This window comes from Symphodus melops (genome assembly GCF_947650265.1).
Source record: "Symphodus melops genome assembly, chromosome: 7".
Taxonomy (NCBI): Eukaryota; Metazoa; Chordata; class Actinopteri; order Labriformes; family Labridae; genus Symphodus; species Symphodus melops.
Genome location: NC_136697.1, coordinates 24,006,203 through 24,111,874, shown reverse-complemented (window position 1 = coordinate 24,111,874; position 105,672 = coordinate 24,006,203). Strand labels below are relative to the sequence as shown.

The 105,672-nt window shown below is 43.2% G+C and overlaps 3 protein-coding genes across 4 annotated transcripts; all 3 read right to left on the bottom strand.

The window, feature by feature from the left end:
* Positions 1-214: 214 nt before the first annotated feature.
* insra (insulin receptor a) lies at positions 215-49,564 on the bottom strand. Its single transcript, XM_079348469.1, has 21 exons — positions 48,339-49,564; positions 38,449-38,997; positions 23,241-23,577; positions 18,257-18,396; positions 15,879-16,023; positions 15,302-15,516; positions 13,541-13,667; positions 12,678-12,925; positions 10,830-10,997; positions 9,699-9,897; positions 8,954-9,231; positions 8,196-8,335; positions 7,467-7,626; positions 7,274-7,373; positions 7,121-7,188; positions 5,694-5,923; positions 4,968-5,078; positions 3,959-4,118; positions 3,334-3,463; positions 2,739-2,873; positions 215-2,493 (listed from the first exon to the last, which is right to left on the bottom strand). Exons 1-21 carry the CDS (start codon positions 48,421-48,423, stop codon positions 2,136-2,138), a joined length of 4,083 nt encoding a protein of 1,360 aa, XP_079204595.1. The 5' UTR covers positions 48,424-49,564; the 3' UTR covers positions 215-2,135.
* An 8,740-nt stretch (positions 49,565-58,304) lies between these two features.
* On the bottom strand, positions 58,305-76,350 carry mfsd14a2 (major facilitator superfamily domain containing 14A2). The gene is made up of 12 exons (XM_079349275.1): positions 76,056-76,350; positions 72,374-72,469; positions 69,622-69,684; positions 68,490-68,617; positions 67,748-67,862; positions 67,423-67,641; positions 65,869-65,982; positions 64,770-64,841; positions 63,956-64,068; positions 62,388-62,485; positions 61,659-61,816; positions 58,305-61,551 (listed from the first exon to the last, which is right to left on the bottom strand). Exons 1-12 carry the CDS (start codon positions 76,137-76,139, stop codon positions 61,339-61,341), a joined length of 1,473 nt encoding a protein of 490 aa, XP_079205401.1. The 5' UTR covers positions 76,140-76,350; the 3' UTR covers positions 58,305-61,338.
* Positions 76,351-77,857: 1,507 nt separating this feature from the next.
* On the bottom strand, positions 77,858-104,291 carry LOC306826914 (myosin IXb; the record flags this gene model as incomplete). Of its 2 annotated transcripts, none has more annotated exons than XM_079348467.1 (39): positions 77,858-78,991; positions 79,876-80,000; positions 80,092-80,192; positions 80,585-80,708; positions 80,872-81,003; positions 81,219-81,324; positions 81,558-81,686; positions 82,226-82,418; positions 82,525-82,598; positions 82,713-82,824; positions 82,914-82,955; positions 83,048-83,218; positions 83,366-83,473; positions 83,853-84,040; positions 84,582-84,661; positions 84,759-84,868; positions 86,952-87,033; positions 87,272-87,613; positions 88,278-88,408; positions 88,589-88,738; positions 89,061-89,183; positions 89,323-89,433; positions 89,528-89,608; positions 90,646-90,768; positions 90,937-90,976; positions 91,093-91,185; positions 91,654-91,729; positions 91,890-92,079; positions 92,377-92,518; positions 93,414-93,535; positions 93,885-94,019; positions 94,303-94,419; positions 94,503-94,592; positions 94,722-94,845; positions 95,878-95,978; positions 97,477-97,576; positions 97,756-97,818; positions 97,947-98,041; positions 103,515-104,291. In XM_079348467.1, 39 exons carry the CDS (start codon positions 104,289-104,291, stop codon positions 78,711-78,713), a joined length of 5,484 nt encoding a protein of 1,827 aa, XP_079204593.1. In that variant the 3' UTR covers positions 77,858-78,710. The 2 variants fall into 2 exon arrangements, with proteins under 2 accessions (XP_079204593.1, XP_079204594.1); XM_079348468.1 differs by having other exon boundaries at positions 78,857-78,991; positions 79,864-80,000.
* Between the last annotated feature and the right edge of the window lie 1,381 nt (positions 104,292-105,672).

Genomic DNA, 105,672 nt, shown 5'->3' with positions numbered 1-105,672 from the left:
CCCCTGTGACCCCTTCTTCTCTTTACAAGACAATTTTGAAAGTATTCATGGTTAAACCCTACCATCTCGCCCGGTTGTGTCCTTCATTTTGTCTCCAGAAGGGGGCGGCATTGCATTACACTTCTCCTCGAGCGCTGCAGATACTCCACAGCATTTCAATTGCCGAACTTTGGTCAGTTCCTTTACAAACTACTTCAAGCAAAAGTGTGAAAAGTAACTTTGCGATATTTATAGTTGCAGATATTCACATGAGATGTTACGGTGCTTTAATTAGGTACACAATAGAACAACTCCACGCTTCTTAAAAAGGTTAAGTTTGTCGTTTTGGGTTCTTCTCATTGAGTATAATGATCTAATTCGGGTGAAGTTAATTCAAAGTGTTTATGGCATTATCATGTTGTGACACGTGAAAAAAAACTGCTAAAATAAACCTTTAATCACAGCAATAGATGAACAATATTTGAAGGATCCCACGAGAAGCATTGAATTATGTGGCATGAAGTGTTTAATATGGCAAAAAGCACATCTCGCTTTCTGTATGGATGAAGTTAAAGGTGTCGACTTTACCTTTGCATTGCACTGCATGGCTGACCTAGCGCGTGATAAAAACTCCAGATACACAAAATAGATTCTCAATAATCACCGGAGAAACAGATCAGCGTCAGGCAACATCTGTAGGGAGAGAGAGAAAGGAGAAGCAGGAGAAAGATGGGCGGAGCCTCCTCATGAATGCACCTGGCTGCATTAATTACAGCACTTTTTTTTATTTGATCTCGATATGATGGGTAGACATCTCAAGCCGAAGACGCCACACGCTCCTCGTCCCGGGCCTCGCATAGCAAAAAGACCAAGTGCTGTCGGTTGATCACAGAGTCCAAAAAACAAAAAGCTACTTAGTATGAGTTTCTGAATTAGAAAAAATAAACACAAGAGACTAACATGTAAAAACTGTTTCTATAACCGGAAAGAGCTCAAAAATGACAACATACCAGCTATGTACAAAAACATCAATAATATATTTATATATATATTTATATACCTTTTTTTTTTATCTTCTAGACCCACTAAAATATACCAAAGAAGCAGCTATTGGTCAATCTGAGGAACTCGTTCACCAACGTGTTTGTTTGAAAACAGTTTAAATATCCTTCAGCTGTAAATGTGAAAACTCAAAGAGAGAAAAACGAAGAAAAGAAAGACAGGTAAATCAATTTAAAAAAATATAACCCTACAAACGTCCTGTGTTCATCCTGTGTGTGTGTGTGTGTGTGTGTGTGTGTGTGTGTGTGCCGTTTTGGAATACTGCAGAGTGTGAGGAGGTAAGCCACTTCAACCAGCTTCTCCAATGGATAACCAGAGTTTGTTCGAGGATGGACCGTTTCCTAACCATCCCGCAAAGAGTTCCCAAAGTCTTTGATTCTCAATTCATCATTACGGCGCGTTTACAAAGATTCAGACAAAGTTCCCATGACAACTGATGGAGGCAACAGACAAAAATAGAAGGGCACTTCTTCTTTTCTTTTTCCAAAACATAGCAACCGAGGGATGACTCCTTGGGTTGACTAAGGACTAGAGAGAGAGAGAGAGAGAGAGAGAGAGAGAGAGAGAGAGAGAGAGAGAGAGAGAGAGAGAGAGAGAGAGAGAGAGAGAGAGAGAGAGAGAGAGAGAGAGAGAGAGAGAGAGAGAGAGAGAGAGAGAGAGAGAGAGAGAGAGAGAGAGAGAGAGAGAGAGAGAGAGAGAGAGGGAGGGAGGGAGGGAGGGAGGGTGGGTGGGGTGCGCAGTCTGGACTTAGGAGGGGACAGTGGGTTTAGCAGCCGTCTTGTTTGTCAAGAGTTTGTTTCACAGTTGAATCCACCCAGTCTAGCAGAAACTTGGCAATATATATATGTACAGTATATAAACTACAATCATGGACAAGAGACAAGGGAGGTTCGTCCTTAAATACAAAAAGTGTCGTCTGGGGTCCATGTTTGGACGTGCTGTAGTGTGTGTTTGTGGCTTCGGAGGACAAAAATAAGGTCCTGAGATTTGCACTGAGCGGCGTCTGGAGAGAGTGGTAAAAGTGTGATCTCTAGAAAATGACAACGAAAAACAAAAATATATTCAAATCTATCGCCTCGACATGTTTGAGGGTGTTAGGAGGGGCTGGACCGGGGTAGGGCCAGTATTCGTCCGTTGGTCTTTCCCCCGTTCATGTGTGTGAAGGGGATGTGGTGCTCCTCGTAACTGCCCCTCAGGCCCATGGAGGAGGCCTCGTCTCTGTCCGAACAGTGTTCCCTCTGGGAGTAGGACGACGGGTCCAGCGGGATGCTCTCCATGTTCTCCATGTCGAGGTCAAAGTCCTCCGTCTCGGGCGGCTTGTTCTCCTCGCTGTAGAAGAAGGACACCTCCTGGAAGGAAGGGTGCAGGTCCTCACGCAGCATCTCGATGATCTCCTGGAAGGTGGGGCGCATCTTGGGGTTGTACTGCCAGGACATCTGCATCAGGTTGTGTCTGTGTGAGGAAACAGGGAGAGTGAGGTCACAGCCAAATCATCAATAACAGCAGAGTTGTAAGTGATTTGTTGAGAGTTTGGATCCAGGGAATTTGTTTTTTTTTTAAAGGAGAGCTTTTAAGAGCTCTGATGGAGATGATAAACCCGCCTGTGACTTTCATCTTTGTAAATACACTGAATTCACTAAACGTTCCTTGGTTTTCCTCTGACTGTGTCAAACCTCAGCCTCGGCTCTTGTACTCACAATCTGTCGGCGCAGTTGTCCGGCCGGTCCAGGAAGCCCCCGTCCATGACAAACTTGAGGACCTGCTCGTTGGACAGACCCTGGTACGGCTGCTCGGCCAGCGTGCTGATCTCCCAAAGCACAACCCCGAACGACCTGGCACACAGGCGAGACAACAACAGAGACAAGGGGAGAATGAGGACATGCCAATTAGACTCCTGACAGAGGTAATCTGTTGGTAAACACTCGAGGTAGTGAGCGGGTGGACTGAGGGCAGGTTCAGCAGGGGAGAGATGCTGGTAAACAAAGTTAGGAGATGAAAACAGGTTAGCCACACACACACCCACACACACGTGTGCGGTTGGTCGGTCTGGTCCAAGAGGCTCAAAAACTGATCTAAACTGAAAAGAATCGGCCTCTGGAAGAGATTTGTTCATCAATTATTCACAAACAACATGTGTAAAGTGTCGTAGAATCAAGTAAATCAAAGTATTAGAGAGAAAACGTATTTCATCATGGCTGCGCTGTGACGTGTGAGCTTGATTTCATTCCTGTATAGTTTTCTCACCCACACTGTTTATAGGGACTAAACATGAACACTCGGGGCGTCACTCACCAGCAGTCTGAATTCGCAGTGAAGACTCCGTCCTTCAGGGACTCCGGAGCCATCCACCTGACGGGCAGCAGGCCCTTCCCTCCCTTCCTGTAGTAGTCGGTCTCATAGATGTCTCTGGTCATGCCGAAGTCTGCAAGGCAAAGAGAGAGCGGGCTGATGTTTCACTGCAGCTTCCCACTGTGTCCGCGTGTGTTAGAGGTGCACCATGCTCCATGCACATTCCTGAATTTCCCTCGGGATCAATAAAGTATCTATCTATCTATCTATCTATCTATCTATCTATCTATCTATCTATCTATCTATCTATCTATCTATCTATCTATCTATCTATCTATCTATCTATCATGAACAAAGAGCCTGTAACATTAACCAGCAGTCTGTAACCTGATGATTCTCCCCTCTATCTCAAGTCTACAAACTATAAGAACAGTTTTTAATGAGAAAGTAGCTTATGAATCAAATTACATTTACAGCACTGTCAGTGTCAGTGTCATCGTCTTTCATTCAAACTTTTTTTTTATAACATTTGAACTTTCATTTAAAAGACACTGAACACTAAACACCTGCAGGCTCCCCGACACAACATGAAGCGTCTAAAAGCTTCCTTTAACAAACGTTCACTTACCTCCTATTTTCACCGTGAGATCGTGAGCGACCATGCAGTTTCTGGCTGCCAGGTCTCTGTGGACAAACTTCTTGGCGTTCAGGTAAGCCATGCCGTCTGCGATCTCAGCGGCCATTTGTATCATCTCCTTGAGCGTGGGCGGCGGACGCCCGGGGTTGTTCTGAACGACACAGGACACGCTTCTTTACTCTCACGAACATTGAACTTCAGGCATCCCACAGCGTGGAGACAAACTCAAAGCATTCACACAACACTCGACTGTGAACATCTAAGCAGCTCAAACGTCGTCGATCCTTCGGGAGGCCTGCTGTTAAACTCCAAACAAGGAATGTTTATCTGACGAGTTAAGGGACGACGGCTAAAAATCTTCTGTCAACATTCACAAGCTCACTCCTGTTCCCACCACAGAGCCGTCTGGGTATTTACACACGTCACAGGACGACAGGAGTGCTGAAGGTGCGGCACATTTGTCACATCGCAAATCCAACCAATAACAGGAGTCAAAGTCCTCGCTCCACTTAAAGTACATGCAGTCGATGTGATTCAATCAAGTACTGAAGATTGTCCCTTAAAAAGAGAAAAGCAGCAGATGAAGTGACGCGAGTCCACGTTTACTTTTTGTGTTCACTGTTGGTTTGTTTCAGCGTCGGTGGATTTGAGTCGTTCAGTGTTTGCACATCTGTGACTCAGATAAGAGTTTGGGAACTGCAGTGATTTGAGGAAGAACACTCAGTGCGCCTGAGCGTCGTCAGGCAGATTGATTGTTTTGGAGATACATAAAATGAGTTTAATGTCAAACCACCAAAGAAATCCTGTCTGATGGAGGGATAAAATAAAACAATTAAAAAAAGTCAATTTCTGATATGAAAAATGCATCGATTAGCTTCTTTACCGTTCATGTAGAAGAGGAAAGCAGAGGAGCGTGACTCAAGCATTTCTGTTCTTACTAAAGCATCAAACATTTACTCACACTCTTGAGATTCAGTTTGGGATTTCGGGGGGATGTTACCTCAGAGTCCGGTCTCAGGGAGCGCAGGTAGCTCTTCAGGTCTCCGTGGGTCATCAGCTCCATCACCACCAGCGTGGGCTGACCTTTGGACACCACTCCCAGCAGACGCACCTGCGAGAACAAGGTTTCCCTTTCAGTGCAGCCTGGTTTGGTTTGGACTCGACACATTTTGTTTAATCTCACTTTAGCGACCCGCTCACAAAAACGAGATCACGCTCGGGCTGCTTCTCGACCTAATAAGTCAACGCAGCTGCAGCGACAGGAAGAGAAAAACTATCTCCAGGTGTGAACGCAGATGTTGGTATATACGACATCACGCCGGCAACATTAGAGCATCCCATCACAACTTTCCCCTACGTTCTTCGATATTTTCATGTTTTGCGTCTGTTGCTTTCTGCCCTCATGATCGATTCACAGGACGCTGTGATCGACCACCTGATCGCTCAGCTTGTGTTTTCCTCGTATCCCAAACATTCCCCCGGAGCAGGTGAGCTGTTCAGCATTAGTTACTATGGCGACCTACGTGAGAGAGAAGTGAACTCTGTACCTGGTATCCTTTACTCACTGATCAGGAGACCAAAAGAGACCAACTATTCTTTTCATGGGTGTGATCATTCATAGGTCCACACACTTCCTTAATCATTAAACGATCGTCACTATGAAATCGGAAATCCCACAATGCACTGGGTGTATGTTCAAGGACTTCAGAATGACGTCACTTCTCACCACATGGTGGCAGTTGAAGGCCTTCATGACCGAGGCCTCGTTCAGGAACTCGATTCTCTCCCTCAGGCTGGCCGACTCGTTCACCGTCTTCACCGCCACCAGCGTGTCCCCCTCGCCCTTGATGATGTCCTTGGCGATGCCCTCGTACACCATGCCGAAGGAGCCCTGGCCCAGTTCCCTCAAAATGTTGATCTTGTCTCTCGCCACCTCCCACTCGTCCTCCTCGTACACTGCAGAAACATTTTGAAGAGAAGAGATCACACGTGCAGCCTCGTCACGGTCAGGCAGAACAGACACAGGTGAGGAAACTGGATCACTGGATCATAAAATTTCTCCGACATTCCCGGGAAACATCGCTGTGATTCTAAGTAAACTAAACCCTTAAAGAAACCTGTTTAGCATTTTGCCATGATAAAACTAAATTTGAGTTTGTTTGCGGTCTCGTTGCCTGCAGCAGGTTCACTTAAAGTAAGCCGGCAGAGGGAAGAGGCGTGTGGTCCGCAGTGTGCCAAATGTTTAATTACAAACTCTCTCTCTCAGTCTCCACAAATCAGGTGGGACAAGAGGCTCAGGGCCTTTTCAGATTATTTCGACCAGTTGGTGGAAAACTGCTGAGACGTGTAAATCAACAGATTCCCTGAGTGTGTGTATATTACATTGGAATGAGACAGTCATGTCAAGGTCAGACTACATGTCACGCAGGATTTCATCCTGGACGCAGGGATGGGGGACTCGTCGGCCCCGTACATGGATCAATTTATCTCCTGTAGTGTGTCATAGTGAGCGACAGTCAAGGTCACTTCTCCACGCCTCACAGCCTCCCGACATGTTGGATCGTGTGTTCCCTCACAGCAGTGATGTTGACCAATGAGAGAACAGAGTGCAGTAGTCACCACTGTTAACAAACAAAATGGCGAGGCCAAAGCAGAAGGAGAAGAACATTTCTCATTTAAATCTATTCGATGCAAGTCTTTGAGGGTTACAGGTCTTATTTCAGGGTGTCATCGAGCCCCGCCCCTCTCGGTCGTGATGATTGGTCAGGTTCCATCGTGTGTGTGCGTGTGTGTGTGTCACGTCTGTCCTTAAAGTCCCCGACACAAATTCACGTCTTTGTGACCGTGTGCTCTGACACAACAGACCAAAAAGATTGTGTCGTCTGACCTCAGTGTCAGGGTGCTGAGTTAAAACGCTGCAAGCCTCTGGTTACCATGGTTACCATAAGAAATATGCAGTGATAATAGTTTATATTTTTATTATCATAATGATGACAACTAAAATCATTTTCACTAAATGACTTAATTTAAAAATCTCCAGACGTGTCTCATGTTTCGCCATCACTAAGACTTTGATTCTATTTTCAACATGAAATCTTTTCTTGAATTGGCTTAAATCCACAATCAACTTCTGCATCATGGATCGGATCTTACCGTCATTAGCGCTGAGATATTCTGGGTTAGAGGAGGCGTAGATGGGACCACTTGGCCCTTGAGTTTGACTGAAGGGAAGAGGACAAAAACAATGAAAGCGTCTCGCTGACAGAGACTGTAAAACACATCGAGCCGGACTCGAGAGTCGTTTACCTCTTTCTGAAGATGACGAACCCGGCCACAGCCATGCACAGCACGAGGACAAAGCAGAGGATCGGCCCGATGATGATCTTCACCAAGTAGAGAGGATCACCTGGAAGAAGAGCAGCTGTCAGGATCACGATGCTGATACAGTGTATAATGCAAATGGTAGCTCCGTTATCCATCATAGCAAACACAGACTTACTCGCGTCCTGGAAGTAGAAGTAAGTGGGCTCGGTCCAGGATCCGTTCCCTGCCAGCGAGGTGGCCCGGATCCTCACCGTGTAATTCCCAGGATGCATCACTTTCAGCTTTGCACCCCGGGTCACTTTATACATGTTCCTCGACACGCAGTAGTGAAGCTCCTGCAGAAAGAGGAACACTGAGGATTAGCGCTGGAAGTTTGAAATAACTCGGTGACCCATTTTAAAGGTTTTATTGTTCAGTCCCAAAAGCAAAGACTGTCTCCTGATCCATTTGGTTTTTAGGAGGTTTTTCTTTTTCTTTTTAATTGCTCTCCGCGGAAAATCACAGTCCGCAGCCTCAGCCAAATGTTTTGTTTATCCGTCTCCATAGCAACTAAAACCTAATGAAATGGTTAAATGACATCTCCATTCAGTTGTCAAACCTATCACATTAGTGAGGCCCTAAGGCTTCATTTTAAACTACATTTCCAGTAATGAGTAATAAGCCTCTGATTGGTCTGTGCAGCGCGCCTTTCAAGTCTCAGCCATTGTGTTTCATGAAGAGGAGATATATACAAAAGTGCTTTCTGATTACCAGGGAGCGTCGGCGTTATGTGTTGCAGTGAACTTGCAGTGAACTCATGCACTCAGTGACCCAGCCCATCAAATCACAACACTAAAGCAATAAAGGCAGAGCAGATGTGCGTGTGTGTGTGTGTGTGTGTGTGTGTGTGTGTGTGTTTCCTCACCTCTGAGTCTCCCAGTCTCTTGTAGTTGACCTCGTACAGGATGATCATACCATTAGGGGCCGCAGGTTCCTGCCATGTGATGAGCACCGTGTTCTCCGTCACGTCATAATTGATTGGACCGGGGATGTCATCGGCTTTGTCTGCAGGAAGTCAATCACATTATTTCATGAGTGACGTTCTTCATCGAGCACAGGTCTGTGTTTGGATTGGCTGTGCGACCGGCTGATTCTTTTCATGTCTTATGCCGAGGTCGGGGCCACGTGCCGTAATGTGTTGTGTCTCGTCAGTCGACTCGACCAATCAGAGCACAAGATGTCACGACAGGAACAACCAAACGAACAAACAGGCGAAGCAAAGGAAGAAGGATGGAAGTTGGCTGCGAGGTGGAACTACGAGCCAAAAGGAGCTCTTACAAAACAAAAATACATTCAGCGTAGCCTCCTCTGCTTTCTAACGCCGTGACGTTGGCCGTCTGATGTCAGCGGTTGTTATGTAGGGACACCATCTGAAATCCCTCATCCCATTTATACACCGCCAATAAAAAAAACAATTTGTGTTTCAGTCTTTACCAAGGGCACATCGTTTCCCAGCAAACGGCTGCTAACACGGTGACCATGGTGACCACGGAGTTAAAAACGAGAGGAGTCACACATGTTTCGGACTGGATCAGTTTTAAATCAACAACATCTCCAACTTCAGACGGCTTGGACCCTTTTTTTGATTTTTACCACACAGCCCAGCAGTCTTCAGAAGCTTACCTTCAGGCATTGTGCGGGCGCTGACATACGCCGCCATGCTGCAGCGTGCGGCGTCAATCGGGTGGTTGCAAGCGTGGATCTCGATCTGGTAGCTGGTGAAGTGGCGCAGGTTGGAGATGACAGCCGACTCCTTCGCGTGGACGGTGAGCACAGACTTTGAGCTTTCGAAGTTTTCCTCTTCGGGGCTGCCTGTGCCGTAGGTCGGGCTCGGGGCGGTGGTGAGGAAGGGGTGTGTTTGATTGGCGATGCCCATCACGGAGCGCCGCTGTCTCGAACGTCTAGAAAGGAGAAGAAAAGTCGATTTGACAGAAGAAAGACGAAAACCTCACAGAAGAAGAAGCATTATTGGATTTTTTTGTTGCAAATAGAAAACTTCTGGTTTATTTCCTGTTTTATTTGTTTTTGTTCTTTCCATGCAGATTTAAGGTGATCGGTTCTGAACTGTTATATTTTTCATTCCGCCTCTTTAACTTTCTTTAGTCTCAACATTTCTACTACTTCTTTTTTTTTTTTTTTTTAATGGAGAGTTCTTTGCATGATTCAAATACCAAACGTCACATGGTTCAAAGAGGCCTAATTTGTTGCACTACAGTAAAACTCAAAAGCAAACATGAACCTAATGAAGTTTGACAACATGGGAACAAAGAGAAGAGAAGCATTCAGCCTGACTCTCCTCCTGGCACGATTAATGAAACGCAAAGTTATAAACACAGTTCATTCTTAAATGACGTCTCTGTGTTCTTACTTGATCTCAAAGACTTCGTTGTGAAGGTAATTCTCGAAGGTTTTTCGGTACTCCGAGTCCTCTTTCTCCTTCTTCAGCTCCTTGTCGGTTTTGGGGCAGGCGCAGCATCGTGTCCCCTGGCCCTGCTCCTCTGTCTGGTTCCACTTCTGCTCCTCGTCACTGTCGACCTGTGTGGGAACCCGAGACGGCAGCTTCATCCCTGAAAAACAAAAACACAGGTCGATCAGACGGAATGGGGTAACAGGTGGTAGAAAAACCCAGACGCATTCGACAAAAATATTCGCACAGACATCCTCCCACACTCGTGCCTGAAGGGCGCGTCTGTCATTGTCACCCTCAGGTCCTCCCCTTCTCTGCTGGAGATAAATTACAAGTGACACGACCTCCCTGCAGTCTCACATCTCTCTCCGTGTGCGCACGTGGGAGTTTGAAAGAGGAAAAGTTGGGGTGGGTCGGGTGCTAACATTAGAGGGCATAGGCGGCAGGGAATAGACGCAGGTTTCAGCTGTGACAGGAATAATTCCTCCGTATTAAAAAGGTGCGAACTTTGTCTGAACCCGAGTCAAAGCAGCAGGTTGAGCTTGACTGTCTCATCGCCTAAATTCATTTCGTGCGAGCGACATAACACTCCCCAAACTAAAGAGTCTTCACTGCCTTCACTGTGATAGATGGGTTTTTTCTCGGTGGTTACAGAGCTGCACTCTTTAAGAGCACGGGCCAATTCACAAAGTTCAAATGCACTCAGAGATAAAACTGCTCCACAAATGACTTTATACTTTTTCCCCCAGATTGTTCTGTCCAATTCAACCTCTCGCTGTTCTGTCAACACACTCCTATTGTCACGTCTCGACTTGCTGATATCAATGTTATTAAGAGCTAACTGCTGAAACCTTTGAAAATCTGTGTTTGTATTAATAATATATCATGTGTTGTTATCAGGCGTACAGCAAAGCTTTTAGTCCTGACTTTATGTCTTTAGTCAGCTGTGATTTTTTTCATTTTGTGAACACTCAGTGAGGTCTAAAATATTTAAGAAAAAAAAAAGTGTGGCTGAGAAGACAGCAGCTTTCAGGGAGAAAGACAAAATGTACTCAGACACACTAAAGACAGAAGCAGACGCGTGTCGCTCACCTTTCTGACAGTAGTCAAACTTGTAGAGCTCGCTGGCTTCAGGCTGGCGCTGGCAGAAGACCAGGTAGTGAGTGATGTTCCCGTTGGGGTCGTTGGGAGGTTTCCACTTGAGGATGATCTGAGAGGAAGAGTTGGACGAGGAGATGGGGTCCAGCGGGACGGAGGGTTCTGAGGAGACGTCACAAGAGATGTCACAGAAGTCAGTGAAGCTCATTTTAGCTGCAGCTCAATCGTAACCGAGCCTCCATGTGCATGATTGAATCACATGTTCAGACTTTGCACATCCTTATTTAATGCTTCATGTTTGTTGCAGCTTGGTAACAAAACGTTCAAAGTGGATCCGTCCTCCTGGGATCAGCGCCACCAGGAGTGCACGCCCACGACATCGCTACGCTGCAAGCTGCCAGAGAATATTACATTTAATTAGATAATGCAGATGATTCAGCAAGCTAGTACAAGCTAACTGACAGAGAGGAGGGCTTTTTTTTTTTTTTATTGGGCAGAAGACGTCACATGTGGGACAAACTTTGATTTACTGTTCAAACATGAGAGATAACGTCGACAGCGACTCTGGGAATGATAATGCACACGCAGTTTGTAAGATCCAGAGACGCCTAACAATGATTAAATACAATCAAATCAAAGCTGGTTTGAAAAACAGAGACAAAGAGTTCTGACAGGAAATGAAGAAAAAAAAAAGATTTTTTTAATTTATTATGATTTTATTATTCTTATTTTTTTTACATTATTTGTTTTTTGTACCCTGTTCTAGATCCAAGTGTAATGGTTGATGGCGGCCAGCTAATAACTAACATGGGTCTTCTACTGCTGCAAGTTCAAAATGAGGTTAGCAGCTACATGTGGCGTTAAAACAACGACATCAGCGTCGAGTGTTTATCTGATTGTCTGATGATCGGTCGTCTTTTAAGCAGATGAATCAGACGCAGGGTAAAAAGGTCTGAGGTGGAGGAAGAGTGATGAGAAGAGGGTCAAAAATAAAAGTGAGCAGAGATTTAGGTGTTGATGTTTCGAGTGTGTGAGGAGGAGAAGAGACACCAGGAGGGAGCGGCACTGAACCCTGAGGAGGCGCACAGATCTCAGCTTCTCTGTCATTTAGAAGCGAATATGACGTCCCCGTATCACGCCGCACACTGGTCCGACCGCATTGTCAGACTAGACTCATCAGGAAGAGCTTATCGGTAATGACAGCTTTGACCTTCTGACGGCGTACGACGCAGACGAGGAAGCCTGAGCGGTTGCCAGACGGGGAGAAAAACAAGCGTCCCTCTTCCGACACCTCAGCTGGAAGCCTGTTTCTCTGCGAGCGAGGGGTGTCGGCTTTCATTTGGTTTATCAAGAAGGACGTGCAGATTGTGAAAAAAAAAGGTTAGAAAGAGAGGTGACGGCGACGGGCGCAAACCGCACACGACACACTCTGTGGGAGTCAGGAGAGCAATTAAGTAGGGAGAGATTTAGGAGTGCTGCATGACTGAGAGATGCAGACACCTTGTACAAGGCAGCACCCTGTTGGTCAGAGGAGAAAAGTCCCATCTGTCCTTGTTTCTGTTCGTCTGTCAAGGTCACAGACACTGAAAGGAGACTGACACTAACAACACTGAATCCATCAGTCTGTCATCAGAGCAAAGGAAGAATTCAAGTCAACCTTAAAATGGATCAAGTCAGCACAGGAGAAGAAAAACAGCTTTTACAATTGAATATATATTTTTTTTTAAAAATCGATTTGATTTCTCCTTTTAAAGTTTTAAAATGGACAAGCGACAAGTCGAAGCACTTCGATATTTCCCATGATGCACTCACAGCACAAGTCGGAATCTAAGTCCGTCTTACTTGTGGCGTTGGTGCGGACGTAGATGATTTGACTCTTGGCTCCGTGGACCTGGTGCTCGTCGGAGGCCGAGAGCTGCGTTTTCACCATGATGGCGTACTGCGTCCAGGGCTTCAGCGGCATGATGAGGTGACCCGGTTCAAACTGGTCTCCGTCTGCGACTCGGCGCGGAGGGTCCACGTCAGCGATCACCCAGCTGTTGGAGCCGCAGGCGTCCTGCCCGTCGAACTCGGTTACGTTCTTAAAAGGACTTTTTGGTGAAGAAGAAGAGAAAAACAGAAAACAGACGACAGATTTGATACAAGTGGGACTGAATTATATCCAACGAGAGACAGGACATTTGATTTCCAGTTACTCAACGGGTCAATAAAAAAAAACAAGCCGCACAAAACAGCGTACAGGCCTGTGTGTGTGTGGGGGGGGAGCTGAAGAGACAGGAAATGTTGGGAGGAGAGAGAGTGGGGGGTGACATGCAGCAAAGGGCTGAGGTCAGATTGAAAACCACAGCCGCTGCGACGAGGACCACAGCGACATAACCGCTCGGCTCAAAATGATGCTGGTTTAAACGTTTTGTTTTTTTTAAATCTCTGAAAGAATGTAAACAATGAATTTTTGAATGTTCAAGCTCTACAGGTCAATTAGGACAGACAACAAATGAGATGTTCCCAAAATAAAAACCATCAAATGAATTTGAAGACACTGATTTGTTTGTTTAACGGAGCAGGAAATCACACCAGTATGTATTTGTATTTTTTTTTTTAATTCAACCCTTCCCCGTCTGTAAAGTAATGAAGCATCTTCTAAAATACTGTGTCTGGCAGAGAGGCCGCTCTGATCGTCACAGAGGAGACAAAGATTGACTTACGCTTCTTTGTAGAGCACCATGAAGCCCAGCAGGTCTCTGAAGTCTGGAGGCCAGAACGGTTCCCACTTCACTAATATTTTATCGCTCCCAGTTCGGACCGTAGTGAAATTCAACACATGGTTCTCACCTTGGAAAAAAAAAAAAAAAAAAGAGACATTCATCAATTAAAAAGCAGCAAGCAGAGCATGAACAGTTCATGGTAAAGTAAGATGTGGAGTTACACGCGTCTCATCTGCTGTTGTTCTTATGTTCCTCTCCCATTCGCCTGTCAGGGTTGTTGTTTTGTTAGAGGGACAGCGGAGATGATTTGTAAGAGTTTCATTTGACCTCCAGACGATGGACTACACTCTGACACAAACGCACAAGTGAAAAGAATGTGAAGAAGCCGAGACATCGAGCCTCATCGCCTCTTTATACTCCTTTCGTTTGCTTACAAATAAGTGGAGTAGATTGGTTCAGTTTCGTGGATAAGGAAGGTGAAGTGGAGACGGAGGGGAGTGAGAGGAAAGCTTCAGCTCCTCCACTAGTCAGTGGACTCGTCTCCTCAGACAGAATGAAAGAGAAACTTCTGGAGCAAATAAACCACGTCAGTCAAATGTACTCAAGCTGAAAAGGTTTTAAAGCACTGCGTCTTTCTCTGAGTCACAGGAGTGAGAGGACTTTGTTGTCGTAATGAGAAGGACTGTTTTTGATTGATTATGAAAGTCTTGGAGCAGCTGCTGCTTTCCCCTCATCATTGTAAGTATAAATCAGACTGAAGGTTATCACACTGTGGGCTCCACTTCAGATTGAATCAAGCTCAAATCTCAACACAAAAACCTGTGTTTTTCCCCCCCACAGGCTTTAATGATGCTGTTATTCAAGAAAGGACGGGAAGTAGCAGGGTGCCCTGTTTTTGGAGTCGGTCCGACACCTTCCACTCGACCTTATTAGTCCAACAATTGGCCTGGCTTCCTGCATCACAGCGAGCGAATCAGTCTGCTCGGACAGATATCACGTAGCTGACCTTCATGCGTGTCTGCCTTTATAACACCTAAAAGAAAGCTTCCCCCAAAAGAATCCAACACGCTAAACCAATCAGGAAAAAGGAACGACAGCGACGAATGTTCCCTATCAGACGGGCGACCTGACTGTTTTCAGGGTTGCAGTAAAAGTGAAAAAAGGGGATCAAGAGAAAGTCAGAAATAGACCCGAGGACTCCAACAGAGCTGAGGTTTTCTACATCGATTTCTCTTGAACTTTTCTATTGACATCCATATAGGCTCATTTCTTCTCGGTGATGAGAGCAGGCAGGGGCTGTGTTTGGACCTCCTGAAGTTGGACACACACAGACCTGATAAAGAACAGGAACACGGGTCAACTCAGATCCCGGGTCAGGACTCTTTTCCTCCTGTGAACCGTCACCTCCGTCATCATAAGGACGTTAAAGGCTGTAATCTGTCTTTTGTGTGTTTTTGATAGACTCCCTGAACACGCCCTGTCCCTGGTCCTAAACTGAGATGGAAAGTACAAAAAGGAGCACATCACCATATATCAATGTGTTCCCATGTTATACATTAATCTCCTCGGCTCTGTTTGTTGTTCCTGTACCACTAAAAGGCCTGCAGGAAGAAATCTGCAAACATAGAGGAGCAGGAAATGACCATCATAACAAGAACTATGACTTTGTTTGCGTCTGTACCAGGCGGGACTCTGTGTGTTTTCCTGTTGCCGTGGTTACTCCTACAACAACTGTCTTGTCTTCACAGCACAGCTCCTTACATGAGGCCTGGTCTCCGTTGGTCTTGGAGGCGATGTCGTTCTTGACTTGCCGCTCTTTGGTCCCCGTCACCCCCTCCATCTTGCGGATCTCGGACATGCAGAGTTTGGAGTTGTAGTGGAAAAACATGCGTCCCTGCAGGATGGTCAGCTTGTGTTTGGACCAGTCCCAGAGCTGCCGCAGGTTCTGGTTGTCCAGAGCGTAGAAGGAGTAATTCCTTGGAAGAAAAAAAACCCAAAAAGATTACAAGACCATATTTTTCATCAAACGTACGACACGTTACTGTTAAAGAGCTCCTGGAGTTACACGAGCAGAAAAACTATTTCAGCATGGTTAGCCTTCAATTTGCATCATATGCCTATCTTTTGCTGTTTTTACAGTAAATGTAGTTCATTGTGCTACAAACGGCTTCCTCCTCGTCTGTATGAAACCTTGTATATGATTTTGGAAAGTCTAACCAAAAACAGTCACCACAGAGAGACGTTTTCAAAAGGTCAGTCCTTCCGCTTTTAACTCATAATTACAGGAGGAGGCTCTGACATGGCGAGGATGAGATGGGCTCAGAAGTCAAAGTCTCACCCGATTTCCTGTTCCTCTCCGCGAATAACATGGAGTTTACGGAAAAAGGAGAGGGAGACGAGGGCGTAGGAACGCCGCACTGTCAGGTAGCCAGTGATCTCCTCCAGCTGGCCCAGGCTGGCCTCCAGCTCAGCAGCGATGTTGTCTGCAGAGAACAAAAGAAACACGATTTGAAGGAGACCTTCGATCCTACAGCATGCAAACTGCACTCTGCCGTTTGTTTTTTCACTATATCACCTTTCTGCCCTGGAAGAATACCTTGTAATTTGCTTATCCATCAATTTCCACATAGCAGCTACTTTGAATATATTTTATTCAAGAAAACTGTTTGTATTACCAAGTACACCGTCTCTTTTCACATTCATGTTTTTATTTTGTCAGCGAGGCGAGCAAGCGTACAGCATGTCTCAGAGTCTCAGAACGACCACTCAGGTCTTTATTTTGTATTTTTACAGCTGCACAGTGAGCCAAGCTCTATTCTCTATGACTCTTCTCAGAGTTTCAGCTTCTTCGCTCTGGCTGAAGGTTAGTTGTGCTCCTGATAGGCGGACAAAAAGCTGCAGAAATTCTTTTGAACCTGCAGCTACAGTACTACTTAACACAGCTAGCACAAGACAATGCACTTTAGCCATGTAAGAACGTCTTAAACTCTGGAGTGGTTTTCTGTGTAAGCACTTTGTCGTGACCTGATTTAAAGGAGGATGTTTGTTGTGATGCATTCTGTCTGGATGTCTACGAGCTTTGAATTTGTATTGCTTAAAGGTCACATATTCTCCTCCTTTTTTAACAACGTTAAAGAAGTCTCAGAGCTGCAGAAAACATGTGTGTGAAGTTTCTTGTTGTAAACCCGCTTTGATCCTGTCTTTGATCATGTCTATAAACCCCTCTATTTCAGCCCTGCTCAGAACAGGCTGTTTCTGTGTCTGTAGCTTTAAATATGTAAATGAGCTGTGTCTGACCACGCCCCCTCTCTGGAAGGGCTCGGGTGGCTGTTTGTTTCTTGCACCATGTCTCTATTGTTTGTGGTGTGAAGGCAGACTCAGAGGACAGAACAAACACCTAGCTGTGGGAGTGTCACCCACCTGGGGGAGAGGCTACTGCCCTTTGTGACATCATGAAGGGAAAGTCTCCATCATACATATATGTTTATTTTATCAAATGTTTTCATCAGTATTCTGTCCTTCACATTTTTTTATTGACCCACTTTAACACTTGTCCTTTACTCTAAATGGTTGATTCTATTTAAATCATTTCCTCGTGATTTGTTCCTTTACTTTGTTTACTGCTGAACAGACAAACTAAGAGGGGAGGTTTCCGCTAAGAGGGTCATCACAGGTGAGGTGAAACGCCTGACATCGTGTAACACAGGAAATGAAAAGAAGCTGGCTTGCATTGGAGTTTAAAGGTCAGCTGTTCCTTTATGTCTCGGTTAACCTTTAAAAAAAAAAAGTGCCTCAGAAAAGAGAGACAACAATTTGTTTAAGGTAGAGTAAAGGTATAAATGAGACTTCCTGTGACTTCAGTATTTTATACGTTTTCTTCTTCCCTTCATGAATAATTACTCTGCACTATTGTCTGTTATTTCATTTCTTTATTTAAAGTCCCAAATAATTACTCATATTTCTCCACCATGCACTGACATATTCCCCTTGTGTCAGAAAAAAAGACTAATAAAGTGACTCTCTGGGTGTAAATAATATGCACATGTCATGTTTTAGAGAGAAGAATAACCTCACTCGAGAAGAGGCCTTTTCCTGTTCACATCTGATGATCATGTCTTTAATGATTTAGGTTCTGACTTTTATTCTTAAACTAGGCTGGCAGGGCAGCAGTAGCTCAGTCCGTGGAGGATTGGATTGGTTGCCAGTTCAAGTCCTGGTGCGGACCAAATCTGGACATTGGTCCGTTAACTGGAGAGGGGCCAATTCACTTCCTAAGGCAGTGCTGTAATTCAAAACTACGTCATATAACTTTCATACAACATCGTTGTTCTTTTACCTGTTACAATGACAATAAAGCTCCATCTATCTATCTATCTATCTATCTATCTATCTATCTATCTATCTATCTATCTTTGAATCTATAATAAAAAAAAATGAAAACAAAAAAAACTGCTTTTAACAAAGACATCTGATGCAACACCTTCATATGTGAGTGCATTGACTCAGTCATCTTTAAGAGCTCTATTTATTCATGTCATCATAAATGAAAAAAAAGAATAATTGTATTTAGATGTTAACTTTTATCTAGTTTGGTTTCAGGTGAGTGTTGCAGTTTGACTTCCTCCATGTGGCTGTTATCTCAGACTCTCTTAGTCGTGCTGTTGGTCCGTTGTGAACTCTTATCTGAGTGAACCAAAGAAAACCACAGAGACTCACTTCCTCCCCGCAGGTTGATGACCAGGCTCCCGTTGAGCACCGTGCAGCCTCTCAGAGCCTGAGCAGTCATGACCGAGTCGACAGTCTTCAAACCCATACAGACCTTTGGACAAAGCCCCGCGCAGGGAGTGCAGTTCAGCCTGCAAAGCAAAGGAGAACAAGACGTGATTGGTTAAAAGATCAAGACGTGTGCAGAACATAACTACTGCTAAATATGCACGCTTGAATATTCTCATTACAAAACTCCAGTGTTTAACTGCTTGAACTGATTTTTGAGCACAGTCAAAAGGTTGTCAAACACAACACTTGTCACGTTTTAAGTTGTTTGGCAGATGGTTGCTTGGTTACACATTCAGCAGCGACAGAGCAGCATTAGCATTCATTTGGAGTCATGTTGTGGCCGCCTGATGAATTCAAATCCACCATTCACTCCTCGCTCCACTTTCACCTGCTCGGTCAGTGAACCAGGAGTCTTGAGACCTTCAGTGAGGTAGAAATCAGGTAAAAGCTGCTTTAAATATGCTCTGAGCTGCAAAGTGAGCTTTACTCAACCTTTGTTTTCACTTCACCGAAAAAAAGGCTGACTCCAAAACCCTTCACAGCCAGACCTGCTGTACATCGTGTCTTTATAACAAGTCTCCTCTCATAACAGGTACATACGTTCACGGCTTTGTGCGCTAACCTTATTAACCTACTTCCTGGAAAGCCATCTGTGCAATCCTCACACTCATAATGCAATAAGTGCCAACTTTGTTGATATTCAAATCCAACGTGCACGGCAGCCTCTGCAGAGTCTCAGAGCATGACACAGCAGAGAGAAGAGACGTCTCTGATCAGAGACACGTGCTGCTGCTGCTGCTGCAGAAACTCAGGTTGCTGAAGCATGACCGGACAATGATTGGCTGTCAGAGCAGGGCTTGCTGGTCTGAGCATGCAGAAGAGAGTGTCTGCAAAAAGATACAGCACTCACTTGGAGGGTCCGAGGACACATCTCACTCCACCTGGGATCCTAGTTTGAAACATCAACACCAACCTGCAGTTTTCCTCATGAAATACTGCATTCGTTATTTAGCGTGTTAGTTTGACCTCCCGGCTGGTTCATGACGAGAGCATGTCTGTGTTTGGTTAAGTGTCGAGGAAGCTGGCAGGACAATCGCAGAGGACTGGTGACAGTGTGTGTGTAGCATATTTCCTGTGACTGAGGCGACATTAAAAAAATGTGTTTGCATAAAAACACTCTTCTGTTTTTTTCCCTGCACTTTACAGCCGTCTCACAACAAGGATAGAAAAACTCTTGGATCGGGCTTTTTTCGTGTATGTGAGGCGACCACATCCTGTAAAGAACATGGAATTTGTCCCAGTGACGTCGGCCGGTGGTTTCTGAAGAGGAGGCTTGGAAGGCGGTGATCATACTGGGAGTGTAACGTCGTCTAAAACTCAATCAATCAATCTAGAAACGGGCAAAGAGAAAGGAGCTAAGGCGGACCTTCAGTCTCCTGGCAATGTGTCCACATCTCACAACTTGACCGCACCGCAGTATGGAGATGTGAGCCTTACTCTTAAAATGAATGAATCTATAAGGAGAGGAAGAAACAAGCTACAGAGACCAAATCCATCTTTGGATCCAGACTGTAAACGTCTTTTCTCAACTGTAAAAACAAGAATTGAAACATGGAAGAATCAGGGATTTCTTTGGGGTTTTTTTTTAGCCTGCCTCAAGTGGACACTCGAGGAAGTATTTTATTTGCACTACTGCTTTGGCTTCATGTTCTAAAACCAGCGGTTGTAGAAATTTGAGACAGCCGATTACTCTGGTTTACAAAAGCTTTTTTGATAGGCTCTCGTTTAGGAACAATTCAAGCTCATCAAACTCTTAAGACATGTCCTCGTCCTCTGCAACAAAGCAGTCCAGATGCAGAGCAGAGACAACCTGCTTCCTGTTGACACATACACGCACATGCTCAGTGTAAGAGAACGGGCGTGTGTTATTGTTTGTGTCCGACAGGTTCACTTTTTTTTTTTTTTTAAATATAAAACACTTTTTTTATAAAACACTTAAACCATCGTCTGGCTGGAAATTGCTTCTCAGTCTGAAACTATTTTGCAAACATGTTGCCAGAAAACCAAAGAGAAGTGATCTCGAAAATGACAGAATATGAAGAAAAACAATGGTGGAAAGTCTCAAATAAAAGAAGAAAGCAAGGCGTGCTTTCCTGATCTTTCGTGTCTATTGTGCCACATCTGCACTTTCGGTCGAGACGCTCCTAACCCTCGTGAAGCACACCACTTATCCCTCTGAACACTTTCATTTCCACAGCTTACGTTAAAGCCAGCGGAGGGAAGGAGATGCCAGAAAAGAAGAGATGGGCCACGAGGGGAAGAGAAAGGCAGTGGAATCCAAACAATAAAAAAGAGGTCGAGACGGGCGAAGGGCGGAGATCATCACAGGTGAATGGGAGCTTAAAGGTGCAGATTAGAGGGATTAATGATCTAAATGCCTGGCAAGAAGTGATCAAGTTAACATACTGAGAGGCTCCCACATTTGTTTAAGCCTCAGTGGAAGAGCTGCGGAGCCTCAGACAATTACAGCTACAGAGGAGCTAAAGCTGTCCAAGAACAGCACACACACTTCACCTTGATATACACACCAGCACCGGATCACTATTTATCACCTTTTTATTTTTTTAATTCCATTGAATTTTTATATCTAAATACTCAGTGACTCAAATGCTCTCCCTCAAGTGTGCAACATAAATACATAATGTTATTGTTCACCAAGAGACGTGTCTTAAAAAAACCTCCTGTGAGGTCAGAACTTTATGAAACCTGATTGGTCAGCTGATCCAGGGAGCTTATAGAAGTCCTGTTTGTTTGTGAGCGACTGGCTGAGTTTGGTTTATTCCTCGTCTTTGTTCACACATATTTCTAATACTTAAAGGTGTCACTACTCTGTCTTTTATGTTGACTTACTCTATTGTATTATTTACTGGATTATTGTTTATGTTTCTCTTTTTTATTGTTGGTGTTTAGGTTGTCGTACTAATTGATTGGAGTGTCAGAGCTTCCAGGCACGCACACACACACACACACACACACACACACACACACGGAGAAAAGAGTAGAAACGGGTCACGTCTAACCGTCTGCCGAAAGCTCGCCAACCGCAATGCAGTGGTTGTAAAAGAAGCGTGGATTTAGTGCAGCGCGTGAGCGGCACAGATACACAGCAGACAGAGAAGCAGAAGCCGAGATGTGGCAGCCTTCCTACAGCGCTGCACCTCTTTGACCTCGCCGTCTGCACCCTCACACACAGACGAGGGAAAGAGAGGCGCGAGTTGAGCACACTGAGGAGCTTTATGAGCTCAGCAGGAGGACCGTCACTTCCTGCTCTGTCATCCTGTGCCAGAAGCACAGAGACGAGAGGCAGGCGTCGCTGCCCTTTAGATTTGAACAGATATTAGTCACATCTGTTGTTATTATTATACTATTATTATAACATTGAACATCACAGGTTGATTTTTTTTTGTTAGTGTCTATGTTTATGAGGCGTTCACTGTCCAATCATTTGTTCAATAAATTGGTGATGATTTCTGTGATTTTTAATTATTGTAGTTCCAAATATGTCTCAGCTCTCAAAACACCAGATCGGGGAAAAAAAACGGACTTTTTGAAGTTTGCGAGATCGAAACAGTAAAGCAGACAAACATTTCTCAGACACACACACACACACACACACACACACACACACACACACACACACACACACACACACACACACACACACACACACACACACACACACACACACACACACACACACACACACACACACACACACACACACACACACACACACACACAGTTTTCATTCAAATACCAGCAAACTGTCACAGCATTGGCTGTTTCCTTTCAAAAGACGCCAACTGTCTGCAGCAGTCAGACAGCGAGCGAATGAGTCAGCCGGGGAAAAGAATGTCACCTGGTAGCAAGGTTGGTTTTTTTTTGGTTTTTTTTAAAGGGTGAGCCGTCTGCAGCACAGGTCTGCTGGGTCCAAATGATAATAAAGATGATTAAGTGCTGTGAAACCATTACAGCCTCTTTTTCTCTCCTCCATCCAAAATAAATCCAAGCAGCAGTTTGTGTTCAGACATCATTTAATCTGAGGAGAACTCACAGACGCTTGATAGCCGAGCTTCCATCCAACAGGTGGAATGTCACCACGTCTCGTTAACATTCCGGAACATTTCTAACTCATCACCGTAGCTTCAGACTTTTGTCTTATGTCTGTACTGGGAATGCTGGTATCACGAAGACGCGGGTATGAAGTGTGCAGCCGGATTTAACATCATCCACAAAATGTTCTGATCACTTTTCTGTAGCAGCAAGAAGAGCAGGTCGGTCATTAAATACTCTTTTAGTATAGTAGTATTTGTGTAGGTCATTCCAGATGTGTTTGTTCACCACCTTATTTGCCTCTATGAAGGTTTATTCTCTGATGGGCCCACTGCCCAACAGAAATGTAGTTTTGCTTATGTAAATTATGTAATCTGAAGGTTTTGTGTTTTTTTTATTATTCCTTATATTTGACATTTTTTAAATTCTATTTTATATATATTGGTAATCGCTTCTCGTATTTTTTTTATTTTTTATTTAATTTAAGTCCTTGTTGTTTTTGCCTTGTTTTTTCTTTTGCACCAACACACCACATGTATTGGTACTTGGCAATAAAACTGATTGTGATTCTGATTAAACACTAAACGTTCCCTAACTGGGATTTTTTTTTTTTACGTGGTAACGTGTGCACGTCGCTGCACAAAGTACAGAGCAACAATTTATACGCATGTTCACAGTTTTCAATGTGGACCCGAGAAAGAATATCTGAGCTCTGGGATCCTAATAAACAAACAAATAAAGAAACAGCTGTTTAGCAAATTTAGCAGATGACAGAACACGCATGTTTCCATCACAGGGGCAGGACACTTACATGGAGGAGTTGACGGTGGTGTAGCCCGAGGGACACTCGGGGACGCAGCCCCCGTTGTGGATGACGTACTCGTGGCAGTCGGGGTTCTTGCTGCGCTCTTTCTCTCGTTTGCATTTGTTGTGGAGATCCTGACAGAAGGCGAAAGAGACGCAGCGCCAGCCTCTGTAGGTGAAGTGGTTCGAGGGGCAGCGCTCCACACAGGTGCCTTGGTGCTGGAGGCCACGGCAGGCCACGCAGTGACTGGCTGAGTGGGGCTTCAGGCAGCCGCCCAGACACTGGTCGTGGCAGCACTGGTTATCCTTAGTGCAGGCTCGATGTTTACACTGAACGGGACACACTGCGGAGGAGAGAGGAACAACAGTCAGGTGAGAGGAGGACGACAGGAAGCCGACAAACGTCTCAGAACAACCGGCCCCAGAAACAAACAGAAAAATAGGATGCCATGAAATTCAGAGATGTCAAACAACTGACGACACTTGAGGCCTTTTTGGCGACGCTCTGTAAGTGGACACAAGATCGAACCGGTCACACGCCAGTAACAGGACCGCGTCCTCGTCGCCACGCCTACTTCTGTTGGGGATTTTTCTGGAAGGTTTCCTGCTGGTAGGGATGAAGTTGGAGGGAAAAATGTGATCTCAAACGTGCAGGTGCAGCCCTCCCTGAATATATGGGAACGTCTCAGGAGATTTGTTCCTGTATGAGAGAGCTGGACTGCAGCTACAGAGTAAGAGGAACATGAGCGTTGTACTGTGAGTGATCCGGGTAATAATAAGCCATTTTTAAATACAGTATAAAGAGAGATGTTCTCATCCGATCCTTCAGTCTGCAGACTGAGTGTGATCCCTCTTCACTGCGTTGAGCAGCAGCCCAAACACGACCATCTGTGGTTGGCCAACATGCAAAGTGAATACAAACACAGCAGCAGGGATCAAACAGTGTTCGGCTCAATCCAAACACTTATCCAGAAGGTGACAGTGAGGCAGAGGGGGAAAGCCTGCACCTGCAGAATATGCAGGTTTTTGTAATTTGATAACTTTTTTTTGTTTGTTTTTTCACAATTTACAGTTTCAGGTTAAAAAAAAACAAAACAAAAAAAACATGGTGGCATTAAGTGCAGCGCCTGGAGTTCATGAAATCAAAGATGATGAGATCTTTCCGTTCATCTTCCCGAGCGCCGGCTGGGATGTCTTCAGTAAAAACAAAGCCGACAGTAAATCATGTAAAGTGGACGTGTGTAACATAAGAGCAGAAAGATGAAGTGTGTAACACACACAAAACAAACACACACACACACTGAAGTTCATCGCTGTTCAAGTCAGAGCCGACTGTAGGTCAGCTCTGTGTGTGTGTGTGTGTAAATCAGCCTCTTACGTAACATTAGACCGTTAGGATTGGCACAGAGTGTGTGTGTGTGTGTGTGTGTGTGTGTGTGTGTCAGGGGTTTACGAGTGTGTCGTTGTGTCAGCAGAAGTACGAGGACGTACAGAGGCTTCTCCGAGGTAAATACAGCTGACTGACCCGCCTGCTGAGATTAGCCTCTCGTCCACGAGAGCCAGATTAAGAGCGGTCAGCAGCAGGGGAGAGAATAAGTCGCAGAGGTTAGGGGCAGGTTACAGGTTAGAGAAAAAAAAGACAGGAGAGCAAATGTTTCCATACGGACTTCCAATATCGCCCCGTCATCTGTTCTCTTCCTATGTCATTGATTTGACTTCATTTCATTAAGTTTTCCTGTGGCCGTGAGCACACGTTAAAAACGGCTCGGCCTCATTAGCGACGTGAGGTCAGGCCGAACGCAAACAAAACAACACGGACCCCCTGTCCTCCTGCAACATGAGAGTAGGAGTGTGTGTGTGTGTGTGTGTGTGTGTGTGTGTGTGTGTGTGTGTGTGTGTGTGTGTGTGTGTTGGGGGGGGGCTGGAAAAACAAATGATATAACCAGCTTTTATCTCCGTCAACGTGCTCGTCCACTGACAGAGAGCCAAAGAAAAACAAAATAAAGAAAACCCAAATGGCCTCTTGATTAATTGTTTTGCTGTTATTGAAGTTCCATTCAAAAGCTGCTTTTCAACTTTTCACCAAACATGAACACACACACACACACACACACACACACGTCTGAACAGAAACGCTCTGCCGCTCCGCTCACACACACTCCTGATCCTGCTGCACGGCTCCATGTCGGAGCACAGGCCCAGCAGCAGATCCACCCTCAGCCTGAGCCAATGTGTTGGCTAGCTTCTGCAGCTAGCCATTCAAATGGCCTCTCCCATCTCCAAGGAAGACAGGCGCACAATTTAACCCTTTGTATCCCTCTGTCCTCCTCTCAGCCAGTCAGACAGCCGCAGCGATGGGTGGTACTCAACACATATCAAGCTGAAAGCCACACGGGGGAGGGGGTCCATGCTCCACGCTCTGTTTCCATGTGGATACAGTTTTTTATCATATTTAAAGCACAGCTTGTTCTTAGTTTTTATAAAAATGACACTTTACATTCGGGTTGAAAAAAAAAAAGCGATAGTCTTTTTTTAGTTTCTCCTCGCTGACAGATTCATGGTGTATGAAGTTATTAAGAGGTTCATATTATGTGTTGATGTTACGATAGGAACGTGTTTGATAACCAGCTGCATCATGTGATGCATCCAGGCTCATCTTGTCCATAACTCAGACTTTTTACTTATCTTTTTACTTTTTACAGGTTTTTACTTCTTTCAGACACTTTTGCTTCATGTCTTGAGTGTTGAATCAGATCAGGCTTTTTGGATCTGTTGACTGTTATATAGTTTGAAGTGAGTGAAGTGTCAAAAGGACACAATAACAAATGATTCTAAAAATAATAAAATAAAAAATAAAAATAAAATAAAACAATTTTTTAAAAATCACAGAGGACCAGGATCTATCTATATTTATATATATATATATATATATATATATATATATACACACATACATATATAGATACATACAGATGTGTATACATATGTGTATATGTATATACATATGTTCTCACAGCTTCTGTGTATAAATAAAATATGTTGAGTTTTGACAAAAGCCCGTCACCATCTTGGACTGTCTGTATTTTTCTATTTTATTCAATAAATGAGCTTGTCAGTGTTATTAATTATGTTCAAAAATTCAATAGAAAAAGTGTCCTAACTAATCACTGCTGACGCCTCGTTGCTTGTGTTCATGTGTTAGTCGACTAAACGAGCTCTCCCATCGTCAGGATTTGAAATCTTGACTTCCTCCTGCGGGGGAAAACGAGGCTTTGAAAGGTGTCACCTTATGTCCCTCAGAGTTTGTGATGGCTGGCAGGAGAAGAAAACCACAACAGTTCATGTTGGCTTGTCCAATGAGGCGGCTGATGTCAGACTCAGCGGGTGCCACCTGAAAGTGGACGGCCACTTCGATGGAGCACCAGAACAAACCGATCACTGTCCAAAAGATTTGTAGAGTCCACTTGAGGAGCAGCTGACTCTGCGATGTTATCAAGGCCTAAATTAGCAGCATTATCGGCTGCTGGAGATCGTCGAGGTGTGAACAGCGAGTGACCACACGGAAGGAGATAAACTTGTTCCTTGTGTGCTTGTCCCAACGCTTTTCAAGGTCGAGCCTCTGACGACCTTTGAGAGTGAGGCCACCCCAAGCCGCCTTTGATCCTCCCCGAGCGAGGAGCGACGCCGAGGAGAGCGTTTGGACCAGTATGTCATTCTTTCCTTAAAACATGCAAATCTCTTAATACAGGCCCCGTTTCTCTCTTGTGGTTATAAAGCCAGCTGCTCGCACTGTCGGTGGAAAGCAGAGCTCTTTTCTCAGTTTGATCGCCGTCGATTAGATATGCTCAGCATGAGTTTGGTCTTGTCAGCAGCTCCACTACTTATCATCCATTTGGACAAAGTAGAATCACTGGACAACAAAGAATCAATGGAGGCGAGCTCTGGATTGGCAGTTGGACTTAGGTTTGTTTACATCTTATTGTTTGAAAGCTGCCTGTATCTACTCCAGTCTTATCCTCTGGATTATTACTCTGGTTCATCTGGCCCGCTGTCTTGAGCTCCTGTCATGGGGTTTGGTGTAAAGTGCAGCAGGATCACATGCAGGCTGGGGAATAATGCTGCCCGGGCTCTTTATCTCATCAGACGAGGTTTCACTTGGAGCTGTGGGCAGAGCCACACAATGAAGACGCACAATCCTTGAAATCAACAAACCAACGCAGCTCCACGCTGTTTGGCTGATGCCAACTTGGACATGGGAGGTGAAGAAAACGATTTGCGCTGCCTGCAAGCCAACAGCGGATTTCAGCAGCGTGGGGTGTTGGAAAAGGCAGAAAAGAATCCACATCGCTTGCAAGAAATGACTCATGCAGTTTATAATGGATCCTTGTCTGCTGTCTGACACCAAAGCAAACTCTGCTCCAGAGACTTTTCCATCTTTCTTATTTCTACCAAACACTTCTTCCATGTGCCCCTAAGCTTTGAGATTCCTGCCCAGAATGAAGACCCTATGTACTTCTCATTAACCACAATCATCCGTCAGATGCTTCTGTGGTGACTTTTCCAACTTCCCTCTTTAGCAGTGATGAAACGGCAGCTTATTCAGGCTTTTTTGTCCAGAGCAGGAATGCGGCGGTGCGCTGGTTGGTAATTAAAATTCCAGGTCCATGACGAGGGCAGTGTTTAGTTTCTTATGAAAGCAGGTTTTTTGCTGAAGGTCCAGAACAGAACAATGTCATGCAGAACTAATCAGGTGCCTCTGAAAATGGAGCTCGGGAAGTTTTGACAGTTTGAAACAAAAGTGACCCTCCGTGTCAGACGTGTACGAACGCCTGAGATCGAACGTCAGCGGCATGAAATGGACCGATTCACGCTTTCATTCATCCTCTCTGTTCATCTTGGACAATCACTGAGGGCATGCCCTCATTTGTATTGATGTCCAACAGAGTCAACAACAGCTGACTGGACATTTAGGGATGAATGAGGTCGCTCAAAAAATGAGCAGATAAGATTCAAAAGAGCCAACAGCCAACAAATACACAAAATAACTAAACAAGAGATTTTGATTTTGGACTGCATGTGTTAATCCTCAGAGGTTTTATTAGCAGTATATATATCACCTGTTATATCCATGATCTTCTTAATGTGTTTCCTCTGATCGTTTAGACCTGATGAGCTGCTCTCGTTCGTCTACCTCGAAGACGAGGTGCAATGTCTGACTCCGTCTTTTTTCTGTTTTTGATGATTTGTATTTAAAAGTTATGACCCCAAGTTCAAATTCAACTGCAATTCAGAGTTAAGCGTTCAAATGTTTTTTAAGTTGACGAGTCAGACGTGAAGATTTTAGTAAACACTGAAATCCTCACGTTTTGACTTCAAAGGTTATGTAGGTTTTAGACGGTGTTACTTCAGGTCTGAATGGGTTAATAAAATCAACTACGTGTTTCAGATTGATCTGGAGGATTACGTCCAATGACACATCCCAAATATTAAAAAAAAACAACAACTCCGCCTACCAGCTACTGTTTCACCTACTTATGAGTGTTTTCTAGTCATTTCTAGTATGGGAGCTAATTCATTTGTTCCTGTTGGTTACATCAGGCTTTTGTTACCTCAGACATGCTGCTGCAAGTTGACAGGACCGAGCCTGTTTATGAACTCAAGAAACCAGACTCCTTCAATGTGCTCGTCAGATTCTTATTTTCTCTGGCAGATGTTAATGGAAGTATATAAATGTAAAGTATTGGAGTTAATTGACGTTGCATATTGACGGATGGCCGTGGCAACAGTGTTTGATGACGTCGTTTAAAAACAGAAGACCACTGAGAGACATGTTTAATTCTCCTGCTTTCATCAGTCCAGGCTGTTTTAAGCCTTTTGTTATGACACAGATCCTTTGGAGAGTTTTGTCGGGGACTCTCAGCTCTGGAACCTCCAGCACGTTGCAAACACACAATGGCTGACATGAAGACTGCCAGAAGAAGACAGAAGTCAAGATGGCTGCAAACAGAAGCCAGACATCCCAGCTCTTTTTCCCCCTTTGCTCACTCCAATTGGACAAAGACGGTATTTGTTTTAACGTGTGTAGTCCTTTAACAGAGTCTTAGGAAAATAAAATGTCTGATTTGGCCCGGCGGGCCTCAGGTGCTGATGTCTGTGTCCTGACAGCTGTCATTAATGCAGAGCTGCCTGGTTTCCTCTCTGCTACTGCGAACCAGATGTCGCAAACAAGCCTCCGTCAGCTGCAGCTCCGTCGGCAGCTCAGATGAGATCGCATCGCGGTGATTGACGACGGGGTCGAGGAGGGACATGAAACTATGAATTCATTCATTAAATGAAGTACGTGACATTTGAGCGGAGATATTGACTCTGAGTCGTGTATTGACAGAACATCAGTGTTATTTATCTAAGAACGCCTGAGCACATTTAGAAAGACAGTTTCATCATTTCCTGGAGGTATCACTACCTTTATCCTTCTGGCTCTTTATACACACAGGACACTCCAGGTTCATATCTTACAGTGAGAAGTTTATATTCTCCAGGCTTGATATAAGTGAGGGATCATCAAATATTTGTAGGAAAAGTTTGTTTCCCCAGGAGGGAGTAGAAGCTGTGTTTTATGGAGGGAATCTTACAGCAGGTAAAGCTAAAACTGTGACTTTAATAACAAATTAAAAAAAAAAATTTTTAAAACTAACTGCTTCAAAAATAAGTCAAGGTTTAAACCTCGTGCATGTGAAGGATTGCTCCCGTTCTTTAAGAGGAGTGGAGATCTGCAAATATCCGAGTCAACCAACAGCAGACGACGTATTTGTTCGAGTCGACTGTGAATCAAAGATGCTGCTACAGGAAACAGCAGACGAGCCGAGCGAAGACCGAGAAGAGCCTCTGTTCAAATAAAGGCCGAACTAAGAAGGTCACATGGAAAGGTACGTACGTGACCAGAGCGCGACACGGTGACAGGATATGAAAGCAAAGGCTTCAGAGCTGGGTTAGTCTGGTGGGGCGCGTGTCAGCTGCTCTGACTCAGCAGGTTGAAGACGACTCTGCTCGCAACAGGAAGCGTAAACAATTTCATTATCCGTCCTGCTCCTCCGTTAATGGAACAAAAACACACAAACAACATGGAAAACACTTTTTGTTTTTGATGCCGCCCTGCCTCCCCCCCGGTCATCACAAGGCAGGATATCCAGTTTGTCCGTGACTGGAATAGAAATGATAAACACTGTGCACTCATTGATGGCCAATTACACTGCCTGCTTGACAGGCAAATGACGCACGCCGCCGCCGCCGCCGCCGCCGCCGCCGCCTTGAATCTTCATTTCCTTCCAGGTCTCAGTGTCGGCCTGAGATAATAACCACTACCAGAATTTGTGTCATTAATGCTGCATCACAAAACTCCTCGTCCCTCATCAAATGGACACGTCCATCTTTTGAAGAGAGCAGAAACCCAGAGGAGAAATTTAAGTGTGAGCAGCAAGAAGATCGCCAGAGCACAATCCATCTGTTCTCTTATCACAAGCTTTCACTTTGACAACGTTGAGTCTTATTTTATGTATTTATTAAACCTTTATTTATCCAGGAAAAGAAAACTCAATGAGATTAAAAATCTCTTTTTCAAGAGCGTCCTTTTTTCGGCCTTATCGAGTAAAAAAACCAAAAAAAAAAACCAAGGACGATTTATGCCGCTCAATTGACAGAAACGACAACATTAGAAAAATGATGTTTTACTGCCACGATCTACATCGACACTCCCACAAATAATCTTTTTTTATTGGAGGGCAATAAAAACCTCACTCACCCACTCAAAAACCTTCACGGCACCGAGAGGCCAAAAATCAATCCGCCTCAACAGATCCACTCGAGTCCCTGAATCAGCGCTCCGTCACACTGACACGTCCAAAAGTTCACCACGAAATCAGCTTTCTCTCTTTTTGTTTTTCTTGATTACACACAGAAGAACATTTCAGCTGACACTACGGGAAGAGAAAAAAAAAAAAAGTCTTTATCGTGTTCACAGTGGTGACATTTAGTTTAAGACCTGAAACTCCTGAATAAATATTCCTGATTCTAAGGGAAGAAATAAAGAAAATAAAACTAGAAGCAGGAATATAAAAGAGACAAACTGCATATTATTCTGAGTGATTTGTTGTTCAGATGCAATAAACAGAGTAATGTAACAATAAACAAATCAAATGTTTAAGTCCAGGTTGCATGTAAGTTGTGAGAGCCGGTGAAAACTAACTATTTCCTGCGGAGACGATTAAAGCGGCAGTTAAAACAGCAGCGAGTCGCTGTAAAGCAAACGGCTGTGGCGAGCAGGAGCGCGTACAGCGGTGCAGAAAACGCCTGTCGGCCCGGCTTTAACAGATGCCTGACATGTCTGGGATTCCACGGGAAAGGCTCCAGGAGCTGAACGCCGGCGAGGGTTCGCAGGGTGCAGCAGCTCCACTCCACAAGAAGACTGAGTGCCAGAGCAGTTAAGTCAGCTAAAAGGACACGGCTCGTGGTGTGTGTGTGTGTGTGTGTGTGTGTGTGTGTGTGTGTGTGTGTGTGTGTGTGTGTCTCAGCTGGTAGAATAGCTGTGTGCACACGCAGCCTTGAAAAGAACAGACTCTTCAGGCTGAGGGGGGGGGGGGGGGAGAGATCTGTATGAATTTCATGCATGTGTCAGATTTTGTATTCGAGTTTCATCGTTTCATGGCTGATTACAAACCCACGTTTAAAAAAAAAAAAAAAAAGCCATAAAACAGCCAAGAATGTTTTCCTGAAGCTAATAAAACTGCTAAGTGGTCGTCAAGCACGCCGCGTGGCTCGTCGTGTTTCTTTTTCAACAGCTGACCTACGAGGCGGTGAAAGGACAATCTTGGCCTTTTTACCTTGTAAAGCTGCATTTAACTGTCTGCGCTGTGTTTGCTGTCACAATGCGCCAGGCTCTTTGAAAGCTCTAATGCAATCACAGCAGGCTGTACGGAGGAGTTGTGACATTTTATCCAGATAATTACGTTTGTCCACGTCGGTGATTTATGGCCGTCTTCATTCTGCGCAGTGACTTTTCGTTCTCCTTTGATTTTCTTTCACATTTTGAGTCAGATTAAAACACAAACGGTTACAGATTTAAAGCCCCTCAGGTTTGATATTGTATACAGAGGACATGGAGCGAACGGTGGTCATGACAGAAATAGAAGGAATGATTCATGTGATGCACGGAGGAAGGGGTGGCTCGGCCTTCACACACAGTTCATTCTTTTAAAAGTGAAGAACACGCGAGGCCGATGGAGCTGTGAGCCTGCACGCTGTCAGAGACGCAGCACGGCTCGAAAAAGTGCCAAGCAGTTCACAGTTCTCAGATATAAAAGTGAACACGACGTGTCAAGATCGTATAATTAAGCGTCACCTTTGGTCACAGCAGGGCTCGCTCGCCCTCTCTCGCTCTCTCTCTCCCCGCCCCGGGACGGATTTACTGGCAGCTAAGTTTGTCTTCTTTCCTGCCTCGCTGACCCCCAGAGGTCATGCGTCGGTATTTTGGACTCATAAAAGTGTCTGCCGCTACTGAGGCTGCATCCCAGTGCCCCCCCCCACCACCCGTGTCCATTCATAACCTCGGAGGGGAAACAGACCAACAAAGACGGGAAGCAATCGGGGAAGAGGTCTCCGTGATCTTCTACGACCGCTATTGTGGAGGTCGGAAAGGGATCGTGGCGCCAGCGCTGCCTGTTGCGTGTGGGAGCTGCGGCGAAGTCAGCAGAGAGGAGAGCTGAGGGGTCAGCGTGTGAGGCGGTACCACACATCCCCCCCCCCCCCCCCCCCCCCCTCCCTTCACCGACTCGCCGCTTCTTACTCCTGTCGTGACCGGTGACCTCGCTTTTCCTTCCGATACGACTTGGCTGCATGAGCGATGTGTTCATATCCACGATTACACCACAGTGTTACTCTCCTGTTTCCAAGCAGCAAGACTAAACAATAGCCGTCCACTCTGTCTACACACACACACACACACACACACACACACACACACACACACACACACACACACACACACACACACACACACACACACACACACACACACACACACACACACACACACACACACACACACACACACACACACACACACACACACACACACACACACACACACACACACACACACACACACACACACACACAGAGGTTATGTCCCTGAGTGATTTATTCCTCGTGTCTGTGTAGCCATTACACCCATACTGACCCTGACAAATCTCCAAGTGCATCTTGTGATTGGTGGACAGACGTGTGTGATGTGAGCCAAAAACTAAATTTGGATCATCCATATCAAGAAAAGGACCTCACCTGACCGGGCTCAAATGTGCTTCACAGCAATACTCCCATCGTTTCATCTCCGTCCGCCCGCGGGCCACGGAGGAAAGGGGAAAAACTAAATCAGAGGCTCAGACGTCTGCCGAGAGCCTCCGACCTCATGGGAGATGATTTAATTTGTAATAGATCATGTAAATCCAAACACTGGCGTGAGCTGCTGAGGAGGGAGACAAGTCAACAGCCTCCCCCCCCCTTCCCCCCCCCGGGTGTCTCACCTCAGACTCAGATCACTTTTAATACTGTGTGTACAAGACAACTGGGAAAAACATGCAGATTTATATCTCTGGGCTCAGTGGACGGCCGGCAACAGAAAATAATCCTCACAGGGGACTGATGTGTTCTGCATCCTCACAAACACCTACTGAGGGAGTAAAAAAAAAAAAAAAAAAAAAAACCTGAGGAAAAAAAAGGAACTCATTGACGATGAAAAGATTTGCTTACTTTAACCTCTTTTTACTAAAAAGCAACCAGATTTAATGTTGTCAAGGATTTCTACAAACAACTTGACGCACGTCGGAGAGTAAGAGCGACACAAGCAAGGGTCTGAAAAGAGGAAACGACGTCAGTAAGTGTAACACACGGCTGTCTGATGGGTCACACAGGTGCTGACAGGAAGTGACCACAGGCAAAAACACGACGTGGAAAACTACAGTAGAAAAACATGTATAGAATATATATATCTGTATATCATAAGCTCTTTATGTATGGTTTGATATGAAAATAAAATGTGTTTTTAAAGATGGTCCTGATTTCGTAACCGAAACGAAGACAATATTTCCAGTTGGCAGACTACGGCAGAGCTCGAGATCGTCTGTTCTCACAGTCCAGAAAAAGCTTTGCCACATAACAACCATTACCAAAACATAATCAAATGTGTCTTATCTTCAAATCTGGGCTGGCAAGAAAGAAAGCGTCATTTATCAAAGTAAACAGACAAATGTGCAGCGTGACCCTTCAAGCCAGCTCGTTCCGCTCAGGCTGAAGACGGAACAAAGGCCTTCTTTGTTACGCAGGAGATTTGATAAAAGAGCAGCGAGCTCACCTAACACATTATTTAGACTGACGTCCTTATTACATTATTACCCATGATGCATTACAATCAATGTGGAATTATATTCTTGTTATTCCAAGAACACTGACGCTAATTATTTATCTATCTTTATGTACCTGCTTTTATAGCACTTTGTCACTTTTATGGACCCTCGTGTGTGTGTGTGTGTGTGTGTGTGTGTGTGTGTGTGTGTGTGTGTGTGTGTGTGTGTGTGTGTGCGTGTGTGTGTGCGTGTGTGTATGTGTGTGAGATAAATGTTATTAGTTTGAGATGAACAACAACGACCTACTTCTCCTCCTCTTGTTTACATTTAAATCACAGTTTGTGACAGAATGTAATCTTCGTGTGACTCTCGTTTATCACCAGGAACACGACTTTTGTTAAATCCGTAGAGACTTGGGTTGGGAACCAGAGGGTTGCCGGTTCAAGTCCCGGTGAGAACCAAGACTGTAGATTGGTCTGCAGGGGTGGCCCTTAAACAGCCAGAGTGGGGGGGAGCACGGGCTGACCTGCTGGGGTTTGGTGCCTTGCTCAAGGGCATCTCAGTAGTACTGGTCGAAGTGACCTGGCACCTTGCCTTGTTCTTATTTGTGACATGTCAGTGTCTTCAGTGAAGCTCTAACCTGGATCAACTTTGAGACAGATGATCGCAGGAATGAGAAAGGTGCTTCGCAGGATGATGTCTTATATTTGCAAAGATTACAGCTGTGTGTGTGTGTGTGTGTGTGTGTGTGTGTGTGTGTGTGTGTGTGTGTGTATTGTGTTTGTTTGAGACTGGGGCCAAATCTAATCAGCTTCAGTAATGAGCATCTCCTGCAACTTACTTAGCCACTTTGTTAAAAGGAAAGCGCCCGATGGAGTTTAAAAGAAGGAGGGAGAAATGAGCTGAAGTTCAACAGACCTGTGATAGAAGCTCGGAGGGGAAATGGGTTGTGACTCCAAACATGGGAGCTAAGCCAAGCCTCGTGGCTGAGCAGCTTTGTTTCCTGTTAGACTTCAGAGAGTGTGTGTGTGTGTGTGTGTGACCTGCAGTGACCTCTGGCAATTACAACACTTAACCACTTCCTTATGTTTGAGCTACAAACCTATTTAAAACCAGCAAAATCATATTATTGTTTCTTTCTTTTTATTTTTTATGTCGAGCTCAGTGATACCGCCTGAAACAGAAACATTTCTCAGAGATCTACTGTTCATGAAGGACGCTGCAATATAGGAACTTTTAATCTTGGTTTTTGATACCAGATCAATTAAATGATTTCAATATCTACTTGAATACCAAAGCAACTAAAATACTAAACATACAAGTCCTTAGTACCCAACATCACGTGACGAACCTCTGCACAGACGGAAGTACATCGGGGATTGAACAGAATAATGAGCATAAGCGTGCAAAACATCTAATCTGACCTGTTGAACCTTTCCTGCATGTGTGTGTGTGTGTGTGTGTGTGTGTGTGTGTGTGTGTGTGTGTGTGTGTGTGTGTGTGTGTGTGTCTCTCTCTCTCTCTCTCTCTCTCTCTCTCTCTCTCTAAATAAAGCTATGAAAAGACAGTGAAAGGTTTCTTCTGCTATCAGATCTAAACACGTCTCTGTGTAAAATCCCTGAGAGCGATGTGACGAGAGAAAAGGACGAGTCGTTCACTTAAAGAACGACAGGAGGTCTGTAAAAAGCAGCAACAGTGTGCGACTGAGGAGGTCACCAGCTGCCTCGCTCTCTGTCCTGCGGTTCCAGCTCGGGCTTAACGGCTCTTTTCATGCTTTAGTGAAAGTAGGCAATAAACCACAGGTCGCGGACCACAAGACCGCAGGCCCTGCCCCGGCTGAATGCAGAACCATGACGATGGATCAGAGCTCGCCAGGCGACGGTCTGGTCTTGATTCATCGTCATCGCACACAATTAGGAAGTGATCTGCGCCGTGGGAGTTTTTATATACAGACACTTTCTTCCCCTTGGACGCTCACCGCAGAGTTAACAAAAGGCCGTCTGTGAGCAAAAAGTCATCAGAGGAAAACCTACGAAAACAAAAACAGCACAGAAGAGCTTCATAAAGGAACTTGCTCAGCCAAAGAGAAAGTGAACGCAGCCACTAAAGCAAACTCATTTTAATAAGAGTCGGCGTACGCTGACGTGAGCAGACGGACTCCTTCCAACGGGCTGTTTAGCTCGTGTTTGCAGTGTTGCGTAATGGTGCGAGCCAAGGTGCTCACACAGCACCCATGCGCAAAATTCCTCCCAGCACTCGAACTTGAACTCTTTGGTTGTGTGAAATGGGTGGGCTTGTCATTTTACAGCAACAGAAAGAAGAGGCCGGGGGGTGAGGGGGGGGCGGGGGGGCGGGGGGGGGGGGGGGGGGGGGGGGGCATGTCACGGGAGGTGCGCTTCAAAGAGGGGAACAATGAGAAATGAGCGATGATGTCTTCTGCAGCGCCTTCACACAAACACGAGCGAGAACAAAGCCGCAGGCTGACGGGGGTAAACATCCAAACGCTAAGTGGCACGCCGTGGCGTGGCGTCAGCTCGGAGTGCGGTTCAAGCTGCACTGACACAGAACTTGGCCTACTTCACTTAACCTGAGTAAATAACACACCAATCAACAGCACCGAGGGAACACATGAAGCTTCTGCCAAAACGACCTCCAGAGCTGTCATTCATCTCCATTCGGACAAGCACAGATACACGTTGGACTTATAAAAGGCTCTTCCACTTGTTGCGTCGAGCACAATGTTCCGGGTGTTTGAACGTGGGGGCAGAAAATCATTTAACATGGAAACAATGATGATGTTAGAAACCACACAAGGAGCCACAACCGCTCTGTGACAAACAACAACATCGTCAGGAAGGAATCTGAAAGTGCTGAGTCAGCGTTTCAGGTTGAACTCTTTATGAAGCCGAAACCTGAACTTCAAGAACAGAGAGAAATGTGTCGATGAAACTGATTATTACACGTTTGACTGGAAGAAGCTGGTGATCGGGCTGCTGTCTAAGACTGAAACATGACTTTGACTAAAACAGCAGATCTTCAGTTAGAGTATTAACCCAAAGAGGAGAGGTGGTCCAATCCAAGTGACAAAGACTGGAAGTGAAACTGCTGTCGCTTTGATCACTGTGTTGTATGAAGTTGTATTAAGAGCTGCTCTGTGGACTCAACACACCTACACAATGACTGACACACAGAAATGTCCCAAACACAGACAATAAGTGTGCTACGGGTTTGTTGGTGGAGATCCAGATCTCAGTCCACAAATCAACAGAGTTACATCTGATAACTGAGACTGGATGTTTGAGAAGCTGTGTAAACTCTATTTTATATTCTCTATTCCTCACTTTACCATTCTTTACTTTTTAAAGTGGTTCAAATCCGCTGCTGGTAGTTCAGAGGTTACGATGCCCAAACACCGACAGCGAAACGTTGGAATTTCTGCCAATCAAAAACCAAAATCTTCTCCAATGTGAGTGTCAAGAACGTCTAACGGGTCACTGGTTTTATTTGATTTCTTTTCTCGTATAGAACCAAAGTTTAAAAAGGTGTTGTCATGGCAACACAAATTGTTTTGGGGGGGAAAAAACATCTACATTTTGTAAAATTTTCCCATTATGGATAAAGTTGCCGATTTCTTTCTGTAACACATTTTTTTGAATGTTTGCTAGTTTAAATGTTGGTTCCCCATGGCAACCAACCATGTGACAGCCGGGGATCAACGACATGAAGCATCTCTGAATGTTGAATAAATCCAGTTCCAGCAGGAAGAATTACACTGACCAGCTTCATCACATGGGAGACAGAATATAAGAAAAGACTGCTTACTTCTTTGACAGTGGTTCTGCGTCCAGCAGCGCTCACTGAAGTGTCCGTTGATGGTGGTAGTCTGGCAGGTGGTCTTTCCGATGGCGGCCCCCGGGCACACATCTCCGCACTCTCTGTCATTCTTGTTAGCCATGATGTAGTTGTCCTCCACCGAGTCCAGGATCTTGGACCAGTCCAGAGTGGAGAGATAGCAGAGATCCGGGTTCTTCTCGATTCTCACGGCTCCTCGGGTGATGTTCATCAAGTTTCGGAGGCCGATCTCTCGCAGCTGGAGCATCTCGAACATCACCAGGGCGTAGTTGAAGAACAGGTTGTTGCCTCTGATCACAGTGAGGTTGGGAAAGAGGTTGCTGAGGCTCTCCATGCCGTAAACTCTGAAGAGCAACAGGTAGTCCGTGATCACCATTAGCTTGGGGAAACTGAGGCCTCGGAAATCCTCGGGCTTGGTTCTGAACATGAGCAGGATCTTCAGGTGGCCTTCGATCACAGTACAGTTCTCCAGCGTCCGCAGGTTGGTCACATTGTTCCGGATGTCCTTGCTTGGACAAACTGAAAAGACAGAAAATACAAAGCCTTATTAGAAAATGATAACAGAGTTTTAAACTTTGGATACCAGTCGTTGTGACGTGTTTTGGTACCACAGCAACAAAAGTACAAGAGCGCCGCCAACTGGGTTGAGATTAAGAAATCAAGCAGGCAGTCCTGCACTCTCGAAGTACCACAAAGAAGTTGGTACATTTGTGTTTGTTCAATTCAGACACTCCTGCCCTCACTGCAGCTTTTAGATTAAAGTGTGACTTAATGGTGCATTCAATTTGATCTCAGAAGTCGGGAATTCAGAGTTCCTGGATTGATACATCATTGGGAAAGCGCCCCTGAAGTCGGAATTCCAACTTGGAAACTCTGAGCAGCTTCACTAGTCCGTGTTCAGATTCAACAAGGCTGCTACTGCTACGTGCATCCACCGTTACGCTGCAGCTGTAACTCTGCTGTTCATTGGTCACTTGGTCTTCTGTGTAATCAAACCGATCACTCAGATCTCCGAACTTTCACCTAGTGTGTTGTTACCAGCAGGTATTAGCTGGTCCTGGAGGCGAAGCTGAAGCGCGGTTAACTCGGGCGTGACGTCATTCCCAGCTTTAAGAGCTGTAGTTTATTTAACAGCTGTGGTACTTTTTTGACTGATCATAACTGAACGGGATTGTATCGCTTTAAGACACGCGGTCATAAAAAATATCAAAGGATAGCAAACCTTAGAAACTAGCTAACATTGTGTACGATCCACAGGATATCTTTAAAAAGTTGTACTTTATTACATTTATATTGAAAGGCTGGAAGAGTCCGACATGTTGTGATTATCAAACAATCTTCTGCATCGGTTATACCTTCATGAACCTGACTGATGTATTAGGCAAGACATCCGTTTTGCAAACTTGGAAAAGTGGGGTAAAAAGAAGTCTGAGTCCTTCTCAAGGAGGACGAAAAATAGCTCTGTTGGTAATTAGAGAGGATATTTTTACTGGAAAAAAAAAAAATGCGGTCATGTCTCTGGCTTTGATGAAGACCAGGCTATCTTTGCTGACGTGTTGTTTAGCAACCGCATATCTGGCCGAGAGCCACCGTCAAATATGGAGCGCTGTCACCAGAGTGAGGCCATGCTCATCCTTGGTTATGCCGGGTTTGATTTGTAGACTTGCTTCTGAAACTCAAGCCCATAAAAAACATTAGCTAATGTGTTAAAAATATTCGTCTGTGAGGGGGGATTGAGGCGCGTATTGCACCAGGAGGAGATTTGTGGCTTTGTCAGTCTTCACCCAGACGTACAGTATGAGCCCACTGGGAGAGAAATTCTGTAACTATGCTATTGCACAGACACGGCCGATCAAATGCCACGAGTTGTGATGCAAAAACAGAAAAAAAAGAAACGTTCATGCTCAACGTCGGATCGCTAAAAGTATAAACCCTGGGGCTTGAACTTTTTAAAAACTTCTCATACTATCAACATGAAGTCTTTTCGTTGAATGACACGTCCATGAATCACCATGTCTGATTGTTTCAGGACTATGGGAATGTCTTCAGTCCTCCCGCTGCAGGTAACATGACTGCAGAATCGATCACACGCTACGGCTCTCAGGGGGTTTCTGTATGGAGAGAGCGGAGAGTAATTAAGGATTTCCTCGTCTCTCTGTTCTGGAGATTAGCCAAACTCCAGAGCATATGCTCTTTTGTGTGACATAACACACAAGTAATGACGCTCGTAAAAATACATTTTCCTTTGCAGGTGCAACGTGGGACATTCCAGTCCCCGAGTCCTGGCTGCAGCTGGCGCAGTGCTGCCTGGTGGGAGGACTGGATTTGTTTACTAACCGGCCCACCATGGATCTGAGCACATCAGGCCAACTGGTCAGCCATGTGGACAGCGAGGCGTGCACCTCTTTATGGCAGCAGCTCGTTTTACACCTTCTGTTACATAAGAGTACAAGACAACACACACACACACACACACAGTGTCCAATCACAGAGTGTCCAAACAACAAGCTTTTCACTGCCTGACCTTAAGCAGCATGCTCACTATCTGCAGTTCAGACTACAACTGTGAGGCTTGTTTAAAGTACACACCAAATGTCCTAACATGGCTTTAAACCGCCGGATCAAAGTTACTTGGCTGCGTTTCTCTTTTTTTGAACTACTTTTAGAACGTCAGTCCTTCTTGTGGTTTGGGGATTAGAGTCGTTCTGTAAGCATGAGCGGCATGCATCGAACTTGTAATTTCCACACATCCACCTCCAAATGAAACATGTCCCGTCGAAGGGACGGGAACTGCCAGGAGGAGTCTGCACCGGGGAAGACACGGTCTTCACAACTACAAAGAGTCTCTGTGCGTCTGTCTCACCACACACACACACACACACACACACACACACACACACACGAACAGTTCAACAGACAAAGATGCTTGGAGGTTCAATGCAAAGCGGGTGCTGGTTCTGGAGTTGCAGTTGAGTCGGAAATCAGAGAACCGAGTGACCCTGGGAGGAGGCGAATCATCACAGGGCGGCGAGTCCACGCTGCTTTCAGTGTACGCTTTCAGCCAAGTCAGTATTTTTAGCAGCACATTCCCAATAGAGAATTTAATACACTCCAGCCGCTCCGATAGTGGCTCGCAGCGGACCCTGGAACATGGCAGTCCTGGTGTGTAAGTGAGGAATTTCAGAGCGGCAGCAGAGAAAGGATTGGTTGAGCTGGGTTTTTTTTTGTGTGTTAGGACTCAGTGTGGAAACAAAACTTGGCAAAAGTTGGAACTTTAAAAAACTATTTTTGTTGTTGTTGTTGTACAGTGGAGCACCAGTGTTCAGTTCAACACCACAAGAGAAAACAAACCAGCTTCATACCAGAATTTAAATGCTCCCTGTATTGTGAGGAAAGAGGGGAAAAAAAACTGGGAGGATTTCACAAAGGTTACCATGGTGACCAGGCCAGCTCCAGCTCTCCATACATTCCCGGCTAACAGCCAGACCAGACTGAAAACAGTGAACACGCAGCGTCCGCTCCTCTGAATCATGGAGTCCCTCACTGTCGGCCCCTCTCTGAGCAGAAACTAACTTTAAGGGAGAAGAGTCGCATTCGTGTGAGGAAGAGCAGCCCGTTGATATGAGAAGAGATCAAAGCGCCGAAAGCTTTCTGCTCGAGGAGGAGAAATCGTCTCGTCTAAGATGTAAAAATGATTCACAGTGTCATTTGAAGATCAACTTGAGTAGAGTGTAGGAGGTCAAACATTGTGTTTCGCCTCCAGGGATGAGCTTTTAGACGATTGATAGATTCTGCCGGACTGAAGGACTGTGGAGTGTTTTCCTTCACACAGCCGATGTCCACTGAAAGGTTGGTCGATAACACGACTCAGACTCCACACAGAAACCAGAAACACGCTCTTCATCTCATCCCTGAAGCTTCTGCACTTCACGCCGGATTGAAAACGAGTGGTTAAGGCGCACGCCCGCCGTACAGAGGCCTCGAAGTCGTGTTCTTCCCCTCCCTCTCCCTCTCTCTAATTTATGACTCTAACCCAACGCTGTCCTTTCTCTACAATAAAGGAATAAAGAAAAACAATCTTTAACAATAAAAAGCATCTAAACAAAGATGTATAACGAGTTAAAAGTCTAATATATGAACATTTTCACTGTAAGGCCCCGTTCACGTCTTCAAAGCACCATCAGTCTCTGGATATCTTCTGCTTCATGTTGGGGACGGTTTCGTTCCACCTCTCATTAAGGTGAACTGAGCAGGCAGCTCACTGAGGGATGTCTTTGGAGATAAACAAGTACGACTCTCAAACTGAAAAAGGAAGAGGAAAAATAAACTAGAATATCTCCAATGAGTCAAAGGAAAAATAACATCCGTTTTCTAAAAACGGCTTACATTCGGTCTTCAGATCAACGTGGAAAAAATGACGGTCTCTGCATGATGGCTGAACAAACCACGAGGTGTGAAGACGACGGCGTCATGAGTAACGCAAAAGTTCATTAAATCACAGCGCTGCACCTGAACGCAGCTTGTAATCAGGTGCTGAGTGTGCTGCCATCAGACTGAGAGCTACGTCTGAAGGTGGCTCAGACGTGGGCAGAGCGTCAGCAGGGTCAGACAGGTTGATCCCGAGAGAGAGAGAGAGAGAGAGAGAGAGAGAGAGAGAGAGAGAGAGAGAGAGAGAGAGAGAGAGAGAGAGAGAGAGAGAGAGAGAGAGAGAGAGAGAGAGAGAGAGAGAGAGAGAGAGAGAGAGAGAGAGAGAGAGAGAGAGAGAGAGAGAGAGAGAGAGGTGTCTTGACATCAAACAGGTGACGCCTTCTGTCGGGCCTCATTCTGTACAGTGATGCAGACATGTTCAGAACAGGAGCAGATTAGAGATAAATCCACACAGAGGACGGCCTCATGTAAATCACATCTGGGTCACATGATGCTCCGAAATGTAAATCAGCGTGGACCAGAACGCCGACTGAACACGTCGCTGCACAACGCCACCTGCAATCCCTTCACTGCTGCTGCACGCATCAACAGGCGTCTTCTGAAGGAGGGTGTGTGTGTGTGTGTGTGTGTGTGTGTGTGTGTGTGTCTGTGTGTGTGTGTGTGTGTGTGTGTGTGTGTGTAGGTATACATGCGCTTGCAACATTTCCCCTTTTTCAAGGTTTCGCCGTTCTGCCGTTTTCTCAACTTAAAGTCAGCGCAGAACAGCGAGGTCACCGCGCTACATGTTCACTGTGTGCAAACGGACATGTGATGTAATCCACTTTCAGGAGGGCTGTAAGACCTATACGTCTATTTAAAGGGACACACACACACACACACACGGACACACACACGGACACACACACGGAGGGTTTAACGCCCCCCTGGGATCTTTTGGTTTTATTCAAAACATTCTTCCTGCCTCACAGAAGCTGAGAAGATCATTTCAGGACGACGTGACCCGGCTGTTCACACATGCTCCTCACAGCGGGAGACGACGGTCCCTCTCAGACGTGTGTGTGTGTGTGTGTGTGTGTGTGTGTGTGTGTGTGTGCGTGTGTGTGTGTGTGTGTGGAGATCAGCTGCGTGGAGATCGAAGCGGCTCGGCTTGTTCTCGTCCAAACACCGCCATAAACAGAAGACATGTTCGTGACGTGTTCATTGTGATAATTGTGACGGCCCGATTACGACACCTTCAAGAAATGCGACTGTGTTGAGATATCACTTCAGAGTCATCTTTACGAGCTGTGGCGGTCCTATAAATGTGTGCTGAGCGGGGTCAGGGGGCCGTCCGACGTGCCAGCTGCTGGTCAGGCTGACATGAAGTGCAGCACGTTGACGATCCAAAAGGTCAAGGAAGCAAATTTTAAAAAAAAAAAAAAAAAAAAAAAAAAAAAGGGAGCAGCAGCCTTCGTATGGAGGAGGTGAGAGCACAACGTTTGATGGGAATCCTTGCAGAGAAACGTCTCCGGACCAAAGCTCCTGTTTGTCCACCAGCTGCATCCGTTTACCAATTATTCTGCGTGCCAACGTTGGCAGTGAGGTAATTATTACCTCTGAAGCGTGGTGCACAATAACAAACATTTCCTTTCAGCGGGGTCACAGAGTCAGTCGATGGGACAGATCTCACACACACACACACACACACACACACACACACACACACACACACACACACACACACACACACACACACACACACACACACACACACACACACACACACACACACACACACACACACACACACACACACACACACACACACACACACACACACACACACACACACACACACACACACACACACACACACACACACACACACACACACAGAGAGGATTGTTCCGTGTGCCAGGCGCCTGTGTGGTCGAAGTGACAGATTACAGGTGTGCCAGTTTTCATATGAACCTGTCGACCCGGATCAGACAGAGACTGCGGCAGGTGCAGAGGTCGCTCTATTGTTCACACGTCAAACACACTCGTGACTTTAGTAGTCGAGTTTGATCTGAGCGTCGCTCCTCTCCTTGTGACGAGGCGTGAATCAAAAGGCGGCAGCTCGCCGACTGTCAGAACCTGGCCCGACCAGATCTGAGCTCGACAACAAGCCCGAGGCTTCACGACGACCTCACTGCTGCCTGACACCGCCGACAACCGCTGAGCCACAGCCACCTCGATGCACTGCAACACATCAAGCTGCTGATTGTTTAAAAACAAAAAAAAGTGCCAGGTTCAAGTCTGAAACTTTGGTTTCATGAAGTATAGCTGCTGCACGGCTGGACACGCCGACATAATGAACACGCGTGTTTAGAAAGGGTTCAAGCAACCAGCGAGTCACTGGAACAGAGCTGAGCCAGACGAGGTAGAAACAGAAGGAAGAGGAAGTCTGGTTGGGAAATAGACTCCAACAAGACACTTCATTCTTTTCCATTCACGTTAAAAAAACTCAGATTATCTGGAAGGATTTCCTACACTTTTCAAATTGTGAAATATTTGTCAGAAAGAAAAAGAAAAAAAAAAGAAATCCTACATCACGCATCCTTACATGGTAGTGAGCCTCCAAAACACATGTAGTTTTGTCTCCTTCTAATTAGACTGGACAGCTGAACAGAAGCAGGAAGTGTGTGTGTGTGTGTGTGTGTGGGGGGGGGATTCAAACCCACGGCCGCTGCAATGGGGACTTGATCTGTACGTTTGGCACAATAAACTTGATTTAGAACAAAAACTCAAACTGAGGCGACGGAGCGTCGACTGAAACTAACACGACTGATTTCAAGAATTCAGAAACAGAAAAACGTGGAAATGTGAGAAATCTTTGCGCCTCCCTCTTCATGGCGCCGACCACGTCACCCGGAAGTGATGCGAGACCACGCCGTGCCAGAAGCTTTAAAGATTCACGTAGCCTGAGGAGCGACGGCAACATAGCTGACGTTTTGTCTAGCATGTACAAAGTGAGCTCGGGGCACGTGTCACCTTCAGCTCACACGGCGGTTAGCGAACGGCGGCGTGACTCGAGAAAACAGGAGACACTCTGAGATCAAACACAGGGCAGATTTTTCAGGGGTCTGTCGAGAGGTTTGGAGATAAGATCAGAGCAGCAGTGAGCGCTCATCAACAAGCTGCCGCCGTCTTTTTAAAGATCACTATCTCCCTCTTTTTTTTTTAGGCTTTGCAACATTAGGAGGCCCAATCAGGGGCCAAGTGGATGGACGTTTATTTATTTGTTTTAATTACCAGGCAATGCTTCATAAATCACTTCAATCCCCACACTCCACACTCACGACAAGATTTCATTCCTGAGTGTTTTTTGTTTTTTTTCCATCAAGCTGAGCTGGACAGCCTCCAACGAGCAGCTCAGAACACCGGTCGGTCCACCTTATGAAATTGGCCCCCGGGTGTGAGGCCCAGGTTCCACTTCTGTGCTTCACGTTCAAGTACACATCACTCTCTCTTTATTTATGTCTTCAAAGTTTTGCTCAAACTGGTTTGATGACATGGCTCCACTCAGCCCTCGATACGATCTGATGACAGGCGAGAGAGCGTGCGCTTCTCTTTCTCTCTGTGAGGGGCCATCACAGACGTGGCTACTGCAGCGATACTGTACAAACTGTGTTCACACACACACACACAAATGACAAGTGTGTGTCGCTGTGTGAATGCTCAAAAAGAAAATCCATAATGTCACAACAGAAGACGACAAAAAAACAGCTTCTGTAGAAGTTGGCAACATCGGGCAGAAAAATAAACAGGCAGAAGGACTCTCGCTAAGATTTTAAGGAAGTAACACGTATCACTCACTTCACAATCAATGTTTGTGCTCAGACACCTGCCGTCAGTTTCTGCAGGATTTGGCGATATAACTTCCCAACAAGGTAATGACACGTGATCTAAAACGCGCCAACTTCTCCTTCCAACCGTGTCAGAAGTTGATCAAATCAGTCAGGTGTATTTTGCTCTCTCAGTCTGACTTCAGAGAAACCATCAGCAGGGCTTCAAACAGAAAACATCTCCGCTCTGCCACTTTCACTGAATCACCTGCAGACGCTCCACTTCGTCACATTTCCTGCTTCTAATGATTAACTTTAAACTTGTCTGGCCGCGTTTGGCAGGCTGCTCTCTGTTGTTGTCATCCCGAGAACACAAGAAGTCCCACAGGTTTGCTTTTACGCTTTTCCTCAGACCTTCTGTTTGTTTAAAGACACAGAGAGAAACAGTGAGTCTGTGTGCAGCCGTCGTGGAGTTGGGAGAAATGTGAAAATGTCTCCGGGGCGTTTGCAAAATGTGCTCATTCATTCTTATCAGCCGGGCCGTTGGCTGGTGAATATAAAGGGATTGTCAGGAGCTGTAAAAAAGGGCTTAGTGTTACATTCCTGCACTGACCACGGCAACAGGCTTTCCTCTCCACAACAACAACACATTAATTCTTCTAATTTCTCAGACCTGCTTTTTTTTTTTTCTGGGACAAAACATTTTGTTTACAGTTCGTGCAGACTCAAACAGCAGATAAGTGTTAACCTTTGTCCCTTCAATGCAATGACTCTCTTTTAAAACATCTGCTGCTGCCAGATTGACTCCTTCAAATCACGTAGAAAATTCAAATGACTTACAAACATCTACACGATTCATCAAAATCAAGTAAAATTCCTGCTGTATGAACCTACAAGACAAGCCGCTTCATATCTCATGTATTTATAAATGACGAGATGCCAAGCCTCAGTCTCCATAGATCGTTTTTGTCCAGATGTTTCAAAGCACAGAAGTTTGCTTGATACAGCTCTTTTAACATATCAACATTTTTGTGTTTTTTTTCCCAGCAAAAATGATCAACACGGGAGAAATACATAACAACCTTTACATCCCAATAATCCCAATAAAATGTGCATTAATATTCTGCATCTGTGATGATAACACTGCATCAAGGATGTATGTGAGAAATCAACTACTAGGCAAATTTTTAATCTTATAATTGTAAAAAAAAAAAAAAAAAATTGTTAATGCTATTATAGACCCTGTATGTCTATGTTATAACTATAAATAATTATAATAACACAGTTATGGGTATGCCATTTGTTTAATAATTATTATGTATAGATCGTAAAGAGACGTTAAAACTGAAATATTTATTTTTTAATATTAGCAATGAATAACTGAGTTAAGTGTAGCTCTCTATTCCTGCTGAAGGGTCTAACTATTTATTTATTTATTATTATTTATTTGGATCATTAGATTGTATTTTATCCTCCTGGTTGGTTCTTCTCTGTGTTGCATAATGTTGTTGTTTTTTTTCTTCTGAGAGAAACTGGTGCAATGACACGTACTCAGGAGATCTGAGATAAAAGGCTAAATGTAAATGCACAGATAACAGATAATAAAGTGTGATAAGAGTTGCTTACCTTCTCCATCAGCTGGATGACAGCTGATCAGACAGACTGCAGCAGCGGTCCAAACTAAACACCAACACAAAGTCCGGAGCCTCATCACTGACTCCGGATAAGTCACTATTCCGAGTCAAATGCAGAATAAGGACAGACTGGCTGGCTGGAGAGAGATATCTGCCTTCAGGACACTGGTTTTGTTGTGCGGCGTGGGCCAACAACAGGTAAACAAAAATAAATAAAAGACATCCCGGAAGATGGGCGGAGGGACGAGTCCAACGTGTTCAGTCAAAGGCGAGCTAACGATGCTGCTAAAGTTAGCCACCTCATGTGGGAGAGGAACCCGCTAGCAAACAAACAGCAAAACACACGACTGCTCCAGGTGTGTCTGCATCGTGTCGTTGAATAGTCGCCAGGTGTCTTTCTCTGTGTCGATGATGAGAAAAGTAAAAAAAAGAAAGAAAAAAGATTTTTTTTTTATCCGAACTCTGAAGGCTAGCAAGCTAGCATGCTAGTTAGCATGTTAGCTGGTCTGGTTCCTCCTCCTCCACTCTTCCAGCCCCCCCCCCAAAAAAAGGAAGGCCAAAACGAGAAGTTTGATCTGCTTTTAACAGAGCCAATCAATTCATGTAAACTCCGAAGAAATGTCTCCTTAACAAACACAGTGCAAAAACACAGAGCTGGCACACGGTAACAGTTCAACTTAATTTACACGAGTTGGGTCGATGATGTTGATAACGTGGAAGAAAAAAACACATCAAGTCCTTTAAAAAAAAAAAAGCTCAAAAGCTGTCTACTAGAAAGATATGAGTTTGTTTTGTTCCTCCTCGGTGAGAGCAGAGATTTGCCTGAGACTTCTTCTTCGTGGCTTTCTGCTGCTTACTTTTCTTCTTCGTTTGTTTTACACATCAAAATAGAAACATATATTTAGGTTGTGCTCCAGAATGCTGACAGCCGTGGGAACAATTTTTTAGTGAAAGAAAAGCTGGTGAGATCAAGTCTTCTTCTTCTTCGTCGTCGTCGTCCACAGAGGTAGATTGTACAGTATCTCAGGTCCTGCAGGATCCCCCCCCTTTCTCTTCCCAGACTCTCCTCCAGTAAACAAACCCTGACAGGGAGCCAGGCGGGCTGGAAGGGAAACACGGACTGGAGCTTATTGGATTACACAACACACTGATCCTGCAGTCAGCCGGTAACTCGGTTCATTAAAAAAAAAAGTCCTGTTGTGTGAAGAAGAAATTGACACAGTGCGATAATAAAAATAAAAAACTTTTTTTTAAATTTCATTTGTTTTATTTCATTCATTTTAGTACCTACACTAGATATATAAGAAAGACAAGGTACGGGGGAGAACAACTTAAACACATTCCCTTTGTCCTGGGAAAAAAGTAAAAAAAGAAAAAGAAAGAAATACAAATAATAAAAGAAAGGTTAAGATTGTTTTTTTTGTTTGTTTATTTGTCTGTTTTACAATACAGTTGTACCCTGTGGTCCTCTGTCCAATCCCCCAAACACTTACTGTATCATAGGAAAAAGAAAGAGTTGATTATTTCAATCCAATCACTTTAAACACATTTTCTTCTGCCTCATATCGATAGGCCTTTTTGTATTTCACTATGAGACAGGCCTATTATATATAAGTGGCACATTTTACAAAAATGTTGGGTAAACATTTTATTAAGCTTTATTTGTGTATAATGTATATTCATACTTCTGGATCTTTTGAATAATCCCCCTGAATATCGATTAATTAAATTCCATTTTATTTGTAAAACACATTATAGTGGGAGTTATAAACTAAGACATGGTCTTCAGAAGGATTTAAGTTAACATTCAGGATCCTCTCGCCTATGAAGTCCTGAAGGAATGAGTCGATTTATCAATAAGGTGATTAAAAAAAAAAAATTCTCTCATCTGTTTTCTAACTGATCACTTGCTGATGAATAACAAAAAAGGAAAGATATCCTGCTTGTCTTTACAAGTATTGTATATATATATATATATATAATATTCTTCTCATGAAGGTAACATTTATATCTTTTTTTTTTTTTTTACAATCTGGCTTGATTTTAAATTGATCCAAATGAGAACAGCGCCCATCATGAACTAAACTTTTAATTATTCAACATTACTGTCATTGGCTAGAAGTATGATAGGTCCCGCCCCCTTCAAAAGAGAGAAGAAAATGTTCAGCAGAGGGAAATCTGACACCGAAACAGAAACAAGTTCTGTGTGTAACTTCAGAAAACACCACATGTTCTCTCACCTTCCTCTGCGTAGCGTTATTATACAAGGCCTCATACAAAAAAAAGACAGCCGTGATTGTTGTTATTACTGTCTCTTTACGTTGTCTTTGCTCTGCTGCTCCTCTCTACAGAAGCAAAACAAAACGTTTTACAGATAAGCTCATTAATCAGTAAGAAAAAAACCCTCAATGATCAAAAGGCATTTAAAGATATTTAAAACTACAACGCTAAAAACTACAAAAACACCAATTTCACTTCCTTCATATTCTGCGTGGAAAAGGTTGATCTTGAATTTGTAACACCTGCTTAAGGTTTCATGTTGAAGAAGAGCTCTTAGTTGGAGTCACTCATCCACTCAGCCTGATTTGGTTGCTTTCACCGAGTTTGGGTCTTCTGTGCTTTTTATAAAATCTGATTAATGTCTTCAGAAGCTCCGGATTCATCTGTTGTTTAAACAAAATAAGCATCGATTCTCCTTTTGATTTTGTTGTGTTCTCACACTGACAGACTAATGGGTGGGGGGGAAAAAAACATAGAGGATGAAAATATCAGAGATGTTTGTGTGGGTGGTGACCGCACGACAATGTCATCTCCATCAGTGCTGCTAATTCACTACCTGTTTACATCTTCCATCAAAGCAGCAGCAGATGATCACGTCCTGTTATGTACCATGCACTGAAATAGAGCTCACTGGAATACCAGAAAAAAGCTGAACTGTGGAAAAGTGACACTTCATCGTCAACATTTTCCAGGCAGATTCGTATGTAAAGCAGGCAGGTGATGATAATGAACACAAAGCACTCGCTGTTGTTGATGCGGGCAGTGATTTGGTGGTGAAGCGACCACTTATGAAAGACATGAAACACGAGAGCGGCTCATTAGAAGTATCAGCACTCTGTAATCAGGGTTATTTACCACGGGGACGAAGGACGAAGGACACGTGACGGCGTGTTCACAACAACACGGGTCGGAAACGTCGGAGGGAAACAGAAGCAGCAGAGGTCAAGAGGTGACGCTCGCCAACGTCTTTCAGCGAGCAACGCTAAGAGACACACAAACCTCATTCATCTGATAATGAAACAGACACAACTGTATACTGATGCCTCTTCATGTCATGACATACGTCAGCAAACAAGACTGTCAGCGAAAAGGTTGATCAATTCTCTGCAGTCCTTCTGAATGTTTCTTGGAGCTGCCTCGGGGTGGGAGTCAGACTAAATGAGTTAAAGCCCACTCCACAAAGGGAAGATTTACAACAATCATAGTTTGTGATTGTTAAAAGACAGCAGAGTGAGAGTTTTAGTCAAAACAGTATTTGCACATGAATATTAAATTATTTCAAAGAGACAATACATTTTCTTATCTGTGATCTCTTCTGTATAAAAAAACTATACCGGAGGTGCTCCATGCACTTCCGTCACAACCTGAAAAATTTACATCCACTTGACTCTTGTCTACGGGTTTTGACACTTTTTCCACGAAGGTCCAGAACATAATATAAATGTGATATATATATATATATATATATATATATATATATATATTTATAAATGTGTTAAACAATAATATAAGGCAATTAATAAAAAAATACCATAGTTATTAAGTCAAAATTGTTGTCTGTTTGGAGCAAGGTGCAAATTCTGGTGATGGAAAATGAGGTGATGGAAGTGCTCACTTTAAGCTGGATCTAAAAACCAAGGCATCTGAATTAGAGCCAGTTTTTATAGGAGAAATAAATATGTTTACACTTTGGAACAAAAAAAGGATTTGCTTTATCTGTTAAAAAAAAAAAAAAACTGTGTGAGGTGACTTTTATTACATGTTGCTGCAGAGCTCAACCCACGTGGTGCCCTATAGGCAAACATTTTAACTGGTGTCCCTTGTAATGTAAAGTCCATGGATGGCTTTCACCCCTTGCATTTGCCTTAATAACATTCAATGTTATTTACTTGACTTCGTGTGTAATATTTATGGTTTGCCCCTTTAATAGCCCATATGAGACTCTTCTGTGTTCACATTACGACATTTGAAAGATGGAAAGAAAACCTAAGCAAGAGGGTCAAACGAGTTGAAACTCAGCGACGCCTTTCAACGAGAGACCAGCTCATTCAGAATTACGCTCTTTAATGTTACCTCTATCCAGCATCAACAGCACCAGGGTGATTAGCCAACAGCTGATTGGACCATCATGCACAGCAGGAAGTTCATGCATTAAGTAGGAAGCAGAGCTAAATTGCATTGCTGTGAATTTTATAATCTCTTGTTGAGTTTGCAGTCTGCAGGAGTGATGAGTCTTTATGAGATTAAAGCCTGAGCGAATGGCTGGATTTTTCTTTACCATTCATGAACTGCTGACTATGTATATAAATGTTTTTTTTTACTCTAAAAGGAAATATGAGTGATGGGTCAGATTCAGATTGGGTTTTGAGTTTGTTGTTTTTCTTTAATATTTGTAGCCTGTTATCAATATCCTGATAGAGAGGATCTGTTTGTATTCATTCATTCACTTTATTCATATTCAACCCTTTAGAGCCAATAAACATTACATAGGCAATGCATATCAAAACATCACTAAAATAAAATGAAAAAAAGTATTAAAAAAATGTCAATTTACAAAAAACTTGAAATCAAAAACAGAAATCTTTTAAGAATTATAATCATGTGAAAACCATCTCTCACCCAATTCAAGACGTCAAAGATCTCCTTTTTATTGAATGACTTTAATGATTTATTCAGAAACCTGTTTTGCCAACGGCTGAGGTCAATCTCAATCATTTTTTTTATCTTTACTGGTGAGTCAAAAGCAGAGAATGTTCCCTACTTTGCTATTTTGACCAGATTAGGGCCATTATGGCTCAGAACTATTGATGTGTTATTGGAGGCTGAGATGAGGAGAAAAACAAATGAGTCATAAACACACCATGTGAACGCTGACAGCCCGCTCGCTTGGTGCTGGGAACTAAAAAAAGAGGTTGTTTTTCAGATCTGACTCCTAATCCTGACGACCTCCTAATCCTGACCTCTGCTGGGCAAGCACAGAGGTCATAGCGGATTGTGAAGGGCGGAGCAGTCCCACTGTTGGGTGCAAGACATGGCCTCCATCAGTCTAATTCAGGGGACAAGGGGAAGCGGGTTCAAGGTCAGGCTTGATTTTACTGATGGAGAAGATGTGGTCTTTAAAATTGACTTCAACTCACCTTTTTTGACCGAGGCTGACAATCAAAACTACTTTGACTACTAACATCATTGTAACTTAAACATCTTATATTGTATTATTGCTTCTAACTTCTGGCAGACGATACAGAGTCCCCCGATGTAAACTGAACCGCTTGAATAACGCCTTGAAATCCTTTAGGTGAGAGTTGAAACTTGTTTGAAGATTCCCTCACCGCAACAAGTGACCCATCGCTCCGTGTGTATCGTAAAACCTGCTAAAAGAGGAAACTCTTCCTCTGTGGTGCCTCAAAGGAAGCAGCCACTGGCAGTATTTACATCTTGGCTGGTGTCAAGCGACACATTCACAGGCTCCGTTGCCGGGAAAATCAGTGTCCCAAAACAAACAATATAACAAAACAACATGGATGTCCTGGAAAGGACTAGTTGGAATTTGGCACGGACATCAAAAAGGTTTGCTAGACAGCTTTAAGTAGATAGAAAATGTTGATGATCATGACGATAGAATCACAAACACAAGATGATAAAACATCTAATCAATATGGCAGAAAAAGGAATAAAAGTATTTCAATGAATGAACTGTTTAAAGCTTTGGTCTAACATGAGATTGATTTATGTAACCAAAGTAAAGAGGATGGATATCAATAAAAAGGTTTTGAAAAATGAGGCGAAATTGGATGAAAGGTATGTTCAAAGAGAAATTCATTGTCATGCTGGAATTTAAGTGGTTTTTAATTGATTTAATGGCCAGCAGGGGGCGAATAAACTGAAGTCAAGCCAAGCCAAAATGCTTCAACAATTTCTTATATTGTATGTCCAACATATACCAAAAAGTATATTCATACAGGTGAGATGTATCTGGCCAGCTGACAAATATTACACAAGTACTCTCTGCTGGTTTATGGTTAAATTAAGTGTGTTTTGGTTATTGGAAGGGTTTAGACATCAAACCACATGCAGCAACGTCTTGGTGGTGTTTTGGTTTCACATTACTTTCACAGGAGGAGGCGGATACATGAGGTCCATCTTTATGGACATATCAATATTGTGCCCGCTGACACAGCCCCTCTGGAAATGGAGCTGATTGAAAAACACCAAAAATCTTTGTGGATCAAATTCAATGTACTAAAAAAAAAAAAAATGCCAAGGGAAAAGGTTAAAGAAATGTGAAGCTTGTTTGTGACGATCTGTTGAAGGTAAAGCAAACCGTCTGTGTGACCCCTTCATACAGCTAAAAGGCTTCAATGTAGCTCAACGAGTTCACAGAGATTTAATTTAGCTCATGCTACAATGATGGGAAGGCATTATAAAGCACATGTGAGTTGTGGTAAAGAACAGGTGTGTTTCTAGGTAATGACATAAATCAGCTTTAAATTTCTCTCTCTGCATGCAAGCAGGGATTAAAGTGCTCTTTCATAAAAGCCTCAAGCTGCAGTTACTCCCTCTCTTCAGGTTTCTGCATCGTGCTGCTGCTTTTTAACAACCGCACGTCAACACGTAACCTTTACCTTTATTCTATCATATGTTTGAATATGTCAGGGTCAGAGTTCAGAGAGATAAGACTGATTGATTCTGTTATTTTGAACATGCTGTGACACACTGGTGTTGTTCCTCTCGTTTGACAGTAAGTGTCAAAGACGCAGGAGAGGTAAATATAGAGGTTTTTTTTTTTATGGCTTTAGAGGAAGCATTCCAATGTTTTTCAGGCCTTGTGAGTGAAACACGCAGCACCCGGAGGCCCACACCTTTGCATAGGTTAATCATCAACCGCTTATGCTGGGAAGTCATATGAGGAAATATTGGCGGTCTGCATATAGAACATGGGAAAACAGACAGACTGTGGCAGAGGTTAGTGACAAACTCAGGTTCACACAGACCTGTTTGACTGGAAGAACAATGAGGTTCACACATGATTCATCCCGGGGCTCTTCCTAGACGCCAGTACACACTTCATTTCTCTCCCACAGGAAGAGATGCTGCCGTGCGTCCACAACGAGTGGGACATCCACCTCTGGGCCCCACTTCCCCTTCCCAGTGCGTCTTTGGGGCTCGAGGTGCACTGCTCCCAAGAAAGGTTTCTTCCTGCTGACGTTTTAACACAATACTTAAAGTTCTGAGACAGAGCTTGATGGATGCACTGCCTCTGTGAGGTTAATGGACAGTCACAGAAATGGCGCTGTGGACGGCTCATGGCCTCGAGCCAAGTCCAGGAGGCCTGCTTTTCAAACATGTAAGCACTCTTCGACTCTCATGCCCCTAATTGAAGCTTGGAGGGTAAATGTGCTATGACAGCGACTCTGCATCACAATACAATCCAGCAGCTCCCCCCCCCGTCGCACGGCCCCTTTTCATCCCAAACACGAGCACCACTTGTGCTCACTCTTACTCTCCTTGGAAGTGATCTGAGCAGCCACCTTCTGTAAAGCGCTCAGTCGAGTTGCTCTTGTTAAAATGTGCCCAATCCTTTCTCTGCCAGAGAGCTGTTAATCCTGGCAAGGCTGTGTGCTCCTAATTCCCAGAAAGCTGGAACCTGCTGTTTGTTGACGATGCGTTGTGTCGCTGCAAGCACGGGAGACTGAGAGTTACAGCATTGACGTTCAACCCTCCTACTTTGAAGTGCAACAAGCAAAAGGTTATCTGTCCAGATGTTTCCACAACGTTTTACAGTGCAGACCAAACTAAAATAAAAGTGCACTACACATAAGAACCAATGTGTTTTTAAATATGAAACCGTATTTACTCAGGTTGGTGATTATGAAAGCTCAATAAAAGCTCTCACAGTGCTGATGAGTCCGTCATCATTAAAACCATCCCATCACCAAGGCTAAGACTTTAATGCAATCATAACAGAATCTGATTTACGTAATACATTAAATACATGAAGATAATTAAAGAGGCTTTTTTCTTCTTCTTCTTCTTCTTCTGTTCGCTGCCTGGTAATTCAGCTGATGACTAAAACTCCAACAATCAGCAAAAAAAGGAGTTAGCGCGGCTAATATGGGTTCATCATTCACTGGTGTTAGAGTTGTGGTCTCTACCAACTCGTTTTACAAAGATCAGTGTGCTGCTACTGGAAATGTTCAACCTGTCCTCAGCAGCTTTTTGCCATTATTTCTGTATCTTTTCTCCTTCTGTAGCTAGAAATAGTTACCATGGGTAGGAGACCACGTTTCAAATTTTCCATAAAACAAGAAGGAGTAAGCGAAAAGATGATAAGCATATGGAAGACCAGCAGAGTTGCTAATTTGGTTGTAGCCTAATTCTGTGCAGCTTTTTACACTGTAGACTGGATTTCTAAAGTGCATACACCAGAGTTTACACAGTAGTTGGTGATTATAGATGTTTGTTAAGCGCGCCATTGTGCTGATGAGTTCACAGTGACTAAATCCACCTCAGTGCTCAGGGCTGGTCAGGAAACAATGGGCATGGATTACTGTTAAGAGTCTTAATATTATCTCTTCTATCCCAGGTTAAGACCACTTAACAGCTGCTGCTCCACTTGGACACTTTGCCTACATCATCATAGCATATATCCTCCACAGACAGAAGGGGGAACAGTCTGCTCGGGCATGCAGAGGTGATCCTGTAAACGTGAGAGGAAACGTTCAATTACACAGACAGTGGCAGACATGTCGACTCTTCTGTTTGTGCAGCTCGACTAATCACTCAGGAGCGTGACTGAAAGTGATGTGAAGACACCATTAATCATGAGAGAGGTTACATGCTTGGATTTTAGTGTTTTTTTTTTTTTTATAAATGCAAAGCAGTTTTGGTTCCTCCCCCTGAAAAAGACAAAAAAAATAAAAAAATCAATAAATCATGGAGTATAAATAAAAAAATCAATAAATCATGGAGTATAATTTACCTTAATCTCGACTCTTGTACACGTGTTCCGAACTTCTGCCAGACTTTACCTCTGCTTCCATGTGGCTTTAATGAAGCACGACTTAGAGACTAAATGAGCTTTGGTCTGCGTTTTAATGAATACAAGTTTATAGTGTGTAGGTGGAGAGAAGAACGCATCAGAGGCCAATAAAACTCTGAATTACAAAAACAAACAACAAAGTTAGAGCCAAATAGTCTGGCATTATAAACTGTAGTAAAACCAACAATGAACTAACTGTGATGGGATCAAATGGGATTTAGCACAATTAAATGTCTGTTGTCCACATTAGAAGAGTTGTGTTCGTTAATCGATGGATAATTTACGTAATAAAAGGAACGAAGAAAGTCTGTTGCAGTTGTAAGCCTGTAAAAACTTCAACCAATGTCTGCCATGAAGTACCAACCTGATGAACCAATCTCACCTCCTTCCTGACCGTTCTCTACTACTCCATGCTGAGGTCCGCTTCTGGACCAATGGCGCTTGTGCATGTGAGGGGCGTGGCTTCTGAGGGAGCACACAGCGGAGGGCGGTGGGTGCAGACGGAGCACGGAGGGAATGCCACTTTGAAAAATGACCAAACCCGTCCTTGAAAGAGGCTAAAACCTCTGTTCAACCTATTCCATAAAAATCCAGCTAAACATACGTCACACAGGAAAATGAAAAAGTCAAACTCAAACGTTTCATTGTACAATAAACCTTTAATAAATAGTTTGTCATTAGTTTCCCATATTTACATAATAACCACCATTTACTTACGTTGCCATACTCATTTCCTGGCTAATTTTAGGCACACAGAGAGGGGTTCAGGCCACAAACCACATCGTACTAAAAACAGAAGTGGCTAGCAGGCAAGTCTTGAGAAATATTGAATAATAATTGCACCATACAACCGATCAGATCAAGAAGTGGCCGTCTCCTCGAGCAGTACATATATACATTTGCCGTTTGTACAGGTGATCTGTGTACATTTACAGTCTTGGAAGTTGTACGAGTGCACATGGGGCTGGTGCAGAATCTTTCCAATTTGAGTACGACTTGACATTTTTTGGCTTAACCAATAAGTTGGTCCAATAACAACAAAAATATATTTATGATATTCAGATAGTAAATCAACAAAATTGGCCTCCGGTATAGTAAATCCCTCTTCAAAAATAAAACTCTGACAGGTTTAGTCAAAACGTTGAGGGCATAGTGTGGTCAACATTTACAGCTTGGAACATTCAGTGACTGTTGTCATGATGTGCTGACCGATCTGGGAAAATCTGCTTCTCAAATGCAACTAACCCGGTGAAATGCTTGTTACAAAATGAAGACCGAGGTGAAAAAAAAAAGAAAACAAAACCCAGATAGATGGACATTCAATAACACAACAATGTAGCGAATAGACTCCTAAAAATGATTGAATGAAGTTATAAAAAAACAAAACAAAAAAGCATTAAAACTTAAATCTTCAGCCAAGGAATTAAGACAAAGACACAAAACGAACGATAAAACAAAAAAAAATCCCTCAAGTACACAGGCAGGCACACACACACACACACACACACACACAGATAGTAAGAAAAAGCAAAAGCAAAACATTTGGCACAAATTATACGACGTACATAACTCCTATGATAGGTGTTAATGAGCATGAAACCCACTTTGAGCTACTTTTCCCGAGGGGGCTCGTGTGTCGTTTATTTAAAATGCACTTAGAGGCATTTAGAAGTTAACTGTTAAAACTTCACCAGGTTCATTTACAAGTTGATGACGCAGTCTGTGAACAAAAAGGGAAACACACGGTCACGAATGCGAAGGATCTGAAATAAACGCCTCCAACCGGTCTCATCCTTTTACAGCGCTGCAGCAGTTTGACCTGCGCCACCTACAGGCAAAACCAACGACAAACGCTGCAGCTCTGGAAATGTACAGTTCTTGATAATGTGCATTTTAAGGTCTTCCATTTCCTGTTTTCTCCAATGTGTCACATCTGAAAATTAATTCTGGGACAACTCAGTCTAAAAAAGGATCTCAAGCTGATCATGACTCTAAACACTCCCCTCTTGAGTTTGATGCGATTTCTATTTGAAGACGTTTTATTGAAAGGAGGGTAGCAAGGACGTAAACTGAAACCCATCGTGTTTTAATCTTGATGATGCCAGATTTCACTTTACTGTTTGTAGCCTCACATCAACACGTCGGAGCCTTTTCCACACTTCTTGCCTGCAGGGGGCGATAGACAAAAAAAATCCTTCCTAATTTAGAGGAAGAATACGATTGCAGCTACTTTGTCTTCCTGGAGGTGGCGCACGTCGGCGTGCATAGCTCTGGGTGAACGGCGCCCGTTTGAGGAGACGACTGCTAAAGGTGAGGCTAAAGTTAGCTAAAATGTAATCATATAAACTTTAAGGATTTTGTGAAACCAGGTCATATTAAATTATCACCCCCAACATATTATTACCTATAGTGAACCTTTGAATCGACTACTGCAGCAGCATGAGAGACAACCTAATGATATTCATTCAAAGAGTCTACAGTATGAAGTCACAGGCTGACCCTGCTGATAGCAACGCTCCAGCTATAAATAATTGTCCGGAGGCTTGTGGAAATAAATCTGTGGTTCTGTGAGCCTTAACCTTGATGGTGATAAAACGTCAAGAAGATAAAGCGACAGGAAGGCTGTGGAAACAAAGGGAGTCGAACGTTTGTAACAGCTCCGATGGGAGCAATAGAGGAAGATTACAGAGCCTTCTCAGACCATGGTCTTCATACAGGTTACGTAATTAATATATATACATTTATATATATATATTAAGTCACTTCGAGGCAACGTTTGTTTCTTGAATAAGGACTTGAAGCACAGCTAGCCTTCAGTTTGAACAGAGAAAAATATACAACCCAAACTGTACTACGTATCTAGAGAAGTAAACATTGAAAAACTGTTTCTGCTAATAAAAGTGGTCTCTCTGCACACTCCTCTCTGTGAGAAGTGTGAGCAAAATGTGATCACACACACAAAGCTTCTTGTATCTGGTTGACCCGTCCTAACTGTGATTTAGGCAGCGCCTCTTTAACGTCGGTCTGCCTCGCGCGTCTACAGTTCCTTTGCTCCCTCGCCGAGCACACAGAGGAAGAACTGTGTTCCCTTCACCGACGCTCACACCGAGCTGTAGCAGCAGCAGCAATATGCATCTGGACAATTATTAGCTTGTGAAAGACAGTGCAACTAACGGTTTGTTACACTGTCATTGGACAAACGGGCGAGGTTGCCACTTCACTGGCTACAGAGGAATATGAAGAATCACGCAGGGATTTAGTAACATTTGAGATACACCCCACTCACACTCCAAATCAAATCACTGTGGTTCTTTTTAACACCAGGTGGGGGGTAAAGCTGCACTCCACTCTGTTACCGCTTTATGGAAACCAAAGATTGGAGTCCTTCTCAGCCAAGCCACACACACACACACACCTCTCCAATGCAGCCCCAAAACACCCTCTTCACACAGGGTCTTCAGAGTCCCCACAACACCCAGAGTTAAAAAAAAAAAAAAAAAAAAAAAGGGGCTGCTAAAGAAGGAGTGGCCACTTTTGTGCTGCGGACACAAACACACCTCTTCATGGCGTTGAAGTCTGATGTTTGCCTGAGGCAATAGTGTGTCCAAAATGTGTGTGTCTTTCTGTGTGTGCAGGAGGTTGGAGCAAAGATGTCTGCCCCCCTTAGCTGAGGTTATACGCTGCTGTCTTCCAGCAGCGGCTCCTTGCCCTCGGCCCCGCTCCCTTGAGGGCTGTGGGAGTGACTCTGTGCCCCGTTGCTGTGCTTCTTATAGGCCCCCGGCCGCATGCCAGGCCCCGTGTGCTCCGGGATAAACAGCGCCACCAGCAGAGAGAGCAACACTGAGCATGCTCCGAACAGGAAGGGAGGACCTGGGATGATGGAGCTCTGAAGAAAAGATAGTAGAAATCATTTGTCAGAGAACAGCGACCGTGCATGGAACGACTGATTTGATTGTATAGATGATTTTTGTTTATAGATTCAACTTCACAAACCTCGTCAGTGGGGTTGGCCATGTTGGATTTGGCACCTTTTTCGGAGCCGTCAGTGTCTGTCAGCTCCACGTGGAACAGGTAAAACACAAAACCGTAAAGAGCAGGACCCAAGCCGTTACACAGGCCCCGGATTCCAGTGATCATCCCCTGGACCACACCTGAAATCAGACGCATCAGGATCATTCAGTCATCACTGTGAGCGATTATCATGAGAACAGCAGGCAGAAGTAGAGGACGAGTCCGCTGTACGAAGATTTGCCTCTGTGTCAACGCTGCGTGTAGAATGACATCATCAAGGTAAGAGTGGGGAACGACATACTGAGGATCAGACGACATCATGCAGCCCGTTTGTTTACGTACACACTCTGAGCACCGTGCAGCAGTCACACTACATGAATGTCACTTTCCCTCCTATTGGATAATATCCTGCTGCGTTCTCACATCAGCTCCCTCAGACTAGCAGCGGATAAAACACTAGGTCTGGCATGCAGCTCGTCCTGGAAACATCAGGAGTGTGACAGCGCCAATAATCAACTGAATAATCAATTGATAAGCTTTAAAGTTACAGAAGTATTTGTATTCATTTTCACTTTGTTGAGTGGAGCAGAGTGCGCACAGCTCGACAATCTACAAACGGAGGAGTCGTCGATGTACCGCCATCTTTCTTCTTCACTGGACAGAATGAGTGAAAAAAAACAACAGGAGCAAAGAGTTCCTCACTGAACTTACCTTGTTGGTCGGGGTCGGCGTTACGGGAAACGATGGCACTGATAGCAGGGAAAGTGATGCTCGACATGGCTGCGACCGCTCCAGCAGCCCACATCATCCTACGACACAACCACGCTCGTTAGTCCAAGACACAAACAACCTATTAACCTTCATCAAGCCTGCTGCGTTACCCACATCAGACAAACTCATCCTGTATCTCATGACCTGACCAAGAACACAGCCAATAGTCTGATAGTATTATAATATTACAAAGCTCTGTGAATGAGGACCAGCTGTTTATGCCCGTGATACCTTTCAAAATGTCAAAGCTGTTCTTGTCCTTAACGGGAGAGAAGCTTGGTGCAATGGACACTGTCTTTATTTATTTTTTTTGTCTGAGATCATGAACAAAGGAACCTTGATATAATGCAGCCAGATTGACCTTTCTCTAACTGAATTCTCAGGTATTGATCAGAGCAAGAGAGAAGCACAGAGGAGACGTGTTGTGAAGGTTTTCTTAACAATCAATAGATATTATAGTCGCTCTGCCTCCGGGCCAAAACAACAAGCGAGACAGGAGGAACTGAATCTGAAGTCAACTCGAGGGAAATGAAGCCGAACCCGTTAGGAATTTGATTTTTGTTTTTTTTTGGATATTATCATTTGTCATATTTTCAGGTTCTGAGTGAGCGAACACAGAATCATTAAATCGTACTCCGATTTTTTCCAAAGAGAGAACAATCTGTACCCTTGAATGGCCAAAAAAAAATGACAAAAAGTTTTTTGAATTGACTGGAATCTCAAACTGAAATTTTAAATGCAGAAAAACATCTGCTGGTTTTATGTCTGCACGCTAAAATCCATTATAGCATTTACATCAGTCCAACAATCGTTTAGGTTACAAATATTGGAAATATAGATGCCTTTGATAAAGTCAGTTATCCCACTGCAGCGTCACCAACAAGCCTGAGGCAGTGACTTTAATTAAGGCTATGCTGCCCTCTGGTGGTTTGGCAGGGCATTACAACAACGGTGGACCACAGCGTTGAACGCTCACAAAAAACTAGAGCAGTGGGTGGATGGACGGGGATGTGCCGGTACTGAAGGCTCATTCACAGGAGGTTAAACATTGAAGTCTTTTGGCTTGAAAGGTTGAATAAAGGAGAGACGCTCCATCTCTTCATTCACGAGTTCCATATTTGAAGCTTTACTGAGGTTATATGAGCCGCAACGAACCGATTCTCACGCTGCTGCAGGAAGTGCTTCGTCATGCAAGACAAACTTCTGTGTGAGGCTGAATCATGTTTACTTTGAGATTACATGTCCCTGCATCACTGATATCTATTCGTGAAGCTTGATCATTTTTTAACATTAGCTGTATAAAAGCAATCAGGTTCAAATTCTTCCTTTAATAGTTACAAATCTCATTTCTTAATCTGCGCTTGCTTCTTACTGCTGGGTTGATTGCACATTTGATTGAAAGGTACTGTCTGTCTGTCTGTCTGTCTGTCTGTCTGTGTGTGTGTATATATATGTGTATGTGTGTGCGTGTGTGTGTGTGTGTGAGACAAGGCGTGGGTGTTACTAACCAGGGCTGGGAGCCGAAGCCGTACCACGCCAGCTGGAGGATCTGGAAGCCGAGGCCGAGCAGGATTGTGTTCTTGTTCCCTATGGAGCGCATCAGGATCCCCAGAACCACCGTCTGTTCAGACACAGAGCAGAGGTCACACACGGCTGCAAATGTTTTCAAACTCTTCATGAGCAGGGACAGAAACGTTTATTTTTTTATTTTTAAATAGTATGTATTTATTTATTTACATCCGTTCTGCTGTAATGTTGATAAAGTGATGACACATACAATCGTTATGTTTAATCTCTACTACTATCTGACGCTTTATCCTGCCGTCTTGTTCGAGACCTAATCCTCCTTGGTGTTAAAGCGCCACCGCGAGGACTCGTGATGTAATGACGTGGTGAGTCAAACCCGTTCATAGAGCCGTCTTTCATCGACATTCAGCACCAGCAATGAAAACATTTTATCAAACAGGGTACAGGCAACAATATCATGCTGCATCAATATGTCGTCCCTCTCTACTGCGGACGGCAAACACAGAAAAGAAAAACACAATCGGAAAGAAAGATTAGTCGTCTGAAGCTCCTCCTTTTTTAAGTGATTAAATGTTTAGTTTAACGCGAGGCTTTGAAAGCTTTCTCAGCTCCACAAATGATTTCAAATCAACTACTTGGACTTCGGGGGAACGAAGGCTTATTTTTCTACAGTATTTTATGCCTTTAAAACGATCAAGATTCACAATACAAAAACTCCACCCACGACGAGAAGAAGCCTCGATGTGACATGTTGTTTTACACCAAGTGTGTGTGTGTGTGTGTGTTTTTAAGCACCTGAGCTAATATTGAGAGGATCCCCACCACAGCGATGAAGGCAGCCACTGTCTCTGATGAAAAGCGTATGACCTGAGGGGGGGAGAGAGAGAGAACACAGGTGAGGACAAGACCAGACAAGCAGAGACAGAGACAAGCAGGTTCCCCAAACACAAAGTCTTCACCCGCTTCACATCCAACACAAAGACAGAAAGGAGGTTCATTTGTCGAGAGGCGCTGTGTACTGCTGCATCCGGGAACAACAAGCAATGCTTCCCTTTCCTCTCCCCTCGTTACTCTCTGATGGATTCAGGTCAAATGAAGAGCAGGAGGAGGGCAGCTGGTACGAGGTGGATTTAGTTTATGAGAATTAATGTGCAGAGAGATATAGGATACCAGCAGGCAGAGGACAGGGAGGTGTGTAGAGTCATGTTAGCTCCTACTCTCCTCTTTTTTTTTTTTTTTTTTTTAAAGACGGTGGGAGAGGACACCACGTGTGTTTGTGTGACAAACCCGGCAGACTGGTTCTTCTAACACTGTTTACACAGAGTGTACAGTCCTCTCTTTAAGCAGCTCGGACGAGGAGGTCACACCTCGTCATTAATCACGACCTAAACCATTAAGCGTCATCACTCTTCATGTCTTCCTGCTTGAGTGTAAACATGCGTTAACATTTAGCCGAGACTCGCTGCTCTGAACGTTTGGCTCGTTCACACAAGTTTCTCAGTGATGATTATCTGAGAAATTCAGTCTCTTTTTATAGAATAGAAAAATCCGACGTTGTATTGTCTTTCTTAATGACACAGTGTCATTTACCAGCTCTACAGTAAGATAAGATAATCCTGTATTCATCTCGCAAGCAGAGAAATGTACAGTGTTACAGCAGCAAAGCAGGAGAAAAATCACAGTGCAAAAAATTCAAACATAAAAATATAAGTGTAGAAAAAATATGCATCAAAACAATAATCAAAGATCTAATAAAATATGCATCAAAACAATAATCAAAGATCTAATAAAATATGCATCAAAAAACAAAAAAAGGGGCTGTTGGTGATCGTAGGCAGCGCGACATGTGGTTGTAAATACATATTTTCAGGTGAACGATGGAGCAGCGTGTTACCTGTCTGAGATAGAGGAAGAAACTGGAGTACTGTCCGGCCTCTGGGAGGTAGGAGAGAAACACTGTGATACAGATGAGGAGCACCGTGGAGTCCTGGCCCACCTTACGCAGAGACTGACAAAGACACGAGCAGAAACAGAACCTTTACAAATCAAGCTCAACAGCTGGCTATAAACAACAGGAGACTTGTTCATGATGTCATGTAAGATTGAATTTTGAAAATATTTTGCATTGAGCTTCAGTACACAACTTTTCCTTTATCCGAGTCTGCTTTAAGTGACGCTTTTGTTGTTAAATATGAAATGAAGGACTCATCACTTTTGGCTTGCACGTAACTGGCCAACCTCTGCAGGCTCTATTTGAACTCTCATCACCAAGCTTCTTGGTTACTCATGTCTGCGGCTCACTCTCTCTCCTTCTCCGCACCTCGGACGTTCTGAGAACACGTCGAATGCACGGCACACAGCAGCTGCTACTTCTTTTAACCTTCTGACGGGATGTCCATTGACCGGCTGTCAGCGTTTCTGCCCTCTTGAGTCCGACTGAACGGACCGAGTGGAACGGACAGTTTGCAGGGACAACGGTTGGAGCGGAGGTTTGGGGCATCATTTGGTGGGCGGGGCTTAGCAGAGTGACATTACACATCTCTCACACAGATATATTCACATGTTCAGCTTGTGTTACAGTATGTATGTTTATTCTTTGGTACGTATTATTTTCTGTGTTGCTGTTTATTTGGTGACATTTTCACCTCATTGAGGTCGAGGCATCAAACGAGCTGTACATGCATGTAAGTTCATATAAAAATAATGCGTCTATTATTATATTGTAAGGACGGAGAGGTATTTTTTTTCAGGCCTGTGTTTAAACCCCCCCCAAAAAAACGTTTACATATCTATGTGCCTGTTTGTGTGTAAAAACATTACTGCTTGCTGTTATTGTTTCTTCTCCTGATCATACTGGCCCATTCAAATGTTTTTTTTTTTTTTCAAACATATGTTGAATCCAGCAGACGGAGAACCAAGCGGCCAAGTCTGCCAAAGTCTCCGATTTGAATCAGCCTGCTGGCTAGCACCTTTAAAGGTTTTGGCACGACACCTCTGTGACTCAAATCGAAAACGATTGGTTCTGACGGTAGGTAGGAACAGAAGACAACACGTCAACAGAATGCCGACACTATTTTCACCACACTATTTGTGTTGCTGCTGTCGAGTAAAAGGTGCACAGGTTACCATGACAACACTCTTTGGGTGTGGCTGCTGAATAAAAAAAAACAACACATCTGACCACACCCACATATGTAAGGCTGGATGTTATCAGGGATGAAAGATGGGCTCAAACATGGAACCAGAGAGATTCAAACGTTAGCAAAAAAAAGGAGGCAACAAATCTGATCCTACATTCACAGATGATCATCCAAAAGCTGCAACAACACTCTTTTAAAAACCTTCCATTAACAACAAAGACATCGTGTTCAGGGTCAGGGAGGTGATGATTCAATAAAAGCATCAGGGTGATGCTGGGCTACAGCAGACGTGTTGACTTGTCACTCACAGCGAAGGGGTCGGCCTGCTCCCATGAGATGGGCGCTCCCCACGACGCGGGCCTCATCTTCTCTGGCAGTGACTCCGGCACGGCCACCAGAATGAAGCAAATGTCGAGCAGGGCGATGGCTGTGGCCAGGATCACCACCAAGGTGTCGCCGTAAGTCACGGACAGGTACGCTCCGATGGCCGGGCTGGTCACCAGGCTGGCTGCAAAGGTAGCCGATACCTGGAGGGAGGAGAAAAGCCATCGGTTTTCTACACGTGATACAGGATGAAGAGTTTCAGGACACGTTATTCCAACAGGACTTTGTTTGAGTCGGCTATCTGCTTACCAAGCCGTATGCTGTGCTCCTCTCATGCTCCTGTGTGATGTCTGCCACGTAGGCGAAGATCACCGAGAAGGTGACGGCAAAGACGCCCGACATGGAGATGACCGCAAAGTACCACCTGAAAAAGAAAAGAAAGATAGATGAGAGTTTGTCTTATAGCAGGACAAACAGCTGCATGCCACAGCTCTGAGGTTTTATTATGGGATATCACTCCATCCTTTTTAGTTTGGGGGTGGGCGCTTATAAGCTTCGGCCCACTCCTTTTGAGCAGAATTACAACTGCTCAAATAAACTAAACTAAACTTTTTATTTCATTAGATTATACAGTCAGTAACTTTACATGGTAAGCTGAACTATGGTTAAAGCTCGATTAGACGACTGTCCTTGTCCCAAGATTAAAGCAGCAGGGGACAATCGGTTCAGTGACAGAAGTTTGTCCAACATGTCCCCCCCCTCAGTGAGTTACTTTTGGACCTTTAACTTTGCAACCACCAGACTGCTTGCATCATTCCAGCTCACTCTACACTTTAGAGACGTCTTCTATGTGATGCATTCATGCTGTTCCACTTCAGGTTCAAAGCCTGCTGCACAGTCAATCAATACCCAAACACTTGTTTTTTTTTAGTCAGACCAACATGTTTACACGAATCTCAAAAGTCCAGTCGGACTAACCCTTCAAATCGACTTTTTCTAACTGCCTGTAAACATCCTCAGTGTTGGAGCGAGCACAGGAGACACCACTCACCACGGGCTGATCTTCATCAGTGGAATGGGTGCACACGTGAAGAAGACTGTTAGCAGCAAGAAGGACTTGCGTCCCCAGACGTCTGAGAGAGCTCCGATCAGCGGAGCGCTCAGAAATGATAACAGGCCCTGGAAAAGATGGAGGAGGAGGAGGAGGAGGAGGAGGAAACGGGTGAATGGTGAGTTACTACACAGAGGCAGCACAGAAAGACTTCACCCGAGTGTCCAATGAGTGGACAACATGAACACCAGCCGCACACGGAGAACTCATTCAACATCTGAGCTTCAACTGAGCTCATGGAGAACGTTATCTTAAAACACTGTTTCTACTCTTCTTCCGCTCGCACATTCAAAGGACTGAGATGTCCGTTTGCAGCTGTCTGAGTGTAAAGTTAAGTTTTATCTACTTTAAATAAAGACAGTCTGAGAAAAGTACAAAGGAGCCCTGAAGGCGTGCTGGTGTGAGGAAACGTTGAAGTGGAGACACTGACAAACAAACTCACCGCCCAACAGCAGAGTGTGTAATACCAACAGATCAGTTTACTGTCAGTGCAAACAAGACAGACGATCCTAATGTAGAGAAGATCTAGAATAATAACAAGCCGTCTCTCTAACTGGCTTTAGAGACACAAAAGGGCTGTGGAGCTGCTCTGTGGCCACCTGGACAGCTGGCGAGATTTACTGGACAGCGTGCAGGTGTTTACATGCCACTGTTTAAGAGTCGGACAGCGTGGAGCCGAACAAGAACACACACTCAGCAAAAAAAAAAAAAAAAGAGTGAGTCAAAGTTGCAGAGCCGAGAAGAAGGTTTAAGAGCAGGTGTAGCAGTAAACAAAAACAAAACAACATGGCTGCCGGCATGTTTACCTCTGTGGTTTGATGTGACACAACAAGACAAGCAGACACATTGACTGTATGATTAATCCAGAGTACCAGGGACACAAGCTGAAGCATTAAACACACAAACTCCAATAATGAACATATGCAGAGTGGTACACTTTCTACTGAGACACTGCAGCCATAAAACACCAGAGATAAGTTGTGAACAGGCAGACACCAGTGTTTGGCTGGTTTGCATGTGTGACTCTAATACTGCCCTCCTCAGAGATAAAATAAGGATCTCATTTATTTACCTTGACGCCATGGATCAGCCCGTTCATCAGGAATGTGTGTTGGGGGAATGTCTGGTGCAACACCTGGAGAACAAACACAGACAGCAGCAGATGAAACACTAATCACGAGGTCTGCATCACATCTCAAACAATCAGCGACACTCGTCCATGTTCAGACTTCAGCCAGCCATGTGCCACATGACGAAGAAAATAAACCATCAATTCAAGTTTCCCAGGTCAACACATCCAGCGTGTAGCAGCAGGGTAAACTGTTCACATCTGAGGCCAGCAGCAGCTAAATGTTCAACTTGTTAATCAAAAGGAATTTAAAAAATGAATAAAAAAATCAACAGTGTTTGCCTAAAGGGTAAAACACATTTCAGCTGTCCTAAATAATGACATCACGTGGTAGGTAGAAGTCATAATGTGACGCTATGTACTGAATGGAATTCATCAGAGCTGTGTATCATCAGCTGTATCTACTGTTTAATATAACTGTCAACATGGCGTGTGTGTGTGTGTGTCTGTCTGTGTGTGTGTGTGTGTGTGTGTGTGTGTACACACACAGTCTACTTTGTCCATGCTCACTGTAATGCATTTAATACAGACGTCCATGTAAGGACATAAAGAGTAGGCCCAGTGTAATCCAACCCTTTACAGTGGAGTGCACTATGTTCTCTCACCAACAACAACAACAGGAACAGTGTGAAGTAATATATTCAAACATACAAATAACGTGTTGAAAGTAACTAGTGAGGAAGCATCTCGAGGTTTTAAAGAGAAGGGAAACTAAAAGAGTTATGTCAGCTTCAGGAGGATCATTCAACTGGCTCCTTTTCATCTGTAAGCAGTCCAACCAGCCTGCGTCTGTGGATACTCAGAGTCAGAACTCCAGTGTGACATTTCACGACTCCTGACACGTTACAAGTCCAGTGAAGCGCACACATCCGTCCACGCTGTGACAACGGGAAGAGGGGAGAGAAAAGGACCTTGGGGAGGAGGAGGAGGGGAGACGAAGGCACAGGTTGGTGTTGTGTGAACGGATGATACGTGGCCCATGATATCCATATCATCATGACAGGGACTCTGCTGAAGCAAACAGCATCATTTAGAAGAATCAATATGTGATCATTAAAACAGCAGTCGGGACAATGATGCATTGACGCATTGATCTGTTGTCCCATCCAAAAATTATCTTCTACGTTGGATCGTTGTTGCTACAACGACGACAGCTGTACAGTGACATCAATCGGAGGGGGTTTAAACGACCAATCATCTTACTTAGGCACTTCTCTGTTATTAAACTACATCTCACAGTGCATCCCGTTTTATTTATTCAAGCCACTTTTTGGCAAATTTACATTGGGTTTGAAAAGTCAAACAGAAGAGAGGGGGGGGGGGAGAGAGAAAGAAAAAAAAAAAAACAACAACAAAATGATTCACATTAAGAAAAAGATGAATGCTATATTTAAAACCACCCGCTCCACTCTCCAAAAAGAAAACAACCCATAAAAATAGATCGTACTTTACTAATGCTGCCATGCATACTTCAGTCAGCCGGTGTTTTCTGTAAAGGCCTCGTGTTTGTCCAAAAAGGAGCTGAAAAGGCTCGCTCACAGTTACAAAGTGATGGGATGTCGGGTTCAAAGTCCAGAACGTGAGTTTGCAGACAGCGCAGAGTGCAGGTGTCAATGACACGCAGCAGGAACACTCAGGGAACATGGAGCCTGAACCACAGGATCTGCTTCGTGTTTACGAGTATTGTTGTTAAGCTTATGGCGCGGCGAGGAAGAAGAATAACCCCCCCCTCTTCCTTTGGGATTCAGTTACCCACACACGCACAGACTGTGAATGCTCAGAGAGGACTGTTGCTGCTGGATACTAATGAAGCAGCGCTCACTAGGAGCAGTGAAGCAGTCCCTTCTCATCTTCAGACGCCCTCTGATTAGTCCAAAATGCAAATCCTGCCTCCGCCCAGGGATCTTGATGGCGACCCCCCCCCCCTCCCCCAACACAAACACACTAATTAATGCTTCACAGTTACACACACAACCACCTCTTCAAACAAGACAGTGCTGAGAAGCATTCATTGCTTCAGCCTGTCTGCTTCGCACCATGTGGCTCACAGATGTTTGCTCGTCATTTGCTTGAGATAGCACTTTTCTTCAGACCGATATTCACACTGGGAGGAAAAATGTGTGTTTACAAAGATTCGACGGAGAGCAATACAACAAACAAACGCAACGTGGCTGAAATGTAAAAAGCACAATCCCTGCTGTTAAGTTCTCAAGCATATCATCAAAAAATTATGTCAGAGTCGCCTGGAGCCAAACTTTTCTGCCGTGCACTGAGGTGAGCGTGTTGTGCTCGACCACTCAAACCAGTAAACCCCGCCATAAGCCGTTTACACAAAGAACTGGTGCACAAACAATGCGACCGAATGAGGCTCTTTCACTTGAGTTTATCAGTCACCCATTAGCCGCAGCTTTTCATATTTCTCAGCCTTTAAGCACAACCTCTGTCAATGCTTCCACACAAAAATAATAAGAAATAAATTTAAAAATAAGAAGTGCGTCACACAGAACGTCGCTCATTTGATTAGGAATGAAATCAGTCGTGGACACTGAAGGGCCTTGTGCGGCTACAGTCAATGGAAAATGACACTCATTGGCTCGGTTTACACAGAAGAGAGGTGTGGGTGTATGAATTCATTACAAACCGATCTGTCTGTTTACATAACAGTGTGTGTGTGTGTGTGTGTATCAGGGCTTACCGCCAGCATCGGGGTGGTGAGGAGACCCCATGCAAAGAACTCCAGGAAGATGACCACCACAGCATGGTAAACACTGGGCTCGCCGATTCCCTGAGGCTGCAGGGAGAGAGAGATAAGAGTGACTCTTCATGGAAACACATTTACAGATCCAACCTGACACGAGAAGCTAGTTTTAAGACGTGTGTGTGTGTGTGTGTGTGTGAGACCCAAAGACTCTTCATCACCTGAACCTGTAACGTTCATTCTCTGACCTGACTGTGACACATTTTAAACGTCAACAATCCACTAATATGAAAACACTGATGAGCTGATTGTTAGACGCTCCCTCCACCCAACTACAGAAATCTACTCACACATAATGAGTAGATTTACGTGCACACAAATCATTTGACCGCTGTAAATAAACAGAGGGAGACATTTGAATAAGACATTTGCATTGTTAATCATCAGTCCTTCAGGGTTTCTTTTAAAGATGACTACAAGTACAAATCAGCTCCATCGACACAGAGGAGGGATTTTACAAACTCGATTCTGACGCCAGTGGTTAGCTTTTATCACAACCTTTTACTGCTTTATACTTTCTACTCTACCATTTGTACTTTGTTGTGTTGCACTGTAGACAAAATGTGCCTAATCTGACTCCATGCTGAGACTAATTTAAAAGAAGGCAAACACTGTGGCTCTATTAATCCAGGCATGCTTAGCCTAATTACAACATTTTGGAGATGTGACAACCAGGTTAAGCTGTTTACGTCATCTTACTCTGACAGCATTCATTTTGTGGGGAGCAGGTAAAAGCAGAGACGACATCCACCTTGTTTTACTCCAGTGTGAACATTATGTTTGTATATAAAACTCTCAAACAGAAACTTCACTGTTTGTTGTCGCTGATAAAACAGGTAAACAAACAAACTCTGTCTTATAAAATGCCGGATCACTCTCAATCTAGAGACACAAGCGTAACAAAGAAAATGTGATGTTGATGTGAAAATGTTTTTCATTGTTCAATCTAATCACTGAGGAGAGATATGACGAGGATGTGAGAGCGTGCATGTGAAGCATGCACTCTCTAGTTTTGTGTCAGGGAAAAAAGAAAAGGGGAAACCAAAGTGAAAAGTAGGTCGGCCAGAGTCACCTCAAAAGAGACGTGCTAGTTTACACCGATGTCTGTCACTTAACCACACGGTGAGGTCACGGGAAATGAGTCTACAAGTTGATATGTGACAGCACATCTGTGGAAACCTCCTCCCATTTCTCTGAGGAGTCAATGATCACACCACCTGCACGGACTACAAATGAGGAAGCGTTTGTAACAGCCTCAGCTGTAACTTCCTCTTTACTGATCGATGGTGACCTGTCACTTCTATGGTTTTTGAGATTTGGTTTTAACAGAAGGACATCGAAGCCTGTTAGATTCTCAGATTGAATGTTGAGAGGGAAGTCTTAATGGCTAAGTGGTAAGACCTTCCCACAGTGATATAAGCAATACAATAACAATCTCCTGTAATAAGAGGCTAATTGAAAAAAAGAGCTGCATCATGTCTGGTGTATAAAATGTTAAGTGACACAGCTGAAGTCATCAGGATCATTACATGCTGGGGGGAAAACATCAGTTTCTTGTTCCGATACGTTATCATTACAGACCTTTGTGTCTCTTAATAGATCAGGTATGTTCACCACTACTTCCTAACCAACTACACAAGCAGCACCAGTGCCTCACTGTATTAATAACAATCCAAGCCTGTTCTTTGTTTGCTTACAGCCTCATAAGGAGCCATCATAGGGATAAAAGAAATACGAGAATACCTGATGTTTTAGTTCAATATCTTATCTGTGACCTCAAGGTTGACTATGAACCGCCCAGACCAGGTCGTCTGGTACAGGTCTGCTGTCTGTCCCCAGAGTCAGAACCAAACATGGAGAAGCAGCGTTCAGTTTCTATGCTCCGTATATCTAGAACAAACTCCCTGACATCTGTAACATTGACTCTCTGTCCATTTTCAAATCACGTCTCAAAACCAACCTGTTCAAACAAGCCTACTCACTCTGATCCATCCATTTCACTCCTGTTTTTAATCTTATGTAAAACTGTCAATTATCTCCTTTTAACTATTTGTGTTTGTTTTGTTCTGTTTTAAACCCTAGATGTAAGGTGTCCTTGGTTGTTGTTTTTTTGAAAGGCGCCCTAAAATAAAATGTATTATCAGATATCTGCAGGTCTGATGAAACTCTCAGCTCTTTTAAATCCAGGCAAAAGACACCTGTATACAGCTGCCTTGAATCAAAACTATTTTAATCTTAAACTCTGCACTGTAACTTTTATTATATTCTTACTTCAATCAATTTTATTTAAATTATTTTTAACCAGAACATATTTTAAGTTTTAATAATTTCTAAATGTATTTTCTTTCCTCTGTCATGATGCTTTTGGTGTCTTGTGTTAAACACTTTGAATGGCCTTATTGTTGAAATGTGCGACATAAATGTACGGTACTTGGCTTGAAAAATGAATGAAATCGGGGCATCTGAGGAAACACAGCCTATCACATATTTAATGAAGTAAATAGTACATCTAGTATCAGAATGAGTAGCAGTCAAAGCTCACACTGAAATATGTTAAACCAACCATGTCATACTCAGGTAATGTTTATCATCCCTGACTAGTTACCGTGCATTGTCAGATAATTAGGCTGGGTCAGACTAAAGTAGCTTAAAAATCGGTTTTACAGTCACACATTTAACCCTACTTAAAACAAACACGCATGCTAGTCAGCTAATGTTAACCTAGCCTGAATATTTGTGCTTTTACTTGATGCTTTTCCAGGGAAAAATAGTATATTCCGCACGTTTTGAATGAGCCAACCTTCAATGAATATAATTGGTTTGTGTTTGTTAAATATAATGATTCACAAAGGTGATAAACAGTAAAGAAAAAACAAAGCTAACGCGGACATTAGCCGGTGTTACGTCGTAAAATGCATCCTTCACAAACAAAACCCTCCCGGAAGTGACGAAAGATGACAAAGTGTGTTCATTTAAAGTGTAATAAAGTAAAAATACCCGTATAGATAGATAAATGATAGATTAAGTACTTCATTGATCCCAAGCTGAGAAATTGTGGCGTTAAAGCAGGGGGACATCAAACAATGTTTGTAAGAAAAGCACTAAAAATGTACAAAACACATGATTTAATAATAATAATAATAATGATAATAATAGCAAATACACCAGGATTTAACTAGTCAAAAAGTGAGAAATAAACTGTGAAATTTATGTATTAGCAAATTTTTAAATGCAGAGTGAAAATTACGCCAGCGTTGTTTTTTTTTGTGTTCAATGTCCAGAAGCAAAAATCGGCGTTAAAAAATAAAATAAAAATGTGTGGCACAATCTCGTCCTGCTATAAAGTACCTGCACTTGATGTCAGGTGTTCATTTCTCCGTTTAACAGCAGTTACCTGAGCTGACGTGTAAACGAGCGTTAGGCCGCTTCACGTGAGCTAACGTTAGCTCGTTTTCAGTTAGCGCGAGCTCGGACCCGTTATATCCCCTCACACACAAACACACACACCGATTATAAACACGTCTGCTATCACTTCTGTCGTTTTTGGATCCTGTTCTGGGGTTTTTTAAAACCTCGGCGGTAAGCTCAGTGAAGGTAGATAAATAAATATTTAACTCACACTTCCTCCATCTTTTATTATAATTTTCTTTGCCAGAAGAATGCTGCGGTTCAGCCGCTTTTTCTTCTTTTTCTCCCCCGTCATTGTTGACTTGTGTCCATCCTTGGTGTCAGAGGGTCATCGTTGCACCCTATCGAGAGTAAAATGATCTACTGATTCACAGTTATTGCGCTCATAACAATTCACGGCTACAGGCAGGAAGCTAGCAGCGGGCTAACTGACTGAGGAGGATTTCTTTCCCCCCCACCCGTCTTCCTGAACCACACACCGACCCGCCCCTTTCCTATATAATACTGCTCAGCGATTGGCTGATGTATGAAAGGCAACTGCAAACTAGGCGTCGGATTGGTTAAGAAAACCGCCGTGCTCTTGATATTCACATGTTGATTGGTGGACATCACACCGTGGGGTTGGTTCGATGTACACACACACACACACACACAGACAGCGGAAGTACCGGATAAGGAGAATGGTTGTGTTTATGAAGAAAGTGTACACAATGTTCAACTGCTTCATTAGACAAAAACGGTTAAGCGGTACAGAAAATGTCAATGCATGAATAAAGAACATGTATTTTTTTTTGTTCTCCCCGAATAAAAAAACTCTTAAAATCACAGCTCAAGCTCTAAAAGTTTTATTTACATTCGTTGCAAGATCTGAAACCCTTGACAGACTAGATAAACAGCTTTTAAGTTTCCATTGCCCCAATAAGCTACTAAAATGCTGTTCTAATCAACGGACATGGCTCTTTTACATATAAATTAAATTAAGGGTTGCTCGCTAGATGTTAATTTTCACATTTGTTGCTCAATCTGTGTCACTGTATCTGATGATTGTCAGTTAATCTCAGGATTATTTTTATGTGTTGAAGTATAGGATAACACATTCAAAAAACAACACAAATTCCACATCATGTTGCAGAAGAAGTGAATTGTAGATCGATGCCACTATTATGAACACTGTTTAGTCATTTTCATGCTTTATGTTGTGATTCAATTGAATTGAAAACAGCACAGATAATCAACAAAGCACAGAAACATGTTCAGAGGGGGATTTTCAAAATCAGAGAGAGCCAGTGTGAGCTTTAGGGCACTGGTGTGTGTGTGTGTGTGTGTGTGTGTGTATGTGTGTGTGTGTATATATATATATATATACATATACACACACTCACATGCATACATATATATGTTAAATATATATATACTAGACTATTTATACACGCACATATATATAGTCTAGTATACATATATTATATATATATACACACACACTAAAGTAAAGACAAATACAAAGCAGAACAGTCTCTATCGAAGGGATGAACTTGTTGAATAGCTTTGACACAGACTTAAAAATGTTTTAACTAATCTCTTAATACATTTACATTTGTTGAAAAGAAGTAGGTTGTAACCAAATAAAAACAGGAGGATTGGCACTTATGGATTGTGTATTGTTCTGATTCCTATGAAATGTCTTTTGAATGACTTACATTTCACTGCATACCTGTATGAGTTCATAGTGACGTTAAAGGGCTGCCTAGTAGGTAGGTGATAGGTTTATGTTACTTGGTCTTTCAAACCTAGTGTAGTCATAAAGTCTAGTTACAACTCACCGTATGATTGTATTGTATATGCAGACTTAGACATTAGATGTTGTCCTCTTCTTAGTCAACAAATCAATATTTTTTTGCAATTTAAGAAAGAAAGTTTGTCCTCATCATTTGCAGTATTTTTCTGGTCTGTTTTTGCACCGGGATATACAGGTCAGCTGACTTGCTAGATTTGACTTTATTACAGCAAGAGGCATCGGGAACTGTCAATTTATTTTAGTTGAAGGTATTAAACTTTTGAGAACGTTCACCTAAATAAGCATTATTCAAACCCCTTATAAATGTACAGGCATGCACATCAGAAACAAATCTACATGCAGACAAATTATTACTTGGTGATTATGCACTGCCTTGCAATAGCACATAAAAATGACAAAATAGAGTATTTTCAGTCGGTCTACAAGGCAGCATTATGAGCATTCTCTTTACAGGTGTGTTGAATTAACGCTCTGTCACAGCAGGGATATTTACCACAGGAAACCGAACAGCAACAAAAACATTTGAAGGGTAAACATGCACTCAATGAAGGCACATCATGTAGTGTTGCTCTGTGATGAAAGCATTCTAATTTTTTGGTAGACTTACAACTTTTGTTTTTCCATAAAAAAGGCCAAAACATCCCACGAGTACCACAATGGTTCAGAATGAAGTCCTTCTGTTAAAGAGGTGCTTGTGTCCTCAATTGCTCCTCATTGTGTTGTCCTGTTTGTCTCAATAGATGAAACAAAGTTGTCCCCCGGCTTCACAGGACTGGTCCAAAACACCGTCCTATTATAAACTGTGGACTGCACGGTTAGAAAATTGAAAATAACAAATAAAATAACATGTTTCCATTGTTTTATTTGAAAAAAGCTGAAAATCCTTGTTGTTTGGTCCGGATCTGCCATGATCACCCTGACGAGATTATCTCCCATTAAATACAAATAAATTCTCAAAGCACTGTTTTCATAGCAGCATTGGAAAATCTATAAAACAAGGTTTACAGTTTCTTCTTTTGTCATGACATTTTTATCACAAAATCAAAAAGTTGACAGTTTGCTGTTGAATGTTTAGGTTAGATCGTCTTCATCGTCATCGATGTAAGGGATCTCCAGATCGTCAAAGCTCCTGTTGATAGTCCTGCTAGTGTCCTGTGGCTTGTCAGTTGGTGAGAGATCGTCTTGGCCAGGCTGGAAGCACGTGAGTTCGGTAACATCTGGTTTTTGTCCTGGTGTGAACTCTCTCCGTTCATCACCTGTCAGAGCCATTAGACTTCTGACTCTCTGCGCCAGGTCAGGAGGTTTAGGAGGGCAGTCTGGTTTCTGGGTTTTCAATCTCATGGTCACTTTTGCTGGTAACAAAACATAAGTAATTATCAATCTTTGAGCCTCTTGTATAGCACACTGTAAACCACAAGTTCCTTTATAGGTTTGATAATGTTGCTTATTTATGGGGCATTAAAAAAACATGCAACGTTTAGTTACTGAACCGGTTAGACACATCAGATTATATCAACTATGTGGTGACTACACTCCAGGCACTACATGTGCTTAAAATCCCTTATTAAAAGGAGCAAACTGTAAGATTTCTACTGATTTAGCTATACAATGACCTTACCACATCATCAGATATTAGAGACACATGTTATAGTGAAGTGCTGGCGCCTCTGACAACAACGCAGCAGCTGTTTGGATCCCGGCCCTGAATGGTCTGCTTTTGTTCGGACCAGATAATTAGGCGGTTTTAAGGCTCCGCCACATGGCCGTTTTGGACACCCCTCGGTTTGCCAGGCAAACGTCAAAACAACAGGTGTTGCAGTGACAGAAGCGGGGGAGATAACTGGTTCAGATATAGCTGGTTCTAGCGGACCTAAAAAGCCTCAGCAAATGATCTAATAAGTTCCACGAGCTCCGAAATATCGGACATACTTTTGAAAAATGGAGAGGCTGGAATGCAAAAAGGTTTCAAGAGCGATGCCGAGCTGGCTTAACACTGAAGCTTCCTTGCCTGAACTATGCACATGGGCTCTAGAGAGGAGGGGGATGGTGAGAGGAAGCTCTCCAATGTTTTGAATTTGGACTTCAATACCCATTTTAAATGTGTCAGAGTCACCGATAGCTCCTTGTGCCAAATGTATTAAACAAGGTCACACTGACATGATGAAACAACAACTTTAGCCGTAAATCTTCTTCTTGTACCCAGAGGAAGGTAAAGGTACTTTACCTCCCTACTGACCTTCCGAGTCCAGGCTATCCAGGCGGTCCTCTAGGCTCTCTGTGCTCATCGACGACGATGAGTCCATGTTGTCGTTGTCAGAGTTGTCTTGCTCCAGGTCAGGTAACCTACAGGCCAAGTCCACCCTGAAAGCAGCCAAACAACATCTCATTTAATGTCACGGAAATTCATCACAGACCGTGAACTGAACTCGAAACTAAAATAATCTCATCTCACTTTTCTTGCTTTATGGACTTGATCCTATCGATGAGGGTCCTCTCGGTCTCATCTGAAGGAATCGGTTCGGGAGCGTCCAGCTCTGACGGCTTTTCAACAATCTGCAGAGAAATCAAAGAAGTGATGGTGTAAGCGATTTGATCAAGTCACTGAATTCATCTGCAAAAAAACCCATTAACTTTAACTTGCTATAAAACTTCAGACTATTATTGACTTCAGTCTATGAAATGACCCTGCATTTATTAGGGACAGGCGTCAATGCCAGACAAGCCTATATCTATTTTCAAAACAAACTCATGCAAAGCAAAGACAATGAAATTATAAATTCAAACCAAAAAGAACATTAAACATGTTACATAGTTGGGATATCGTTAAAAAAATTGAATTACACATCACTAGTTTGATCTTGTTTTTTAAGACCTGCCTTTTCTGCTTATGATCAAACTAACTGCAAAGAGGCCTCTGACTGTTCAGCCGTGTACATTTCCCTCACCGTGTTTTGTCTCCTGAGTTTGAGCTGATTGACAGCCAGCGCCTCAGCGTATTCCAGCTCCTGAATGTTCTGCATCTTCTCATTGTAGCGTCTGAACTGCTCAGATATCAGGACTTCCACACAGCTGCACAGAACAGGGTCAGAAACCAAAACACACCCATATGTCAGAGAACACATGTAGTATTGTGAAGGTAGTGTTTTCCTAGAAGGCGGGACATGTATTGACATGAAGACAGTGAGACTCCTTTCGACCATGTGGAGTTATAGAAATTCCCTTTAAGACTCACGTTGTAGTTTTGGCTACATCCTTCATACCAAGGAAAGGGTCATCGACGTCAGGTGACCGTAGGATGCATGGGGCGAACACTATAGCAAGAGAGCTTGGAGACATCTTGTTATGCTCTTCCTCTTTTGCAACCCTAAATGAAACAAACCAAAACCTCACATGACTTTCATGAACATAGATCATCATCATCCTTGTTAAAAATGCACAGGGGGGAAATATTTTGTTCAAGTAAATACATTGAAAAAGAAGGATATTTCAAAGAGATCGATAAATAGATGTTCTATATTGATCCCAAGTTGGGAAATTGTGGCGTTACAGCAGCAAAGAGAGTGACAGAGATTTTCCAACCTGACAAGGTGAAAGATGAGCCGCTCCAACGTGCTGTAATTAGCAGGAGGAAGTTCATCCACCTTTTGATAAACTGCTCTTATCCTCTCCGATTTCTCAGGCAGTTCTGAGGACAAAAACATGGAGCTTAGATAAAGTTCATTTCCAGATTGGACATTTTCTTTTTTCATGAACAAGATTTAAAGCAAAGCTGATGAAACCATCTTTCTACAAATTGCATGATAAAAACTTGATACCTAACTATTGTGATAACGATGCACAGTATGCACAGACCTACAAGTTCAATTCAGCTCCTGTGCTTTGCACTTTCAAATGCAGTTACTCTCAACATTCACCGACCTGCTGCATGTAGGAAGTCGCTGTAGAGAGAGAACGTCATGAGGGGGTCCGGCAGCTCTCTGAGCCAGCGTTTAACCAGACCTGTGATGGTGTGGATCGGGTAGTTCTCTAAACAGGCTCCATCAGGATCTGATGGCAAAGAGATGAAGAAGAACAAACACATGAACACACACCATTCTTCTTTTAAGGTGAGGAAATCATTTTTCCCTCCGCAGCCTGATGAAAAAAATATGTCCAAGATAGTAAGAGAAGAAAAGTTTGAATATCTGTAAGATGTAGAAGGAAACTCTTGGGCTCCGGCTGCTCCAGAACTGGAGGTGGGAGCTCTAAAGAGAAGGACCTCAGACGTTCAAAATATAACTGAGTGGACTCCTTGTTTCAGGCAGGATCCAAGGACAGTACTGGAGCACACAAATCACTTAAGGCAAATTTATTGTGGTGCAAAATACTTTCTTTGGATCCTGCCTGAGAGGAGGAGTCCACTGAAATATATTTTGATCCTTAAAATGTTTTTGTTTCAATACAGTTGGCAATTCAGTTCGAATTGTGTGCTCCTATTTGCCTATCCGAGCCACATTAGCAGATGAGGAACAATCTTGGAAACGCACCAAAAAGGGTAAAATAGAATAATATATTTTTTCCCAGCTGATTTGCAAAGAATTTCTTACTGGTCTGCAGAATCTGGTGGAGCTCCCTAGCTCGACAGGTGGAGCCCGACTTGCGGTAAATTCCCTCCGTGTAGAGTCCGTTCAGCTCCACATACATCAGCAGGGACTCCACCACTTTGGGTACAGGGTTGGCTTTACTGGTGAGGACGCACACCTCGACCCCAAAGTGAAGCGAGCCGGGTATACTGTCATCCTATGACGAGCAAAGACGAGAAGAGTTCAGACCAGTCGTGTATGTTTTAGGAAAAATAAAATACAACTTGTATTGATAGAGTTTAATAAAAAATGTTGTTTCCGACCTGCCTGGCGCACAGTGTCGAGCAGTCTGTGATGATTTTGTTCAGGCATTTCTTGTGACATACTAACTTGCAGGCTTAAAAGAAAAACAGCATTAAGAGTTCAAATTAATACTCTCTCTTTCTCTAATTTTTTTTTAATGTTTTACATGTGCATGTGACTTGTGGTGCAGTTTTGTTTTTTAACTCACCACTGCACATGTAAGCTTTCTCCATCCCCCAGATGTAGGAGCCGCACAGGTCACATGACTGCATAATGTTGACTTGGTAGGTGCTGAACCGATGATCCAGAGGACTATTGAGCTGAAGAGAGGATGTACAAACACTCCATGATGAATTACGTGGATGTTTGATTGAGACAGTTCATGGTTCAGGTAAAGACGCAGACTTACACATTTCTCGTTTTTCCTTCTCTTCTTGGTTGTCTTTGTAGCCTGAGAGCAGCCATACGAGAGAGTTTAGAGTCAGTATGATGGTAGTTTATAGCCTCTGACTTTGCTGATCAACATCCACTCTTGTTCTTTACCTTGGTTGGTTCTGTCTCTGTTCGTTTGTTCTGGCACCTGATGAAGCCGTCCAGCACAGACTGAAACAAGTTGACCACCAGCAAGACCTCAGACTTCTGTTTGGGCCCTGCGAGCCTGTTCACTTTGTTGCGGTAGCCATTCATCAGATCTTTGTAGCCGATCTGAGGCCTCTATTGGTCACAAAGTTGAGACGAGACGTACAGTTAGTCAACACCTTCCACCTTCAAGCTTGTTAAGCTTCTAAAACAGACTTCAACTTCAAAATAAAACAGAATGCATCTGTGTTTTAAGGTCCAGTGGAAAGAGGTTGAACCGACCTTGACGGAGTACATGCCCTTGATGGTCTCTCTGAACTGCGTGGTGGATGTGAGGAAGAGGCTCTCGGTTGGTGACAGCTCTTTTCTTCTAGATCCCAGCTCGTTCACCTGGGGAGTAAAGATGAGAAAGTTAGGAGGGTGGCTGTGCCTTCACTGACTCTCGATTGGTGGGCTACAGAATTAAAAAACAATTTGAAGAAGATACAAGATACAACTATTACAATCGTCAAAAGCCTCTCTGGGTTTCTAAGGACAAGACATCCAAGTCAAAATCTCATACAGTAAATAAGATCGTTTTCTCTTCCTTGACAGCTGAATGTGTGAATAGTTCAAATGTGTCCTTTCTATGGGGTTACTGATTTTATTTTGATTTATTTTATTTTGGCTAAACCCCCCCAGCATATCGACTGTACAAAGAGCAGTGTGTGGGTCAAAACATGGAAGAGTTATAAATAAAACCATTTCCCCGATCAGGCGATGACCTCACCTGATTCCCCAGGAATTCATCCAGGTTTCGAAGCTCTTTGCCGTCGGTGATCTCACGGTCGAAAGACGCGTTCAACTGCGGCATCCGAGTGGCCCGGCTTATTCGAATGGTGGGGTTTCGATTCACGCGATCATTGTCCTTTCTTGGCATGTGGTATGGATGGGGAGTGTAGCTGGCCAAGGTGATTGCTGTCAGACAACAGAAGAAAAGGAAATCTGTATCTGACAAATCGTTGTGAATAAAACCTTAATGAAGCCTCTTGATGCAACTTAAGAACATCAAGTTAGATTATGAAGTTTTGCACGTCTGGCCTGTCTGCAGATGGCAGCAGAGAGAAGGTGAGCTATGATAGTAAACTGTGACCTCTATTTGTGAGATATTAGAAAAATAACACCAACATCTACAGAAAATAGAACAATCATGCAAACACAAAAACATGTTTTACCACTACAGGTTTCCATCTCAGAAATCCCCTTTTATCAAGACAACATTTATTGTTGCCCCTGTTGCTGCTGCCTTCAAAGAGCTTAAACATGGTGTAGTACAACTTTGCCTAGTGTGAGTGTGTCCAGAGATATGACACAATAAATGAATTAATAAAAAACAATACCAATTTCTAGGTAATTTATTGTTTTTAAATAACCAAAAAATGACATGTTTAAATATCTGCTCAGTACTTGTGAATACATCCAGGTGTCTGCTTAGGAGAGTAGGTGTCTTCAAACTTACCCATTTTATCTGATGGAGGATCACTGCTGGGGGAATATTTAGGAGAACGCTTCTTTAGGAATCTACTGAGAAACCAAATCCTGTAGAAAAGACAGCATGTATCAGTCCTGTGCAGCAACATTACATGTATGCTCAGAGCCTTGATCAACTGAAGTTCATCTGGGAGACAGGTTTCACCTCTCAGGACTTGTGAGTTGTGATTGGTGAGATCCGTGTTGTCCCGAGTCTTCATCGTTTCTTCTGGGTGGAAGACTGAACCTCGACCCATCAGGCTCCGCTGGCAACCGCTACAGAATCAAAACATTTACATCTTCTGAGTCACAGTATGAAAACAGAAAAGGCCATTAATAAAACAAACGAAAAAGGAAAAAAAAAATTAGTTCCAGTGTCAGAATAAGAGTTAGGCCTCTCTCTCCACCAGGTCCTCCTCCAGCAGCAGCCCCACAGCTCCTCCACCACCACCAAACCCCATCAAGTATTAGTGGGATAATGGTAGACCTCCACCATTTTGTCCTCGTCATGCAAAGCTTCACTATCCCCTGCCACCAGCTGGATCTTGACCTTTTTGCTTCAGTAAGTTAGTACGATCAAAGTTAACAAACCGACTTTGTGTTATGGTCATAAACATTTGTTTTTCCTCACACAGACGTTAGATTTAATGACACATTTAGAGATTTTCTCATTGCCTTCATTAATGGATGTGATTGGCTGGACGTTATGAGTGTTATTAGAGCCCAAGGTATTAATCGGCCAGCCGATAATATTGGCCGATATTAGCATATCCAGACACTATCGGCTAATTTCAACACATTTGATTTGTGTTTCACTGTATTACAATAGCAGTTCTCTGTCACCAGCAGAGGGCGCTATATGGATTACATCTTCATCACTCTCTCTCTCTCTCTCTCTCTCTCTCTCTCTCTCTCTCTCTCTCTCTCTCTCTCTCTCTCTCTCGAGTCAAGCAGTGATGCACTTACATGCACGGTTACTTTCCAGGAGAGTGGCCATCTTGTCTTCATTATAAATCTTTCCCACAATTATGTGATAAACACATCTGACGGACCGACACAATAAATGTGTTTATCTATGTCTTCTATCGCGGCACATAAATCCCATATCGTTTGGGCCCTTGTGATAACAATGTTTACTGCAGAACAATGATTGACTGATGATTGAATGATTTTGGCACCCCCTTATGGCCAAAAGCGTAAATCTTCCTCTCTTCGCAGATTTTCACTTTTGATGTATTGGTAGCGCCTTCTGACAAAAAACAACTCCTCCTGTTTGTTAACAGTCAACTGTATGCTCTTACTCCCTAATATCTGCCTTTAAACTACATATAAAGGAATCCGTCTGTAGATGGTCTCGTTTGACACCTTCCCTGTGGCAGCACTTAGAGGCATTAAAATGAGTTTACAGAAAAAGGCCATCTTGTCGCTGATGGTCTCGTTTGCTTTTGTTGCTCATAAATTGGAACAAGTACCAATTTTAGTCTGTTTCATAATACACTAAAAACTCCTCACACAGGCTTTGATAAATGCTGTGTGTATATGATGACTGCTTTAAATAGGTGAAGTTAATTTGCATGAATGTACTTTTGATCTGTAAACATTCAAATGAAACAAAAAGCTAAAATAACTAAATTAAAAATCTTTTCATTTTTAATAAACACAAGTAATAGTGATTTGTCATCTTCTGCAGTATTTTGAAACTAAGCCTGCAGACTAAGGGCTTTTTGAGATGACGAGAAAAAAAAGCAAAAAAAAAAAAAGAGCTTTGATATTTCCTCATGGTTTCATTTCTTAAGCAACAGGTCTTTTTTTTGTCCTGAGCTGCAAAGCAGAAATAAGAAGTCGCAGTACAATGAAACCGTCAGTCAGTTCGAGGCATACACATGCAAGGCCTGCATGCAGGGGAGTGCCGCTGTAGCTCGAAATGTCTCTTCGGTCAGTACCTTGACCTGAGTTTTGAAGTCCCGGACATCCATGCTACTGACTGAGCTCTTCATATTTGACACATGGGGGTTGATTGGAGGCAGCGGAAAGCTCCAGTACTCGCTCTCCTTGGAACCGCCAAAGTTAATCATCAAACCGCTACGGGCATAGGCTAAGCGCCGCTTGCGTTTGGGCTGCTTGCGGAGACGCACCCCGACCTGATTGGGCCAGGAAAAATGATGAAGCACAGACTGGGAGGCATTCTTGTTTTCCTTTGAAATAAACCTCCACTCATCTTTTTGTTAGCTTAAACCACATATGACCACTTCACATACAAAAAGCCCAAACTAATATTTGACAGGACATTCACAACAGCTACATGAGAAGCAGAAAGAAAAACCTCTAAGTGTTCTCTATGTGGATACACAGTTTTTACCTCGCTGGTGGAAGGGGAGCTATCAGAGCCGGATGAGCTGATCTTTGATAATTCATCAACAGACATGGACTTCCCCTTGCCCCTGGTGTTGCAAAAGAAAATAAGAGCAGAGCTGTGGATTATTCTGGAAGTAATTCCCCCTGAAACTTATAGTGACATCATCAAAAAGTTGTTACCACGTGATGTTTTCACAACACAGATATGAAAGAAATTATAAAACTTTGACATGGGCAAAGACTTACACTTTTGTTGCGGAGAGATTATAAGGGTGACGTTAACAGAGCTCCAACATCTGTGGAGACAGACTTTAGTTTACTTACTGAAATCCTTCCTTCGTGTGGCCTCGCCGCCGCAATTCTGGACTCGAGTCATCGCTCTGTCTTTCCCGCCATCTCTCGGCCTTCTCCTTCATGACCTCCATTTCTGTATAGCGCTGCAGCGAGCTGGCACTGGAAGGGCTGGTGGAACGATCATTACTGCTGACTTTAGGGTCCAGTGGGAGGGAGAGGGGTCTGTTCAGAGGGGGAGGAGAACCTCTGCCCTCTCGCTTCTCCCTGCTCCGGTCTCTCTGTGCAGACTGGCCGTTGACCGGGTCGAGCTGCTTGGCCCTGCTGGGACTGAGCTCCACTTTGCTCTGCCTCTTCAACTCTTTTTTTGTCAAGCTGTTCCAGGAGAATCACTGTATCAAGACTGGCAGCAGATTCACTGTACTCATGATAATGCTAAAGGCTTATTATTATCTGCATTGACTCTAAGTTTGCACAAAATGTTTAATGTTCAGACATTAAAACCTGGACGGATAAGAACCTGTGCAGTACATTATTTGTCCACCAGAGGGAATGAGCCATTTTTCATCTTAAAACGACCTTCTCAACACATATCTCTACTCAAATTATTCACGACTAACACTCACTCATTAACATTCTCCTTGAGTACCAGCTCTGTGATGTCCAAACATAAACATATAAACATGTTCCCAGAGACAGACCTTGTGCAGAAACCGCTTTTAAGATTTTAAGAATTGAGCGTTTTTTGTGCAGAAGGTTTTGAGTACAGGCCGTCTGAGCCGCTTGGACTTCCAATAAATGCTTTAAATGCCTCTGTTGCTTTAAACGAGAGCTGTTTTTACAAAGACCAGCACACCAATAAACATGACTCTTGAATAAACATTCTGTCAGAGTCTGATTTTAAACGCACGTTGGGTGGACGTCATACAAAGGCTCCTTTAACCTTAATCAAACATGTGTTTTTTTGCATCCTAAAAGCTCACCTTGTATTCAGTGTATTTGTACAGTGTAAGCAGAGGAAGTTATGTAGTCTGGTTACCTGTCCCGTCCGGGCCGTGCTTTAGCCTCATTCTCGTGTGGGTGATTTGACTTCTTCAGGGAACTCCTCCATGCTGTCTGGATCACTGAAGCAGCTCTGTTTTCTTTCTCGTAAAACTCACGCCAGTTCCTCTGAAAAACACCAAACTTTGTTAATTGAGGCCATCGAGCATGTTCTGCATTTGCTCTAACATTAAAAAAAAAAAACACATTCAAAAGGACACTAAGCTGTCAAGCCAAGAGGGCATCCTTGGTGGAAGCGTTTGGATTGTGTTGTAGCGTCATGAGGAGATTTGCTTCTGTACATGGCACCTGTATAATCAGAGTGGCGTCTTTCTTTTGCAGGAAGTGTAACCTCATCAGACAGGCACGGAACCAGCGCTGCAGAACAATGATGTGACGCATCACTTCTCTGTTCAGTGAGTCCTGTAGCAGCTGTCTCTCCTTCTCCTTCAGAAACACCTGAGCAGGTAAACGAAAGGCGACATCTTTACTGCATTACTTTCTATGACTTTTATGTCTTTATGTGCGGCAGCTAAACAAAATGTTGGTGACAATGTTCTACCAAAGTTGACCATAATGCTTTTCCACTTGGGTCATTTGATATTCAAAGTTTTTTGCTTGTCAGGTTTTAAAGCATTAGAGAGAAACATAGTTTCATGCAGAACTCGCGTGTAACGGGGAGGTAAGGATCTCATGTTGACATCCCAACGACACTTCAATCCCTCTGGACTTTGTAAAACTGAAATGAAAAATAAAGGAGTGATACTGTAAATCTATTCACCTGTGTTTTCCCTATTTGATAGGTGCTCTTGTGTAGCTCCATCCTCACAAGAAGCTCTGTTATATGCTCGGGTGTTGCCGTAGCTCCTTTTGGCAGTAACAACCGGAACTTTTCCAAAAACTCCTGTCATTGAGAGAAAACACATTTATCATAAGTCCAAACATACTTCCCTGTCATTATAAAGCACAGTTTTCACGCTTTTCACCATTAAACTGTTTTGAATGTTCAGTGTCGTTATTTACATGTATATACGATTGCAAACCTTAAAAGTGTATTTGGCGCTGTAGCCAGACTTCTGGACGTTAACTATCTGCCGTATGCCTGTGTACTTGATTTGCTGCAGCACAAGTTCATCATCAAAGTGGAGCTCCTTCTGTAAAAACAAAACACTCGGGCTGTGAATGACTGTCTCATACAGAACACATGTTGAACTTCACAGCGTGGGGCCACTGATTCACAGATGTTACCTTCTCAGCATTGGAGCGAAGACAGAAAATGAAGAACGGCTCTGCTTTTTCCATCGTCTCTATCAGATTCCTGAGCGAGGCCTGTCAGATGCATAAAAGCTCAGTGAGTGATGCACTTTTCTACGATGAAAGAAAGAGTTCAGAGATTTTTTAAATGCTTCTCCTGTTTAGTTGAAATTTAGTTTGCAACATAGTCAAGTACGACAGAACTCTCATACAGACAGAAACTCATTGAATTTCTTTAGAATAGTCAAAAGAGAGGCGCTGGTGACGCAGTGCTTGGTGCATGCGCCCCATGTGCAGGGACTGGGGTCCTCTGGGTGGGCGGCCCAGGTTCAAATCTGATCTGTAGCTCCTTTCCTGCATGTCGTTCCCCACTCTCTCTGTCCCTGATTTCTGACTCTGTCCACTTTCCATCTCTTCAATGAAGGCACAACAAGCCCCAAAATAAATCTTTAGAAAAAAAGAATTGTCAAAAAAAAAACGTGACAAAAAACTATTATAATTTTAAGTCAAGATTTATTGCTTAATTTCGCATTTTTCAGAGTGAAATGAGTCCATCACTGTGACTTCAGACTAAAGGGGCTCATCTACGGAGCGCCTAAAGGGACAAAATATAATGCAATAAAAGAAAATGTAATGCTTTCATTTTAAACCTGAATTTATCACGATGATCTCGTTAATACTGACAGCCCTAAGTACAAGTTGTTATTACTCTACAGTGTTTTCAGTGGATACTGAAACTACAGCCAAAGCTCAAAACCTTTAGATGGACTTTATAAGATTTTTGGTTTTTAACAGTGAAGTTCCTCAGAAGACACTTAAAACTTTTTTCTGTGCAGAATAATGTATTCTGAAAGGATTATGAAGAGGCAGACAGGATTTAGTTACCTCTTAAATACGTCAAAGTAAACGTGTGATGCAGTGGTTTCACTCCCACATGTCATCATAAAAAGAAAAAAAAACAGGAAGAGTATGCCACATCAAATATACGACAAATGCAGAACTGACTTGAGCTCCACAACGTCAGATGTGCTCGACACCTGACGCAATGATTCAGGTCGCATCATGAGAAGAACGCTAGGATTCAGAAAAAAGACGTTTCAAAGAAAACAGACCTGGAACTGAGCGTTCACTGTGGGCGGCTTTGCCCTCCTGTGAGGGTGGAAGATCACCTTGCTGGTTCGGTCGTGTGCAGTCAGGCCGACGATATGTTGGATTGAGCTGAAATTCACCAGATTCTGTTCACGAAAGCAGAAACATCTGTTAGCATCTGTTAGCATTAGATGAACACATAAACGCTTTAATACAACACACGCGTAGATTAAGAATTACACCTGAGTCTCATTCAGTTTGATGATGAATTATTAAAAGTTTAAATTAAGCTGCACACATAATGAGGCCTCTACCTTTGGAATTAGCTGCTTCCGTCGACCAGCTCGGCTTTTTCTGCAGACGATACAAACGACAACAAATGACTCTTCAGCCTACAGCTCGGGAAACAGACGTCGAGAAGGTGCTAGTTAACACATTTATTTTCAAAAGGCATGACAACGAGCTCTTACTTCTTCTTCTCAAAATTCAAATAGATGTCCTCAAATACGTCAAGAGGCAGCTCGTCAGAGCGATCGAAGGAGAAATCCAAGGTCATGCTGGTGCTGTAAATAAGAGAGGTGTTTTCTTTAATCTCTAATTCACATCAAGCTCAAGATGTTCAGAATATGTGTGTTGTCTCTGTGGGTCACAGTTTGTGTTTAAAAATGTTCATAAAAGGACAACTTGTTTCAGTTCATGTTGAATATGTTTGATGACTCTTAATCTGATGAGGATATGTGACTGTCTTCACTCCACCTGACATGCAACAAACACCTGATCCAGATAAACGTAGCGTCAATACTTCCTCATGCAGACTCTTGAATGGGTAGACCTTTGTGTTCTCCGTAATAATGGTAACATCACAGGTCAAGTGACGTGTCTAAACATCATCATTAGTAATAATGTCGATCTAAAGGAAGTTTCCTTAACAAATAAAATATTAACCCACTGATCAAAATGAGTCAATGAATGAGCAGAACATTACGAAGGACGGTGTCAGTGGACTCAGCATCTGGAGCAGCTGAACTTACCTGGACAGCCTGTCGATGGGACTGCTCTGCTGTTTCATGTCTTTGAGGGATATCCGGGAGTTTTGTCTGCTTTTCACTGTGGTGACCAAACAACAGGACAGTGTATTATCATTAAAACATAATATCCCATTTCATCAACAAAAAGTTAGGTAAACATGCTGTTACACATCCAAACACTTCCAATATCAGCGGCTGCTGGAAGATAAAAAACTGGTTTAGCAAACGTTGCCTCTTACTCAGTTCAGCCCGGTTGCGTCCTATTTTTTTGAACACCGAGAGGATGCGAACGGTGGCTCTAAGGACTCCCCATCTGAACAGCGCCTCCGGACTCGACGCAACCAAGCGATGCAGGAAAGAGCGCTCGCTGCTCCGTAGAAGTGATATGACCTCAGGACGCATGTGCTCAGTGTTTTTCTCTCGGAAATCCTGAAGAACAATAAGGGTCACGATTCACAGAGTGGTCACTTTAATTCTAGCTTAAGATAGAAACATACGAATCTGGAATCATCATTCACATCTTCAAACGGAACAGTGCAACAACTCTGAGTCTGAGTCATTAATGATTCACTTAGTTTGAACACGTTTCCTGATTTTTCCCACAGCAGCTTATCAAACAAGGCTTCTGCACACAACTTCAACGTTTCAGTTACCGAATGTAGACAGGGACTGTTTTTTATTTACCCTTAAATTTAAGAAGTCTACATGGTGGGAAATATACGGCACCTTGATGCGATATCTGACCCTGCCAGCAAAGTGTTGAATAACAAAGGATGGCTCTGCATCTGAAGCAGGCGAGAAGAACGGGTTGTCCTGATGCTGCTGCTTCAACTTGTCCAACAAGGTGTCATCTGTGGCCTGAGGGAGGCTGAAAACACAGATAGAGAGAGAGAGAGAGAGAAAGAGAGAGAGGGGCAAAGATCAATATCAACATGATACCAGAGGAGATGCAGATGTTGGAAAAATATGGGATAAGACTTAAGACTAGGGGTGTGAAGGTACACGTACTCGGGCTGTCGAATCGATCAATGTTGAATTTAAAATGTTATTTAAAAAGACATGAAGGTCTCCAAGTATGAGCTGTCGATGCTGCACTTAATACAATGTGTAAAAGGGAAGTTCTAAATGTTCCTCATAAAGAAAGAAAAGTGTTGCATCAGGTCCCTTTACTGTGCCACAAAGCGAACCTTCAAAACTGAGAACCACAGAGAACCGACATGTTTGTGTACCGTTACAGGCCTACATGAGGCAGGATCACGTTGTTGCTGGAAGAAGAGAATATGAAACATTTAAACTCAACATTCAAATATCTAAATTAAAAGTTTTTTTGTTGAGTACGTACATCACCTCAAATATTTCCAACAGTTATCAAAGGCAGAGAATCGGTAATTTTATGGTTGTAACAGGACGTGTCTTATCTGACAAGTATATCGTTGCCAAGGAACACGTTACGTCAAAGACCGCAGCATAAGGAAGCGGGAGCTGCTACTGAAAGCTCACTCGTTTATATTGACTAGGTTCAACATGGAGATCGGTTTCACCAGGGAGGGAGTAGCAGAGAGAACTCCCATGATTCCCCGCTAACCTCCACATCATCTTTTGTTTTTGTTTTGATTGAGCGCTCCCTGGCGACAGACGTTACAAACTGTGTTTCAGGCCTTTATTAAGAGGTGGATAGAGCGGATCAAGTCACAAAAAGATAATGACAGAGTGACATCATACAGCAGATGGCTGAGGGTGGGAGTTCACTGAAGTTGACCGACCTGCTCTCCTCGTCCAGCAGTTTAAAGAGTCCTGTTGAACTCTCACTGATCAGCTGGATGCAGCTACTGTTGTCAGCGTGGTCGATGTTTTGCCAGGTGAGACCCTCCGACACATAGACTTCCTGAATGACATTTCAAACACAACGATACAATATCAGCAGTCAAAACAGCACAAACAGGAATGAGGACACCTATCTAAAATGGTTACCATGGTATCGACAAGTCTGAAGCATCCTTGATGACAAATGAAAAATAAAACATCAAAAACAAACAGAAAGGAAAGCACTCGTTCCTTAATCACAAATGGAAACTTATCTAAACTGAGATAATGATGAAATAAACAAGGCTGCTGTTTAAAGTGACCATCAGTATCAACTCATCCCATTCATACACATTTAGACGCCACTGACGGAGCAGCGGGAGCATTTTAGGGTTCAACGTGTCGGACACATCAAAATGAGAAACACCTACTTGTGCAAGCGTGAAGATGTGCCGGTTGTTGTAATACTGCAGTTTCTCAGAGGTGTAGTTGATGCACAGCTGCTCGAAGCCGTTTACGCGGAGGTTCTCAAATCCAAACATATCCAGGACACCGATGGACAAACACTAAAAGACAAGAAAATAGCAAACGGGACAATTTATACGCATCATACAGAAAGCAGCATACATGCTTCTGTCATTGGTTCGCAGGTTACAACCCAAAAACAATGTGTTTCAAATTAATCCAACTATCTAATGACTTCATATTTATGTGCACAAAGACATTTTATTATTCCCATTTCAGGACTTCCCACTGAGTTAGCTTGTTGTTGTTTAAGTGAAAACAGGCCACGCCTATTGCTCTTCATCAGTTTGTTCGTCCCGGCCTTTCCTCTGACACGTGACTTACAGAGACAGACTCCTTGATGTCTCGGCTGTTCAGCACTGCATGGTTGATGTGAAGGATGATCCAGTCAAACAGAACACTGTACAAAGACTTGGCCATGGAGTCCCTCACGCTGTAAGCCTGAACACACAGAAACATCAAGTCAGGAAAGTGAGGGAAAAAAAAAAAAAAAAAACCTCTTACAGTAAATTTAAATTGAATACCTCATGTAAGTTGTACGGTGAAAGCACAGTGGCGTCGGCGCTAAATACTCTCCTCTTGGTCAAAGTCTTGACCAGAAGCTCCTTTTTCACCTTAAAAAAATGACAGAACAAAATGATGACAGCACAACAACACAAATAATAAAGCAGTACTGGACTAGGACTAAGTTGAGACCGTTCATGTCCTTGATTTAGAGGAAAGGCTTCAGTGCAGGAACGTACTTTCAGGAGGTCTGACAGTGTGGACAAAACTTCATCCGGTCCCACTTCCAGGACTTCACTGTCCTCAGACTGTGTGTAGGTCACATTGCCCAGGTGAAGGATCGCAGAGAGGATGGAAAATATGCTGCAAGGGATTGATACAAAATTGAAGTGTAGGCATGAGAGGTCTTTAGGTCTTCAATTTAGGAGTAAGAGGGGAAGCTAACGACTTTCTCTCATGCTAAATATTCTGCTAAGTCATCCTTTTTCATTCTGGTACAGGAGTGAAAAAGATCACCCAAACATGAACCTAAACCCATTTTGACTTCAACTTTTCCACTGGAAAAAAAGTGTCTTTTCAGTTGTATTGCAGAATCAAAAATATATTTTATTTTGGTTTTAAGTCACATCATGATATTCATTCATTGAAATCTGACTGACGTGTTTCAGATTGTATGCCTTCAAATCAAGTTTAAACTGTTCACACTGACTGGTCACTCCTTCATCCCTCCACACTGACAGCAGTGTCTGGTAGACTCATCATTGCTGTGTTGACATTAACGTATCAGTGCTGCCTTCAAGCAGGCACATAGGACTTACTCTACCTTCCTGATATGTTATTAGCTACAGAGACGAGCTGAACATGCAGGAGATACTGAGGAGGCTCACAATCCTGTGGACTTGTGTCTTTACTGTGGTTTGTCACCACGGTAACAAAAACAGGTTACAAATCATGCTGTAAATGCTGGGTTTTTTTGTGCACACTGTGTCCCGAGGCACTCATCCACATGCTTGCTGCATTTTTTTTTTCTCCTGCTTGACTTGACAAGCTCTGACCTGTTACTGAGAGCAGATCAGAAAGCAGGAACTTCTCAACAAGCTAGCGTCACCTCTTTTAAATACTTGTGTTGCTCCAGGTTTTTAAACCCTCTCGGTTAACCAACCACTGAGCTTTCCAGTAATGATAAATGTTTCATGGACTGACTACGCCTTCTGGCATGAACTGATGTGTCATTCGTACGTGTCGGACAAAAAAAACCAAAACAATAATAATACTATTATTAACAACTGAGCCATAATTAGGGGACTTTTTTAAATTCATGTTTTCTTTTCATAAAGATCTCCTTTGTTGTCCTTTTGCCTGCAATATTTAAACTAGACTATAATTCATACTTACTATTTCTTGGTGGTGGCCAAGAAGCCGACCATCTCCAGGGCTTGATGAAGCCTCTTGTATTTCTGCCTGAGGTTGTCCTCGTCATCTAAAGAAAAGTCTTCCTGCAGGAAATCAGACGCGACATGGAGAGAGAGAAGGAGGGTTAATAAATGTGGCTACAGAGGCGTTTGTTTGAATTCAGATTACCTTGGTAATCTAAAGCTAAGAATATTGATCTTTTCATTTGTTCCTTCTTCATCGTGACGGTGAAGAAGTGCTCACACCCGTCGCTGAGTTTTCAAAGCTCACAACAGAAAACTCCTTCATGAAAGTTTGGCTCATAAAAACACATAAACCTGGAAGTGGATCTTTACCTTTTAATTTACAGAAGTTATTCACTGTTAGAGATCATTCAGTTGACAACAGGAGAAAATATCACGTCAAGTTAAACTCTTCAAGCACAACACTAAAACAAAGTTTCAAATTATGGCGTCAAAATATGAAACTGTGACGAGAGACAACAAATCGATGATTCAAATTTTGTGATATTATTGCACTTTTTTTTTTAAACTGCACATTATGTCCACAAAATTTAACTAAATGAAGTTTTGTGAAATAAGAAATCAACCCTCAGTCTATTTCTCGTCAGTCTTTTTATTTCTGCACAACAGAGTTCAAACCCTGTAAAAGGCTGCAGGCACCTCACAGTCTGAACCGTTAGGATTACATTCAACTTAAACGTGACTTTTTAATAATGCAGCTTGTTCAAAATGAGCTGTGTCACCTCTTCATAAACTAAAAATGAAAAAAACAGCATATTTGCTAAAAATGTCGATACTTGGCGACCATGAGGTGAAAAAAAAAATCACCAGACAAAATACTGTGATTCTATTCTTTATTGATTTTTTCCCATGACCTCTACTGAATTATAAATTATGGAGGAACGAATGAATGAATGAATGTGAAAGTCTCCTTCAGTGAGTCCCAGTTTATTTCACTGAAATTGATCGAGCTTTAAATTAGATAGACAAGAACCGTTTTGGTTAATTCAGCTCCATAAGACAAGACATGGAGCACTGCAAAGTGTTTTTCCCTGACTGTTTAATATATATCTTATGTTACTTCTGCGTTTTCAATCTTTTTTTACATATTCAGAGGAAAACGATAAGACACACAGTAGGAGAAGTATAAGTGGAAGCTAAAGTTGTAATCCCATCAAACACACAGATGAAGAGTCTCTGAATTCAAAGAAAGTGAAAGTACTTGATCAACTTGAAAAATGCTGCTCATTTAGTAGATTAAACAAGCAAAATGAAAAAGAGAGTTTTTGCTGAACCAGGGTTCATTTAAGGGCATTTTTAAACAGACATGAAGATGTCAACTCATTTGATTGTGTTTGTTTGAGAGGAGGCAGGTGAGCTGTAAGATCAGTTAAAGTTTACTAGACTGCTTTGTTACACAAATATTTACTGGAACTTTCCAGACATTGTGGATCTGATTCCATCGATCATCAACTGCTGGTTTTCCCCCGCTTTTGATAACATCAAATGAAATCACGCCTCACCCTAACCCTCCCCTTTCTCGGTTACTGCAGCTGTAAAATGGGCGGGTCCAACATACCTGCTTGAGGTAGAGATAATCCTGCGGCTCGAGGAGGTGAAACTCCTCCTGCTCGTCTTTGGACGCTCCCACCAGCAGATAGTAGAACACGTGGTAGTTCCTGCAGGTGAAAAGAATGACAGTACAATCAATCACACCTCTTTCACTGCACATAGTAAAAGGAAAGTAAAAGGATATTGTGCTTTCTTTAAGGACTTTCTGCTCAGGAGCCAGGATTGTAAGAATAAAGAATCACAGCGTGTTTCTGTGAGGATATTAAAGTCTGAGTCTTCACCATACCTCTCATTCTTATCTCGGGACACCACTCTGCACTTTTCCAGCAGGTACTTCTCTACAAATGCCCTGAAAGAGACACAAGAAAAGAGAACGTCCACCGTGTGTGTGAACCATTATCCAAGCCAAATGACGAGATACAAAAAAAACTGAATTAGTTCCAGAAGGGGTTAAAAACTCAAAACACAAAGCCTCACCCTCTGATGACGCCACTCTCCAGATAGTTGAGCTGGATGAACTTCCCAAAGCGACTCGAGTTGTTATTCTCCGCAGTCCTGGCGTTGCCGAAGGCCTGTTTGAAACATAAGGAACATAAGTTTTCGATAAAGTAAACAGAAAACTTTGTGGGCATGTTCCTCACAGGCGCTGGCACGGAGGCCTGAAAAGTGTAAACACAGAACAGCTTTCAAATAAATCCGTTTGGTCTGGAGAGACACTGTTCCAGTTAGAAACCTCATAAACAAGGATTATCAGATGGGGATGATTTTGAAAGCAGGATTTAACGTAGGATGTTCCTGATTATAAATAAATCTGTTGATTTTGTTCTCTGTTTATTTAGAAATCTCTGATCGATTGTTGCAGATGAACTCTGCATTCAGTGTTGACACTCACAGACGGAGACTAAAACATTATCTTAAAAAGGAAGAATGTGCAACCTTTTAATTATAAACCAAAATGGAGCACATCCTGTGTAAATGTGTGTCTGAGTCCTGACTGTGTACAATGTGTGAGAGGCGTGAGTCCCTCCAGCTGTGCCCTTGTCGGGCCGTGCTCATATCATGTTTACGCGGACGGGACGGCCTTGTGTATAAAACAGTTTCAGTCGAGGATTAGAGAAGAAGAAGAACACACTCACTGTTTATTTGGACGTCACATAAGCGTCTTTTAATGGGAAAACACTTGCTCAGCAGATGTGTTCAAATAATTCTGTCTGATATTTCAAGAAATGCTGTTTTAGTTTAAATCGGCCTACAAACATTCAGTTTTTCTGAGTGTGTTAGCATGACCTTTGAACTCCAAAGTAAAGACTCTGCATTGTCATCTGATCTTCCTCTGTCTACGATGATTGTGCTAAACGGCTTATCTCCTCCAGCAGAGCTTGTCAATACTTTTGGTTCCACTTTGCCTTGTATGAACGGACTCTCAGATGAGTTTCTCTGCAGACCGGTCGGCAGAAACTTCACAAAGACGATGAGGTTTTGTTCTGCATTTCTTTTTTCCCACTAAAATGTTTCCAGTCTTTAGATCACGGTCACTCCGTGTCAATTCATGAGGCCACGAGTTGACCAAAGTGTGCTAGCAGTAGCCTGCTAACACAACAACGCAGGCCACAGGCACGTGCAGCTCGAGCCACTTGTGTTTAACGCTGCGTTCTTGTTTAGAAGGCGTTTGTGTGAAGTCGAGGGGAGAGGGGTTGGAGGTGTGTCGCTGGAGGAGAGCTTGTTTTGGTTTCATGCTGGAGCTCACACGAGGACTTAGAAAACTGTTAGATACTCAAGAAGGTCAAATAATCTAAATAATGACTTAGTAGTATATGTTTTGAATGTGATATTGTTTCTTAAGTGAAACAGTTGGCCTTTAAATAAACACTGATGAATTCACAACAGGAGGCTGCTCATTCACTACTACAACAACAGAAAGTTAAAATTGAAAACAGAATGCTTTCTGTCTGTTTGTAAAGTACGTAAACTTGACTTTTAATACGACCACTAAAGGATTTGAGAAACGTCATCATATGCAGATCGCTGAATGTGTCACTTTCCCCTCACATGTTTTATTTCTCATTATTTTGGTTCTTTTTGACAATCATTAGATTTGTGGTATTGTTTTCAAACCTGAAGTATAGCATCACAAAGTTACTACACGCAGCTTTGATTGTTTTGATCCTGAGAATGGAGACAGTTACTATGGACACCAGAAACAACACGACTGACACACCGTCACTGGATTAGATGACGCAGAGAGGTGAGCCCATTTCAGCACCTCAGGCCTCTGTGATTCCAACGTGAGCTTCCCTGAGGGTCGTGTCTTAACAGGCCAGACTAACGCCCGTCTGCACTGACTACTGTACTCATCCAACACCGGCAGGTAAAGCTTCGGATCGCTGGAATGTTCCTCCCGCTGCGCCTCTGTTAACACAGCACGGGAGGTTTCAAACCTGGCTTTTATTTGAAGATCTATCACCCTCACATAAAGTGAATACAGCAGGGGGGGGGGGGGGGGGGGGGGGAGGCTGAAAGGCACGCAGAGGGAGGAGTGACCACGGTATGAGGAAGAGGTGGGGGGAAAACAGGTGTTTCTCCACGTCCCACTTTAGGGGCTGGACCCTCGAGAGAACAGTTTAGTGTGGCCTAACAGAGGAAAAGAAGAGACGCGTCTGCTCAATAAGTCAACAAAATTCCAACTTTATCACCAGGAATTTGGTCTCAAAAATGGCAACAATGTGGGACATACCAGGGGTAACAAAGAAGAAGTGCTGGATCAAATCAGTGACTTCAGTACGATGTCTTGGGGATTTGGTTATTGTGGCGCACACATTAAACTAATTACCTTTATGACATTCATCAAACTATGAACTTTATTAGTAGCTGGACTAACACAGCTTTTCAATCTGCATTTTTATTCTAGCATGACGGTGGCACTCACACGGTGGGTTCTTATGAAATGAAGGAGGGCGACGTGACGATGAAGGTGATTGGTTATAAAAGTCGACAGCAGGAGGACGTTTTTGATGCCTGTATTGTCGGGACAGGAGGACAGTGGAGAATCAGGCCACAGGTCAGATTCGAACCCGGGCCGCCGACTTCAAGGGCTACAGCCTTTGACCACGGGGCCCGCAAACTAACCACTAAGACACAGGCGCCCCGACATATATAAAATGAATGCAGAGTCACTATATTGCATTATTATTATATGCCACATATCACCTTCCACTTTAGAATTTGAACAATTTAAAAAAAAAGGAAAACATTTATAGGAAAACAGGAACTTATTTTTGTCTCATTAGACTTTCCACCCAGAGGGATTTATCTTGTCTATGTAATTCATGTCTTAGTTATCAATGACAAGAGACTGGGTTGACTTTAGATTTAGTCTACCAAAGGCATAATAATAATGAGCTACTACTAAGATGATTTGTTGTGCGAAGGTTTCAGAAAAACAAACGGGTGTTTTCATAACGTCTCTGAAGAATCCCCGGCGTCTGAGTTCACACTAAATGAAAGAAGAGAGCGAGAGGAAGGAGGAGATTTATACTTTGTAGTGTAGCTTCGCCAGCAGACCTTGCCGAGCCTGTTCTGACACGTTCCTTCTTTCTCTTCTCTCTGCTCAGAGACAACGCCCTGCACATTCCCCCTGCAGAGTGCACCTCGGCTTCCTGGTCGCCAACGACACAAAGCTCGACTCAGTCAGGAAAAGCAGCCACTTCATGAAAGCAAGGGGCCCTCACCTGCTGGCTCTGGATTACAGATTTCTACTGGTATTACATGTAAATGGCTTAAAGGAGGTGTTGATTGGGTTTGGCAGTTTTCTTGTGTCTGAACTAAACGCTGACATCATAAGAGATCAAACTAAATCAAAAGTAAGAAGGAAGGAAATGACACATTTCTGACATCTGATAAACAGGAACAAGAATCTCAGGTTTGGACTCATGTATATGAAGGAAACTCCAAGATGACAAAAGGGATTCTGCAAAGTAGCCAAACTGCAAAACCCCAAAACAGATGAACACATCAACTCATCGTGGTTACTTCAGGAGGGCTGTAATAGGTCTTTGCTCAGCTCTGGTTTAAACACTTCTCCTCCTCTGTTGTTGTGGTCTGACCTCTGTCTTCAGTAAACTTCCTTATTTCCTGTAATCAAAATCTCACTTCAACCACATGACAAGTCCCAACTTAAATCTCAGCGTCTTGTAATGCCTGCTAACAAAGACCACAAAAAGAGAAAGAAAAAACTCAATGGCAGACCGATCAGTTAACGGGAGAATATCTCAAACTGTGTCTTATTTCAAGGAGGAACTTGTCAAACTCGTTCAGAGAGGAAGAGCAGTCACTTTCAAAGCACGCTGGCCCCTTGGGATTGGGTACATGAGTGTGTGTGTGTGTGTGTGTGTGTGTGTGTGTGTGTGTGTGTTAGGATCCTTTGTGTTAAAGGTAACCAGGTCTTTAGATGGACAGATAAAACATGGCGTGTAAATAACCTGATTTTCATTCTGATCCTGCAGGGTGTTCACGGCTTGGCAGCAGGAAACGTTCAAACACAGAAATCTAGTTTAGTTTCATCAAGAGGAATTTGAAACCAACAGATGCAGTCTCTGTCTAAAGTGTAAGTATCAAACAAAAGCAGCAGGACCTAACTTGTATGTTGTTGTTTTTTTTCTTCCATAAAGTGTGCAAAGACAGCGGCGTCCTTGTTTCATATACAATTGTTTTGTTGAGGTGTGAAACAGAAAGCAGACGTCACAAGGACATTAGCAGATGTGTCTTTCTGTTACTCATTGACAGGCACAACCTTACAAAGAGACCTTTTAACCCCAAATGAGTGACAGTGAAACTCCAGTCATGTGGTACAGAAGTGTGTGAACTCCTTCTGACTTTTTTTTTTTTTTTTTTTTTTTTTGATGACCTCAATTCCAAGCTCCGATAGCTGGATGTGAAACTGATGAGATGAGAGGACGCAGCATGGACATGATCAGTTCTCTGCTTCTTAATGAACACTGATCACTGTTTCAGGTCCTCATTTTGTCATGTGCTGCATTATCTCTGACACAGAAATGAGTAACATGGCTTAGCACATGGAGCGTGGTGTGGTTAGTATTCATGACATTGCTGTTTTTAATTGCAGCAGGAAATTGACAGCAGATGAAGCAGATACGTATTTCCTGTATTAAAAGAGTAGCTTCTTTGTTTCCTGTCGTGATATGCATGCATCTATAAAAAGAATAAGTTGTTAGCTTGTTTGAAACCGGCTGGAATAAAGATCGATGCCTTTTTATGACCTATAATAACCAACAAGGCCATCTAAATAATTATTTTGAATTCATGCTTCCACTCAGGTTATGTAGGTGTCAGATGATGCGACTAGCAGAATGCTGGATGCTTTTTTTTTCTTTGACTTTGCAAAGATTGGCAAAGAGATTTGTTCAACAACATAATAAACCTTATATTACCCTCAAGTGTAAAATACCCTAAAATGACAAAAAGCCAAAGTTCCTTATTGGAGCTTTAATCCAACGATCAGTAAATGTTTGTCGGACAAAAACAGGGAATCTGTGCTTCAGCTCATAAAACATTGCGAGCAGAACAGGGTCGTCATCTCACTCCCTGCAAGGGAAGAGGACTACCTGTAAGAGGGATTTTTGTTTTCTAAAACTATTTTCTACCTACTAAACTGGAGAAGAAAAAATCAGCATTATTTCATGGTGTCTTGAGCTGATTTGCAGCTTTCTTGTGTGGATGAAATATAGGCTGAATGTGGGAGCTTTAACAGACGAAATGCCTCAAAATGTATTTTTAAAAAATAGGGCTAAATCAATGCATACTTTTTCTTTCTGTCAAATCAAACAATTCAACATTCTTTGAGGTCATGATGTGTGTCAAACTAAATACCTTTCATGTAGTCATTAATATTGAATCAGAAAGCTGATGTCTTGTTTGTTAACTTGATGGTTCAGAGCTGATGGATGATCACACTCATGATTGGTTGCATGCTTGTAGTCACTTTGTTTGTTTTAGCGGGGGGGCGGGCTTCACATCACATTAACCTACCTCTAGCACCGGTCCTGCACCGAGGATGGTTCGTTTCAGCTCGCTGAAGTAGGTCTTCTTGCTGAGGGCGGTCAGGCAGTGGATGAGATAACTACTGCTTTCAGTCTTCCCAGAGCCGCTCTCACCAGATATCACAATGCACTGGTTCACCTGCCTGTTCAGCATTGCCCGAAAGGCCACGTCTGCTATGGCAAATATATGAGGTCTTAGTTTTCCCAGGGGTTGTTTCTCATACATGTTGACATACTTGGGATTGTAGTAAAGGGGTAGGAACTTGTTGGGATTGAGGGCGATGAGGATTCTGCTGGCATAGGTGTAGATTTTAAGTTTGCAAAAGCGCTGGCGCAACGCCTCAAGAATACTCTCCTCAGTCACAGTTTGGAGGTCACAAAGATCATTGTATTCCTCTGTGCAGCCATCCACTTGGTTGTCTCCATTGTTAGCTTGCTGCTGCAGGATAAAGTAGTAGCCTCGGGTCTTGGGATGCCACCTCTGCGTCTCTGGTGGCCACAGCAGGACACGCTGCAAAAGGGAGTCTCCAACCCCCAGTAGCGTCTCCCCTCCATCACGCTCCCTCACCTCCAGCAGGCTGTACTTCTGGGATGCGTCCAGGCCAAGAGTGATCACAGCGTTGTGGATCACTGTCCTTGTCGTGTCCCCACCACTGACCTGCAGGGGACAATAGGTAGCTGTGTCCAGGGGCAGCCTGGGGTAGATCTGCACAACACGGGCCTCTTCATCCTGTTCAGGGGCCCCGGCTCCATCTGTAGCGCTCATCCTGATGTGCTGATGTAGAGGCAGGCTTCAGCATAACGCACAGCCCCACCTTTCTGCCAGTCTCCACTGTACAGAAGCACATTTCAGAGACCAAATGTCAATTCAAGCAGTTACAAAAAAAAAGCTTCCTCAAGTCAATAGAGGTAGAAAAAGCTTTTTTTAGATAAAACCATGAAAAACCCCAAAACACAACATGCCAAGTAACAAATGACGAACTATCAAACAAGAAAAAATGTCAAATGAAGTCTTACCTTTCGAAAATAAATCCCTCAGTTCATCCTTAAGAGCCGAAGCACTCCTGAAAACGACGACAAACAAACAGAAGATATACAGGAGGGAAAAAAAAGGTTTCCCTCACCTGTGCTGCTTAAAAAAAGGTGAATCAACAAGTCGCTTATTCGCGTTCAAACATGATGAAAAAGTAACTTCACAGCAGCTCGGACACGAAATGAGTGATATAAATCAGAGTTTTCAGAGAATTTGGGGACTGACGTCTCCCTTCGTCCTGGTCGAAAAGTTGGGCTTAACTTTACTTCCTAGATGGTTCCACATACGCGCGTGCGCGGCGCGCGCGCTCAAACACACACAAACACACCGACACACAGCCGTCAACGAGGTGAAAATATCTGGAAGATCATCCCACTCCCACTGAGAAGAGGCGGAAAAACTCTGCCAGTGTGTGATACAGCTGCAGAATACAAAACGATAAAGGGCAGCTTCATATTACGAAGGAGGAGATTTGAATAGAGAGCAGAACAGTTTAATTGAGTAACATTTGTTACCTGAGTTTAAACTGTTGCGATGACGCCCCCTGCTGGACAGACGCTGCATAACAGCACTTTATTTAATCACATGAAGTCAATAGTTTGAAAAAGTACTCATGGTTGGCTACTGTCTGTCAGTGCAAAATTACAACCTGCATTTATAAAAGTAAGAAAAGTCTTAACATAAAAATAACGTACAGCATCTAAAGAACTCATCATTAAGATGTCATTGCCATCTGATTTTATTTTATTTTGCATTGCAGTAATAATTTAAGGGACCACTTGTGCAATAACATGTGCATCCATATTTGCACTTTGCATGATAGTGTTCATACTGTAACAACTCTAGCTCTGTAACTTGATCTCTTTTTTTTTTTACTCTTGTTGATACATATTTTCCTCTAATTTGATTTTGCACTGTGATTTTTCTTCTGCTATCTTGCTTTGCTGCTGTAACACTGTAAATTTCTCAGTTTGTGAGATGAATAAAGGATGATCTTATCTCTTATCTAATGTTATTAAGACTGCCCTCAGAATAATGTGTAGGCCTATAGGTGTATTATATCCTTGTAGTATTTAGTGATGTATTATGTGTAAATACATTTAATGTTTCTCCT

What these genes read in the sequence shown, in the direction of transcription:
- insra (XM_079348469.1), bottom strand. Translation starts at nt 48,423, where the DNA reads ATGAGGCTCCGGACTTTGTGTTGGTGTTTAGTTTGGACCGCTGCTGCA. An exon ending in CAACGGAGACCAGGCCTCAT is followed by an intron (nt 13,668 to 15,301) that starts GTAAGGAGCTGT and finishes TTTTTTTCCAAG; the next exon opens with GTGAGAACCATGTGTTGAAT. An exon ending in CCTTCAACTGCCACCATGTG is followed by an intron (nt 5,079 to 5,693) that starts GTGAGAAGTGAC and finishes TTGTTCTCGCAG; the next exon opens with GTGCGTCTGCTGGGAGTGGT.
- mfsd14a2 (XM_079349275.1), bottom strand. Translation starts at nt 76,139, where the DNA reads ATGACGGGGGAGAAAAAGAAGAAAAAGCGGCTGAACCGCAGCATTCTT. An exon ending in TAATAAAAGATGGAGGAAGT is followed by an intron (nt 72,470 to 76,055) that starts GTGAGTTAAATA and finishes CTCTCCCTGCAG; the next exon opens with CCTCAGGGAATCGGCGAGCC. An exon ending in GGAGCACAGCATACGGCTTG is followed by an intron (nt 67,642 to 67,747) that starts GTAAGCAGATAG and finishes TCCTCCCTCCAG; the next exon opens with GTATCGGCTACCTTTGCAGC.